Source organism: Mytilus californianus, unplaced genomic scaffold, assembly GCF_021869535.1.
Source record: "Mytilus californianus isolate M0D057914Y unplaced genomic scaffold, xbMytCali1.0.p SCAF_20, whole genome shotgun sequence".
Classification (NCBI taxonomy): domain Eukaryota; kingdom Metazoa; phylum Mollusca; class Bivalvia; order Mytilida; family Mytilidae; genus Mytilus; species Mytilus californianus.
In genome coordinates this window covers 9,998,510-10,142,688 of record NW_026262669.1, presented here as the reverse complement: position 1 = coordinate 10,142,688, position 144,179 = coordinate 9,998,510, and the positions used below count along the sequence as shown (strand labels likewise).

Sequence of the window (144,179 nt, the reverse complement as noted above, 5' to 3'; positions counted from 1 at the left end):
AAGTGTCTTTTCATACAGTCGTCAACAATAGACAGGTGTCTTTACATACAGTCGTCAACAATAGACAGGTGTCTTTACATACAATTGTCAACAATATACAGGTGTCTCTACATACAATCGTCAACAATATACAAGTGTCTCTACATACAATCGTCAACAATAGACAGGTATCTTTACATACAATCGTCAACAACAGACAGGTATCTTTACATACAATCGTCAACAATAAACAGGTGTCTTTACATACAGTCGTCAACACTAGACAGGTGTCTCTACATAGTCAACAACAATAAACAGGTGTCTCTACATAGTTGTCAACAATAGACAGGTATCTCTACATAAAGTCAACAATAGACAGGTGTCTATATATAGTCAACAATAGACAGGTATCTCTACATACAGTCAACAATAGACAAGTGTATAATATAGTGAACAATAGACAGGTGTCTCTACATGGTCTTTTCATACAATCGTCAACAATAGACAGGTGTCTCTACATACAGTCATAAACAAAAGACAGGTGTCTCTACATAGTCAACAACAATAGACAGGTGTCTCTACATAGTTGTCAACAATAGACAGTTATCTCTACATACAGTCAACAATAGACAGGTGTCTATATATAGTCAACAATAGACAGGTATCTCTACATACAGTCAACAATAGACAGGTGTCTATATATAGTCAACAATAGACAGGTGTCTATATATACAGTTGTCAACAATAGACAGGTGTCTTTACATGCAGTTGTTAACAATAGACAGGTGTCTCTACATAGTCGTCAACAATAGACAGGTGTCTATACATACAGTCGTCAACAATAGACAGGTGTCTCTACATACAGTAGTCAACAATAGACAGGTGTCTCTACATACAGTCTTTACATACAATCGTCAACAATAGACAGGTGTCTATACATAGTCGTCAACAATAGACAGGTGCCACTACATACAGTCGTCAACAATAGACATGTGTCTCTACATAGTCGCCAACAATAGACAGGTGTCTCTACATACAGTCAACAACAATAGACAGATGTCTCTACAAACAGTCCTCAACAATATACAGGTGTCTCTACATGCAGTCCTCAACAATAGACATGTGTCACTACATACAGTCCTCAACAATAGACAGGTGTCTCTACAAACAGTCGTCATCAATAGACAAGTGTCTATATATACAGGCGTCAACAATAGACAAGTGTCTTTACATACAGTCGTCAAAAATAGACAGGTGTCTTTACATACAGTCGTCAACAATAGACAGGTGTCTCTACATGGTCTTTTCATACAATCGTCAGCAATAGACAAGTGTCTCTACATACAGTCATAAACAAAAGACAGGTGTCTCGACATAGTCAACAACAATAGACAGGTGTCTCTACATAGTTTTCAATAATAGACAGGTATCTCTACATACAGTCAACAATAGACAGGTGTCTATATATATTCAACAATAGACAGGTATCTCTACATATAGTCAACAATAGACAGGTGTCTATATATAGTGAACAATAGACAGGTGTCTATACATACAGTAGTCAACAATAGACAGGTGTCTATACATACAGTCTTAATATACAATCGTCAACAATAGACAGGTGTCTCTACATACAGTTGTCAACAATAGACATGTGTCTCTATATACAGTAGTCAACAAAAGACAGGTGTCTCTACCTACAGTCGTCAACAATAGACAGGTGTCTCTACATACAGTCGTTAACAATAGACAGGTGTCTCTACATACAGTCGTCAACAATAGACAGGTGTCTATACATACAGTCGTCAACAATAGACAGGTGTCTTTACATACAGTCGTCAACAATAGACAGGTGTCTCTACATACAGTCGTCAACAATAGACAGGTGTCTTTACATACAGTCGTCAACAATAGACAGGTGTCTCTACATGGTCTTTTCATACAATCGTCAGCAATAGACAAGTGTCTCTACATACAGTCATAAACAAAAGACAGGTGTCTCGACATAGTCAAGAACAATAGACAGGTGTCTCTACATAGTTTTCAATAATAGACAGGTATCTCTACATACAGTCAACAATAGACAGGTGTCTATATATATTCAACAATAGACAGGTATCTCTACATATAGTCAACAATAGACAGGTGTCTATATATAGTGAACAATAGACAGGTGTCTATACATACAGTAGTCAACAATAGACAGGTGTCTCTACATACAGTCGTCAACAATAGACAGGTGTCTCTACATACAGTCGTCAACAATAGACAGGTGTCTATACATACAGTCGTTAACAATAGACAGGTGTCTATACATACAGTCGTCAACAATAGACAGGTGTCTATGCATACAGTCGTCAACAATAGACAGGTGTCTCTACATACAGTAGTCAACAATAGACAGGTGTCTCTACATACAGTAGTCAACAATAGACAGGTGTCTCTACATACAGTCCTCAACAATATACAGGTGTCTCTACATGCAGTCCTCAACAATAGACATGTGTCACTACATACAGTCCTCAACAATAGACAGGTGTCTCTACAAACAGTCGTCATCAATAGACAAGTGTCTATATATACAGGCGTCAACAATAGACAAGTGTCTTTACATACAGTCGTCAAAAATAGACAGGCGTCTTTACATACAGTCGTCAAAAATAGACAGGCGTCTTTACATACAATCGTCAACAATAGACAGGTGTCTCTACATACAGTTGTCAACAATAGACATGTGTCTCTATATACAGTAGTCAACAAAAGACAGGTGTCTCTACCTACAGTCGTCAACAATATACAGGTGTCTCTACATACAGTCGTTAACAATAGACAGGTGTCTCTACATACAGTCGTCAACAATAGACAGGTGTCTATACATACAGTCGTCAACAATAGACAGGTGTCTTTACATACAGTCGTCAACAATAGACAGGTGTCTCTACATACAGTCGTCAACAATAGACAGGTGTCTTTACATACAGTCGTCAACAATAGACAGGTGTCTCTACATGGTCTTTTCATACAATCGTCAGCAATAGACAAGTGTCTCTACATACAGTCATAAACAAAAGACAGGTGTCTCGACATAGTCAAGAACAATAGACAGGTGTCTCTACATAGTTGTCAATAATAGACAGGTATCTCTACATACAGTCAACAATAGACAGGTGTCTATATATATTCAACAATAGACAGGTATCTCTACATATAGCCAACAATAGACAGGTGTCTATATATAGTGAACAATAGACAGGTGTCTATACATACAGTAGTCAACAATAGACAGGTGTCTCTACATACAGTCGTCAACAATAGACAGGTGTCTCTAAATACAGTCGTCAACAATAGACAGGTGTCTATACATACAGTCGTTAACAATAGACAGGTGTCTATACATACAGTCGTCAACAATAGACAGGTGTCTATGCATACAGTCGTCAACAATAGACAGGTGTCTCTACATACAGTAGTCAACAATAGACAGGTGTCTCTACATACAGTAGTCAACAATAGACAGGTGTCTCTACATACAGTCCTCAACAATATACAGGTGTCTCTACATGCAGTCCTCAACAATAGACATGTGTCACTACATACAGTCCTCAACAATAGACAGGTGTCTCTACAAACAGTCGTCATCAATAGACAAGTGTCTATATATACAGGCGTCAACAATAGACAAGTGTTTTTACATACAGTCGTCAAAAATAGACAGGCGTCTTTACATACAGTCGTCAACAATAGACAGGTGTCTCTACATGGTCTTTTCATACAATCGTCAGCAATAGACAAGTGTCTCTACATACAGTCTTAAACAAAAGACAGGTGTCTCGACATAGTCAACAACAAAAGACAGGTGTCTCTACATAGTTGTCAATAATAGACATGTATCTCTACATACAGTCAACAATAGACAGGTGTCTATATATAGTCAACAATAGACAGGTATCTCTACATATAGTCAACAATAGACAGGTGTCTATATATAGTGAACAATAGACAGGTGTCTATACATACAGTAGTCAACAATAGACAGGTGTCTCTACATACAGTCGTCAACAATAGACAGGTGTCTATACATACAGTCGTCAACAATAGACAGGTGTCTATACATACAGTCGTCAACAATAGACAGGTGTCTCTACATACAGTCGTCAACAATAGACAGGTGTCTATACAAACAGTCGTCAACAATAGACAGGTGTCTCTACATGGTCTTTTCATACAATCGTCAGCAATAGACAAGTGTCTCTACATACAGTCATAAACAAAAGACAGGTGTCTCGACATAGTCAACAACAATAGACAGGTGTCTCTACATACAGTTGTCAACAATAGACATGTGTCTCTATGTACAGTAGTCAACACAAGACAGGTGTCTCTACCTACAGTCGTCACCAATAGACAGGTGTCTATACATACAGTCGTTAACAATAGACAGGTGTCTATACATACAGTAGTCAACAAAAGACAGGTGTCTCTACATGCAGTCCTCAACAATAGACATGTGTCACTACATACAGTCCTCAACAATAGACAGGTGTCTCTACAAACAGTCGTCATCAATAGACAAGTGTCTCTACATGGTCTTTTCATACAATCGTCAGCAATAGACAAGTGTCTCTACATACAGTCATAAACAAAAGACAGGTGTCTCGACATAGTCAACAACAAAAGACAGGTGTCTCTACATAGTTGTCAATAATAGACAGGTATCTCTACATACAGTCAACAATAGACAGGTGTCTGTATATAGTCAACAATAGACAGGTATCTCTACATATAGTCAACAATAGACAGGTGTCTATATATAGTGAACAATAGACAGGTGTCTATACATACAGTAGTCAACAATAGACAGGTGTCTCTACATACAGTTGTCAACAATAGACATGTGTCTCTATATACAGTAGTCAACAAAAGACAGGTGTCTCTACCTACAGTCGTCAACAATAGACAGGTGTCTATACATACAGTCTTAACATACAATCGTCAACAATAGACAGGTGTCTCTACATACAGTTGTCAACAATAGACATGTGTCTCTATATACAGTAGTCAACACAAGACAGGTGTCTCTACCTACAGTCGTCAACAATAGACAGGTGTCTCTACATACAGTCGTTAACAATAGACAGGTGTCTATACATACAGTCGTCAACAATAGACAGGTGTCTCGACATAGTCAAGAACAATAGACAGGTGTCTCTACATACAGTCGTCAACAATAGACAGGTGTCTTTACATACAGTCGTCAACAATAGACAGGTGTCTCTACATGGTCTTTTCATACAATCGTCAGCAGTAGACAAGTGTCTCTACATACAGTCATAAACAAAAGACAGGTGTCTCGACATAGTCAACAACAATAGACAGGTGTCTCTACATAGTTGTCAATAATAGACAGGTATCTCTACATACAGTCAACAATAGACAGGTGTCTATATATAGTCAACAATAGACAGGTATCTCTACATATAGTCAACAATAGACAGGTGTCTATATATAGTGAACAATAGACAGGTGTCTCTACAAACAGTCGTCATCAATAGACAAGTGTCTATATATACAGGCGTCAACAATAGACAAGTGTCTTTACATATAGTCGTCAAAAATAGACAGGTGTCTTTACATACAGTCGTCAACAATAGACAGGTGTCTCTACATGGTCTTTTCATACAATCGTCAGCAATAGACAAGTGTCTCTACATACAGTCATAAACAAAAGACAGGTGTCTCGACATAGTCAACAACAAAAGACAGGTGTCTCTACATAGTTGTCAATAATAGACAGGTATCTCTACATACAGTCAACAATAGACAGGTGTCTATATATAGTCAACAATAGACAGGTATCTCTACATATAGTCAACAATAGACAGGTGTCTATATATAGTGAACAATATACAGGTGTCTATACATACAGTAGTCAACAATAGACAGGTGTCTCTACATACAGTTGTCAACAATAGACATGTGTCTCTATATACAGTAGTCAACAAAAGACAGGTGTCTCTACCTACAGTCGTCAACAATAGACAGGTGTCTCTACATACAGTCGTTAACAATAGACAGGTGTCTCTACATACAGTCGTCAACAATAGACAGGTGTCTATACATACAGTCGTCAACAATAGACAGGTGTCTATACATACAGTCGTCAACAATAGACAGGTGTCTATACAAACAGTCGTCAACAATAGACAGGTGTCTATACATACAGTCTTAACATACAATCGTCAACAATAGACAGGTGTCTCTACATACAGTTGTCAACAATAGACATGTGTCTCTATATACAGTAGTCAACAAAAGACAGGTGTCTCTACCTACAGTCGTCAACAATAGACAGGTGTCTATACATACAGTCGTCAACAATAGACAGGTGTCTATGGATACAGTCGTCAACAATAGACAGGTGTCTCTACATACAGTAGTCAACAATAGACAGGTGTCTCTACATACAGTAGTCAACAATAGACAGGTGTCTCTACATACAGTCCTCAACAATATACAGGTGTCTCTAATGCAGTCCTCAACAATAGACATGTGTCACTACATACAGTCCTCAACAATAGACAGGTGTCTCTACAAACAGTCGTCATCAATAGACAAGTGTCTATATATACAGGCGTCAACAATAGACAAGTGTCTTTACATACAGTCGTCAAAAATAGACAGGTGTCTTTACATACAGTCGTCAACAATAGACAGGTGTCTCTACATGGTCTTTTCATACAATCGTCAGCAATAGACAAGTGTCTCTACATACAGTCATAAACAAAAGACAGGTGTCTCGACATAGTCAACAACAAAAGACAGGTGTCTCTACATAGTTGTCAATAATAGACAGGTATCTCTACATACAGTCAACAATAGACAGGTGTCTATATATAGTCAACAATAGACAGGTATCTCTACATATAGTCAACAATAGACAGGTGTCTATATATAGTGAACAATAGACAGGTGTCTATACATACAGTAGTCAACAATAGACAGGTGTCTCTACATACAGTCGTCAACAATAGACAGGTGTCTCTACATACAGTCGTCAACAATAGACAGGTGTCTATACATACAGTCGTTAACAATAGACAGGTGTCTATACATACAGTCGTCAACAATAGACAGGTGTCTATGCAAACAGTCGTCAACAATAGACAGGTGTCTCTACATACAGTAGTCAACAATAGACAAGTGTCTCTACATACAATAGTCAACAATAGACAGGTGTCTCTACATACAGTAGTCAACAATAGACAGGTGTCTATACATACAGTAGTCAAAAATAGACAGGTGTCTCTACTTACAGTCGTCAACAATAGACAGGTGTCTCTACATACAGTCGTCAACAATAGACAGGTGTCTATACATACAGTCGTCAACAATAGACAGGTGTCTATACATACAGTCGTCAACAATAGACAGGTGTCTCTACATACAGTCGTCAACAATAGACAGGTGTCTATACATACAGTCGTCAACAATAGACAGGTGTCTATACATACAGTCTTAACATACAATCGTCAACAATAGACAGGTGTCTCTACATACAGTTGTCAACAATAGACATGTGTCTCTATATACAGTAGTCAACAACAGACAGGTGTCTCTACCTACAGTCGTCAACAATAGACAGGTGTCTCTACATACAGTCGTTAACAATAGACAGGTGTCTCTACATACAGTCGTCAACAATAGACAGGTGTCTATACATACAGTCGTCAACAATAGACAGGTGTCTCTACATACAGTCGTCAACAATACACATGTGTCTATACAAACAGTCATCAACAATAGACAGTTGTCTGTACAATTTGAATATAAATATTGGTTTCTAGTGATATTGTTCAGTTTATGAACTATAATCAATGTTTTTTGTTGTGTTTACAGCCTGCACTACTGGGTATTATGGAGAAAACTGTGCTAAACAATGCCAGTGTACAGAAAAACAGGAATGCAACCCAGTGTATGGATGTATAGATATGTGTAAACAGAAAATTAGGAATGTAACCCTAATCTACAATGCTATGTCAATTAAGAGTACAGAGAAGATCTATCATCTGAAATTAACTGACATTTCAAGGAAAGTAATTTATCCTTGACCTTTAAGGTATATAAATAAAAACGATAGAATCTTTTCATACTTTGCCAAAAGTAATACGTATTGAGATATGTTCAAAAGAATGATAAAACAGATAAGTTACCGGGCTTGTTGTGAAAAAATGACGGAAAGGATTGTTAGAGAAAGGCATCATTAGGTGAATAGAAGGTATAATTGCTATTTTACGAAATTTTCCTTTGATCTTACGTACTGACTGATAATTTCCTTACTTAGCATAGTATAGTGATATGAAAAATTATCGCTAGAAACTAAGGGGGCACGTGGCGTTGGCAATGAAATTGATAACATCCGCATAGGTAAAATAGCGCCGTACCCGCTCAAGCGAGAAAATCAATCTTGTTGAGATGATCAACGATAATCTACAATCTAAAAGTTCAAATTCTGAAAAAAATATATGAGAAGATAGTTCTTTAAAAAATATTTTCAGAATATCAAATTAAAAAACTGGGGCTACTGTTCCTGCTATAACATGAAATAGAAAATATTCCTATAGATTCCTTTATGAATTATACAATTTCTGAGTTACCTCCTCTTACATTTGTCTTAGTACCCCAAGTTGAATAATTGAAATCAAACAAACATATTAGTTATTATAAGATAAAGATATACCACATAAATTTGTTCATTACTGAATCATTATTGAAGGCCGTACAGTGACCTATATTTGTAAAGTTCTCTGTCATTTGGTCTCTGGTGTAGAGTTGTCTCATTGGCAATCGTACCACATCTTCTTATTTGTACATTAGTGGATTGCATTCCTGCATTTAAATTTGTTGACTTGATTGAAAATCTAAAGGTATTGTGTTCTGCTATTTGACAAGCAAAGATGGCAGAAGACAACATTCTGTACTTAGTAAACCAGTCTGTTTTTTTCAGGGTAAAACATTGCACAAAATATTTGAAAAACTGATATATGTATATATAAAAGATGTAAGAATTATGTCAATGAGACAGCAACCCAACTTCAAATAATGAGACTTTTTCTTCTTTCAGGACGAGATGCAGTAGGACATATCATTTCACCTTCTGAGACGGCCCCTCAAGAATCAGATCCAGCTGTTGCCATAGTGACAGTAATGATTGTTTTGTTTCTGTTGATAGTATTGTTTGTAGGAGTCTACATGTACAGAAGAATGAGCAGGTTAAAAAAAGAAAATGAAATCCTGAATTCTGTTCACTTCTCTAATTCACAATCTGGTAAGTAATACTTTAATTCTGAGCTTGTCAGTTTTACTGTGTCTGACTTCATTTGACACGCGCACATCACATGCTCATTGAAAGAGAAAGATTGGGATTGCCTACAAATCACTACAGAAGCAAAAACCACCACTGTATAGGGTATTCTGGAAAAAATCTCCACCTCAACAGTTGAATTTGGAATATTTGAATTGCTCAGCAAGTCCTACAAAAAAAAATTTAAACTGCTAGGTCTGCTCACAAAAAGATAAGTAGTTACTTTAAGCTCTTAGGAAAAAAAGGTTATTAACCAAACATGCTTACATTCACATTTTAATATTTGGAGGATAGTAGTCTCATTGACAATATTACCACATCTCCTTATTTTTATATAAGGGCTATTCCAGAAAAAAAATGTATGGGGGTTGGGGGGTTGGAAGGCAGTTTGTTTCAGCACTTGCCACCCAGACAATTGTAATTGAGAATCATAGTGCATTAAAGTGTGAAAAGTAGCTCTAATACCCATCATCCATGTATTATTAATATACAGTGCCTTCCAACCCCCCCCCCCTACATTTTTTTCTGGAATAGCCCTTAATTAAATAAATACAAGGTTTACTGTGAATTCATTTATTTTTCGTGGATACCTATTTTTGTGGATTAAGGAAAACTTGCATTTTGGTGAATATTTAATTTAGTGGTTTTGCTGAAGTCTGCATACAAACCTATTGTTACTCATTGAACATTTAATTACATGGTTCACCTGTACCCATGAAATCCACGAAAATTTAGTAATTAGTAAGCATGGAATAATGTCAAATGGTTCAAAATATTTGAAGAAATAAAACAAAACATCTGTTATACAATTTTTAAGGATGTGAATTTAAACATGGATGCAATTTGGGTACTCCTCATTACAGAATCATTTGGAGGTCGGTTCAAACTCATTTTTCTATGATTCAATATGGATTCAAAATTAAATTGGAGTAACTATATAGTAAATAAGGATACAGCTACAAAATAAACACAGAATGAAAACTTGTGTCTGGATCATTAAAAAAACGTAGGTGAAAAAACTGTCAAAGTAGGTGCAATTTGGGTACCCTCACGTTAGCCTCAGTAGATATGACATACTTATATAATGTTTTTTTCTTGCAGAAATATCAGGAATAAATAATCCAAACTTCACAACATCATCATCAACAGACGGTTGCCATAACAACTGTACAGATAGACCTCCCTCCTGTACATCTGTAGCTGAAGGTGTTGACGATCGGTATACCACCATTAAAAATATCAATGCTGATTTTGGAAACCCAAACCTTGCCAATGGTATGTTGAGTAAAGTGGTATATTTTCACCATTTTAAATGAAAAACAGTTTGCAAGCTTCAATTTTTCCGTTTCTATTCCTTTCTTGTGACTTTCAGTAACGATAGAATTTAGGTGCAGGAAAATTTCACATTTTGTATTCAAAGCAAAATTAGCGAAAAATTAAACCTGTCATTAAAATTTGTCATTTTCCAGACTTTTTTTTCAGAACTTGATTTAAGTATGAGGTACAAGACTAGAAAGAAAGGTTGCTAAAAATTATACAAGAAGAAAAAAAATATATAAGAGCAGAAATATTAAAAGGGAATACCTGTCTGATTTTGAAATTTTTTAGGTTAATTTTCATCAAAATGTTAGAAATACAGTCATTCGTTTTTTTCATACAAAAAAAATTAATTAGAGAACGACCATTTTACTTCAGGGGGCAGATTTTCCCCATACCTTGTAATGTTAAATTTTGAAAAAAAAATGTTTCTGACTTAGACAAATTACAATAACCCAACCCTTGAGTTTAAATGGTTGCTCTCTTAAAAGACAATAAAACAACTAAATGGGAATTTCTATTTGATTGTAAACAGAGAATTATGGATTTTTCCTGATTGGAAAAGGCTGTCATATCCTTTAATCTTTGTTAATTGTAACTATATCTATATCAACCCCTGGATTTTGAAGGCTGTTATAGTCTTTAATCTTTGTTAATTGTAACTATATCTATATCAACCCCTGGATTTTGAAGGCTGTTATATCCTTTAATCTTTGTTAATTGTAACTATATCTATATCAACCCCTGGATTTTGAAGGCTGTTATATTCTTTAATCTTTGTTGGTTGTAACTATATCTATATCAACCCCTGGATAAGGCTGTTCTATCCTTTAATCTTTGTTGTTAATTGTAACTATATCTATATCAACCCCTGGATTTTGAAGGCTGTTATATCCTTTAATCTTTGTTAATTGTAATTATATCTATATCAACCCCTGGATTTTGAAGGCTGTTATATCCTTTAATCTTTGTTGGTTGTAACTATATCTATATCAACCCCTGGATTTTGAAGGCTGTTATATCCTTTAATCTTTTTTGGTTGTAACTGTATCTATATCAACCCCTGGATAAGGCTGTTATATCCTTTAATCTTTGTTAATTGTAACTATATCTATATCAACCCCTGGATTTTGAAGGCTGTTATATCCTTTAATCTTTGTTGGTTGTAACTATATCTATATCAACCCCTGGATTTTGAAGGCTGTTATATTCTTTAATCTTTGTTACTTGTAACTATATCCATATTAACCCCTGGATTTTGAAGGCTGTTATATCCTTTAATATTTGTTAATTGTAACTATATCTATATCAACCCCTGGATTTTGAAGGCTGTTATATCCTTTAATCTTTATTAATTGTAACTATATCCATATTAACCCCTGGATTTTGAAGGCTGTTATATCCTTACATCTTTGTTGGTTGTAACTATATCTATATCAACCCCTGGATTTTGAAGGCTGTTATATTCTTTAATCTTTGTTGGTTGTAACTATATCTATATCAACCCCTGGATTTTGAAGGCTGTTATATCCTTTAATCTTTGTTGGTTGTAACTATATCTATATCAACCCCTGGATTTTGAAGGCTGTTATATCCTTTAATCTTTATTAATTGTAACTATATCCATATTAACCCCTGGATTTTGAAGGCTGTTATATCCTTTAATCTTTGTTAATTGTAACTATATCTATATCAACCCCTGGATTTTGAAGGCTGTTATATCCTTTAATCTTTGTTAATTGTAACTATATCTATATCAACCCCTGGATTTTGAAGGCTGTTATATCCTTTAATCTTTGTTAATTGTAACTATATCCATATTAACCCCTGGATTTTGAAGGCTGTTATATCCTTTAATCTTTGTTAATTGTAACTATATCTATATCAACCCCTGGATTTTGAAGGCTGTTATATCCTTTAATCTTTGTTAATTGTAACTATATCCATATCAACCCCTGGATTTTGAAGGCTGTTATATTCTTTAATCTTTGTTGATTGTAACTATATCTATATCAACCCCTGGATTTTGAAGGCTGTTATATCCTTTAATCTTTGTTGGTTGTAATTATATCCATATCTGCTAATAATAAGTAAATATATGATTTTTGTTTATGATTAACAGTTGCCGTGGTTGCAGAAGATAATGGTTATGAAGAATTTGTTCCCAGTAAAAAGGATTTTCTGTTTAAAGAGAATTTGAACGTAAACTTGAACAATTTGAGTCCAGATAAATCAGCTACCGGACATGATTATGACAATGTCTCTGTTGGTATGGACTTTATTTTGAATATACATCTACTCGGTACTGAATATAAAAATAAGAAGTTGTTATTTTATATTTATATGATTGATTGATTGATTGTTAGTTGCTTAACGCTCAGTGGCAAATATTTTATGCATATTCAGGACGAGAACAAATTAACAATTTCATGCAATGCAACCTTATCATTAAAAATTAAATTAATCTATACTTAGATCTATACCATTACAAACTACAGCATAATAACACATCAGCATAACAATATATCTGAATGCACAAAAGAAATGAACAGACAAAAATCTATAACTAGGGTAAAAATGTCAAAACCGAAAAAATAAAGGATTACAAAAATTATAGATAGGATAAACTATGATATAAAATCGTCATTATTCAAATGAATATCAATACATGTGTTGACCTGTTTCGGGTTAAAATGTTCTCTATGCAAAGTCTGTTACTGTTTGAAAATTGGGTTGATATAAGAACCCACAAAACAGACCTTCATTTATCTTTTATTTCATATTTGAAAGTTTAAAAATCAATCAAAGTTTTGTACATATACCAGTATACATACACTAAATTATTACATAGTGTCAATTTCAGTGTGACGTAGCTCATATGTTGACAATCTGTATTGTTTTTTCTCCAGATTCTATAGATTCCATAGAAGAGGAAAAGAAGAGAAACAATATAAAGTGATATATTAATCAGGTGTGTATACAAAATACAGGATTGCAAATAACCACGTGAATTTATCGGTTTTAGTATTGTAAACGTGTCATAGTGGATATTTTCTTCTATTACAATGGTTGCAATGAATGACATTGATTTCCCAGTGAAATAAAAACCGACAATTTCACATGTGAAATAAACGTGGTTATTTCACTCCTCTGACGTCATACAACAATAGGCATTGTCATGACATCGGTAACAACAAAGTGTGAAGGCTTAGAACAAGATATAGTTCCTTACATTTTCTACTTTCATTTTAGAAAAAAAGCCATTTGCCAATGTAATAAAAAAAATAACTAATCAAAGAATTCAAATATCTAAAAATATTCAACTCGTGAACGAACAACACTGATAATTAACTTATGAGCTATGCGCATTCGTGAATTAATGTGCTGTTTGGTTACTTGTTGAATATTTTTCTCTATTTGAATTCTTCGATTAGTTATTTTATAATTATTTCGCAATCACAAAAATATCCTCAAGTGACTGGTTTGTAGAAGTAATGATACTGATGTGAAATGTGAACCTATTATTGATAGGCACTATGACAGTATATCATAGGGGAGACAAATCTTATTGAGGAAGTTCTGAGATAGAGGCCATTTCAAAGTGCTGGTTGAAAAAGTACCAAGTTATTTTTTTCTAGACATATAACTGGTTTTGAGTGACCTGCATTTTCAAAACCTTTTCTTATTTAAACTTCTTAAGTTTTGATAATATATAAGGAATAAAAATCTAATAGATGAAAAGTTGTCATTAATGAATTGACTCAAATGCAGTTTTACTGGCGACTTTACAACACAAAATAAAAAAGCCAGCATATTCAAGCTACCAGTTGGATGACAACTAACTAAAACAATAAGTAAATAATTTTAGATTTTCCATGTTTAATCAAAAATATCATATAGCAATTTATTGTATTTTTTTTTAGATTTGTTTCTCGATGGGTACCAGACCAGTATAAGTGCTATATAAACCAGTCTTCCATATGGATGTGCTGTCTCATTGTAAATCGTTATATGCATTAACAGTGATATTTTCATTTTTCAACTTGCTAATGTGCTATTTTATGTATGATTATAATAGCTGAGAAATGTTGTTAAGATTGTTATGAAGGATTTTTTTGTTTTAAATGTTTTATAAATCTTTCCTAGACATGTGCAAATGCCTACTTATTTAAAAATGGTTAAATGAAGGTTTTTTGAAGTGCGACAACACTATCACTTTGAAATCCACTGAAGTGTGACATCAATATCAATTTAGAAACCACTGAAGTGTGACATCAATATCACTCTGAAGACCACTGAAGTGTGACATCAATATCACTCTGAAGACCACTGAAGTGTGACATCAATATCACTTTAGAAATCACTGAAGTGTGACATCAATATCACTTTAGAAATCACTGAAGTGTGACATCAATATTAATTTAGAAATCACTGAAGTGTGATATCAATATCAATTTGAAATCCACTGCAGTGTGACATCAATATCAATTTGGAAACCACTGAAGTGTGAAATCAATATCACTTTAGAAATCACCGAAGTGTGACATCAATATCACTTTGAAATCCACTGAAGTGTGACATCAATGTCAATTTGGAAACCACTGAAGTGTGACATCAATATCACTCTGAAGACCACTGAAGTGAGACATCAAAAATGCTTTGTATATCACCAAAGTGTGACTTTTATATCACTTTGAAAACCACTGAAGTGTGAAATCAATGTCCCTTTATATAAGAGTATAATAAGAGTTATTGCTAAGAAAGGTGATATTCTAGAAAATGACAATTTATATTTTATAATGAGTTAATGAATGAGTTTATTGTTCGTTACCTTTAACAAGTATTATTTAGATAACTTTGACCTCATTAAAAAGAAAGATTATATTCTGACGTCCCATGCAGCATTCTGTCTCGCTTAGTAAATAAAAAATGATTATAGTCCATTTTACTATTACATCTTAGACCATCTTATATTTGATGACATTTTTCGTTATGGAACATTTCGCGAAAAGATGTTATATCTTCTTTGGCCCCTAAACTAGGTGAAATCATAGGTATTCTTCAGGCGTCAAACGTGAACACCGGGCATTTTCTGGCCTCTTGGCCGCTTCAGAATGTAATAAAATGTGTTAAAAAGAAGATTTCTAGGTGCAACATGTGAGTTGTTTTGCTTATTATTGTAGAAATTACATGTCAATACATTCCGGAATTCAAAATGTCGGCTTCCTTAGTTACAGACAAGGAGATAGAGAATTTTACGCTTACTGTCATCCAATCAGAACCATTAATACAAAATAATTGCATAAGAATTAACTATTACATCTTAGACCATCTTATATTTGATGAACATTAGAATTAACTATTACATCTTAGACAATTTTATATTTGATGAAATTTTTTGTCATGCTTAACCTTTACAGCAATTTATTTTTCCATATCTCTTTTTATTGCATTTGTACAATCATTATTGCTTATTCTGACGTGTTACAAAAATGTAAAATATTATTTTTGTTTTTTTATATACTGTTCCATCATTTTGTGTGTTGTATATTATTGAGGGTCCAGATGGTGTTTAAAGACTAGAGAATAATGACCAAAAAAAAAAAAAAAAAAAAAAAAATAATGGGGGGCAAAAGTATAAAGAATAATTTGAAAATAAAAGGATTAGATAATTAAATACTGATCACAGGAATGAAAGATGTTCAGAATAAGGAAATCACCTTATTTTTTTACACAATAAGCAATATTGTTAAATTTAAAGAAAAATGGCTTAAAAATCTGAATAAAGAAATTAAGTACCCCTCCATCCAGTCCCTTATTATTGCATTGCAAATAATTAAAGATTATCGTTGGTCATCTCAACGAGATTGATTTTCTCGAATGAGCCAGTTTTTGGTCCTTTTTGGACCATTTTTAAGAAAGATGATACATTAGTATATATTCATTCAGATAAAATTTTCTTATACTCTGCCAAAATGTAGATTTTACCATCCTTTTTTTTCAAGAAAAATACAGAGCATGGGTCACCCTGCTATTTTTCAAGCTACAAGTCATGCAAAATTGATTAAATTTTGCATACATTATGCATGAAATTTTTTTTTTTTGTGAATACAAAGAAATCTATGAGATAGAAATTTGAAATAAAACAGAATTTTTACTATAAGGGTTAACTCCCCCTAAATGGCTAAGTTAGAAAATTAATTTGAACAGAAACAAGTTTTCAATATTTGTTAAAACAGTTAAAATACTGCAATTAATCAATTATTTGTCCTTATTTAAATTAACAGTCTTTCACATAAATTGCTGATCTGTCTCAAAATTTGCAAATTTAGGCAAGGAACTAGACTGATTATGTGCTACTATTTTACAATCCAAGATGGAGGTATACAATTAATCTACCTTAAATAATAGATGCTTGCTATTTATACAGTGTGGGATAGTCCAGATTGTATGGAAGGAAATGTATCGGTACTGCATAAAATAGTTCCGTCAGTTTTATTTGTGTGTTGTCGTCCAGTATTATGTGATATTTCTCTTGTAAAAACATATTGATATGCAATATTTATTTGAAAATAAAGTTGAGTAAAAAATGTCATTAATCTGTCTTTCTTATTCATGTTATTGTTATGATATATTTTTAGTAGATGTGCATTTAGAACTGATGTTATTAACAGGCTTTATATGACATTCATTGAACAATCAGTTATATCCAGTTCAAAGGTATTGCTTACATCTTCATTTGAACAAGGAAAATATGACCTAACCAGTCTTTGCTCTTTATTGCTGCAGGCATAAAAGCATCAAATTCCAATGTTAAGGATGTTCGCTACTCTGTTTCAAAATAACAAGCTTTTTAAAAGACTGTTCTAAAATGATACTATATAAATAAACGAATTAAAAAAGAAGAAAAAAATAAGGTGTCCATGTGCATGTTTTCGAGATATAAGCCATCGAAAAGTTTGGCGGGAAATAATTCTCTCTAGATTTTTCATACTTTTAACATTGGCTGCTTTTCTGTTTCAAAAACTATGAAAAATAACAAGGATTTTATAAGATTTTCTAGTATAAGAATACAACAAAAAACAAAAACTGAACATAAACCAATGAACCATGAATACAGGGTCAAGTTTAGGTGGAAACTACCAGACTGACATGTACAGCTTACAATCATTTAATACACCAAATATAGTTGAACTATTGCCAATAGTATAAGAATACAACCAAAAACTATAACTTAACATTGACCATAATGAACCATGCATACAGGGTCAAGTTCAGTTGAAAAAGAGAGGCGAAAGGCTGACATGTACAATCATTCAATACACCAAATAGTTGAACTATTGCCAAGAGTTTAAGAATACAACAAAAAAAAACAACTGAACATTAACCAATGAACCATGAATACAGGGTCAAGTTCAGGTGAACCTGCCAGACTGACATGTACACCTTACAATCATTCAATACACCAAATATAGTAGAACTATTGCCAATAGTATAAGAATACAACCAAAAACAATAACTTAACATTGACCATAATGAACCATGAATACAGGGTCAAGTTCAGTTGAAAAAGAGGGGCGAAAGGCTTCACTTATCCATGAAATGAACTTGAAGTTAACCGAATCCTGTCTTACAGACATGTAGACACAGTGGCGGATCCAGAACTTTTTATAAGGGGGTCCTGTCCAGTCATGCTTCAGTGAATCCCTATATAATCAACCAAATTTTTCCAACAAAAGGAGGGGTGGGGCCTGGATTCGCCTATGAGACATGTAGTCAGGAACCTGATATTCAGTGGTTGTCATTTGTTGGTGTTTCTCGTTTCTCTTTTTTTTTTATATAGATTAGACTGTTGGTTTTCCTGTTTGAATGGTTTAACACTATTTGCAAGGAACCCACATTCCAAATAGTTATCATATAACTTATAATAAGTTAGAAATTCACATGACAAAAAACATAAGCATATTTTAGCAGTGCATGATATCTAAACATTTAGCCTTAATCCGGTTATTAAAGTCCTGTAACTTTTGAACAACAAACCAAAAAGTTTTCAAAATCAAAATGGGGGTTTCTTCCAATGATTCAGATACTAGAACCCAATACAAGTCTCATGTTATATTAAAGCAAGACAGGAGTTATCTACCTTTTTTTTAATTTTAAAATCAGTTGGTTGAGTGGACAGATGGACAACGGTATACCATATGTCCTCTGGTGATTGTCGATGTATAAAAATGCGTAAGGGTTCCTCGGAACCCAGTGTCTCGCCTACTTTTGCTGTTAGTCGCAGGCTCAACAAAAATAGTGGAAAAAATATTAAAAATTTTCCTCTAGAGACTATCTTTTGATTGTTAGAAGTTCTGTTCAAGTTTAGTAAAAATCCAAGAAGGTTTATGAATCTAATAAATGTTTTAAAAACTTTAACTGCAGACTGTACATAATGTTAAATGGAATAAAACTAAGTCCATTTATAAGTAATATATGGAAAAACAGGGAATAAATTTTTACAAAATTTCCTTCTAGATACTAGCTTTTGATCATAAACAAGCATCTGTCCAAGTGTGTTACACATCCAGGATAGTTTAAGAAAGTTATTAAAATTTGAAAAACTTTAACCACAGAGTGAATGTTATGTTAACTGGCAGAAAATTAAGGTCATATATGAGTAAAATACGGATAAACAGGATTTTTTTTTTACAAAATTTTCTTCTGGATACTATCTTATGATCATAAACAAGCTTCTGTCCAAGTTTGGTACAAATCTAGGATACTTTAAGAAAGTAATTAAAATTTGAAAGAATTTAACCACAGTGTGAATGTAATGTTAACTGGCAGAAAAACTAAGTCCATTTATGAGTAAAATACGGATAAACAGGATTTTTTTTTTACAAAATTCTCTTCTGGATACTATCTTATGATCATAAACAAGCTTCTGTCCAAGTTTGGTTGAAATGCAGATAGTTTAAGAAAGTTATTAAAATTTCAAAAACTTTTACCACAGAGTGAATATTTGTGGACGCAGCCGCCGACGCCACCGCCGACAGAATGTAGGATCGCTATGTCTTGCTTTTGTGACAATTATATATATTATATTAGTACTTATTGGAACCCACATTCCAAATAGTTATCATATTAATTATAATAAGTTAGAAATTCACATGATAAAAATCATAAGCATATTTTAGTAGTGCATGATATTTAAACGTTTAGCCTTAATTCTGGTAATTAAACAACAAGCCAAAAAGTTTTCAAAATCAAAATGGGGGTTTCTCCCAATGATTCAAATAATAAAACCCAAATACTAGTCTCATGTTATGTTAAAGCAAGACAGGAGTTATCTACTTTTTTTCAATTTTAAAATCAGTTGGTTGAATGGACAGATGAACAACGGTATACCATATGTCCTGTTGATGGTGGATGTATTAAAATTACTTGGTTGAGTGGACAGATGGACAACGGTATACCATATGTCCTAGCTGTTGATTGTGGATGTATAGAAATTACTTGGATAAACATTAAAAAGTAGATTCACTTTATATTGGTACTAATTGGAATTCATAATACTTGTCAACCAAGTCATTTAATAATTAAAATAAAGGTAGATAACTCCTGCTTGACATTAATCTGGATAGAAATTGATTTGGAATATATCAGTTGATCATTATAGATACAGATAAGTTGTTATAGTCAAGACCCATAGGTGGCCTTTGGCTGTTTTCTGCTCTTTGGTCGGGTTGTTGTCTCTTTGACAAATTCCCCATTTCCATTTTCAATTTTAAGCAAATACCAATTTTAAATTCTTTGGTTTGATGCAGCTAGGGATCATATCCACATCATTAAGAACCCAAACCAATATAAATAAGAAGATGTGGTATGAGTGCCAATGAGAGAAATCTCTATCCAAGTCATGATATATAAAAAGTTAACAATTATTGGTCAAAGTATGGCTTTCAACATGGAGCAAAACAGCAAGATATAAAGGGCCCCAAAATGACTAGTGTAAATCCATTCAAACTGGAAAACCAACGGTCTAATATATATAAAAAACAAATATGAGAAACAATTGTGAACCACATCAACAAACGACACCAAATGAACATCAAGCATGAGTTCACAAAAAAAGTGGATTCATCATAACAAACTTGCATAAATGCCCTGTAAAGTGTATAACTGGCCTACATAGTTTGGGAATACATTTACAGGGTGGCATTATGTTACTGTGGATTCATTATTATTCGTTGGATACCAATTTTTGTGGATTTCGTGGTTATATGTTAACCATGAAATTAAAAGTTCAACGAATGTCAAATTTACTATAGGCTTGTATGCAGACATTGTCAAAAACCACGAAATTAAATATCCACGAACATGTAAGTTTTCCTTAATCCACGAAAATTGGTACCCACGAAAATAAATGAATCCACAGTATCCCATTTTTTCATTCTTTTGTGTTGTTTTGTTGCTGTCTCACAAACCATTTTCTTTTCTGTACAATAGAATACAACCCTGTAATTTTTCAGATAATAAAAATTGATAAAATAAATCATAACTTCAACATTTTTAATAAAGCCTATGTATATAACAAATCAATAGAAGAATTAATTCAAATAAAATAAATACAATATACAATTAACAGGTAACACTATATACATTGTGGAATGTAGTCATTTATCACCATAACAACAGTATGGACAGATCAGCCATTTTATTTTCTTTCAAAATATAAGAAAACTATTATTTTTACTTCTAACTACACGAACTAAAAATAACAGCTACTTCAAGTAACCATGAAACTAACTTGCTATAATACAATTAGCAAATAATTAAAATAGATATGGGAAGGTAGGAATGGATTTTCAAAATAGCCCTACAATCAACATAGTTTCTTTTTTTTAATTTTGGATACATCATATGAACAGTCATAAATGTCCCAGGACCCAGGTCCAAAAATAAGACTTCCCTGCCTATCATTCCACATTCAATTTAATGGAATAACCCTAAAAATTATATACAATTAAAGAGGTAGAACTAAGTCAGTCAGGGTTCAACTTATACATCTATATTTTACTTACTGTGAATTCTTACGGTACTTACTTTTATAAGAAGCCTTACTTAAGGTTGTGCTACATATGGGTAATCGATGAATAATATTTACATATGCATGGAGAAAATTGAAAAGGAAATGAACAATGTACTGTAAATTTAGAAATTATTGCGAGGTTTTTATTAATGCGAATAATGCGACTGGGTGACTATCGCAATAATAAGAACTCGCATTTTGATGTCTGTTACATATATCTGTATGCAGATTTTCATGATATGGCAATAATTAATCTCGCATTTTTGTCCATTCTTGAAAAATCGCAATAATTAATCTCGCATTTTTGTCCATTCTTGAAAAATCGCAATAATTAATCTCGCATTTTTGTCCATTCTTGAAAAATCGCAATAATTAATCTCGCATTTTTGTCCATTCTTGAAAAATCGCAATAATAAATGCACGCAATAATTTCTGAATTTACAGTATCGTTTTTCTACTTCTGACTGATCGTTTATGATATTTAGACACAAACTTCTGACAAAGTTCTACAATTTCCATGTTTTCTATATGTACAGTACACTCTATTGCCCCACAGCCCAAGCTTAGTCCCATAAAGACTGTCAGAAGTCAGGGCAATCTTAGTTTAAAAAGTACAGTACACTCTATTGACCCACAGCCCAAGCTTAGTCCCATAAAGACTGTCAGAAGTCAGGGCAACCTTAGTATAAAAAGTACAGTACACTCTATTGACCCACAGCCCAAGCTTAGTCCCATAAAGACTGTCAGAAGTCAGGGCAACCTTAGTATAAAAAGTACAGTACACTCTATTGACCCACAGCCCAAGCTTAGTCCCATAAAGACTGGCAGAAGTCAGGGCAACCTTAGTATAAAAAGTACAGTACACTCTATTGACCCACAGCCCAAGCTTAGTCCCATAAAGACTGTCAGAAGTCAGGGCAACCTTAGTATAAAAAGTACAGTACACTCTATTGCCCCACAGCCCAAGCTTAGTCCCATAAAGACTGTCAGAAGTCAGGGCAATCTTAGTATAAAAAGTACAGTACACTCTATTGCCCTACAGCCCAAGCTTAGTCCCATAAAGACTGTCAGAAGTCAGGGCAATCTTAGTATAAAAAGTACAGTACACTCTATTGCCCCACAGCCCAAGCTTAGTCCCATAAAGATTGTCAGAAGTCAGGGCAATCTTAGTATAAAAAGGAATGAAGTCAAGAGAAAATTACCAAATATATAACTTTATTACTTAGAAATTAAAAAAAAAAACTCTAAAATAAGTTTACTGGTACAAGTAAATTTATAAAATGTTCTTGTGTAAGTCTCATCTTTTTCCATTAAATTTATTTTTCCATTGATGTAACTATCAAATTTTTCTTTTTCATTAAAGGGGACACAACCATTAAAAATTGCAGTTGTAATTAAAAGAATTATCTCCCCTTACCAAAGTCTATCGCCCTTCATTTATGATTAAACGAATTATCTCCCCTTACCAAAGTCTATGACCCTTCATTCATGATTTGAAAAATTATCTCCCCTTACCAAAGTCTATCACCCTTCATTTATGATCTAAAAAATTATCTCCCCTTACCAAATTAAAGTATATGCCCTTTAACATGTTATAATATTTTTAGCCATGGTGAGTCCAAACGTATAAAGATGATATTAATTATTGCAATATAGTTCATTATTTTAGTCTTCATGACCTAACAGACATTAAATCCAGATTACTTTTAAAAGTTTGCTATAAACATGATATTTGTGTTCAGTTTATACAAAACATTTAAATTTGATCTTACCAATTTTGAAAATATTGAGTCTAGATATATTTTCGTGAGTCCTGGACTAATGGACTCGCCTTAGTGAGAACCCTGCTTCATCATCAAAAAAATATCTCCCCTTCAACATGTTATAATATAACATATTTAAAATGGAATGTGAAGTCATTATCACCATAAATATCATTCTCATTAATAAAAACAGTATTTCCATGGATGACAATTATTTAATATATACATTTTTACAATAAATTATAGTATTTTATAATTTGCAAGCATACATCAATGATTTTATAAATACAAATCAAGTACATTGTATATGAGATAGTCAATTTAGTTAGTCATTGTCAAATCACAGGTTGATGCCAGTAAATATTAATATGCAATATTGTTATGAAAAGGATATCCATTTAATGAAATTCTGAGAAAAAAAAAATCATCAAATGCTAATAAATATAATTTTTTTTTACAAATTAGTTAAATTATAAAACATATTTAATTGAAAAGAAAGTTACAAATAAATAGATACATATAAATATATATATATAATGGAATATGGAATGTAAATGTATAGTCTAGACTCCAAAAATAGTATTTAATTTAGGCATAAAGGGATAATGCACTCATTTGTTTATGTTCATACAAAGAAAAACATTCTGTCAACTAAAAAGAAAGTCGTTAATAAAATTATACATGTACACCAATTTTGAATGTCCTCAGTTTTAGAAACACTAGAACACACCCGTGAAATTGCGGGTATTAAGAGCCTGGTTGAAAGTATGTAAACTGTCGTAGGATGAATTTTTGTAAAAGATTTTATGACTGGAGAATTTCTGGAAAGGTACCAAAAGTCATAGGTACATTGGGACAGGACAATTTTTTTTAGCCCTCCCCTTTTTTTCTAAAGTCGGCTTTTTTTTGTTTTCAGTTAATTTTAACTATTTTCTAGATTTTCTAAATACTATGAACATACATATTCTATAAATAAAGTGTATTTGCTATTTACTATCAATTCCTAGTTTACTATCCAAGGCCGGTCACTGATATATTAATTACTAATTAATTTTAAAATATAGAGAGTCTCTTAGTCTATATAATATATCAGTGACCGCCGTGGTTAGTAACTGTAATTGATAGTAAATAGCAAAAACACGTTATTTATAGTATATGTATGATCATAGTATACAGAATAAACTGCTTCGCTGAGCACAGCTGGATACGCACGCAGAGGTCCAACCCTGAAAAGTTGGAGCAAAAATGGACACAATATTCAAGCTTGATACAGGTCTGAATTTTGATTGTATTAAATATTTGACATATTATAGGTTTCTGAATAAATGTAGTCAAAGAACTTGAAATTGGTTATATGAATTGAATAAATATTCAATCAAAGATTTCTTGCTGTTGTGCAATACACTGTGCTGTTGCGCAATACTTAGTAAATCTGTTGTCAGACTATAAACAATTAAAGTTCAATTAATTCTCAATGTCATATTAGAAATTTATGAATATGTAAAGGGAGCTTTCATCAATAGATATAAACAATTCACCAAAGTTTCATGAGAATTGCTGACAGCATTTTTGAGTTATTGTCCGAGAACTGGAAAATCCCCCCTTTTTTAATGAACAAGAGTGCACACACTGAAATGTCTCGCCTTCTTTAGTAATCATTGATATTATGTTGATAGTCCTAAATATAAAGTTTTACTACAAGTATAACATAAACTTAACATGATCCAAGAAAATGAGGTCAAGGTCAGATAAATCAAGCCAGATATACATGTACACCTTACAATCATTCCATACACCAAATATAGTTGACTTATTGCTTATAGTATACAAGAAACAGACTTAACCAAGAAAACTAAACATTGACCAATGAACCATGAAAATGAGGTCAAGGTCAGATGAACCATGCCAGGCAGACATGTAAAGCTTGCAATCCTTCCATACAACAAATATAGTTGACCTATTGCTTATAGTATTAGAAAAACAGACCAAAACACAAAAACTTAACACTGAGCAATGAACCGTAAAAATGAGGTCAAGGTCAAATAAAACCTGCAAGACTGACATGTACATCATAAAATATTTCTATACACCAAATATAGTTGACCTATTGCATATAGTATTAGAAAAAATGACCAAAACTCAAAAACTTAACTTTTTTTTTTTTGACCACTGAACCATGAACATGAGGTCAAGGTCAGGAGACACCTGCCAGCAAGACATGTACACCTTACAATAATTCCATACACCAAATATAGTAGACCTGTTGCATACAGTATAAGAAAAACAGACCAAAACACGAACACTTAACTATAACCACTGAACCATGAAATTGCCAGTTGGACATGTACACCTTAAAGTCCTTCCATACACCGAATATGCTAGACCTATTGCTTCTAGTATCTGAGATATGGACTTGACCACCAAAACTTAACCTTGTTCACTGATCCATGAAACCAGGTCGAGGTCAAGTGAAAACTATCTGACCGGCATGAGGACCTTGCAAGGTACGCACACCAAATATAGTTATCTTATTACTTATAATAAGAGAAAAATTAACATTACAAAAAATCTGAACTTTTTTTTCAAGTAGTCACTGAACCATGAAAATGAGGTCAAGGACAATGGACATGTGACAGATGGAAACCTCGTAACATAAGGCATCTATATACAAAGTATGAAGCATCCAGGTCTTCCACCTTCTAAAATATAAAGCTTTTAAGAAGTTAGCTAACGCCGCCGTCGCCGGATCACTATCCCTATGTCGAGCTTTCTGCGACAAAAGTCGCAGGCTCGACAATAAAACCCCATAACTCAGAAATGTAAAAAGTAAAATTTATAAAATTCTAAACGGAGCTTACATCAATAGATATAAACAATTCACCAAAGTTTCATAAGAACTGCTGAAAGCATTTTTGATTTTTTGTTCGAAAACTGGAAAATCCCCCTTTTTAAAATAAAACCCGATAACTCGAAAACGTAAAATCTTAAATTTATAAAAAACGAAAGGGAGCTCACGTCAATAGATATAAACAATTCACCAAAGTTTTATGCAAATTGGTTAAAGTGTTTTTGAGTTAATGTCCGACATGTTGACGACGGACAGATGGACAGACGGATGGATGGACAGACAGACAGAGGTATACCATAATACGTCCCGTAAACGGGCATATAAAAACGCAAAAATAATTGTCCTGTCCCCAAGTACTTAATATGAAAATTATGTGTTATTTTAACAGTCCTAAATGGAAGTCTTGTCTATGACTTAAAAGTCTGTCCGATGACTGAAACAATATCCGGACGTCTTTATTTTCGTTTCCTCCCAAAATAGCCCAAACTGAATAATCATCAGCAAGGATGACAAATGTGACTATGCATGGTACCTATAGGACACAGAGGAATAATGATTAATTTATTGTGGAAGGAAGAGAAGCGACACACAAAATGAGGTCTTCTCATTTAATAGTATAGATTTCAAACATGTTTAACCAATAATGGAGCATCTGAGATCATACTAACAAGACAACATATATCACAGTTTACAGCTTAAAATAAAATGTGGACACAGAGTTATGTCTTGCCTTTATGTATCTTGATAGTAAAATGCAAATGTTGGAGTTAGAAGGGCAAACCGAACAACATTTAACTATAAACATCACAGTTTGCAGCTTATATTAAAAAAACATCAATTTTAATAATTGTATACAATGTAAAGATTAATTTCAACATAATTTAGAAATTTGAAAATTAACTATATACATCACAGTTTGCAGCTAACATCAATTTAAATAATTGTATACAATTTAAAGATTAATTTCAACATAATCTAGAAATTTGAACAAATATTTTGCAAAATAGATAAAAAAATATAATTTGTCCCCCTTTTTTCATTTTTTCATTTTTTACTAATTCATCTAATTTTATGCTCCATTTTCTTCAAATTGATCGTTTTTTTCGTTTCGGTTTAGGTTTAGCATCTTCATCGTCCTCTTTAATTTGTCTCTTCTTTCTATGTGACCTAATTGTACTTAATTCTTCAGGACAAGAATCACTTTCTATATAATGTTCTTTTTCTTCCTTTTTCTCTTCTACTGTTTTTGTCTTTGTTATTTTTTTTTCCTCTATTCTTGACTCTTTATTTTCTTTCAATTTATTTTTCTCTTCTTTCCTTTCATGTGTTTTTTGTGTCTTTTGATCTGGTCACTCCGCCTAAACTCCTTCCCACAAATTTCACATTCATAAATCCTCCCAGTTCCGTGTTGGAATTTAACATGTCTCTTTAGATAATACTCTAAACTAAACTGTAAACCACATTCCTGGCATGTGTATGTTTTATCTTTGGTGTGTGTTTTCCTGTGTACATGGAGTACACAAGAATGAGCAAACGTTTTATTACAAATCTCACACTTATATGGGCGAGCCCCAGTGTGTATGACCTTGTGATTTTGAAGGGAACGTTGATTAACAAACATTTTATGACAAACATCGCATTCTTCTCTTCCTTCACCCGTATGTATATTTTCATGATAATTTAAATAACTTTCCGTTACAAATTTTTTCCCACAGACCTGACACTCAAAATCCTTGGCACTTTCATCATGGCTTTTAGCATGTGTTTTTATATAATCTTTTCGATAATATTTTTTACATATATCACACTCAACCAGTTCCGATTTCTGTTTCTTTCTTGTTGTCGATCCATTACTTTTGTCGAGCAGAGAGAGATTGTGTTTTGCATTGATATGAACCTTGAGGTATCTGTTCTGTGTATACACCTTATGACAGAAATGACATTGGAATGTCCCCGGGGCATGCGATCTTTCATGCACTTTTACCGATTTCTCTGTTTTATAACTTTGACCACAAATCTTACAAGAGAAAGGCCTGTCCTTATTGTGGGACTGAATGTGATTTTTTAAATGATCTTTTCTGATGAATCCTTTACCACAAATATCACAGCTGTAGTTTGTCTCACCATTGTGTTTCTGTAGATGGATATCCAGCTTATATTTCTGCATAAATGTTACGCCACAGATGTGACAGACATGCGGACGGTCACCTAAAATTAGAAAATACACCTATATATGTATGCCTGAAAGATGTGACAGACATGTGGACGTTCACCTAAAGTTAGATTGATTGATTGATTGTTGGTTGCTTAACGTCCAGTGGCAAATATTTCATGCATATTCAGGACGAGAACAAGTTCACAATAAATACAATAGGTAGGTTCTGTAATAGATTAAGGGATTAAGGTCGGAGAAATTTAGACTGCCACGGGAAATGAGGGTATATTGGATAGGGACAGAAATTTAGCCTTGCAACAGGTCACATACGGACCCCTCAAAGAGTTGTTGCAAGGGTTCTTAACGTGCAAAGAGCGTGGCACTCTCTTTACACGAGGCATCGGATTTAACGTCCCCATTCTGACCGGACGTGGCTGCAAATTTGTACATCCCGCACAGCCAAACGGACGCCCCACTTTAGCACGGGTTTTACTGCCGGTCGGAGGAAGACCAATGATGACCATACTTCTATTCCCCAGTCACCCTTGGGGGACCTAAAGTTAGAAAATACAAATATATATGTATGTCTGTGTACACAGATGTGACAAACATGTGGACGGGCACCTTAAATTAGAAAATACACACATATATATATATATATATATGAGGGTCGTAATGGACCTTCATGACGAATAACGGTAAAAATTCTTGCCAAATGACAAACACGCTAATTTTTGGTGCATGACGATAAAATGTACACTTTCTTACCCCCAAACTCAAACCCAGCTTTCCTCTTGTGATATGGAACCTTGTAGTACAATTTCATAAAGATCCATACACTTACACACAAGTTATTGTCCAGAAACTAGAAAAATGCTTGTTTTTTTCCCCTTTTAAGCCCCTAATTCCTAAAATTTTGAGGCAATTACCCCCAAAATCAATCCCAGTCTTTGCTTTGTAGTATGGTACCTTGCAGTACAATTTCAGAGAGATCCATAGACTTGAACACAAGTAATTGTCTGGAAACTAGAAAAATGCTATTTTTGGCCCCTTTTTGGCCCTATTCCTAAACGTTTTAGGCAATTACCCCCAAACTCAATTCCAGCTTTCCCTTTGTGATATGGAACCTTGTAGTTCAATTTCAGAAAGCTCCATACACTTACACACAAGTTATTATCATGAAACTAGAAAAATGCTTGTTTTTTGCCCCTTTTTTTGCCCCTAATTCCTACAATTTTGAGGCAATTACCTCCAACATCAATCCCAACCTTCCTTTTGTGGTATTGGACCTTATGGTAAAATTTCATGGAGATCCATTCACTTAAACTAAAGTTAGAGTGCAAAAACCAATGTGTCTTCGGACGACGACGACGACGCCAACGTCATACCAATATACGACCAAAACATTTTTAATTTTTGCGGTCGTATAAAAATAGACTGGTCTTGACGAATCACGCTCAATTTTTTCTAAAAATAACGGTAACGATAATTATTTGAGACCTCTGACGAATCACGATAAGGATATTTTGACAAATCACGGTAATATTTTAACCAATTTGATGCTAACGGTAGCCAAAAATCACTGTTTGACGCCTGACGGTAAAGGGCATTACTACCATCATATATGTATGTATGCCTGTACATGTGTACACAGATGTGAGAGACATGTGGAGGTTCACCTAAAATTGAAAATACTCATATATAAATGTATGCACCCATTGGTGGCCTTCGGCTGTTGTCTGCTCTATGGTCGGGTTGTTGTCTCTTTGACACATTCCCCATTTCCATTCTCAATTTTATTGTGTGCATAGATGTAACAGGTTGTATGAACTCATCTTGATCTCTTCTCCTTTAATGCTAACTTAGGGATTACTACTTTCTTTTATAGCTGTAATTCTATGATTATTAATCGTAAAACTTGGAATTTGACTAATATCTATAAATTGTACAGGTTGCATTTATTGCTTTTAAAACCTGACGTCTGTTTTCAATACATCATTACATTTAACTAATGATTGAAAATACATGAGCTGCGTCTGATATAAATCGACCTTATGCAAATGAATGTCAATACATCTGTTAACTTATTTCAGGTAAAAAAAATTCTATGCAAAGTCTATAACTGTTTAAAAATTGAGTTGATATAAGAACCCTACAAAACCGACACAAATTCATCCTTTGTTTCGTATTTGAATGTTTTAAAATCAATCAAAGTCTTACACATGTACATGTATACGTGCACTTGCATAAGGTCAATTTCTATCCGACGAGGCTCACATTATAAATTGATCAGTTTAAACATTTCCATGTGTCTAAGATGGTCCTTAATACAGGTCTATTAATACAGATCTAGAATAACAGGTTAATACAGGTCTATTAATACAGATCTAAAATAACAGGTTAATACAAGTCTATTAATACAGATCTAGAATAACAGGTTAATACAAGTCTATTACTACAGATCTAGAATAACAGGTTAATACACGTCTATTAATACAGATCTGAAATAACAGGTTAATACAAGTCTATTAATACAGATCTGAAATAACAGGTAAATACAAGTCTATTAATACAGATCTAGAATAACAGGTTAATACAAGTCTATTAATACAGATCTAGAATAACAGGTTAATACAAGTCTATTAATACAGATCTAAAATAACAGGTTAATACAAGTCTATTACTACAGATCTAAAATAACAGGTTAATACAAGTCTATTAATACAGATCTAAAATAACAGGTTACTGTGGATTCATTTATTTTCGTGGGTACCAATTTTTGTGGATTGAGGAAAACTTGCATTTTCGTGGATATTTAATTTCGTGGTTTTGCAAAAGTCTGCATACATTCCTATAGAAAATTAGTTAATTCGTTGAACGTTTAAATTCGTGGTTCCCCTGTGACCATGAAATGCACGAACATTGGTATCCAACGAATAATAATGAATCCACAGTAATACAAGTCTATTACTACAGATCTAAAATAACAGGTTAATACAAGTCTATTAATACAGATCTAAAATAACAGGTTAATACAAGTCTATTACTACAGATCTAAAATAACAGGTTAATACAAGTCTATTAATACAGATCTAAAATAACAGGTTAATACAAGTCTATTACTACAGATCTAAAATAACAGGTTAAAACACGTCTATTACTACAGATCTAGATCTAGAATAACAGGTTAATACAAGTCTATTAATACAGATCTAAAATAACAGGTTAATACACGTCTATTACTACAGATCTAGATCTAGAATAACAGGTTAATACAAGTCTATTAATACAGATCTAAAATAACAGGTTAATACAAGTCTATTACTACAGATCTAGATCTAGAATAACAGGTTAATACAAGTCTATTAATACAGATCTAAAATAACAGGTTAATACACATCTATTACTACAGATCTAGATCTAGAATAACAGGTTAATACAAGTCTATTAATACAGATCTAAAATAACAGGTTAATACAAGTCTATTACTACAGATCTAGAATAACAGGTTAATACAAGTCTATTACTACAGATCTAAAATAACAGGTTAATACAAGTCTATTACTACAGATCTAGATCTAGAATAACAGGTTAATACACGTCTACTAATACAGAAGACGTGACACATTAATACAGAAGATGTGACACATTATTACAGAAGATGTGACACATGTGGATGTTCACCTAAAATTAGAAAATACACACATATATATGTATTTATGCCTGTACATGTGTACACAGTTGTGACAGACATGTGGATAACTGGTTAATACAGAATTTTTACTGGTTTCAATACAGGATTTGAACTTCTGGTTTTCGGTTTAAAAAAGGTGACTTTGGTTCAATAAAGGTGTCAGAAAGTGGATGTGTGTATTACCCAAAATATTAGATTTCAACAAGTTTGATGTAAGAGCAATTGTTATTTTTCATGTTGTATCATTTTATTCTTTGAATATATACAATTATGGACAGTGGACAGATTATATATCCAAGAATACGCCTCAATTCAACACAGCTAACCTTGACCCAATACAGCTAACCTTGACCCAATACAGCTAACCTTGAACCAAAACAGCAAACCTTAAAGCTAATCTCGACCCAATACAGCTAACCTTAACACAATATAGCTAACCTTGACCCAATATGACTGTACTTGAACATAATACAGGATTAATTTGAAAACATCCATTTAATTATGCTGTATTAGGCCAAGTAAATTTAATTAGTAGATTTTCATCCAAATTTTTGAAAAAAATGGGGTGGGTGGGAGGATGTTATTTTTTATTTTTTATTAGATATGAAACGCTCTTGTGACGTGTTCTTCATATATGCAAGTGTAATAATAAGGTTCTATCATGTATATACATGTATAACGAATCAAACATACAAAGAAATGCAAAAACCAAAATTTGAAACAGGATGTTATTAATGAAACGAAATTATCGACAGTTACCGGTAACGAAAATGAACAAAATCCGGAAATCGTAAATTTTTCAAAATAAAAAAAATTGGGGCGGAACGATTTCAGAGGGGCGGGCGGGGATGAAAATCTATCAATTAATTTTAATTGGCCTTACTGATAGCCACATGCATGACATAAACCATCAGAATTAAAAAAAAAATTGGTTCATATGCATGATTTGCTTTCTTAGAGATACAACTACTTGATTTTTTAAATGTTGGCGGAATATTTATAATGATACATGCATCTCTAAATGTTTCTACATTTGTTATATGAAGCTAATTTCTAATTCTCAAATCTCAAATACAAATACAAACCCTACCTGTATGAACTTTCTCGTGTTCTGCCAGACTACACTTTGTAACAAAGTCCTTGGGGCATTCTCCACACTTATATGGTCTATCGCCAGTGTGAATTCTGACGTGGTTCTGTACACATAATAGATAGTCGAACGTCTTCTTGCACACAGTACACTTATACAGTCTGTACACCTTCCTTGGCTTTTTCCCGACATATTTATTTAAATGTGATATTTTTTCGTATGTGTAAAGGTTAGACTCAGCATCAGTTGGTTCTGATTTAATTTCTTTTTCTTCCTCCAGTTCTTGGCCATTCTGAGCATCTCTGCCATTATCAGTGTCTCCATCTATATCTTGTCCATTTCTGACTTTATCCCTACTAAGAATCAGTTCTGAAGTACCAGATCGTTCTATGTAGTCTACAATTTCCTTTTTTATTTCATCTGGATCAATTAAAGCATCAGGTGACATTTCGGCAGTTTTTGAATTTTGTTGACTCTGTGTAAATGGTTTATTGATGACCTCTTTTGCTGATGTCTCTGTAAAACTTTGTAAAGTGTTCTGATTTCTTGGTTGGTACGACGTATTTGTCAAGATCGTTAAAGTGTTTACATTTGTAGTTTGATTTGATGTATTTGTCAAGCATATGGTTGCATGATTTGATCTAGAATATGCATTCGTTGTAGTCCTAGAATTTTTTAAACTATCTTTGTTTAAAGCATTTAACATTTTTTCACTAAAACTAGACTTTATATTGGTATCTAGCATTGGTGTCTGAATAACTGGCCCTGTTACCATGGTACCTGATTCTGTTTCTATAGTGAATTGTCCTTTTACTATAGACACTAGTTCTGTTGCCATGGCAACTGGTTCTCTTTTTAAAGTAAATGGCTCTGTTTTTGCAGTATCTCCTTCTGTTTCCATGGTGTCTTGTTCTGTAACTTCTGTTTTCAGGGTATCTATTACAGTTACCAATGAATTCAAATTCAAATCTAAGAGATCTGGGTCATTTTCATGTTTGACTTCCAAGTCATAGATTTTCTCTGCCTCATTCAGCAGCATTTTACAAGTTTTAAGGATTTGTTCCTAGAAATATATAGAAAAAAAAACATTATCAGTGTAATCTTTATATCATGGATTCTTTGCAATATAAAACAATATCAGTGTATTCTTTATATCACCGCTATTCTTTGCAATATAAAACATTATCAGTGTTTTTTTTTCTATAAAGGCTCCTTGAAAAAGTTATACAACTATTGACTTTTTCCACTTCTTCCAGGCAAAACAAATACCATAAGTTGAAAAAAAACTAGACATCACTATTGCCAAAAACAAAGATATACAACAGTTTGCAATACACTTTACTGAAAACTAAATGATGAGTATTAGACATGAACCTTACCGATAACAAGGGGTGAACACAGTGTTCTGAACATGCTGAAAGTGTATGACATGAACCGAACCCATAACTAGGGGATAAACACAGTATTCTCGACATTCTGAAAGTGTATGACATGAACCTAACCAATAACCAGGGGTGAACACAGTGTTCTAGACATGCTGAAAGTGTATGAAATGAACCTAACCAATAACCAGGGGGTGATTACAGTGTTCTAGACATGCTGAAGGTGTATGACATGAACCTAACCAATAACCAGTGGGTGAATACAGTGTTCTAGACATGCTGAAAGTGTATGACATGAACCTAACCAATAACCAGTGGGTGAATACAGTGTTCTAGACATGCTGAAAGTGTATGAAATGAACCTAACCAATAACCAGGGGGTGATTACAGTGTTCTAGACATGCTGAAGGTGTATGACATGAACCTAACCAATAACCAGTGGGTGAATACAGTGTTCTAGACATGCTGAAAGTGTATGACATGAACCTAACCCATAACTACATTTTAACTTGGGGATAAACACAGTATTCTCGACATTCTGAAAGTGTATGACATGAACCTAACCAATAACCAGGGGGTGAACACAGTGTTCTAGACATGCTGAAAGTGTATGAAATGAACCTAACCAATAACCAGGGGGTGATTACAGTGTTCTAGACATGCTGACAGTGTATGACATGAACCTAACCAATAACCAGGGGGTGAATACAGTGTTCTAGACATGTTGAAAGTGTATGACATGAACCTAACCAATAACTAGGGGATAAACACAGTATTCTCGACATGCTGAAAGTGTTTGACATGAACCTAACCCATAACTAGGGGATAAACACAGTGTTCTGGACATGCTGAAAGTGTATGACATGAACCTAACAAATAACCAGGGGGTGAACACAGTGTTCTAGACATGCTGAAAGTGTATGACATGAACCATACCAATAACCAGGGGTAAACTGTGACCACAGTATCCTGGACATGCTGAAAGTGTATGACATAAACCATACCAATAACCAGGGGGTAAACACAGTGTTCTGGACATGCTGAAAGTGTATGACATGAACCTAACCAATAACCAGCGGGTGAACACAGTGTTCTAGACATGCTGAAAGTGTATGACATGAACCTAACCAATTACTAGGGGATAACACAGTGTTCTGGACATGCTGAAAGTGTATGAAATGAACCTAACCAATAACCAGGGGATGATTACAGTGTTCTGGACATGCTGAAAGTGTATGACATGAACCTAACCAATAACCAGAGGGTGAACACAGTGTTCTGGACATGCTGAAAATGTATGACATGAACCTAACCAATAACCAGTGGGTGAACACAGCGTTCTTGACATGCTGAAAGTGTATGACATGAACCTAACCCATAACTAGGGGATAAACACAGTGTTCTGGACATGCTGAAAGTGTATGACATGAACCTAACCAATAACCAGGGGGTGAACACAGTGTTCTAGACATGCTGAAAGTGTATGACATGAACCATACCAATAACCAGGGGTAAACTGTGACCACAGTATCCTGGACATGCTGAAAGTGTATGACATAAACCATACCAATAACCAGGGGGTAAACACAGTGTTCTGGACATGCTGAAAGTGTATGACATGAACCTAACCAATAACCAGCGGGTGAACACAGTGTTCTAGACATGCTGAAAGTGTATGACATGAACCTAACCAATTACTAGGGGATAACACAGTGTTCTGGACATGCTGAAAGTGTATGACATGAACCTAACCCATAACTAGGGGATAAACACAGTATTCTGGACATTCTGAAAGTGTATGAAATGAACCTAACCAATAACCAGGGGATGATTACAGTGTTCTGGACATGCTGAAAGTGTATGACATGAACCTAACCAATAACCAGAGGGTGAACACAGTGTTCTGGACATGCTGAAAATGTATGACATGAACCTAACCAATAACCAGTGGGTGAACACAGCGTTCTTGACATGCTGAAAGTGTATGACATGAACCTAACCCATAACTAGGGGATAAACACAGTGTTCTGGACATGCTGAAAGTGTATGACATGAACCTAACCAATAACCAGGGGGTGAACACAGTGTTCTAGACATGCTGAAAGTGTATGACATGAACCATACCAATAACCAGGGGTAAACTGTGACCACAGTATCCTGGACATGCTGAAAGTGTATGACATGAACCATACCAATAACCAGGGGGTAAACACAGTGTTCTGGACATGCTAAAAGTGTATGAAATGAACCTTACCAATAACCAGTGGGTGAACACAGTGTTCTGGACATGCTGAAAGTGTATGACATGAACCTAACCAATAACCAGGTGTAAACTGTGAACACAGTATCCTGGACATGCTGAAAGTGTATGACATGAACCTAACCAATAACCAGGGGTAAACACAGTATCCTGGACATGCTGAATGTGTATGACAAGAACCTAACCAATAACCAAGGGGTAAACACAGTATCCTGGACATGCTGAATGTGTATGACAAGAATCTAACCAATAACCAGGGGGTAAACACAGTATCCTGGAAATGCTGAATGTGTATGACATGAACCTAACCAATAACCAGGGGGTGAACACAGTATCCTGGACATGCTGAAAGTGTATGACATGAACCTAACCAATAACCAGGGGTAAACTGTGACCACAGTATCCTGGACATGCTGAAAGTGTATGGCATGAACCTTACCAATAACCAGGGGTAAACACAGTATCCTGGACATGCTGAATGTGTATGACAAGAACCTAACCAATAACCAAGGGGTAAACACAGTATCCTGGACATGCTGAATGTGTATGACAAGAATCTAACCAATAACCAGGGGGTAAACACAGTATCCTGGACATGCTGAATGTGTATGACAAGAACCTAACCAATAACCAGGGGGTAAACACAGTATCCTGGACATGCTGAATGTGTATGACAAGAACCTAACCAATAACCAGGGGGTAAACACAGTATCCTGGACATTCTGAATGTGTATCACATGAACCTAACCAATAACCAGGGGGTAAACACAGTGTTCTGGACATGAGGAAAGTGTATGACATGAACCTAACCAATAACCAGGGGGTGCACACAGTGTTCTAGACATGCTGAAAGTGTATGACATGAACCTAACCAATTAATAGGGGATAAACACAGTGTTCTGGACATGCTGAAAGTGTATGACATGAACCTAACCCATAACTAGGGGATGATAACAGTGTTCTAGACATGCTGAAAGTGTATGACATGAACCTAACCAATAACCAGGGGTAAACACAGTATCCTGGACATGCTGAATGTGTATGACATGAACCTAACCAATAAGCAGGGGGTAAACACAGTATCCTGGACATGCTGAAAGTGTATTACATGAACCTTACCAATATCCAGAGGAGAACACAGTGTTCTGGACATGTTGAAAGTGTATGACATGAACCTTACCAATAACCAGGGGAGAACACAGTGATCTGGACATGCTGAAAGTGTATGACATGAACCTAACCAATAACCAGGGGTTGAACACAGACTTATTTTCCTGACCAAATGTAACATCAAAATGATATGCTTTGCTTCATGGTATAATAATTTGATCAAAAAAATTTCTTACTGTAACCAACATCAAGAACACATTAATTTTTGAATATGGTTTAAATACAACTAATGTTCTCCAGCTGAGCCTAGCAATATTCAAGGTAATTTAGACACTGTCCAACATTGCCCTTAAAATCTGGGTTATAATGCTAAAGTGCCCTTTTAGACAACTAGCACCCTTCTGCCCTGAGATTCAAGGTGGAACACTGTCAGTGTTCTAGACATGCTGAAAGTGTATGACATGAACCTAACCAATAACCAGGACACAGTGTTCTGGACAAGTCACCCCTGTTCAAATGAAGTGGATGTTAGCAATTATAGGCATCCATATAGCCTTCAACAATGAGAACAACCCACACCATATATAATTGTGGGCTATTAAAGACTCTGATATGAAAAAAAAGAAACAATTCATTAAAGAAAACTAATGGCTTAATTCATAACAAACAATGACAAAACATTTTACGAAATGCAAATATGACAGACATAAACCAACGACAACCACTGAAAGTTGAATACAGGCTGCTAACTTTGGACAGGCACATTAATAATGTGGCAGGATTAAATATGTTTGAAGGTGCCAACCCTCCCCTAACCTGGTACAATGGTAACAGTAAAACATAAGAGCAAACTATGAAAATTAGTTGAAAATGCTTATTTTTTTCCACGGCTTAGCTGTGTGAAAGTCAAAATGAAAATAACATTTTATAAAAATATTTCCATCTGGAATACTTATATAATCTGATAACATCAAGCTCTTAATGAGTCTAAAAAGGTTGTGAATAAATCTAACAGAAAACTGTCAATGTCTGCTTGTAAGGCTACCTGAACTTTATATGTAGATCTATCAGCTCTAATGTCCATCCCTTCTGTCAAAACTGTTCTTCTGTTGACCTAAAATACAAACAATTAATGAGTTATAATAACAAAAAGTGTTGTGCCTCCAGGCCTACATATATAATTTTGATACTAAAAGAGAGACAAAAGATACCAAAGGGACATCAAACTCACAAGTCAAAAGATATCAAAGGGGCATCAAACTCACAAGTCAAAAGATATCAAAGGGACATCAAACTCATAAGTCAAAAGATACCAAAGTGACATCAAACTCATAAGTCAAAAGATATCAAAGGGACATCAAACTCACAAGTCAAAAGATACCAAAGGGACATCAAACTCACAAGTCAAAAGATACCAAAGGGACATCAAACTCATAAGTCAAAAATAAACTGACAACACCAATGCAAATATTGAAATTAAAATAGTTATACCAATACTTTAACATGTTTGTCGTGTAAAATATGTAAACTATTCAAAGTCAAAGAAACAAGTCTGAAGGTAAAGGGCCAAATAACAGGAATAATTTCCCTGAAAATAAGACTGAAGGTACAGGGCCAAATAACAGGAATAATTAATTTCCATGGAAATAAGATATGTCAATGCTATAAGTACAACTGCATACCAAATATTATAGACCTATCATAGTTTGTCGACATCGATAATAAAGCTGGATGTATGGTATCTCAACTCATTAACATTTTGTATGCCATGTATGTTATAAGTGTTAGTCCAAATATTAATATAATATGTTATGACGTCTTGAAAGGCTATTTTATTATGTTGGTGTAACGACTTCCTGTTGTAGGAAGGCGTCAAAGCAAAAAATAAAATAGCCTTTCAAGACATCATAATCATTTGGACTAATACAGTGTGTGTTTCAGTTACCATGGATACTGATTATTTTTAATTATTTTTTTAGATTGTCATTGTAAAATGTATGAATAATTGATGACTTGATTTATAAGATTCAAATAATTGTTCTATTGTTTTTATTTTGCAAAATGAAGTCCTGCTAGTTTCAATTTATAGCTATCATTTATACGGACTTTGTTCTCTTTCAGGTTCATATCATGAATATAGAATGACATGACAAACACCGAAGAAAAAAGAAAAGGAAATGACTATTGTCCGGTTGTTTTATTGGAACATTTACCATATACATATACTATACAGTTTAGATGTTTTGCCTTATACATGTTATAATTTTTTCATGTTTCTTCTTATCATATGTTCGAAAAGACAATACAGCCTCAATCACAGCCGCTTACAACAATGAAAACCAAATAATAAACGGAAGGAAGACAATTCGCCCCACAGTCAAATCGCCCCACTTTTTCACCAACTCGCCCAACTTTTTAAAAAATCGCCCAACTTTCCCCAAAAATCGCACCACCCTGGTTTACCAATTCGCCACTTATGACAAAGGGTAATATCCCGCTGTATAGGTCTTTCAAATCACCCCACGGGGTTAAAATCCGATAATATATAATAAAGGTCTGCTACTTGTGAAAACTTATCTACACAGAATAAAGAAAAATCACTTGTGATACTAAAAAAATCGAATATTTATTATGATTGAAACAACTATATATATCCTTGATTGAAATACAATTATGCTTCATTTCTTAAAATAAAATTGTAGATACGTTATATATCATTATTTTATTTTAGTATTTATTGGAGAATAACTTCGACTATCAATCTAGTGTAGATACATCTATTTTTCCACAGAATGCCTAACTGTCAGATGTTCTGACAGACCGTAAACAACAAATATGACTACCACCGTACTCACGTACACCGTATTGGTAATACTCTTACATGGGTCTCTGATCAGAAACTCTACGACAGAGGATAAACAATGGAAACAATACACCATAATCAATAGTCCAATATGTTCACCAAATAAAGATTGCATCACAAATAGAATAACCACCATTCAAGGTGCTATTACTCCTTTTCGGACAAAGCACATTAGAGCATCAACATTAGCATATTTTTCCATGATTCTCATCACTATATCTAACGATGTGAATATGAACCCTGGACCATCTCAATCTGAATCAAACTATTCGTGTGTTACCTGTGGTAAACCTGTCAACTAGGATGATATAGGTTTTGTATGTGATACTTGTAATTAATGGTATCATGTCAGTTGCCAGTCAATGTCACCCAGTCTATACCTTGAACATGTCAATGACTCTGCAGTTGCATGGGATTGCATCGCATGTAACTGTCCAAAATATTCAACATTCTGTGACTCCATGGTCTTCAGCACCTCAAACCACTTTAGCATCCTGTCTGAGTCGCCACTTGAAAGCCCAAAACCAACAAACCAGATGCAACCCATCCATGCAACCACATCAACAAAATCATCATACAAGACGACTAAATCCAAACAACATTTGAAAATTCTAAATGTAAATTTCCAATCAATCAAAACAAAGCAACCTGAACTGGAGAATCTTATTGAAAGCACAAACCCAGATATCATCTTTGGTACAGAGACCTGGATTGACCATAGCATCAAAGATTCTCAGATCTTTCCAAAAGGGTATAACATATTTAGAAACGACAGAAACCTATCAGGAGGAGGTGTCCTCATAGCAGTAAAGAACATAATTATATATAACTACATCTGTTCCAGAATTGCAAACTGACTGCGAAATTGTATGGTGCAAATTGGAGCTAGTTTGATACAGAGCTATCTACCTATCCTCCTACTACAACCCTAGGACATAAAATGAAGAAAGTATAAATCAGTTTGCTAGAAGTATAGAAAGAGCATCAAGAATAAACAATGTCTTGATATTATCTGCTGGAGATTTCAACCTACCAGGATGGGATTGGAAGAAAAATACTCTAAAACCTACTACCCATTATCCTACCATACATCATAAATTTACAGACATACTAGATTATTATGGTTTCACTCAACTAGTCGAGGAACCAACAAGAGGCAGTAACATCCTAGATCTTATAGTTACAAACCATCCATCCAGTTTCCGTAGAACTGAGATCATACCTGGTATATCAGATCACGACATAGTGTATTCTGAAATCAATATAACACCAACTAGACATCAGCAAAAATCTCGCCAGATACCATTATACATTAAAGCAAAATTGGAGAATGTAAGGAATGACATCAAAAACATCTATCATTCATTACTAGATATAACAAGGGAAGATAAGTCAGTAGAGAACATGTGGAATATATTCCAGAAAAAGTTAGAGGAAAGCATAAAAAATAACATACCTCACAAAACAGCAAAGAATAAAGATGGATGTCCATGGCTCAATAGAGACCTGAAACAACTTATTAGAAAACGGGACAGATGGTATAAACGGAAAAAGAAATCTGGTAACCATAACGATGCAGCAAAATACAAAACACTAAAACAAGATACACAACGAGAACTTACTGTGGTTACTGGAAATACATAAAGGGCATAGTTACACCACAACAGGATGACCACAGTGGCAATAGAAACTGCATGAAGCGTTTTTGGACTTACTTTAAACACAAACGATCTGAAAATAACAGCATCCCTCCCCTTAAATCAGAGGGAATCCTTCATACAGAATCAAAGGACAAGGCAAACATTTTAAATTACCGATTTCAAAAAGCTTTTTAATCAAGAGAAGATGTAATAGAAAAAGAATTTAAAGACAAGTGCAAGATGACAGGATTTTTCCCAACTATGCCTGAAATAAATATCACAGAAAATGGAGTCACCAAACTACTGAACAACTTAAATGTACACAAAGCTGCGGGACCAGACAATATTACACCTAGAATTTTGAAAGAACTGTCTGCTGAGATATCACTCTTCCTAACTTTTATATTTAAAGAGTCGTACAATACTGGGGAAGTACCACACATATGGAGATCAGCAAATGTATGTCCCATCTTTAAAAAGGTCAGAAATTTGAAGCAGTGAATTATAGACCATTGTCACTGACTTGCATTGCCTGCAAATTAATGGAACACATTGTCACTAGCAACATCATGACTCATGCTGACTAACATAAGATCTTAAATCCCTTACAACATGGTTTCCGTAAAGGACTGTCCTGCGACACCCAGATAGTTGAATTCATAGATGACGTCTCCAAAAACCTTGATCTAGGTCAACAAACATATTGTCTAATTATGGATTTCAGCAAAGCATTCGACAAAGTGTCTCACAGCCTATTAACACACAAACTTGACCATTATGGTATAAAAGGGACACCAACATTTGGATCCAAAATTTCCTTAGAGACCGGAAACAAGCTGTAGTTGTAGAAGGAGAATCATCAGGATATCATACATTGATGTAGAATCTGGGGTGCCACACAGATCAGTATTAGGCCCCATCTTGTTCCTATACTATATCAACGACATGCCAGAAAACATCAAATCGACTGTAAGATTATTTGCAGATGACACCATTGCATATCTTACTATAACATCAGATGTCGATAGACTCCACCTTCAAGACGACCTTGACAAACTGGCATTATGGGAACAAACCTGGAAAATGAGTTTCCATCCTGAAAAATGTAATGTGCTAACCATCAAAAGAAAGAGAGAACCAACCATAAACCAGTATGTACTCCATGGCCATGAACTACAACATGTGACAGTAGCCACATATCTAGGTGTTTCTATAACATCAGATATGAAGTGGAGTGGACACATTACAACCATCTGCAAGAAAGCGAACAACACAAGGAGCTTCCTGAAAAGAAACCTGAACATAAGAAATCCAACATTAAAAGAAAGAGCATATAAAGCACTAGTTCGACCGATTGTGGAATATGCCTGTACAACTTGGGATCCCTACCTGAAAGAGGATATTCATCGGATTGAGATGGTTCAGCGAAGGGCTGCCAGATACGTCGAAAACAGATATCACAACATCTCATCTGTCACAGACATGCTAGGAGAAAATTAGAATAGGCATCACTTGAAGAACGAAGAAAAAAAATCGAGATTAGTACAGTTGCTCGGAGGCTAAGAGTCTTCAATCATTCAAGACTCAATTAACTGATTAATTGAAATCAGCTTGTTTTTACTAGCACATTTAAAAAAAAAAATTTGTACAGCACCGTTTGTTTGTTTTTTGTGAATATTTAATCTTATAAATTCCTTGTAGATTAGCGTATCCGCATACCGTAGTTTGACGAAAACTGGCAGAACAATCAGAAATGATGGCGGCCACCAAACGGCAGAACTTTATTACTATTATAAAAAACCCATGATTCTGACTTATCTAATAAAACAGTGATTACATTTATCAGAACACAAACGTCATAAACAGTTACAAAAGTCAATAACATCTTAAAAAATACTGATACTTACTTCTTTCTCCTTTATTCTAACCAAAAGAAAAGAGTTAAAAAACAAGATGCATTTCTAAGGTTTTCGATCATCAGTATTCGTTGAATTCATTGGTGGACGAGTTGGTATGCCAACATTCAGTACAGTTTAATTCTGTTATTCATTAGTAGGGCCAGTTGGCAGATTTTATTCAATGGGATTATACTCATTTTCATAAGTGGGACGGGTTCGTAGTCATTAATGCAGTAATGTTATCACTGGTGTTAAACTGATAATCGTATCTGGAATTACGACGATCACGATATGGCGACGGCAGAAATAGGTAAACATGGTAAAATCTTTTCAGTAATTTTTCTCACATGTAGCCCGTTGTTGTCAAGAGTTACTCAGCTGCAAGGTTTTTCTATACCATTACATCATATTTGAATCGTAACGGTGCACTATAATTGTCTAAGCGATTAGAAAATTGCCATCGAAAAATTTAGGATGATAATCGTAACTCGCAAAAATGATAATCGTAATTTCGGTATTAATAAATAAGAAGATAATCGTAACTGGATAGTGTTTGATTGGTATTGACACGAAAAACGTCTATCTAATAGCATATGATGAAAATATGGTGATGAATTAATCAGGAAAACATTCCCACATCTTATGACATTTCTTTTTGTGCATATATATGATTAACAGTTCTAATGTAAACAGCTACATACTTGTATATATCATAAAATTGGAAGGAAGGGGGACCAGCTTCAATAAATTTGTAAATGGGTAAACACGAACTATGTTAAAATACTGAAAACTCCAGGAACTAGGACCGTCACTAAATATGGGAGAAAATTTTAAAAAATGTCATTATGATCTCTTCATGTTTAGAGTTAAAAAGAAATATTGTTTGGCATTCTATTTACATACCGACTTGAAAACAAATGTCACACCTTTTTGAATGTGTAAAAAGTTGTATAGCCCATAAATACTATAAAAATGCTTAGCTATTTCATGACCGCCACTGACATTTCGATATCTCAGAAAATAACTATAAATTTTAACAACACCAATTTGGTTTGGCATTCTAATAATATGACATCCTTAAAACGTTTAATAATAATATAAGAGTAGAGAAAAGTTGGAATGCTTTGTGTGTTATAGAGTTAAGCACGTGGAGTTCATTGGCAAACATGGATTTGTGTTCTTTAATAGTTTGGCCAAAGCCCGAAGATCAAGAAATCAAATTGATGTGGCCTTAAATTACCTTACAAGCTATATTTATTCAAAGAATGACTGCAACTTTAAGAAATCATAGCGCATATTCCGCCATATCTGAAACATACTGATGTATATCATAAATACTTGGTATATGAAAAATATGCTGCATACATATGCATGGAAGTTATTGTAGAGAAAAAATATTGAAAGTAAAGAAGATTTTTGTACTTGCATAATTACCAAATACTAAGTACTTGTCTATCAAATGAAAACAAAAATTAGCCTTTTATAATTGTCATGCATTTTTCTGAAGCACAAAATATGTTTTTGATTATCTATTGATTATATATAATATATATTTGTGTTTTTTTTTTACAGTCCTTCAAATGCTTCGCAAAACTGTACGCGCCATTTAGTTAAGGCTAGTAAAAACAATAAACACAAGTAACAATAAACACAAGTAACAATAAACACATGGAACAATAAACACAAGGAACAATAAACACAAGTAACAATAAACACATGTTACAATAAACACAAGTAACAATAAATACAAGGAACAATAAACACAAGGAACAATAAACACAAGGAACAATAAACAATAGTAACAATAAACTGGTAACTATTCTAGATCCTTTACCATCCACCCTGTTTAAAGACACGTCCTAAAATACATGGGTATTTAATCAAAATATTTGAATTTAATTTTTAAAATCATATAAGATATCAGTGTAAAACAGAACAAAAGTGAATTCACTGAAAAATATGAACGGCTATTTTAACGGGGATACATTTCACTCCAAAATTAAACTATATGTATTTCTATTGAAATATAAGGAAAAGGGCAAAATGAAAACTCATATCCACCAATCAAAGTATCAACTGTTAAATCCAATAATGCAGTTAAGTAACTGATGGAAAACTTGTCATCGGTACACCAAGAAAGGGAAGGGTTGGACCTAGAATTAAAAATAATAAGGGAAAAAAATGTCAAAGGAATAATTACATGAGCAAAGACAAGATGGCAAGAAGAGGGGGAAAAGGGAAGTAACTATTTTTGTAATTTGGAAAAAAAACATTACACAGAAAAAATTATTCCCAAACTTATTCTGGAGGACGAATCTGAGATAACAGATCCATGTATTATTAGAAATGAACAAAACAATTTTATAAAAAATTGTATACTAGTTCTAACCCATTGTTACTTGAAACTCACAGGAACACATTTCTTCAGCATGACAATCCTTTTATTACAAAACCTAATGAGGAAGAGGTTGGTTCCTGTGAGGGACCTTAATCAGTGCAGGAATGTCTGTTTTCTCTTAAACAAATGAAGAACTCTAAACCACCTGGTATAGATGGATTCACTGTTGAGTTTTATAAATTCTTTTGGAATGATATTAAAATACCACTGGTAAGATGTTTAAATGAGGCTTTAGAATATGGAAAGTTCTCTATCACTCAAAGACAGGGACTCATTACCTGTATACCAAAGGAGGGTAAGTCAAAATGTTATCTAAAGAACTGGCGACCTATCACACTACTGTGTGTAGACTATAAGATAGCTACAGCAAGTCTAGCAAATAGATTTAAAAAGGTCTTGGTAAACATAATAAGTCAAACAAAAAAAGATTTTCTTAAAGGTAGGTATATAGGCGAATGTACAAGATTTATTTATGATCTGATGGAAAAGATGGAAGAAGACGACATTCCTGGACTTTTACTTTTAGTCGATTTTGAAAAAGCTGTTGACACAGTCGAGTGGTCTTTTATATTAGAGGCTTTGCAGTTTTATGGCTTTGACCATACATTTATAAGTTGGATTAAGGCATGCTACTGTGATGCCTCTAGTGCAGTGTTAAATAACGGTTATATTTCAGAATTTTTTTCATTGAAAAGGGGGGTCCGTCAAGGGGATCCTCTGTCTCCTTATTTATTTATTTTAGTGCTTGAATTAATAAGTGCAGCTATTAAAAATGACCCTGATGCTGCTGGTGTAACAATTAATGACTCTGAATTTTTGTTGAGTCAATACGCTGACGATTCTTCTGTAGTCCTGGATGGTGACCAAAAGTCCCTAAATCAGTGTTTATATTTGTTTGATAAATTTTCAGAATGTGCTGGACTTAGGTGTAATATTGACAAAACCGAAGCCGTATGGATTGGGTCAAAAAAGGGTAGTATGGAAAAACGTTTGCCAGAAAAAAATCTTGTTTGGAACCATTCTGGTAGATTTAAACTATTAGGTATATGGTTTGAGCTTGCTAAAGTGGATAAGACTCTATGTAATTTTACAGCCAAGATAGACAGCATCAAGTCATTGCTAAATACTTGGGCTTATAGAGAACTAACATATATTGGAAGGGTTGTAGTTATTAAAACTTTAGCACTTCCCATTTGGTTCAAGTTCTGACTGTCCTTCCTAACTCCCCAGAAGGGGTTTTGAAGGAGATTAAGAATATATTTTTCAATTCTTTATGGAAAGGAAAACCTGATAAAGTGAAAAGGGCAGTGATTATGTCCGAACACTGTGATGGTGGTCTTAAGATGCCTAATTTTTTTTATTTTTGCTATAGTGTAAAAATTTTACACTTAAGTCAAGAGGGTTTGCATTATTTAGCTGAAAAAGTCAATCCCTTTTGGCATGATATCCTGGTAAATTTTTCCAAGTTAAAAAATAAGCTAAAAGCTGAAAACAATACTGAAATTCTGGCCTAGTCCATATGGCTGAACCGAAACATCAAAATGGATGGCATGAGATTTTGAGGTTCAATTATATTGAAAATTGTATATTCTTTATTAATGATCTGATGTCAGATAATAATACATTATTCTCATGTGATGAATTTAAAAAAAAGTATGATATCAATACTAAATTTGTAGAGTTTTATGGTATTTTAAGTGCGATTCCAAATAGATGGAAAAGTATAATAGAAGGTAGTTCAAAACTGGATATTATTGAAAATAAGTTAATATATATATATATAGATAAAGTTTAAATGGAACCAAAATCTTGTAAATTTTTCTATAAATTATTTTTGGAGGTTAATAAAGTGGTATCTTTAACTTCCCGTAATAAATGGGAAATAGATTTAAATATGCAGATTGAAGATTGGAATGCTATTTATTCCATGCCCTTCATTATAACCAGAAATTCTTTTTACAAAACTTTCAATTTAAGATTGTTCATAGGCTTCTACAATGTAATTCATTTTTATTGAAATGTAAATTAAAAGAAACTGAACTATGTACATTTTGTTCAGAAATTAAAGAAAATATTTTTCACATTTTTTGGGAATGTAATGTATCACAAAATGTCTGGCTATCCGTTATAGATTGGATTAAAATTATGGCATTCTTCTGCCTTTCAGTGCAAAAGAAGTCATTTTAGGTGTGTCAGAGGACTTTGTCAACAGTAAAACAGTTAATAATATTTTGTTGTTATTCAAATATTATATATACAAATGTAGATGTAAGAACATATCCCCCACAAAATATGGTGGGATAGAATATTAAAAATATTGGATTATTATAGAAAAATACTCTGTATGTTTCTTAACCCCTGTACAAAAAGTAAAAATGGATCAGAAATGGTATTTGTTAGAAGCAACTTTAATTTAATCAATGAACAAAATCAATTGTAATATTAATATTTATATTTATATTTTGTTATATCTTTATGAGTTGGTTGATCTTTCAAGTATTGCTTAATTTTTTATAATGTGTATCTAATACTGTAGTATGTAATTTCACATGTTTCATCATGAAAAATAAAATAATTACAAAAAAAAACTAATGGAAAATTTTGTTCATTTCTCGCAGAAATTTAGTATAAAGTTAACGTTCAGTTTATAGCACACATCCCCACCCCCCCCATTTCCCTTTTACACAAATTGTGGACTAATCCCTGAATATAAACAACAGGGAACTCAAAACTGACAGCGATCTTATGATAAATGAGGCCTGTATAAGGCACAGGGGAAGGGGTGGTGACATTTCTGGCGTGCTGCTGAAAAAAAAATATCCCCTTTCATATATCGCCGAAGACCAAAAATCTGATCCATGTTATAACTTATATATTTATATAAGAAGTAACCCACAGCCCCCCCCCCCCCCCCATCCCCCTCCCCCCCCGTGGTATAGGGAATATAGAGATAGGGGAGGTTAACGTGCCTTTTTTATTGATTTAAAAGTCGATTGGATATATGCAATATTTGAGGCAAACATATGGCATATTGAAATGTGGTATACGGGACTTTCATTTGAAAGGATTGCACTTTTGGGATATGGGATAATGCTTATACCCCCCCCTTTTCCCCACTTCCAAAATAAACCCTAAACGAAAAAACAACATTTGAAACTTTGAACGAATTTAAATTATCTATTTACCGCAATAACTGACTCGACAGCTGCTTCATTTTCCATATCGTTAACAGGTACATGTATATATTAAAAGGTTATGCATATTGCTGTCAGTTATAAATCGAGATATATATACATGTAAGTAAATTTGTCCTAAATATTAAACTGTAAGTTGCTTCATTATTTTTTATTTTGCGCGTTAATGTCATCGTTTAACTGGACATTGCCGTTTTTACACACAAAATACCATTGGCAAGCTGGAAAACACATTTATTATTTTTCAGTTACTATTATCCCATAAAGAAATTACGATTATCAAACAAGAAAAATGCAATCGAATTACGATTATTATCACGAATTTTTCGACGTTGTACATACATTATGACACACTCTCTGGTGTTGGTTTATATACATGTCAAGTATAAACTTTGAAATCATAACGGTTCTCTAGATATAGAGCGGACACAATTTGTTACGGACAGACGGACGGACAGATGGACGGACAGACTGATCACTATAGGGCGTCCGCCATTCGGCGGGGCCCTAATAATCCAGAATCGAAAACTGTCCACCGGTTTGATATAGCATATAACTATTCATGTGAACACAGGTGCATTATCCATCCATAAAGACGGAAAGGGTCAAATCAGAAAGTACTTGACATGTATATTAACCAACACCTGAGAGTGTGTCATAATGTATGTACAACTTCCTAGGTCAAAGGTCAAGGTCTAAAACTTGGGTTTTAGTTGACAACCCAATGGCCTATGGTAAAGATCGTGTCCGCTCTATATCTTGAGAACCGTCATGATTTCAAAATTTATACTTGACATGTATATAAACCAACACCAGAGGGTGTGTCATAATTTATGAACAACTTCCTTGGTCAAATGTCAAGGTCAAAACATTTGGTTTTAGTTGACAACCCCATGTTCAATGATAAAGATACAATTTTTTTACCACACATTAATCAGAGCGGGGCCCACAGAGATGGCTCCAATCTCTATGATATCTAGTTCATCAGTTATTGTAAAATCTTTGGTTATCCAGATGATCTTCGTGGTGGACTTGTTTTCTTACTTCTCTTTAGCAGTTTTTCATTCCAGTATATACTCTGTTGTCCTGATCATTTGGTCTTACATTTTGCTTCCAGCTATAAAAAGCATTCTTACTTTTTGATATGAACTCTTTAACCTTCTCTGAATCTTTCCAATTTGGTCCTTTTAGAGAAACTATTTTTTTCATGACACTTGTATTGCTGACTTTGGATAGAATATGAATGATGTTAAATGCCTGTTCTTCTATGTCTGATGATAAATGGAGGTTGTTACTTTGCTCCTGTAGTTTCTGTAGCTTTTTGATATGACCCGATGTTGGTTTCTACCCATTTGAGTATGGTTTTTGGTTTTGATTTTTTTTCCTTTGATCTTATCTGAAGCTATTGACATATTAGTTTTGCGCTCTTATTGGAACATGGGCGGATCCATTTATATGATAGTGATCTTCGATTGCGGTACTCCTTAATATATGTATCTTTATTCTCCAGGATATAGTCTATTTGTGAGTATGATTTACCATTATGGTGATAAACTGAAGAGCCTTGACTATTCTCCAATGTATGGTTCAGATGATGTTTTCTGCAGAACTCTTTTAGAAGTTTATCATGGTTGTTATTCCTGGTTGATGTAAGTGAACCAATTAGGTCATCAGTTGTAATAACACTATACGTGTCATCATATTTGTCTATTATTGATGAGATTGTATCCAGATGTTCTCTATATGGAGGTTCAGATCCTGTCATCATTGTTGGCAAACAATTGTTGATAAGTATTACTTTATGAGGCTCTGCATATATTTCAATTACCACTATCCTTTCCTCTTTTTCATTTTTTTAAAATTTTATGCAAAAAAGTTGTAGGCCATAGAGTTATAACACCTCTATTACCTCTTGTAATGTGATTTTCTATATCAATGTTGTTATCATCAAAACAAGAGATATGGTAGTCATAATCGGGAACAATTTTCTGTAATACGTTAGTCTCATGTAGCCAATGTTTTTGAAGTCATAGAATATTTTAATCGGACTTTGAGATATGGGGTGTTACCTTTAACTCCTTCAATGTTAAAAGAGACAATCTCTAGCATTGTCTGTTGGTTCTTTCTATTCCGATTTCTCCTTTAGTTATGTCTGGATGTATTGGAGACCGTCTTATCTCCAGAATAGTATTTGATAGATGCGTACTATTTTTCTAATTGTTTCCTATATGTGGTATAGCTTGCTTTCTTTCTGCAACTAAAGCTCTGTTGGTTTGGAATTACTCTGAATGTATGGTGGTAGTAGTAGAAATTGTCTGTTTGGTATATTGCTGATGCCACATGTTGCTTCAGCTCTGTGTATATTTCGATGTTCCATACTTTGTGTTGGCAATTGATTAGCTGAATTTTGGTTGGTATGTCCTTGAGGCTGGAAATAATTTTGTTGGTAAGCATTGTTATGTGCTTCAGCCCACCCAGCCTTTTGATGTTGGATCTTTTTTGCATGGTTCTTATGCACAGTTCTTTTCATATGATTGAATTGATCAATATTTATGGCTTGGTGACTTTCTTTTTCATCTTGGTGGGAAGTGTTCAGGTGGTATTCTTTTCTGGTCATCATGTGGTGTTGATGTTCTTAATACATTCTTTGTCTTGGGACAAAGGGTCTTAGAAGACCTGTTCTACTAGAGTTATAGTCCCTTTCTGAACAATGCTTATTTGATCCCATTTGTTGAGTTTGATGCATTTGTTCAATTGCATGTCCTGGAAATGGTGGTTGACTATTTATATTGCTTAATAGAAATGCTCTGTTGAATTGATAGTCTGTATTTGGAATATGAAGATATTGGATATTATTTACGACTAAGTGAATTCAATTACGATCTTGGTGGTAGCCGTTCACATAGTTTTCTTGTCTGGACAGGTAATTTAAAATAAAACGGATATGGGGTATATATCTATGACACAAAATCAATACATGCACAGCAACAAAATAAAAAAAAAATAAAAACCACACACACACACACACAAAGGAAAGCGCTTTTATTGCTGTTCTTCATTTCAAAATCACAGTAAGGCCTTCAACACGGAGCTAGAAGTTATCTCAAGAATAAATACACCATAACTATAAAAATACAGAAGCGCACACATATCAAGCACGGGGAAACTTTCGACGGCCTCCACACAGCACGAGAAACAAACTCCGTTAATATAATAGAAAAACAAAGGATATTGGGTATCTGTTTCTGGAAAATGTTTGCGTGGTCCCGTCTGTTGGGTATTCCATATCTGATGTAACTGATTCATTAGGTTGTCTTCCCTTGTACTATGGTTGTTATTGTTCATAAAATGTGTGATGTGATTGCATTGTTTAGGTACAAGAACTGGATCATTTGTTGTTCCACCTGTTTCACTCTTATTTCAAGCAGTTGGGTTTGCACTTCTTGTCTTAGCTGTGACTCTATTTCTCTTCTCATTTGTCCTGTTTCTGAGTTTTTACATTTACATGGGTCAGGGTCTTCTGCTGTGTTTCTTCCATATTCAGGTGGTACTTTATTTTGTAGCAGTTCCATATTTCGTTCGAGAAGATCAATGGTCTGGTCTTATTGCTTGATACGTTGTTCCAATCAGGTTATATAGACTGTTTTGTTTTCATCGTTCTTCTGGTTTAGATTTTTTGAATACTTTCTTTGGGTAGTTTTTGTATTTTGTTTATTAATAGAAGTACTTGATGTTATCATTTCTTCTGAGCGCATGTTGTTCACCTGTTTTTGTCTTGGTATTGTCTCTTCATTTGGGTTTGTCATAGTTTGATTGTCAGAGTGTTGTTTAAACTGCCATTTTTGTTTGTTTGTACTTTTGGCAATTTGTACAGATATTTGTTCATTTTGTATTGCTTCTTGACTAATGTTTTGGTTCGTTATGTCATCTTTAGAGGTGTAAGTATAGAGTTGTTATTATTCTCATTTATCTATGAGTCTGCACTCCTGTTATCCTCATTCTTTTGTACTTGAGAAGACATACGATTCTTTTTACTTTTACTCTCTAGACTTTGTATTGGGGTAGTCTCTGGCTTCTGTGTATAGCTAGTATCGCCGTTAGTTTGATCATTGTTTTCATACAAATGTGCGTAGTTACACAGGTCACATATATATGGAGTGTCTGGGTCCATTCTACTAATTACGCTCCTCGGCTCTTCGAGGATGTAACTATAACATTAATTTCCCGATGTACATCTCATTTAAAAGAGGTCAAAATCCTTGACCTATGGGTATGACATAGCTATACCTAGCTATAAATACTGCGGCTGTTACCTGTGCCATTCATATTATTTTTCGAGCAGCGAGGTGTCTAACGCGTTATAATCTGTGACGACGTCCAAAATTTTAAGATTTTGTAAAACTGAGAACGTTGTTCCAGTAAAAAATGTTTTATAAACATTAGTTATCTTGAGAACTTAATATCCAAGTTCGTTAACTACAACGTATTTTATCGTTGTTCTATTTTCTAAACCTTGTTCTAAAAATACACGTGTACTGTAGTGTGAATCACACAGGTGCTTATCACGTATTCAATGGTGGACCGAACGTGTTCACTTTTTAATAATTTTGACACTTTTTCGTCTAAATAAATTGATATATCATCGTAGTTATTTTAAAACAAATGAATCTCTATACAGAAGTATATGAGTAGAATATCTTTCTCTTGATTTTCAAGGTAAGCGCAAAATGTACGAAGGTGTACTCGTATATTCCTGCTATAATGTGCCCACGTAGTGACGTACAATTTATAGATAATATAGCAAATATATTTGAGATTTTATTATCACAAAATGTTGTGATAAAAATACATGTCTTATTCCAATATAAGAAACTGTAATGTAGTGCATTTGAATATGCTAGACTACTTGTCGATATACACCTGTATGTGTGTTACTATAAATAGACAAAGTTAGTGATAATACGGAAGGCATTATGTGCCACTTCCAATCTAAGGTATCTGAAAACTTTTGCTAAAGATATGTTATATCAAATAATGTTCAAATAGCTAATTTTAAAGCTTATTTGTCTAAAGCAATTAATGAGCCTAGAGACTTTTTATAAACATTTACAGAAATAATGTTATGTGATTGATATTTAATATCTGAATATTGAGAGGCCAGTGGAATATTACGACAAACATGACCAGAAGTAGGTCGAAGGGGGAACATTAGCATTTAATGAATAGTTCCTTGTCGAGCATTTAACATGCCATTAACAAACATTGATTAGGTAGAAACATACTGTAGAAAATAATAGTAAAACAATTATTATTGTTTGAAAAAATCTGCAACAATGCAGTTTTTTAAAAATGCAAACTTTTGTTGCATAATTCTGTACATGAAGTTAATCTCATGTCTTTACTATGATTAAGATAAACAAACAATATCCTGCAAGATTTTATATCTTTATCTTGGCAAAAAATAAAGCAGAGGAGCATTGCTCATTGTTAACTTAAGTTCTTTGCTTTTGAAAAAGAATAAGTACAATATGATAAGAATGTTGCAAATTGTGAGGAGTGTGATGCCAATATATGAAAACATACTAGTTGATATCAAATATTAAGAAAGAAAGATCAAAGGATCTTCTGAAAAATTTATATGACTGACATGCATTGGTCAGATGTAAATTCCTTTTTTCAAGGATAATGTGTATGTTTGACATAACATGCATAGTGTTACCGACCATGCAAGGGCTGTTAATGTCAGTCAAGGTCGTTAAAAATTTCCATATATATGCATAGCGTGGAAGGAAATAAAAATAATTTCCATTGGATGGTTTTATCATTGCCTTGAAATTCATCAATGTAGATTTCAGATTATGAATAAAATTATTTGACACTTGTAAAATGATACATTCATGAACATTTATTACCATATCTTTATAAAAGATATCCTCATATAGTTGAAATAAGACAATAGAGTGTTTCAGTCTTATATCTTGGCATTGTTATAACATTAATTATGAATATAACAAACAAAGCCTTAGAATAGATAAACAGTTACTCTTTTCTGAAGAAATAGTTCAGAGTTATTGTTCTCATTAAACAGAACACAATTGTAGATCCTGATATTGCTGTCTACAAGGTATCAGTAATAGTAAACAACTTTTTACTGTAAAATATAGTTTGAGATACAACTATAAAAATTATTTAGATTCTGCCAAGAAAGGAAGATTCTTTCCAAAAGTCCCTATTTTGACTTGCAGAAAATATTGTATAAATGTGCTTATTTTGATAAGACAAATTGTGTTTTACAATCTCAGTAATGATACTAGATATGATAAGCTATAATATATTTATTAAATTGCAAATGGTTGCAGCAATGAATGTTAAAGAACTATACAACACAGGAAGATTTTTCGCTCGACAAGCAAATTTTGCTTTGATGTTGGACATGAAATATCTGACATATTTTCCTTTTTAAAAAAGGAATACTATTATGTACATTGGATATGTGCATCACTAATCTTTTTGTGACTAAGTGTTTCCTTGTTATAGGCTAAGTCATATCTCTAAACAATTGTATATAAGTGTTTAGGGGACTAATCTCCTACACATTTTTCATGTCAGATAGCAAATACTGAAGAACGTAATATTACATGAATTTATGTAGAATTTATAAATTTTCTATAATGATTATCAAATGATTATATTGCATCTATGCATCTGTATTATTGAAATCCATGATGGAAATTAAAATAGAAACTGGTGATCTTTCTAGACTCCAAGAACTTGAAATAGAATTGCTATATTGATGCTTTTGTATCATCAGTTTATAAGAATAGACATTTCATAGTATGATATATATATATATATATATATATATATATATATATATATATATATATATATATATATTATATTTCATTTATATATGTTTATGCTCCATCGAGAAATGCAACTTTGAAAAGTATTTTACAAAGCATCAGAATTTGCAAAACAAATTGCAAACTTATATTTTGCCTACCACCTAAATCTGAACATGTACACTGGATTTTTGTTCAGTTCGATTAGAAATTACTCCTCTTAATTACATGTTGTTATATTGCTTTAAATATAACATAGCCATATATAACATTAGATGTATATACATAGAAAAATAGTACATGTAAGATGTATCATAAGCATATTGTACAAAGGAGCAGTTCAAGTGATATATGTTAATATAAAGTACAATGTAATAGTTATATTCCTTCAATATCCAACATGTGTATGGATATCAGGATGGGTGAAGTCATTTTCAAATGTAACAGTTTACAATGAAGTATAAACTTTGTAACCCTTCTCCAGTTCTTTTTTAAGAAAATTATCAGATTATCAGATGAGTGTTCACAGAACAGTATTACTTAAATCTTAAGATTTTTAAAACACGCTGGATCAAGTTTTAATTCTGGATATATTGATCTATATTAATTCTTATAACATAAGATATTATTATAGCTACACTTGTTTTTTGTATAATATGTTTATACTTAATGAAATATCATAACGATGATACTTTTGAGATGATTTACTTCAGAATGGTACATTAGATGCAGTATGTATATGTAGCCATAGTCTGTATGAAGTGTAGGACTTTAAGATTCAATTTATTATCAATACTGTTTGATATATATATATATATATATATATATATATATATATATATATATATATATATATATATATAGATTGCCTAACAATGTAATTTTAACACACTATTTAGTATGTAAATATAAGAATGTTTAAAATATTTACAAAATGATGAAAATAAACGCAATATTTCGCTAGACTAACTAGCTTTATCAAGCGTGCATCTATCCAGGTGAAATCGGATGTAGATGATAAGAAACTTTTGCAGCTCAATGTATATGTTGCACTTGAATTTAGCTGCCTTGAAAATAATACATAATTTGGATGAAGTTCAAGATTTTTACAAAATTGGTAGTTGAAGTTAGCAACGTCCATTGGCCAATATTACAGGATAAAAAGGACGATGCTGTGTACTAAATTATTCTTTATCTTTCCTGTATCTTTTCTCATCTTTTTCGTTAAGACCATCAGGTTCTAAAGTGTGGAGTTGGTGGATCCAAAAATTTTCTCTTCTCCTTCTCGCCGTGGTGTCCCACTCGGTGTTGACTTCTATGATTTGGAAGGTAACATTATCAAAAGAATGTTTCGTTGAACGAAGATGTCTTGTGAGAGGACAGTTTTTGTTGGTTTTGTACCATGAACGATGGTTATTGAGCCGAATATTAAATTTGTCCATTGTTTCTCCCACATACTGAATGCCACATGTGTCACATGTTAATATATAAATTGAGTTCTCCGTTTTACAGTTGGAATTTGAGTAGATGGTATAATTTTGTTTAGTAACGGAGCTGATGAAAGAACTGCTTGTATTGGCAGCTTTACAACACAAGCAGTTCCTTCGACCACATTGTTTGTAGCAACCGGGAGATGGAGTAGGCTGCTTTGCTAATACAGATGTCACTAATTTGTCACGGATGTTTTTAGGTCTTCTGAAGGCCATGACTGGTGGTGAGGAAAATACTTTTTTAAGATTTGAATCATTTTCTATAATTTTCCAATGCTTCTGAACAATGGAAGACACATTTTTAAAATCAGGATGGTAAGTGAGTACAAGGGGTGTTCTGTTAGCTGCTTTATTCTTATCTTTGTACTCTAGAAGTTCTTGGCGACTAGTTTTGTTTGCTCTTTCGAAAGCGCTATCAATGATGTTGTTATTGTATCCTCGAACAACTAGATGTTTACGTAGTTGTCCAAGTCTAGCATTTTGCGTATTTTCAGTAGAGCATATTCTCTTGATTCGCAATGCCTGGCTGAATGGGATGCCACGGGAGCAGTGTTTAGGATGGCAACTTTTAGGAGAAAGGAATTGATGTTTGTCCGTTTGTTTGGTATGAAGGTCCGTTATAATGGTTCCGTTCTTGATGTAACTCGTAGTGTCGAGGAAGTTTATTTTCTCTATAGATGATTCATATGTAAATTTTATTGAATGGTGGAAAGAGTTACAGTGTGCCTTGTTACACTTCTGAAACTAGTGCTAGAGAACAACAACTTCTCTTTCAATGAAAAACATTATCTCCAGATAGACGGTACTAGTATGGGCACAAAAATGGCCCCGTCATATGCCAACATATTTATGGGCCAACTTGAAAAACGCCTCTTGGCTAGTGCTCCATACCAGCCCTTATCATGGTTCCGATTCATTGACGATATTGATTTCAAATGGACAGATTCACAAGAACATCTTAATGAATTTCTAGGACACTGTAACTCTTTCCACCATTCAATAAAATTTACATATGAATCATCTATGGAGAAAATAAACTTCCTCGACACTACGAGTTACATCAAGAACGGAACCATTATAACGGACCTTCAAACCAAACAAACGGACAAACATCAATTCCTTTCTCCTAAAAGTTGCCATCCTAAACACTGCTCCCGTGGCATCCCATTCAGCCAGGCATTGCGAATCAAGAGAATATGCTCTACTGAAAATACGCAAAATGCTAGACTTGGACAACTACGTAAACATCTAGTTGTTCGAGGATACAATAACAACATCATTGATAGCGCTTTCGAAAGAGCAAACAAAACTAGTCGCCAAGAACTTCTAGAGTACAAAGATAAGAATAAAGCAGCTAACAGAACACCCCTTGTACTCACTTACCATCCTGATTTTAAAAATGTGTCTTCCATTGTTCAAAAGCATTGGACAATTATAGAAAATGATTCAAATCTTAAAAAAGTATTTTCCTCACCACCAGTCATGGCCTTCAGAAGACCTAAAAACATCCGTGACAAATTAGTGACATCTGTATTAGCAAAGCAGCCTACTCCATCTCCCGGTTGCTACAAACAATGTGGTCGAAGGAACTGCTTGTGTTGTAAAGCTGCCAATACAAGCAGTTCTTTCATCAGCTCCGTTACTAAACAAAATTATACCATCTACTCAAATTCCAACTGTAAAACGGAGAACTCAATTTATATATTAACATGTGACACATGTGGCATTCAGTATGTGGGAGAAACAATGGACAAATTTAATATTCGGCTCAATAACCATCGTTCATGGTACAAAACCAACAAAAACTGTCCTCTCACAAGACATCTTCGTTCCACGAAACATTCTTTTGATAATGTTACCTTCCAAATCATAGAAGTCAACACCGAGTGGGACACCACGGCGAGAAGGAGAAGAGAAAATTTTTGGATCCACCAACTCCACACTTTAGAACCTGATGGTCTTAACAAAAAAGATGAGAAAAGATACAGGAAAGATAAAGAATAATTTAGTACACAGCATCGTCCTTTTTATCCTGTAATATTGGCCAATGGACGTTGCTAACTTCAACTACCAATTTTGTAAAAATCTTGAACTTCATCCAAATTATGTATTATTTTCAAGGCAGCTAAATTCAAGTGCAACATATACATTGAGCTGCAAAAGTTTCTTATCATCTATATCCGATTTCACCTGGATAGATGCACGCTTGATAAAGCTAGTTAGTCTAGCGAAATATTGCGTTTATTTTCATCATTTTGTAAATATTTTAAACATTCTTATATTTACATACTAAATAGTGTGTTAAAATTACATTGTTAGGCAATCTATAATTTTATTTGTGTAATTGAATTAATCTCTGTACTGATTAATCCACACTCCCATAGATTTGTATGTCATGTGCTGCTATTTATAGGCACATATATATATATATATATATATATATATATTACCCATATATTACATACTCATTGTCATAAACAAACATGGAATGTAAATTTACTGAACCAGATATCAAATACTATATTGTAGTTGGTATATTCCAGATACAAATTAATAAGAAGAAATTTGTAAATATAGTTACTTCATTAAGTGTCCTCAATAAGAACTACAGTAGATGATGCTGATCTTTGACATCTACATGTAGTTTTAAATAAGTCAACCTTTAATTAACAGGTGACCTTAGTGTGACAGTAATCACCTATTTATGACTTTTTAATATGACTCAGAGAGGAGTTTTTGATTGCTAAGTTATGTAAAAGTTATGAATATTAACACTATTTGAAGCTTTCGTTGCTTACTTGAGCTTTTGAATCAATTTTTCTGTTCTTACAATATTAAAGACAGACTGAATTGCAAATGTCATGCAAAGGGATAATACTTGTAGAACTTGCAGTGACAGTTTTTTAGCTTGTAAATATACTAGATATATTACCATGGATTAATATTAGATAAATCATGTATATATAATATTAAAAGCTTCAGAAGGCTAATGAAAATCTTTATCTGGCTGTGTTTACATCGTTATTTAAACTACTGTCTATTGAATTTGTCTTCAAATTCTTGTTTTTTCATACACATCTGAACTACAGTGAGTGTCATGTTAGAAGAGTACAAAAATGAAGGGCTAAAGAATTAAACACTTTCAAATATGTAAGAAAAGTGTTGCCGAATAATATGTCAGTAGATATATAGATTATACCACTGCATCGAGTGTGATACGATATTTATCCACTCGAGACAGTTAAATTTTCAAATTTAAAACGCGAGGCTCGCCGAGCGTTTAAAATATTTAAAATTTAACTGCCGAGAGTTGATAAATATCGTATTGCACGAGATTTGGTGGTGGAATTCGTTTCTCTAATGACTTTCAAACAATACGCAGGCAAATTTATTCCTACTTTTCGAATGATCTGCAAAAAGATGTGTTCTTTCTATGTGACGTCATCAGGCATGGTCGCCTTTTTTCATGCCGTCACAATAGGAAAATCAGAGGAAAGCAAGAAAATTCGACGTCATAATCGCATTTTAACCAATGAAGAACTGAGATCAAACAAACCACACGTTGATTAAATTTTGTTATACAATGGGTGCAGAAAGGGATAAATTGACGAAGAATTAGAGAAATTTAGATATACAATTAATGCTTTGTAAGCAAGTATCAGGCAAATGGTATTTTGAAAATTCAAAACTTCTTATATAGATATAGGAAGATGTGGTATGAGTGTTATGCTCTTTATATAGTCAAAAGAATTTGTCTTGAATGTAAAGAATAAGTTATTATTCTTGAAAATTGTGAAATTCAGACTACAAAATATTTTGAGAGAAATAGATATTTGTTGTATATATATTTTCATAATTACTTTAAATGTTTTTGAAACTTTTTTATTTTTTATACCTGGAGTAGCAATATTGGTACTTTACCTTAATATTTAGATTATATTTATTATTAAGTCAAAACGATTAGTTAGATTGACTAATATCTTAGTCTCCAGTATATTCTGGACTGATTCAGTCAATTCTGATTTGCTCTCTGTTAATTGTTCAGGGAACTACTTGTTTGTGCCAACACTTTGAATATGCTATAGTTACATCCTCGAAGAGCCGAGGAGCGTAATTAGTAGAATGGACTCTCATCCAAGTATAACTTGAAATATGAAGGATGAGAGTCATTCTAGTAATGGAGCCTGAGGCTCAAGAGGATGTAACAATTTACCCATCCAGTTTGGAGGGTACTGTATGCCCATCCCAATTGGTTTGGTTGCACAAACAAACTTTGAATCATGACTGGCACAGGTAACAGCCGCAGTATTTATAGCTATGTATAGCTATGTCATACCCATAGGTCAAGGATTTTGACCTCTTTTAAATGAGATGCCTCGTTGTACATCAAGAAATGAATGCTATAGTTACATCCTCTTGAGCCTCAGGCTCCATTACTAGAATGACTCTCATCCTTCATATTCCAAGTTTTACTTGGATGAGAGTCCATTCTATTAACTTCAATTTCTGTTAGTCTAAGGCAGCTGTATTGATACAATTCATTGCATTAATCACAATCAATGGTGTTTTCTTGAGATTCCTGTGTTCATATGGGACATAGGCATATGTTAATATCATCCTGCATTTGCATATCTTGTCTAAATGATTGAACTTGGCTTATATTTTGTACACTTGATGTTTTATCTGATGGTTTTATCAGTTCTGTGCATACAGTATTTTCAGATATCCGATTTCTATCTTATTCTGTCATCTTCATTGTTTCCGCCATACCTGTATTTGCTACAACTCATAGATCAGATGAATTGTTGATATATTCTTGTATGCCTGGTAGTATACGCTGTAGGAATAAATATTTTTTCCAGATCCATTTACTAGTATTTTGCCGGTAGTTCTTTATGAATTGTTTGTACATTTTGAGGTTTTCCCTTAAGTACCATACATTTTTTTCTTGTATATTTTATAGTTATCTTCTACTATATGTCCTTGTTCATCCTAGACGGCTTCATGGGTCACACTGTAATTAGAAGTGAACTGCGACTTGCTGAATTTGTCCTTTATTTCTACCCTAAAAGTTCATATGCCGCAGAGCTGAAGTCTATCACAACGTTATTTAGTTATTAAAGTTGATTTCTATATGTTTGGGGTGACAGTGGAGCATGTCTTCTATCAATACTGTATGCTGTAGTGACATTTTTCTCCGTAGAAATCTGATCTTCTTGTAGAATGTATTTAACAGCTATGGTTATGATAGTGGAGCAAGCTTTATCCTTGCTAATTTTGTGTAGTTGTCTTTGCCAGGAATGATTCGGGCGCAAGCTATGACCTTGCTGTGCGGAAGTCTTTATGACCTTTGCTATGCGTGAGCGGATGGTTAGTTAACTTTATACTGATAAATTTTAATTATTGTAATTGAAATGATGAGTAGTATGATAGCTTGTTGTATATATACACTATAAGCTGTTAATGTGTATTGAAAAGTATATATAAACGGCACAAGTAAGCTAGAAACTAAGTATGTTATGCCAATATATATATACGCATAAGTATGATCATGATGACAGCTGATTGATATGGGTTATATGAGTTATAATTGCTATGGCCGTATATCGAATCAATTTTAACCTTCGTGTTTTTAATGTTTATATCTTTATCTGTATTGTTAATCAGCAAGCCTGGCTATGTATAATATGACGTTTTACTGTTTGACGTCTTAAAACTAGATTTTGTTAGCTAATAGCAAAGTTCTACTACTCTTTTGAAGATTTCTCTGATCCAAAGCTTTGGTAATAATGGGCTTGAATGAAGCCCGTCTTTCACACATGTTTCAGTATTTTATAGTCAGTATAGTACTTTATTTTTTGATATGGAAATGTTGTCTGGCGTAGGAGATCTCTGGTGAAATCTGGAGATAAGTATAGGTTTAACTTTTAATTTCCGTCTTGTATCGTTTGGCTATTTTTGTGTTGGTCCTCCTGAGCTAGGTTTGATAGTAGATTTTACTCAAAAGTTCTCTGCATTAACATGATTAAGTCTTCGTATTTGTCTATTCAGATAGAAAATTTCAAATATCTTTCTAATTTTGACCGTTGACATATGTGACTAAATATTGTTCTACTATATTACTTTGTTTATTGGTTTTCACCTTTCTTTGGTTCTTGCACAAGAAAAAATGGCGGCCCGTGGGCACAAATCTACCCTAACTTACTAAAACAATAAGAATTACAAGATTATTTCACGAAAAAACGGTAAACGTTTAGTAAATAAGCAAAATGTGTGACATGGGATATTATACAGGAAGAAACTTTTGTGAAAAGTTATTAAAACTCTGTTTGGTTTTCGCTCTTCTTTTTCAAACTTCCAATCACTTGACATCATCCTCTATTCTTTATATTCTAGCACCCCATTATTATCTATGAGTGGTTGTCAAAGCAACCATTTTAAATGTTTTACTTTTCATATCTGTTAAGTTTTAGTGGGGTGGTTATAGTTAATTTCTACAACAATTAACCAATTCTGACACTATGCACCACTAAACCCTTATGAGAATTCTGGTCCTTACAGAGAATTATCTCATGTGTCTTGCTTATTTTTGTTCTGTATAAAACTATATACGACACATACTCCAGCATATCTTTCCAAATTTTAATTTATATTGATGAGAAGGAAATGCTTCGCAAATGTTTTGGTCGTCATCTAAAGAGAAATTAAATGTGAAATATTTAGACATCTTTCATTTGATACTGTGGTTAATTAAATTTATAAGTATTAACAAACTTGTTAAAAGTCTGTTCTTGTTCTGTTCAACTCATTCCGTAAGACTTTTAAAAAAGCACAAATTAATGGATTGGTATTGAACATTCAGCGGCAAATCTCATATGAGATCAAGAATGATAAAATAAGGAAGAAAACATCTGGTAAAATTTACATCGAAAATGATGCAAATATGAAAGAGGATAAAAATATGAAAGCGAAATGATAAAAATAAGAATGAAAAGTGATGAAAATATAAAAGAGAAACGATTGAATTAGAATGAGTAATGATGAAAATAAAATAGTGAAATGATGGAAATAAGAAAGAGAAATGATGGAAATGAGAAAGAAAAATTATGAAAATAAGAAAGAAAAACGACGGAATTTTATATGAAGTTGAGAATGATAAGATATAAAAGAAAACATCTGGTAAAATTTACATCAGAAATGATGAAAATATGAAAGAGAAATGATGAGAATTTTAGTATAAGTTTAAACTCTTAGAAGTTCGGGGCATATTATTGTTGTAAATATGCCGCACAGCCCTATGTTTTTACCTTTGAATAAATAAGATTCACATCAACTTCCCATTCTAGGATTTTTGACATCAAGAAAGCAATCTTTATCTTTTCTTTTTTTTTTGTTTTGTAAACATAGTGTGTTCTTTGTGTGACGTAATCATGCATGAATTTTGTGAATCAACAATATCAGAAACACAGGTAAAAAACAATCATCTGGCTTAGAATTATATAGATTATGATAATAAATGTCGTACAACAACCTACTGCAAAGATTCTATCTTATGGGTATATTGGTAATTCGGTTCGTCCTTTATATGTACAACATACTTGCCTTGGACGGTTATAAACAACACAACACAAAATCATCATAATATTACTAATTAATAATTTGAGGCATGAATATTATTTTAGTTGAAGTCCACATACTAACCTTCTCCCAAGTCGTCCAACTCTGTAAAATTATTGTCGGTTTATTCCTATCCTGAATATGCAAGTTACATATATAACTTAAGCATATACTAATTTTACAACCTGTTTGACAACATCAAAGAATGTTTTGTGGTTCCTGTTAATCCTTTTAATTATATAATAACTGAAACATAGCACCAATGTATTAATAAACAATAATAACAATATAAGGAGTTATGGTGAAAAACATTTAAAGGAAAGAACACATTTCCGTTATTTGGGTATGGTATAATAAGTGTTTCCTGAAAACAAGTTTGTGACAAAATTTCGGAGGATTTCATGATGTGATTAAAGTGGATGTTGAAACAAGTAAAGGTAGGGACTTATACATGTTATGTCATTGTTTGTCATATTCTATAATTATACAAGCCTGAGGACTTAATTTGATTGATATGATATTATTTATACGCGTCTTAGCATCGGACTTTGTCCTTACAATGTTAGTTTTAAAATTGACGAAACTTCCGCATGAAACCATTTTGATGACTTAGTAATGTTAACGCCATTTTGCCTTTAATTTTACATTTCTGTCTATTATTAAAGCTTAAGTAGTTATTCAGAAAAGAGAGGCAACATATACCGGAGGGATATTCAAACCTTTAAACCCACCAAAAACCAGGGTTGAACTCAAGTGATTTGGTTTTGATTTCTATTTGGCCCCGGTTAGAAAACACATAAGAAAGTAGTACATATTTATTCAAAATAGTTTCAATGCATGGGTGAAACTTTTGTTTTTTAAAAAGGACAATGTTTAATAGAATGAAATTAAGTTATGCAGAAGTCAATATATCAAGTTTGTCTCTGTTATTAAAGACAATCATCAGAAATTCAATGTTTAGAAGTTGCACCTTTTCCAATGAAAATTGGTCATATTTGATGTCAGTTATCATGTTTCATACATTTTTTTGATGTACAGTTATGTTAAGGGAAATTTCACCTCGTATATTGCCACAATAATGTATTTCAGCCTTTTTTTTTAAGTCAAACAACAAGGATACAGTAATGGCTTAACATAAATTGCAAATTTTTGCATTATTTTTTATTGAAATCAATGAAACATGTATGATATGACTTTTTTGTTATAGTAAAAAGATAGCTCAGTCAAATAATCCCTTTTTTTTTGAAAGTTTTATTCGTTTTCTTATGGTAGTATTTTATAATTGAGGCAACTGGTATATATTTACATAAGAATTCAACAATCTCATTGTTCTAGTATATGCAATTTTGAACCAGTTTAGGAAGTTATCCAGCTGATGGATATATAAATTGCTCTTAATAACTGTGTTATACCACATAAGTATGGTTTATACCGAACATGTTCCTTTTTCCAATTTGAAGAAAAAGGGGGCGGGGGAGGGGGTTACATCCGAAAATCAGGAAACCAGTTCTCTCTTATATGCAATTAAAGATATGTTAATTTGTTCAGTACAAGACACCATAAGGTGTTGCTTTGACATGCAATGATTGCCGCTTTATTTGAACTTAAGACAAAAAAGCTGTGCCTGCTTGAAATTGCGAAATATAACATAGAAAGCAATGGGGCTATGAATTAGTGGTGTACTTTCTTATACCATATCATTGTATAGTATATTCATCAAAAATTGTGACGTAAACTTATTAACCCAAGGCAACATAGTTGCAGAGCAACCATTTTTAAATCAAAATATTTCCTTTCACTTCAAGGAATCACATGTCTGGCGTAAACACAAAATTTAATCCTGGTATCTATGATGAGTTTATGTAAAATGGAAGGAAAGCAATTCATGATAGATGAGTTCTAAACGCTTGTTTCGTTCGATATAAAACTTAATAATTCCCCCTTTCTCGACATACTTTCATATGCTTGTGTTATTAAAGTGAAATAATTATCTTTAACGCATCGATAACTTATATAATGTATTGTATTATATTAAACTGTTATTCACTTTGTTAATTGAACAAAATAAGAAAAATCTTACATAGTTTTCTTTCGTAATTTCGATGTAGGTAAAAACACTTTATGCATACTTTTTTCTGGTGTTTTTTTTTAGCCTATATCAACAATGACCCTTATATGTTTTTCAACAATTTTTAACATTACTTTCAGGTGTAAAATAGGATTCACAATAAGTTTTTCATATATGCTGTTCTTAAACCACCAAGCCAACTTACATATGGCTGCGATGTTATATAACCTGTATAACAAGTAAACTTGCTTACCAGATATTTTGACTGGTGAAATTTAACCTGTGACAGATAAAAACGACAGCTCATAGAACCTGTTTTATGACTGCCAACAGGTCTAATACTGATGTTACTTCAAAACCAATCATGCAAAACATTTACTTCCACCGATGGGACTAAACCTGTTCTTAAGTTAACTTTTGGTCTTTTCTGCTACACACTAAGCTTAACACTTACAGAATCATGTTTTAACAATGACCTGGCAACATATGTACTTTAAATTGAAATATTTGTGAGATGGCATTTAAATTTGGTAACTCAAGATATATTGTATAATATTCACCTGATATATTTTAAATATATATCAATTACTACAATTAATTATTTGTTTATGATCTACTTTTTTCATAGTGCCAACATTTCTTATTTTTATTTAAAATATTCGACCTTATAAAAAATCAGTAGTTTTGTTAGCTTTTGTTAGATTTATTTTTCTATAGGTACTAAATACTTTTTATTTCCTTAATAAATTTGTTTATTAACATATTTACAAAAGCGTCTTTTTATATACTTTCATTAAAAACTCCGAAACCAAAACATTTAGCAGCCGAGAATATATTAAGATGAACCCTCAACAAATTTCTGTATTCATCAACAAATCAAGTACGACACATTAATTTGCAGTAACAATGTCCGCCCTTATTCCATGTCGTGCTATTTGGTAGATCCTATCTATACAATTAATTTCGAATTAAGTAATACATATCCCTCATGCAAAGCTCCGATTACTTTGACTATACTAATTTGTTGTTAGTACACATCCTAATTTGTGAATAAGTTTTGTATTTGTGAAATATTGTCGTCCGGAGCATTACTGAAGAGACATTAGCATCTGGTGCAGTAAAATAGGTACCGTTAAAACAAGTGCTGGATTCCTTCTAGATATTCATAATTTAATTATATCTACAAAAAAGTAAAAACAAAAATACCGATCTCCAAGGTATATTCAAGAAAGGGAGAGTCCACAGAAACTGACAAAATCAACCAACGGAATGAGTAAAAAAACAAATATGAAATTCCAGACTTAGTAGCGGCATTTTCCGAGGAGAATGGCGGGCTAACTCTGATTTTATAGCTAAGTAAACCTCCCACTTGTGTGACAGTTGATTATAGGTCAGTTATATTGAAAAAAATTGGGTGAGCAACCTAGATGACATCATAGGTTATCTCGACAACAAATTATAATTCAGCAGCCGAAACTCTGTAAGCGTATATCACAGACATATAACACAACTAACTAACAAATTCAGCAGCCAAGACTGTGTAAGCATACATCACAGACATACAACACAACTAACTAACAAATTCAGCAGCCAAGACTGTATAAACATACATCACAGACATACAACACAACTGACTAACAAATTCAGCAGCCAAGACTATATAAGCATACATCACAGACATACAACACAACTGATTAATACATTTAGCAGCCAAAACTATGTAAACATGCATCACAGACATACAACACAACTGACTAACAATTCACTAGCCAAAACTGTGTAAACATACATCACAGATATACAACACAACTGACTAACAAATTCAGCAGCCACAACTGTGTAAGCATACATCACAGACATACCACACAACTGACTAACAAATTAACCAACCAAAACTGAGTAAACATACATCACAGCGTACAACACAACTGACTAACAAATTACCCAACCAAAACTGAGTAAACATACATCACAGACATACAACACAACTGACTAACAAATTCAGCAGCCACGACTGTATAAACATTCATCACAGACAAACAACACAACTGACTAACAAATTCAGCAGTCACGACTGTGTAAACATACATCGCAGACATACAACACAACTGATTAACAAATTCAGCAGCCAAGACTGTGTAAACATACATCACAGACATACAACACAACTGACTAACACATTCAGCAGCCAAGACTATATAAGCATACATCACAGACATACAACACAACTGACTAACAAATTCAGCAGCCAAAACTATGTAAACATACATCACAGATATACAACACAACTGACTAACAAATTCAGCAGCCACAACTGTGTAAGCATACATCACAGACATACCACACAACTGACTAACAAATTAACCAACCAAAACTGAGTAAACATACATCACAGACATACAACACAACTGATTTCAAATTCAGACACCAAGACTGTGTAAACATACATCACAGACAAACAACACAACTGACTAACGAATTCAGCAGCCAAGACTGTATAAACTTACATCAGAGACATACAACACAACTGACTAATAAATTCAGCAGCCAAGACTGTATGAACTTACATCACAGACATACAACACAACTGACTAACAAATTCACCAGCCAAAAAATTGTGTAAACATACATCACATACATACAACACAACTGAGTAACAAATTCAGCAGCCAAAACTGTGTAAACATACATCACAGACATACAACACAAATGACTAACAAATTCACTAGCCAAAACATTGTGTAAACATACATCACATACATACAACACAACTGAGTAACAAATTCAGCAGCCAAAACTGTGTAAACATACATCACAGGTATACAACACAACTGACTAACAAATTCAGCAGCCAAATATGTTAACATACATCACAAACATACAACACAACTGACTAACAAATTAACCAGCCAAAACTGTGTAAACATACAACACAGACATACGACACAACTGACTAACAAATTCATCAGCCAAAACTGGTAAATAATACATCACAGACATACAACACAACTGACTAACAAATTCAGCAGCCAAAACTGTGTAAACATACATCACAGACAAACAACACAACTGACTAACAAATTCAGCAGCCAAGACTGTATAAACATACATCACAGACAAACAACACAAGTGGCTACAAAATTCAGCAGCCAAAAATGTAAACATACATCACAAATATACAACACTACTGACTAACAAATTAACCAGCCAAAACTGCGTAAACATTCATCACAGACATACAACACAACTGATTAACAAATTCAGCAACCAAGACTGTATAAACATACATCAAGAACATACAACACAACTGATTAACAAATTCAGCAGCCAAAACTGTGTAAACATATATCGCAGACATACAACACAACTGACTAACAATTAACCAGCCAAAACTGTGTAAAAATACATCACAGATATACAACACAACTGACTAACAAATTCAGCAGCCAAAAATGTAAAAATACATCACAAACATACAACACAACTTACTAACAAATTAACCAGCCAAAACTGTGTCAACATACATCAGAGAAAAACAACACAACTGACTGACAAATTCAGCAGCCAAGTCTGTGTAAACATACATCACAGACATACAACACAACTGATTAACAAATTCTGCAGCTAGGATTATAAACATACATCAAAAACATACAACACAACTGACTAACAAATTCAGCAGCTAAGACTGTGTAAACATACATCACAGATATACAACACAACTGACAAACAAATTCAGTAGCCAAGACTGAGTAAACATTCATCTCAGACATACAACACAACTGATTAACACATTTAACACATTCAGCAGCCAATACTGTATAAACATACATCACAAACATACAACACAACTGATTAACAAATTCAGCAGCCAAGGCTGTGTTAACATACATCACAGACATACAGCACAACTGACTAACAAATTCAGCAGCCAAAACTGTGTACACATACATCACAGACATACAACACAACTGACTAACAAATGCAGCAGCCAAAAATGTAAACATACATCACAAACATACAACACAACTGACTAACAAATTAACCAGCCAAAACTGTGTAAACATACATCACAGACATATAACACAACTGACTGACAAATTCAGCAGTCACGACTGTGTAAACATACATCACAGACATACAACACAACTGATTAACAAATTCAGCAGCCAAGACTGTATAAACATAAATCAAAAACATACAATACAATTGATTAACAAATTCAGCAGCCAAAACTGTGTAAACATACATCACAACATACAACACAACTGATTAACAAATTCAGCAGCCAATACTGTATAAACATACATCACAAACATACAACACAACTGATTAACAAATTCAGCAGCCAAGGCTGTGTTAACATACATCACAGACATACAACACAATTGACTAACAAATTCAGCAGCCAAAACTGTGTAAACATACATCACAGACAAACAACACAACTGACTAACAAATTCAGTAGCCAAAACTGTGTAAACATACATCACAGACATACAATACAATTGATTAACAAATTCAGCAGCAAAGACTGAGTAAACATTCATCTCAGACATGCAACACAACTGATTAACACATTCAGCAGCCAAAAATGTAAACATACATCATAAACATTCAACACAACTGACTAACAAATTAACCAGCCAAAACTGTGTAAACATACATCACAGAAAAAAAACACAACTGACTAACAAATTCAGCAGCCAAGACTGAGTAAACATTCATCTCAGACATACAACACAACTGATTAACACATTCAGCAGCCAATACTGTATAAACATACATCACAAACATACAACACAACTGATTAACAAATTCAGCAGCCAAGGCTGTGTTAACATACATCACAGACATACAACACAATTGTCTAACAAATTCAGCAGCCAAAACTGTGTAAACATACATCACAGACAAACAACACAACTGACTAACAAATTCAGCAGCCAAAAATGTAAACATACATCATACACATTCAACACAACTGACTAACAAATTAACCAGCCACTACTGTGTAAACATACATCACAGACATACCACAAAACTGACTGACAAATTAACCAACCAAAACTGTGTAAACATACATCACAGACAAATAACACAACTGACTAACAAATTCAGCAGCCAAAAATGTAAACATACATCATAAACATTCAACACAACTGACTAACAAATTAACCAGCCAAAACTGTGTAAACATACATCACAGAAAAAAAACACAACTGACTAACAAATTCAGCAGCCAAGACTGAGTAAACATTCATCTCAGACATACAACACAACTGATTAACAAATTCAGCAGCCAAGGCTGTGTTAACATACATCACAGACATACAACACAATTGACTAACAAATTCAGCAGCCAAAACTGTGTAAACATACATCACATACAAACAACACAACTGACTAACAAATTCAGTAGCCAAAACTGTGTAAACATACATCACAGACATACAATACAATTGATTAACAAATTCAGCAGCAAAGACTGAGTAAACATTCATCTCAGACATACAACACAACTGATTAACACATTCAGCAGCCAATACTGTATAAACATACATCACAAACATACAACACAACTGATTAACAAATTCAGCAGCCAAGGCTGTGTTAACATACATCACAGACATACAACACAATTGTCTAACAAATTCAGCAGCCAAAACTGTGTAAACATACATCACAGACAAACAACACAACTGACTAACAAATTCAGCAGCCAAAAATGTAAACATACATCATACACATTCAACACAACTGACTAACAAATTAACCAGCCACTACTGTGTAAACATACATCACAGACATACCACAAAACTGACTGACAAATTAACCAACCAAAACTGTGTAAACATACATCACAGACATACAACACAACTGACTAACAAATTCAGCAGCCAAGACTGAGTAAACATACATCACAGACATACAACACAACTGATTAAAACATTCAGCAGCCAATACTGTATAAACATACATCACAAACATACAACACAACTGATTAACAAATTCAGCAGCCAAGGCTGTGTTAACATACATCACAGACATACAGCACAACTGACTAACAAATTCAGCAGCCAAAACTGTGTACACATACATCACAGATATACAACACAACTGACTAACAAATGCAGCAGCCAAAAATGTAAACATACATCACAAACATACAACACAACTGACTAACAAATTAACCAGCCAAAACTGTATAAACATACATCACAGACATATAACACAACTGACTGACAAATTCAGCAGTCAAGACTTTGTAAACATACATCACAGACATACAACACAACTGATTAACAAATTCAGCAGCCAAGACTGTATAAACATACATCAAAAACATGCAATACAATTGATTAACAAATTCAGCAGCCAAGACTGTGTAAACATACATCGCGGACATACAACACAATTGACTAACAAACTCAGCAGCCAAAACTGTAAACATACATCATAAACATTCAACACAACTGACTAACAAATTAACCAGCCAAAACTGTGTAAACATACATCACAGACATACAACACAACTGACTAACATATTCAGCAGTCAAGACTGTGTAAACATACATCACAGACAAACAACACAACTGACTAACATATTCAGCAGTCAAGACTGTATAAACATACATCAAATACATACAACACAACTGATTAACAAATTCAGCAGCCAAGACTGTGTAAACATACATCACAGACATACAACACAATTGTCTAACAAATTCAGCAGCCAAGACTATGTAAACATACATCACAGACATACAACACAACGGAATAACAAATTCAGCAGCCAAAACTGTGTAAACATACATCACAGACATACAACACAACTGACATGAACTAGGTGCAAAATCGAAATTGTAAGCACCCTCAAGTGTATATTTCTGTAAAGATTGTAATAGAATTTGTTTTTCATTCGTTTGATTTGTTTGAGCTTTTGATTTTGCCATTCTATAAAGGTCTTCCTGATTTGAATTTTCCTTGGAGATCGGTATTTTTGTATTTTACTTTTGAGGAACGAACAGTACAAATTAAAATGTATTATTGTTTTATCAAACAAATGTACATGATCTTTTAGTAAAAGTTGCTCTTTCGAAAAAAATATTGTCTTTTTCATACATATAACACTCGCTAGCATTTATTCTGGGATTGTCATTTGTGCTAGCAGTCTGCATCGCATAGATGTAAATATCAAGCTATGTAGAATACATTTTGGTGATTTTAGTATCACATAAAAGGTGAAGAACTGGTGATCCTTCTAGAACACTTTTCGACTTATAATTTAAAATATATAAACATGTATGAATAAATCTAAAACAGAGGGCATATATTTGATATGAAGTACCTGATATGGTATATCAAAAGTTTAGGTAACCAGTACGTTCTAATGTGGAAATAATGGTATATAGACAGAGCTCCCGGTAAAGTCTTGATATTGAAAATTTAATATTGAAAGTGATTGGGGCCAAGAATAGGTGGTGTGCATCTTATTAAACCAAGAGTTCCAAATGGTGAAGTTGAAGTCATATCTCCGTAAATTTTACGGACGCCATCACGAGTTGGTTGACCGTTATGGAATAACCGTTTCACAGATGATATCGGATATGTTCCTTATGTCGTAACTACAATACCCTCCCTGTTCACGAATGTGACCTACCGAATTAGACTATTTACCGGATTTGTCATAACACAAGCAACACGACGGGTGCCACATGTGGAGCAGGATCTGCTTACCCTTCCGGAGCACCTGAGATACTCCCAGTGTTTGGTGAGGTTCGTGTTGCTTAGTCTTTGGTTTTCTATGTTGTGTCATCTGTACTATTTTGTGTCTGTTTGTCTTTTTATTTTTGGCCATGGCGTTGTCAGTTTGTTTTTGATCTATGAGTTTGATTGTCCCTCTGGTATCTTTCGTCCCTCTTTTATTAAAACGTTGGTACACAAATTGGCCTAAAATCGACAAAATGATGTGGCATATATTATCTGTTTCCTAGACATCCAATTACTGTAAAGGAATTGTTTTCTATGAAATCCCTTTTAAATTAAATTCCTGCAAGTAGATTGTTAAATCATAAGCCCAAACTGTAATCAATACAAGTATCAAGCTGTTTAGTAATATAAATCCAATACATTTGCCACAACTTTTTTTTCATTTTTTACCAGTAATATTTCCATGGAGCTTACACTTTATGATTTGCCATTAATTGTACTCATTGACTTAGCTGTTTGCCAGGGTGGACAAATAAATAGATGTTTATTAGTATTAACTTGAAAGATTGCTAATATTAACTTTCGTGTCACTTTTTTGTCATAATTACCTTAAAACAGTCTTTTTTTCTTCTTCTCATTTTCATAAATGCAATGATGCATATCATCTTTCATCTAAGTTCACACATACCCGAATTCTTTAAAATGAGTAAAAACAACACTTTGAACGACCTATTGCATATAAAACATGTAAAATTAATAATAATTCTTGAATATATATGGGTAAGTTCTTGTTGTCGTATAAGAATGGTCCACACACACTAACAAAAGTTAGATAGGAAAAATAGGAAATGCAAAATGAAATACCGGTAATTGAAAGAAAATGTTTTGTGAAACCTTCATTCAAAATCAATAAGTGATTTAAAAGTATTTGGGGTTACCGAATAATTTAGAAGGCAGTACTTGACCTAAACAAGTTCACTGGCCTAGATTAGGAGCTGTTGGTTTATGGTAAAGACTGATTTCTTGTTTTTGTCAAATTGCAGTCCCATTGAACTGTATCTCTTTATCTATTGAATAGATTAGGAATTATTCCCTGGAACGTGTATTATAACTGTTGTGATATGGATACATCTACAGATAAGGAGATGTGGTTTAATTGCAAATGAGACAACTATCCATCAAAGTTATAGTATTTAGTGGCTCAAATTGGTTATAAATTTTCCAGTGCTTTGTTTTTTCATTCTTGGATCTTTTGACATATATTGCATTTTGCAGATAAAGGGCAATAATTTTGTGAATACTTGATCATTGATATGAATTGTCTCTTGGACAATATAGGTATTCACAGGGATTAAATGAGAAAACATTTAAGTTTCGATAAACGTTATTTAACCAAATGTTGAATTGATTTAAACATATAAAATTTGAATATTTTCGGTAAATTTCAGAATGAAAACTTGTGTGCACTGTAGATAAATGCATTCTATTTGTCTGACTAGGTCTTATCTGACACGGTTCATAAATTCAACACTTAATATTCAACGTCATGTTAAAGAATAGGGGTCTATTGACCAAATACATATAAAGTCCTGTATTTTTTTGCTAGTTGTTTTGTGCTTTTCATTTATCTGATGAGTTAAGCCGTTTTCAACTGTTATTATAGTTTGTTCTTGTGGAATGCTGTTACACCATTGTCCCAGCTGGGTATCCGCAAACATGTTTTACTCTACTTTCTGTATGTGCCTGTCCCAAGTCAGGAGCTTGTAATTCAGAGGTTGACGTTTGTTGCTGTATATCAAATACGTTTTTGTTGTTTATTGTCTTGTACATTACATAGGCTGTTTTGTTTTTATTTGAATAGGTTGCAGTCATATTAAATAGGGGGCAGAATTTAAGGATTGGGAAGAAATAGTAAGAACATATCGGAAAACATATATAAAAATAAGGAGATGTGCCAATGAGACAGCTATCAACCAAAGTTCAAATGAAGTGGATGTAAGCAATTATAGGCAATTGTACGGCCTTCAACAATGAGTATACCCCCCATATCGTATAGTCGGCTATAATGAATGTTGCCAATCAACTGTTCTGTTTCAATGATGTTTTACTGTCTCAAGGTGTTCCAAACCTGTTCATTTAAATTATGACAAGCTGCTCCTATTCAAGATAGCTGCAATAACTGTGAAAGACTCTTTTGTGTAATTGTTTTACACTTTTTATTTTGATGCCTGTGCGCTTGCTTTGCAATATGGGTTATGCTAGTTGTTGAAGGCCGTACAGTTACCCATAGTTGATAACTTTGATGTCATTTAGTCTCTGGTGGAGAGTCTCATTGCCAATCATATCTCATCTTCGTATTTTTATATTGTACGTCAAGTACTTTTATTGTTTTTCTGTGATACCTTGCTTCTTCCCATCATTACTTTAAAAATAGCCTACACATGTTAAAACGGCCCAAAATCAGAACATCAAATATGGTACTAAATCTTACAACTTCTCGTGAACTGACCGTATATACATCCCCATTTATAATAATAATGGCAATTATGTTGCTCTGTGTAGTGTAGTGTTGTTTGTTTGTCTTTTCTTTTTTAGCCATGGCGTTGTCAGTTTGTTTTCGACTTATGAGAATGAATGTCTCTTTGGAATCCTTCGCCTCTTTTTTATCCATGTAAAGTTCATATTTTATGATGGACTTCCAAATTTATGAACAAAGCTTTTCACATTTCACATGCATCGAACAGGCTGTTTGACCAGGGGAATAAGTACAAAACATTTTGCATATTTTTTCTGTGATAATCTACGTTTCTCTAGATCCAGAGTTTGCGAATGAGTAATGCAATTTGAATAAAGCATAGCAAAAGAAATATCAACACATAAATACTTAGTTGTCCATGTTTCATGGCCAAAGGGTATATTTTATAGAAACTATGCCTATTTTAATACTGAGCTTTTTGATGATAAATTTTGACGTTTAAATCGAATAGTTTCATCTATAAAAATTTGTGCCTAAACAATTTAAAATTGAAAAAAAAAAATGCTTTTTAAAATGTCCCTTTTCAAATTATTCTTTCAAATATATTTAACATACTTTGATTGGAAAGAAAGTTACAAATAGCATACCATGTGAGTATAATAACCAGTTAAAAGGTCAATATCTACATAAAATGTATCCTAGTGGACTATGATAATTGACAGTGTATAGCACTGGTAGATATTCATCAAGTTATAATTCATCCATATATGTTGATTGTTGTTATCTAATTTTTCATATAGCCCATATAAAACACTTAATACTAACAGGAAATAAATATATGATACTTCTAGTAACGCGTTTAAATTTAAATGTCCTATTGAATGACACATAAACGAACTTCACGCCATTTTAAGGTCATTTATTTAAGACTGAAGTGACTAGATATTAACATATCGATGTTTGGTTTAAATATACATTCATATCTTTATTCTTGTTTGCGCCATTTTGTTTTGTCAAGGACTTTTGAATGTATTGGTAAGTAAATTTATAAGAAAATGATAAATAGTAAATGTAATGTAAACATCAATAACAAAAGCATTTGACCAATGCAAAACTCAAAAAAGTAGAATATGACATTTTTACATATCATAGTAATATTTTGATATAGCCTGGTAATTGTAGTAGCAACGATGTATGTTAGTGTTTTTTGTACATCAATATCGAAAGATGCCATACAATACACTGTGTATGTTTCGGTATCATATCAAGCCCAGTTGTATCCATTGTGCAAATGCCTATTGGTTGTTTTTGATTTATAATGAACAAATGGATATATCTAGATATATTTGTATAAATATGACATTGTCAGTTATCTTAACAACTATTCGATATATCTGTATAAATAAGTTATTGACAATTATCTTAACAACATGTGCAATATTTGTATAAATACTACATTGTCAGTTAACTAGACAACCATGTACTATATCTGTATTAAATAAGACATTGTCAGTTAACTATTCAACCAAATGCTTTACCTGTACTAATTGGTGAATTAAAACATTACAAAGTTACGAGGCCTTTAACTAGACATTTTAGGACAAAACTTAGAACATTGCATTGATTAGCTACAAGAAGATGAATCATAGTGAACTATATTATTTGACAGATAATGGTACAGATAAATGTTGATTATTGCCATCTTATATTTCATTTAACAAATATAAAACACTGAATAAAATTAAATCAGGACGGATATATCTGATACTACAAGAGATTGTTTAAATTTAAATGTCTTTTCGAATGGCATTCCAAAATCTATGTCACGTGCCAATAACTCCATTCAATAGTTATTTATCTCAACCTGTAATCAAATATCGATGATGAGGTTTAAAACAAAATTCCTTTTGTATTTATGTGTGCGCCATTTTGTTTGACCTTTGACCTTATTGGTAAGTTATGATATTAGAATTAGTTAAATAGTAAATTTGTTATAAACTTCAAGAAGATAGCATATTAAAAATATCAATTGAAACCAAAGCAATGTAGATTTGACTTTTATCAAATATCCCAGGTATATTTTTGAATAAAGTCTTTTTTTTTTATAGGAACGATGAATTTACTTGTATGGTAATACATAAAAAAAACAATTACACCCAAAGCATAAGATACAATTAATGTCTTGTTCAAATATATCCTAAATTTAATTTTGAATACACTTTTAAGATTTTGATAGGAACGAGGAAGTCGCCCGTAAAGTAATAAATCAATACCATTTAACCAAAAGCATAATATGCAATGTAATGTATTTGGTACATTTTGGAATTTAGTCACCGCCCAATAGTATCTAGTGTCTATATCTGCATTGGGTCTGTTCCGCTTTATTATGTACAAACGGAAATATCTGTATAAATAAGATATGTTTAGTTATCTTGATAACCATGTGTTGTATCTGTATAAGCATGACATTGTCAGTTATCAAGACAAGTATGTGATGTATCTCTACTAATTGGACAATGACGTATAACTAGAAGAACATGCAATTAAATTCTTTTAATTCTCTTCAAAAAAAGTTCGGACGCCTTCACGAGTAGGATGACAATTATGAAATATCTGTTTTACACTCAGTCAAAATGTCACAACCACGAAAGCAACACAATCGGAAAAATCAGCATCTATAAAGAAATTATAAAACCCTCAGATGTTAGTGTGTTTCTTTGTTTGTGCTTAGCGAAACCCGTAGTGACCTGGACTATATCAAAGCTGCCCGGTTTTATAAATAATGGGAGTCGGAGTAACAATAGAAAACCACCGACGACAGTAACACTGGCAATTTTTGGGGACTTTTAGTTAACGAAAAGTAGTATTGGCTAAGCGGTAAACAAATTTAGTGGAAAGTCATCCAAATTAATCTTTCCAGTGGTTACAATATTCATATACCGGTTAGGTACTGCTTTTAATATATATTTTTTTCATATCATTACACAGCTAAATATTCATTGGTGATAATTAATTCGTAAATGTCGATTGTTGTTATTTTGCGTTTTGTCTAGCCAAAGTAATACACTGACTTATAACATCACATAATGGCGTAGTTACTTGATACTTCAATTTAAAATTTAAATGTCTTTTTGAATGACACAAACACGAACTTCGTCGTGTGCCGATAACTCCATTCAAAAATCATTTCTTTAAACCTGTTGTTACTGGCTATTTGCGTGTCGATGTTTGGTTTAAGTACACATTCATATAAATGAATTCTTATGTGCACCATTTTATTTGATGAGGAACATTTGCACTTATCGGTAAGTAAAGATATAAGAAAATTGTTTAATTCTAGTCGTGTAAAACTTCCATACAATTTGACCCAAAACATAAGATACAACATAATGCATTTGGTACGTTTCAGAACCCTGTCATGACCAAGTAGTCTCCATTTAATAGATTATGGTTGGGTGTTTTCGCTTTATAATGATCAAACGGAAAACAATGAATTAATAAACCACTGTTCGATAACCTCACAACTATGTGATATATCTGTATCAATTTGACTTTATATTTTATACTAGACAAGAATATGATATGATTGTATTATTTGAACATCAACTGTTAACAAGACAACTATTGGCTTAATCTGTATTAATTTGACATTGTCTGTTAATTAGACAATTGTATGATGAAACTGTGTTAATTGTTCATTGTATTTTAAACGATGGATAAAAGACTGAATAATATATACAATAAGGATATATGATACTCCAAATGAATTGTTTAAATTTAATTGTCATATTGTCATGCGCCAATAACTCCATTCAATAATTATTTTTGTCAACCTGTATGCATATATCGAGGTTGATGTTTAAATCAACATTCCTATGTGTATTCTTGTGTGCGCCATTTTGTTTTATGTTTGACATTTGAACGTATTGGTAATTAATAATATTAGAATATGCTCTATAGTAAATGTTGTGTAAAAGTCAAAAAGATGGCATAATAGCAATAACAAACCCAAACAATGTAGACATGACTTTCTTCATATACTTTAGGTATAATTTTGAATACAGTAACCGTTTCAATAGGAACACTCGTATAGTATTACATCAATACAATTTAATCTAAAGCATCAGATACAATTAATGTATTGGGAACGATTCGGAATTTAATCACCTCTCAATTTAGTCTATTATCAAAATTTAGTCTTTTCCTATTTATGATGACCAGACGGATATGTCTTTAAAAGTAAGGCCTTGTCAGTTAGTTAGACAACCATGTGGTTTATCTGTATAAGTAAGATATCGTCAGATAACTAGAAAATCATGTGATATATCTGTAAAAATAAGGTATTGTCAATCAGCTAGACAACCATGTGATATATTTTGAATAAATAATACATTGTCAGTTACCTAGACAACCATTTGATATATCTGTACAAATAAGACATTGTCAGCTAACTAGACAACCATGTGATATATCTGTATAAATAAGACACTGTCAGTTAACTAGACAACCATGTGATATATCTGTATAGATAAAACATTCTCAGTTAACTGGACAACGATGTGAATTATCTGTATAGATAAGCCATTGTCAGTTAGCAAGCCAACTACGTGATTTATCTGCATAAATAAGACACTGTCAGTTAAGTTGACAACTATATGAATAATCCGTACGAATAGGACATTGTCAGTAAACTAGACAACTATATGATTTATCTTTATAAATAAGACAATGTCCGTTACTGCACAACTATGTGAATTATCTGTATATATCAGACATTGTCAATTAGCTAGACAACTATGTGAAATATCTGTATAAACAAAACATTGTCAGTTAACTAAACAACTACATGTATGTGATATATCTGTATAAATCAGACAATTAAAATTTTGAATCGTAAAAATATCGTATACCAATTCTGCCGTGAGGTTAAGGAAAATTGTACAAAATTTGTAAATTTAAACATGTTGAATCAAAAATCAACCAGCGACAATGCACTTATCATCACCTTTTCTCTTTATTATAACTCAGGTTTAATGTCTTATTTTCAAAATATACGCATGTGAACCGTTGTTATATTAACGTCAGACATTCTATTAAAGTGACAGTGGTCACTTAATCACCAATATACTTTCAACGATATAAAATTGAAGATAACTGCGGATAAATATCAACCAATTTTGTTTCGATACTGCAATTTATACAAACACTGTAGTGACAAGTTGAATAGTTATCTATTAAGATCATTGCAACTCATTTCTAAAACTGCATTGGCTCAATGAGAAACGAAAATGTTCTCCTTATTACTATAAAAAATAATTTGTAACAGCAAATTTTAAAAACTGCAACACCTATAGAATCTGTACATATTATAAAGTACTCTGGTGTTCAACCCGCACTTTTCGATTCAAAAGTTCTGTTCGCATCAACTTTCATTTCATACATGAATTATAAACACACAAAAGACCATGGACGGAAAGGCAGACATGTGTATAGTGTCTGTATTCACTGGGCAGCGGGTTTACCGGAAAAGGATTCTAGAATGAATAATCAAATTTCTTTTAAATGTTGCTTTTTGTTTTTTTTTGTTTTTATAGAAGTTATTGTACATTTTCAATTAAGATAGCATATGACTTTTACATATTATCTCAACTTTAAGAGAGGGGGCGGGGGGGGATGATGGGGATTTGCGAAAATCGAACGGTCGTATACTTACCAATTATGAAAAAAAAATCATTATTAAATGAAAAGTATACAACATTATTGTACAAAAGGGACGGTCATTTGATATTTACAGGATTTGGGGGATTTGGGAATAGCCCGAAAAAAATCCCCAAAATAATCTAGCCAATGACTGGATGAAAATGTATATTCTGTGTACAAAAGTAAAACATGCAACCTTAAGTAACAGGTCACAAACATATTCCAACTGCAAAAATTATCCTGGCCAGCTCTGTACGTTTAATCTGTTGTCCTGCAAGAGAATAATAAAGAACACTGTATCGAAAACCAATGATTTTGTAATATTCTGTTGTATCCATCAAATTGGCCCATATCGCACCCCTCATACCTAAACTTTACTCAAAAGTAAATGGAGCTTACACTGTTTCATTTTAAGGAGCAACATATATGGTAAATGCCTAGAGTTTTCACTTGTTTGACATCCAACGTTGCGCATGTAATGCCCCATCTTCCTATTTTTTTCAAAATCATGGATCCGCATTTGTATTCTTTGCGATGTGCTCATTGATTCATTTTTTGTAAAAGTTGTACAGTGACCTTTAGTTGGCACAATGTAACTTCTATGTCATGTTGTCTCTGGTGGGGATTTGTCTCATGGGCATTATGCCACATATTTTTATAGATTTTTTTTTATATCTATTGGACCTGTTTAAATTGTCGGTCAGAATCATTTGAATGATAAAAATGTGAAACCTCATTATATGATAAATGTTGTCACCTGGCCAATTAAAGGTAGTTATTTTTTAGTAACACCTCATTATATGATAAATGTTGTCACCTGGCCAATTAAAGGTAGTTATTTATTAGTAACACCTCATTATATGATAAATGTTGTCACCTGGCCAATTAAAGGTAGTTATTTTTTTAGTGATACCTCATTATATGATATAAGTTGTCACCTGGCCAATTAACGGTAGTTATTTTTTAGAGATACCTCATTATATGATAAATGTTGTCACCTGGCCAATTAAAGGTAGTTATTTTTTAGAGACAAATGCTTATGTCTATAACGCATAATATTACAATTTTTTGAACCAATTAAATTGGACTGACACTATTTCAGACTATTCGTTGATTACTATAGGACTTTTAATATATGTAAATATACATAAAAATCCCAGTAGGACAATTTAATTTCAATAACTTCGGCCTACTTGTTGCAAAAATAAATTGTAATAACGCAGTTACTGATCACGTGAAAGCATGTCAAACTGGGGATTTGTGTTTGTTCTGTGCCTTTTGATATTTTTTATAAATCTATAGGAACCAGTCTTAGTTATAGATTTGCCTAATTTAATGTATACTTGTTTGGTCTGTTTGGATATAGGCATATTCTGAAAAGTAAAACATGCTATTTAGTCATTGATGCTTGTTTTTTTTTATATTAGTTGCTATTGGCTTTGAACTAGCTATCAGTAACTGCTAGTACACTCAGATCTGTATTTAGTGTCTTTTTGTTGTTGGGATGTACAAGTACCCGGCCACGTGCACTCTTTGTTTTTGTTAGATGTATTTCTATTTGTATCCATCTGATGAGTTAAGCCTTTTTCAACTGATTTTTTATATTTCGTTCTTATACTGTACTGTTACACCACTGTCCCAGGTTAGGGGGAGGGTTGGGATTCCGCTAACATGTTTAACCCTGCCACAGTCTGTATGTATGTGCCTGTCCCAAGTAAGGAACCTGTAATTCAGTGGTTGTCGTTTGTTGCTGTGTTACATATTTGTTTTTCGTTCATTTTTTTGTACATTAATTAGGCCGTTAGTTTTCTCGTTTGAATTGTGTTATATTGAAATATCCTGATATGACAAACAGCCTCCCCCCTCCAAAAAAAAAAGCCAAACAAAAAAACCAAACAATCTAATGAATAAAACATATCCTTTGGATGAAGATTATTTGGCCATACCCCTATGTCATTGTACATTGACTTTAAACTATTTACATAGTTTAATTGCTAAAATGTATGATTGGTTCAGTTCAAGAGGAATACAATGTATATACATTTAATAACGTGCAAATTTGCAATATGACAAACAGAACTGTAAAAAATTAAGTCTGTTTAAAAGCAACGTTACCTTACGGAGTTAACTTAGTTTCTTAATAATTTCGGACTTTTAGATGGTCCATAATTATTCACTAATTTAAAGCCATTTATCTATTCTTTTGAAATAGTTAGCCCCATCGTTCTCTTTACACTATTAGGATTTACTAATTTATTGGGTTAACTGAATTGTTTTTTTTAATAGATATATGATCTAGAAATAAATGACGAAATATATGGCACAAAGAAAGTCATATACCACCGTGCTACTTTTGAAGGTATATCTTGTGAAAGTTTCAATTCCAAAAGCAAGTGTCTGCTCTCTGTATATTACAAATAATTTGTGTACATAATTCATTAGCAATCGAGTTTATTAACCTTCTTCACCGGCCAATGATTTACGTTAAGGACAACTCTTTGATTTTCCAGGAGTTACCTTTTTATAAATGAATACACTGGCCTGATGACAACTAAAATGAATGATCTTGCGCAAGACAGGATGACCAAGAATATCTACTACATAAAATACTTCCATTTGCAGGAACTAATTGTGTACAACATCAAAAGTGAATTTCCATCGGCCATAAACCAGTGCGACTAGCAATAAGTGAAAATTGAAAATTCTCCTGTTTATTTACAACACAAAATACTGTGTCATATAAATATATACATATATATATATAAGTGTTTTGATTGATTGGTATTTAACGCCACTTTCAGCAATATTGTCCTATTTCGTGGTGATCATCTTTTATTGCCGGAGGATGCCAGAGTACCTGAAGAGGGGGAAGTCAATAAAAATTGTTAACATCAAATATAAGCCGATATCAACAAACAAAACGAATGGAACACAACTGTCATATTTCTGACAGGCATTTTTCAACAAAAATGGTTACCTAAGCATGGTTTTAAAGCTAGCTTAACCTCTCTTTTGTATGACAGTTGTATATAGTTTTGTTATATTGACAAAATTGGTTAAGAAGCCCAAACAGACAAAATAATATAAGAAACAAAATGTGAAACTATTTCCGGATCAATCAGGAGGTTTAATTTGAATTCGTCAATTTTGAGACTCTACCACACGTGTTTGAAGTTGAACATTTTATTCACGATTAGTTAGGTAAATGTATAAGAAAAGGTCGTATGTTCACAGACTTGAGTACAGGAACGATACATTTAACTTTTGATTAGTACACATATGCTTATACGGGTGCAGTATGATTTTTAATATGTCTTAATTTTGATGACTGTTTTCTACGAACATGAACTTAATTTTAACATCAACATCATTTGAGGAAATTGTTCCTGTTAAATTTACGTATAGTTAAATCAAAAACAGTTAAAAAGTCAATATCTAGAGAACATGTATCCTAGTGGACACTTTTTTGTTTAGGGCCCATCTGAAGCCCACCTCCTGGTGCGGGATTTTTCGCTGTGTTGAAGACCCATTGGTGGCCTTTGGCTGTTGTCTGCTCATTGGTCGGGTTGTTGTCTCTTTGGTACATTCCCCATTTCCATTCTCAAATTTATGATAATTGACAGTGTATTACACAGGTAGATATTCATTAAGTTATAATTCATCCATATATGTTAATTGTTGTTATTTTACGTTTCATCTAGACCATATACAAACCACTTAACAGTAATAAAACAGAACTAAAATATTTGATACTCCTAGCAACCCGTTTAAATTTAAATGTCCTATTCAATGACACATACACGAACATCACGCCATTTAAAGGTCATGATTTTAAACATGAAGTTACTGGATATTTACGTATCGATGTTTGGTTTAAAGAAAAATTCATATCTTTATTCTTGTTTGCGCCATTTTGTTTTGTCAAGGACATTTGAAAGTATTGGTAAGAAAAATTAAAAGAAAATGATTAATATTAAATGTAATGTAAACATCAAGTAGACCACATTTTACTAATACAAAACCCAAAAAGTAGTTGGTGAGTTTTTTTCCATATTCTTAGGTAGTTTTGTTTTATAGAGCCTGATAATTGTAGTACGAACGCTGTCGTTCATCATGTTTTTTTGTACATCAATACCATAAGATGCAATACAATACATTGTGTACGTCTCAGAATCAAATCAAGCCCAATTGTATCCATTGTGTAAATGACTAATGGTTGTTTTAGTTTTATATAGATACATATTCGAATAGATATATCTGAATATATCTAAATAAATAAGACATTCTCAGTTTACATGACAACTATGTGATATATCTGTATAAATAAGACATTGTCAGTTAATTAGACAACCATGGGATATATCTGTGTAAATAAGACATTGATAGTTAGCTAGGCAACCATGTGAGTACCTGTATAAATCAGACATTGTCAGTTAACTAGACAACTATGTGGTGTATCTGCATATATAAGACATTGTCAGTTAACTATACAATTATTTGAATCATCTGTATAAACCAGACATTGTCAGTTAACTATACATCTACGTTTCGGCAACACAATTTATGGACAGGTTGTAGGTATTCCTATGAGCACTAATTGCACTCCTTTAATAGCAGACTTGTTTTTGTACTGTAATGAATCACAGTGTATGGCCAAACTCAGTAAAGACCCGTCTAAATTGCATTTAATTAATAAATTCAACAACACTTACCGTTATCTTGATGATATTTTTTCATTAAATAATCAAGCATTTTCTAAATATACTGCCGAAATTTACCTACAGGAATTAACTTTAAATAAATCAAATGTAAACGGTAATATCTGTCCTTTTCTAGATTTAAATATTTCGGTTTTACACGGGAAACTCCACACTAAAATTTACGGAAAAAGGAACGATTTTTCTTTCCCTATTGTGAATTTTCCTTTTTTGGATGGTGATGTTCCTTTGGCACCATCTTACGGTGTTTATATTTCACAACTCGTTCGCTAAGTCCGTGTCTGTTGTGAAGTTTTTTTTAATTTTAACGAAAGTAATCTATGGATTACTGGTAAATTATTAAGCCAGGAATTTCGTTACCACAAATTACTTAAAACCTTTACTAAATTCTTCCATAGATATAAAGATTTGGTTTTGAAGTTTGGTTGTACTTGTAGAAAACTTATTTCAATCGGGATAGCACATCCTCATTTTTACGGAGATGTTGTTTACCGTGCCCTGAAATTTAGAAACGATCCTGGTAAACTTATCGATCCTTTATATAAACTTATTCTTAAAGGTTACCAATTCAACACTGTAATTAGATCTTTGAATATTGTTTTTATTGGTATTAATATTGATTTTGTTATCAACAAATTAAAAGAAAACTAAATATTCTTGTTCTATACATATGCACATTCATGGATCTACAATCTGTCGATACCAGTATCTTGGCATTGCACAAGGTCATTTTTTTCTCTGAATGTTTATGACGTCGTTACACTAAATCCATTGGATGTTGGATGTGTACTGATTGATAATCTAGTCTTAGATGCACGATTTTTTTATTAGTTGTTAGTGGATTTGAACTAGCTGTCAGTAACTGCGAGTACTCTCAGATCTGTACTTATTGTCTTTTTGTTGTTGGGATGTACAAGTACCCGGCTACGTCCACTCTGTGTTTTTGTTAGATGTATTTCTATTTGTATCCATCTGATGAGTTAAGCCTTTTAAACTGACGTTTATAGTGTGTTCTTATGTTGTACTGTTACTCCACTGTCGCAGGTTAGGCGGAGGGTTCGAACATGTCTAACCCCGCCCTAGTATGTATGTAAGTGCCTGCCCCAAGTCAGGACCCTGTAATTCAGTGGTTGTAGTTTGTTGCTGTGTTACATATTTGTTTTTTCATTATTGTTTTGTACATAAATTAGGCCGTTAGTTTTCTCGTTTGAATTATTTTACATTTGTCATTTCGGGGCCTTTTATAGCTGACTATGCAGTATGGGCTTTGTTCATTGTTGAAGCCGTACGGTGACCTATAGATGTTAATTTCTGTGTCATTTGGTCTCTTGTGAAGAGTTGTCTCATTGGCAATATCACCACATCTTCTTTTTTTATATCCATGCGATATATCTGTATAACTCAGACAATTACAATTTTGAATCGTAAAAAATATCGTATTCCGATTCTGCAGTGAGGTTGAGGAACATTTTAGAATATATGTAGTTGAATCGAAAATTAACCAGCGAAAATTCACTTATTATCACTTTTCTCTTTATCAGAACTTATGTTTAATGTCTTATTTTCATAAACTACGCATGTGAACCGTTGTTATACAATTATCAGACCTTTTATTAAAGTTAAAGTAGTCACGTAATCACCAATATATACAGAGTGCTATTGAAAACGCAACACTTGTAAATTTCAAATATTTACAAAAAATATAAATATTTGTATATCGGTTTGAAAATGAATTGTCGGACTTCTTTCGACAATTTTACGCTTGAATGATTTTAGAAAAAAAAGTTACGTGCTTGGTTACAGAAAAAGGAGGGAGAGTCGAGTGCACCGCTATTTTACGCACGAGTGATTTTTTCATGTTTGTTTTGGAAAGCCTTGCTTAAGAATTGAAATTTCCCATCCTTTTTTGTAAGCCACTGCAATAACCTAAGGAGTAGATGCCAAGACTTTCAGACTACCAGTGACATGAAGGTTGGGGCATGGTGCAAGGAGGCATTTCAAGTCGTGAAATTGCACGCAGAATGCAATGTTCGGCCTCAACAATTACCAGACTCATCTAAAGATTAAACCAAACTGGTTCTTTGAATTATATGCCACGTCCCGGAAGACAGAGAGCAAATACTGCCCAACAGGACCGATACATTCGTCTTCAGCACCTGCGAGATCGTTTCCGTATGCTGTCCAATCAGCACGAGAGACTGTCGGCGTCCATAGGAGACAAATTGGAGCAAACGCGGTAAGACGCCGTTTGCGCAGCAGTGGATTAAGGGCACGGCGGCCTTTCCGTGGTAACATGCTGACAGCAGTACGACGCTAAAATCGCCTTTGATGGACACAACATCGTCAGAGATGGTCACACAGGCAATGAACAACTGTCTTATGGACGGACGAATCAAGATTCCGTCTTCGCCGTAGTGATGGACGAACTCGTGTGTGGAGACGAAGAGAAGAACGCTATGGAGATTCATGTATCAAATAGACAGATCGTTGGGGTGGTGGTAGTGTCATGGTATGGGGATGAATATCGTTCAATCATAAAACTCCATTCATCACTATCAATGGCAGTTTAAACGCCCAACGCTACATTGATAAAGTTTTACGGCCGACCGTTATACCGTTTATGGCTAGGCATCAAGATGTTAATCTGTTTCAACAAGAGTACGCTCGTGCACACTCCGCATGACTCACAACTGCGTTCATCAATATCAACCATGTTCAGATATTACTATGGCCAGCCTTAACGCCGGATTTGAGTCCAATTGAACACTTATGGGATCAAATTGGACAAGCCGTAAGACGACGACAGCCACCACCAGTTACGCTGCGTCAAATTGAAATTGCATTGCGGGAAGAATGGACAAACATTCCACAACAGTGTGTCCGACGTTTGCTCAGGTCAGTGCCACGTCGTTGTAGAGATTGCGTTGCAGCACGCGGTGGACACATTCGTTATTGAGACTGTGAGTTAGTGAATTGTAGCGTTATGTTTCATGAACGCATTCCGTTCGAATCGTGGTAATTGAACATTTTTGTTTGACTTTTATCTTTAGATAAACCCATTAACTGTCATTAACAATTAATGTAAAGAAACTATTATTTTGTATAAAAATGTTATTTTAAAAAATTAAAGTGATGCGTTTTCATTGGCAATCAGTATACTTTCAGCGATATATAATTTAACATAACTGTAGATACATGTCAACCAATCTTTTCTCGATGCTGTAACAAACTGCTGTGACAAGTTGAATAGTTAACAGCGTTTCAATCCTTTTTTAAGAGTGCATTAGCTCAATGAGACATGACAAGGTTCCCCTTCTTGCTCTAAAAAAATTGTTACAGCCCTTTTCAAAAACTGCAACATCTGTAGAATCTGTACATATCGGAAACTACAAAAATACTCTCAGATTTTCAACCTGCACTTTTCGATTAAAAAATTTTGTTCACATCAACTTTTATTTCATACATGAATTATAAACACACAATAGACTAGGGAAACGAAAACGCATACACTGTGTATAGTGTCCGTATTCACTGGGCAGTGGGATTACCGGGAAAGGATTCTAGAAGGAATGATTTAAAATTCTCTGAAATGATGCTTTGTTTTTTTTAGAGAAGTTGTCATACGTTTTCAATTTAAAAAATAGGATATAACTTTTGAATGTAAATGGTTTTAAAAATAACATGTTTCTATCTTCATGTACATTTTGACTGAATTACTATTTATCTAAGATTGTGTTCCATTATATTAAATAATGTGTATTGCAGTTTATAATGGACGAAATTTGTTTATTTTTATCCGTTAATATAAACGCTTATTTATTATCACTTATTTCAAAATTTTAAAGTTTTAAATATGAAATATGTTCAGTTCTCATCTGGATAGGATAATCATTCACAAACGAAATCACCCCATTGGAAAATCAAACTGTCGTATCCTTACCAATTTTGAAAACAAATTTAGTATACTACATTATGACCGGATGAAAATGAATATTCTGTGTACAAAAGTAAAGTATGCAACCTTAAGTAACAGGTCACAAGAATATTCCACCTGCAAAAATTATCCTGCATCTTTATGCCACATCTTCTTTTTTATATTTACTGGAATACTTTTAAATGTTCAGTTAGAATCATTTGAATGATACAAACTTTTAATGTCTCATTATATGATATATGATGTTACATGGCCAATTATGGGTATTTTTTTTTTAGAAAGAAGTGCTTGGTGTATGACACATAATGTAAGAATTTTGTGAACCTATTAAATTGGCCTGACAAAATTTCAAACTAATTGTTGATTTTTATAGGTCTTTGAATATATGTTAATATACGTAAAAGTCCCAGGAAGACAATATCTATTTCAACAACTTCGGCCTAATTGTTCCAAAAAACTAATTATAATAATGCAGTTACTGATCGCCTGGAAGCATGTGAACCTGGAAATTTGTTTTTGTTCTGTGCCTTTTAATTTTTTTTTCTATAAATATATAAGAAACAGTCCTAGTTGTAGATATGACTAATTTAATGAATACTTGTTTGGACTGGTTGAATATAGGCTATTCTTAATAGTAAAACATGCTTTAAATAAAAGAATAAATAAAACCTAAGCTGGGTATGGTTAAACAAATTATCCAAAATTGGGTGAAACTGTTTAGCCTGTACACTTGAAGAATCATATATGGAACATGACACATATTGATTCTTATGCTAACAAATGTAATATAATGAGTTTTAAATCAAAAGAAGGAACAGTGTGTTGTTGTATATTTTGTATTCAACGAGAATGTTTGTTTTAGATGAAAATAATTTTGACAAAAAATAAGGGACACACCGTTTACTTCAATGAATAAGTACTGATTTATTGCTATGTAATGACAAGTGAGAGTGTTAGCTATTTTTAAAACCACGTTTAATCCGTTCTTTTTTACATAAGGAAATGTCTGTACCAAGTCGGGAATGTGACAGTCGTTTTCAATTCGTTTGATGTGTTTGAGCTTTTGATTTTGCCATTTGATAAGAGACTTTCTGTTTGGAATTTTCATTGGAGTTCGGTATTTTTATTATTTTTATTATTTTACTTATTATGCATATAACAATTGAATTAAGAACGGTATTATTTAAATATATGTTTACTTTACCCTGCATAGTATAAGAAAGACATCAATGTCACAGTTCCCTAGAAGACACACTTTAATATTTTGATATAAATAAGAATTTATTTCAGGTAACATCTTTTTGGTCCTGTAGAAACCACTGGTAACGTTGTCGTACCATCCTGTACCATTGTTTCACACTGTCATTTAAAGTGTTCCTTCATTGGTGTAGGTATGTGTTGTATTGACATATCCTATGATGACAAAATAGCCTCCCCATAAAAAAAAGCAATCTTATGCAAAAAAAAAAAAACATCTCCTTTCAAAGGAGATTATTTGGCCATAACCTTATTTACATAGTTAATTTTTAAAATGTATGAATAGGTCAGTCCAAAAGGAATACATATAATTTTCAATATGACAAACAGAACTGAAAAAAAATAAGTCCAATTAAAGCAAACGTTAGCTTAGGGGGTTAAGTAAGTTTCTTAATTGTTTTGGACTTTTGAAAAGAAGATCTCATAAATCATGTTATGAGACACACTGAATACTGACCTGATGGTACACGCAGAGACAATCAATTGACCAGTAGAGGTATTGATTCAATGCTAGCAAATGAAAATAAAACATACCGTTTCAATGCATTGTACAAAACACACGAAAAAAAAAACCACATGAAATTAGCCAAATACACTAAAAAAGATACTCACCAAATGAGATGAACGCGTGCAATCAGATAAACACATGAAACAAGATTTGTTTAAAATGCAAAAAAAAAAAAAAAAAAAAAAAAAAAAAACAACGACAACAACAACATAAAAAAAACACAAAAAAACAACAAAACCACAGGACATAACAATGTGTTTCTGGCAGATACTCATATACAATATAACATATGACATTGATGTCTATAGAAATTTGTGAGACACATGTAAAAACGTGTTTGTACCTTCCAGGGTAAAAGTTCTATGCCTGTCCAGTTTTATCTATTTCTGTTACTTAATGTACCCTTTAACTTTTGATGAAGATACATTTCCGACCCGACCATCTTGTTTCACTTTAATCTCTTCAGTATGGTTTATCGAAATTTTAATAAAACTTATTCGCAAATGACATCATGTTGTTTTACTTTTTTGTCACCAATCTGCACTTTGCCATCGTTTGATTGAGGCTCGAAAACAGTCTTGTAACGACTATGTTTACACTATCACGACAAACCAACACGCTCTCAGACAGAATATTTTTTTGGAAATATTTTAAAATATATGAACATTTATTTACAGTGAACCTTATTGATTTTGTTTTTTAATGCCGATTATTCTATTACACTGATATATATAGAGAGATATATAAACAAGTCTAAATTGAAAACAACGTTCAAACCTATGATTGCGTTGGATAAAAACCGCAATTTTTATACGTGTGCATGCAAAACAAATTTCTTGTTAGAGGGGTCTAAATACAGCACAAACAACATTTTCCGAAAGACCAAAAAAAGTGAAAAAGTATATTTTAACAAAACGCATTTGACTAACAGGTCGTACAACAAATGTTCTTAAACCAAATGCGTTTTGTTAAAATATAATTTTTCACTTTTTTGGTCTTTTTGGGAAATGTTGTTTGTGCTGTATATATATATATATATATATATATATATATATATATATACAAGTCTAAATTGAAAACAACGTTCAAACCTATGATTGCGTTGGATAAAAACCGCAATTTTTATAATTGTGCATGCAAAACATATTTCTTGTTAGAGGGGTCTAAATACAGCGCAAACAACATTTTCCGAAAGACCAAAAAAGTGAAAAAGTATATTTCAACAAAACGCATTTGGCTAACAGGTCGAACAACAAATGTTCTTAAACCCTGCTGACTGCCATTGGCGATTGCCAAATAAACGGATCACCGATGTAATACATGGATCTTAATTATAAATTTAATACTAAAGAGAAAACAATAAACTTGCGAAAAAGAAGGTATACCGCAAACAAAAGGTGCAAAGATTTTTGTACACCATATCCGGATTTCGACAATTAATGTCTCTTCAGTGATGTTAGGAATCGAAACGGTATTTGGAAAGCCATACAATTTACCTCAATTTAGGATAGACTCTTGAATTTTGAGGAGTCAAAATAGGATGAACGGATCATATAAACCCGAAGGCAAATATAATACAAGCCCAAACGAAAAAATATAAACAAGTCTAAATTGAAAACAACGTTCAAATCTATGATTGCGTTGGATAAAAACCGCAATTTTTATACGTGTGCATACAAAACAAATTTCTTGTAAGAGGGGTCTAAATACAGCTCAAACAACATTTTCCAAAAGACCAAAAAAGTGAAAAAGTATATTTTAACAAAACCCATTTGACTAACAGGTCGAACAACGAATGTTATTAAACCCTGCTGACTGCCATTGACGATTGCCAAATAAACAGATCACCGATGTAATAAATGGATCTTAATTATAAATTTAATATTAAACAGAAAACAATAAACTTGCGGAAAATATGGTATACCGCAAACTAAAGGTGCAAAGGTTCTTGTACACCGTATCCGGATTTCGACAATTAATGTCTCTTCAGTGATGTTAGTAATCGAAACGGTATTTGGAAAGCCATACAATTTACCTCAATTTAGGATAGACTCTTGAATTTTGAGGAGTCAAAATACAGATGGGTGTGGTCCTAACCTGTACAAAAGTTAACTTTGAGCAGACTTGTTGACTGCTTTTCAAGTTAACTTGGGAAATTTTAAGCAGACAAGCAAGTTAACTTTGTCGTTGGTAGACGAGACCTACGGTCTGCTTTTTAGGACTGCTGCAGACCTATTGACAGGTCTGCTCCAGACCAGACCTGTAGACAAGTCTGCTTTTGACCAGTCCTGAGGACATGTCTGCCCCAGACCAGACCTGTGGACAAGTCTGCTTATGACAGATTACCGTGTTTATGACTTATGATATCAGACTTGAGCTTTTAATACATCGATATTATACACATTAAAAAAAAATCTTTTTTTCATTTCATGTATTCTTATATACATTAAACAATGGCTATAAAATTACACGCTTGTGATCACATACAACTATCATTAAAGAAAGGCAAGTTTTTATTTAATCAGAAGGCGGATAGAAAGGTTATCCAACGCAACGGAACAATATTTTTATGTCATGGGATATCAACATCATTGTCGACGTTGCTTCGTTCACCTTTTTTTACAGTCTCTTCCTAAATTAAACTTCATGCATTACATGGATATTTCATCGTAATTCACCTTGTTTGCCTTGGATTTACGATTCTGTTTTCGATAAAATATTCTAACGAAAATTGTACAGTGTCCGGATACATAAGGTGTTGAATAATTATGAACAATCTCGTCAATTTCGTCAGATTTGTCTTTACGGATTAAAAATGATGATATGGGACTTCCAAAACAATATACTCGTTGTGCACATGAATGAAATAGTTGCCACTTGAGGTTTAGCTACAAACTAATTCAATCAACCGACATAATGTACCAACAGTATACTATTCCCAGAAGAAAACGTCATATACTTTTCATTATAAAGTAAAAATGAAATCAGACATGTCAGTGTTGGATGATGCAGTCAAATAGTTTTGTTATACACACCATCCTGAACTACTCACTTTAGTGATGGTCTAATATTATTAATACAGAGATGAAATGCTGACAATCTAAATTGATGCGGAAAAGATATTGCATCCATTGTTTTCCAATATTGCTGTCATTTGTATTATAATACAATACATCCTGACATAAAAAAAACTTCTGATTAAATATAATGCAGCAATATAGATTTACTTACTAAAGTGCAAATATGGTCAGTTTTAGTTGATACGGTCATAACATTTTGCTATACCAGTCAGCATGAGGTATCAAAAGTACTGAAATTTTGTTACATATCAAGATATTGAGCAACAGGAGGACATGCTGGCACTCTAAATTTATGCGGACAAATGTATGTATTCATTGTGTTCCAATATTACTGTCATTTGTATTATACATTAAATCCTGACATAAAAATATTACTGAATTATTATGCGGCTATAAATATTTACATAATAAAGTGCAAATATGGTCAGTTTTGGTTGATGCAGTCTAATAATTTTGCTATACAAGTCAGCCTGGGGTATCAAAACTACTGAAATTTAGTTACGTATCAATATATCATGTATATTGACCAAAAGGAGGACATGCTGGCACTCTAAATTTATGCAGACAAAAATTTGTAGTTGTCATGGTTGTTGTGTTCCAATATTGCTATAATTTGTAATATACATTAAATCCTGACAAAAAAATAGTTGCTGATTTACTATGCGGCTATATAGATTTACAAAATAAAGTGCAAATATGGTCAGTTTTGGTTAATGCGGTCAAATAATTTTGTCAGCCTGAGGTATCAAAACTACTGAAATTTAGTTACGTATCAATATATCATGTATATTGAACAAAAGGAGGACATGCTGGCACTCTAAATTTATGCGGACTAAATTTTGTAGTTGTTGTGTTCCAATATTGCTGTCATTTGTATTATACATTAAATCCTGACATAAAAATAGTTGCTGATTTACTATGTGGCTATATAGATTTACAAAATCAAGTGGAAATATGGTCAGTTTTGGTTGATACGGTCAAATAATTTTGTTATAGGAGTCAGCCTGGGGTATCAAAACTACTGAAATTTTGTTACGTATCAAAATATTGAACAAAAGGTAGTTGTTGTGTTCCAATATTGCTGTCATTTGTATTATACATTAAATCCTGACATAAAAATAGTTGCTGATTTACTATGTGGCTATATAGATTTACAAAATAAAGTGCAAATATGGTCAGTTTTGGTTGATACGGTCAAATAATTTTGTTATAGGAGTCAGCCTGGGGTATCACAACTACTGAAATTTTGCTACGTATCAATATATTGAACAAAAGGAGGACATGCTGGCACACTAAATTTATGCGAACAAAAATTTGTAGTTGTTGTGTTCCAATATTGTTCTCATTTGTATTATATATTAAATCCTGGCATAAAATAGTTGCTGATTTACTATGCTGCTATATAGATTTACAAAATAAAGTGCAAATATGGTCAGTTTTGGTTGATACGGTCAAATAATTTTGTTAGATGAGTCAGCCTGAGGTATCAAAACTACTGAAAATTTGTTACGTATCAATATATTGAACAAAAAGGAGAACATGCCCACCTGGCACTCTAAATTTATGCGGACAAAATTTGTAGTTGTTGTGTTCCAATATTGCTGTCATTTCTATTATACATTTAATCCTGATATAAAAATAGTTGCTGATTTACTATGCGGCTATATAGATTTACAAAATAAAGTGCAAATATGATCAGTTTTTGGTTGTTATGGTCAGATAATTTGGTATAGGAGTCAGTCTGAGGTATCAAAACTACTGACATTTTGTTGCGAGACAATATTTTGATTAAAAAGAGGACATGCTGGCAATCTAGATTGATACGGACAAAATTTTGTGTTCACATTATGTTCCAATATTGCTGTCATTTGTATTATACAATACATACTGACATAAAATATTACTGAATTATTATGCGACTATATAGATTTACATGATAAAGTGCAACTATGGTAAGTTTTTGTTGATACGGTCAAATAATTTTGCTATACGAGTCAGCCTGGGGAATCAAAAATACTGAAATTTTGTTACGTATCAATATATTGAACAAAAGGAGGACATGCTGGCACTCTTAATTTATGCGGGTAAAATTTTGTAGTGATTGTGTTCCAATATTGCTGTCATTTGTATTATATATTCTATCCCGACATAAAAATATTTCTGATTTACTTTACGGCTATATAGATTTACATTATAAAGTGCAAATATGGTTAATACGATTTAAGAATTCGATATGACTATTGGAATATATATTCAGCTCGTTAGCATTGTAACCATTATCGTTTTTTTAATATATAGAAAGGCAGATCACGGATATATTTGTATATAAACAAGCAAAGTTTTATGTGTACTTTATTTACAAATAGATCACTTCAACATGGAGCTACATGTATTTAATCATGTTTATATCACGGAACTATTAAACTGACTTTATTTTTTTATGTTTATACCAAGAAACAAAGACATTAAAAGATATTAAAAAAAAATCGATGTAGTTAACTTTGTGTTGAGCAGACCAGGCCAAAAGTTAACTTGATATCAGGTCTGGTTCGATCAGAGTTGTCAAAATCAAAGTTAACTTGTGTTAACTTATGACAAAACTGGTTTCGAAGTTAACTTATATCTATAGCGGACCTGTTTTCTAGTTAACGTTTTCGGCAGATATAAAAACAGTCATAGGACCAAGTCCACTTTTTAAGTTAACTAGATTGTGGTCCTAGGACTGGTCAGAGCATTCCTAAATCCTGTCACAGGTTGACTTTGACCAGTCCAAATGACTGGTTATCAAGTTAACTTGCTGTACAGGTTAGGACTGCACCCATCTGTAGGATGAACGGATCATATAAACCCGAAGGCAAATATAATACAAGCCCAAACGAAAAAATATAAACGAGTCTAAATTGAAAACAACGTTCAACCTATGATTGCGTTGGATAAAAACCGCAATTTTTATACGTGTGCATGCAAAAGAAATTTCTTGTTAGAGGGGTCTAAATACAGCACAAACAAACATTTTCCAAATGACCAAAAATGTGAAAAAGTATATCTTAACAAAACGCATTTGACTAACAGGTCGAACAACAAATGTTCTTAAACCCTGCTGACTGCCATTGGCGATTGCCAAATAAACGGATCACCGATGTAATAAATGGATCTTAATTATAAATTTAATACTAAACAGAAAACAATAAACTTGCGGAAAAGATGGTATACCGCAAACAAAAGGTGCAAAGGTTTTTGTACACCATATCCGGATTTCGACAATTAATGTCTCTTCAGTGATGTTAGGAATCGAAACGGTATTTGGAAAGCCATACAATTTACCTCAATTTAGGATAGACTCTTGAATTTTGAGTAGTCAAAATAGGATGAACGGATCATTAACCCGAAGGCAAATATAATACAAGCTCAAACGAAAAAATATAAACAAGTCTTAATTGAAAACAACGTTCAAACCTATGATTGCGTTGGATAAAAACCGCAATTTTTATACGTGTGCATGCAAAACAAATTTCTTGTTAGAGGGGTTTAAATATTGCACAAACAACATAAATATATATATATATATATTTGAATGTAATTTTTTTTCAGATCAAATGAAGTAACAGCTATTTTTTCGAGAGAGATCTGAACGTAATGGTGGCTTCTTCATTAGTGTATGTATTACTAGTGTATTACGTATCAAAATGTAACGTTGAACAGTTAGCAGATTCAAAACTTAAATGAAAATAAAACGACTCTGTTCAAGCGTCCTGACATATATTTTTTTCCCAAAAGTATGACACTAAAGTTTGTTTACATCCATGTTGTCCATCCCCTCATTGTTTTAGGTAAGTGTTATATTGAAATATCGTGTAACGACATTTCACCCTCTTCTCATAAAAAAAAATAAATAAACAAATAAAATATCAGTTTGAGCACATCTCCTGTCTATAGATAGTTTTTGGTCATTCCCCTATAGTACATTGACTTTGAAACAGTTACATAGTTTAAATGTTAAAACGTATTATTATGTCAGATTTAGAGGAAAGCAATATATATAAGCATATACAAACATGAGGAATTTGCATCATGACAAAATTAACTTTTAAAAATCAAGTTCATTGAAAGCTAGGTTTCTGAACAATTTCGGACATTAAAAAGAGTATGGAATTATAGAATAATGTCCTTAGCAAACACAGAGTACTGGGCTGCAGATACCCTCCAAGACGAGCAGTTAGCCAGCAGATTTATTAACACAGTGCTAACAAATGAAAATAGCAAATATATTTGTTTAATTTTTATACATAAATAGTATTCGTTGCCTGATTAACTGTACAGACTATCAAGAATTTAAAACAACAAAAATCGAAAACACACACGAGAGACTAGGATGTTAAAATGTCATCAACTGAAAGTATTTAATGATGTACTTAGGTTATGTTTAGGAATTTGTGTAAGTGTTCAAACTCCTTTGATTTTTTCCTACGATACAGGGTCAAATGTTTGCCCCATGACACCCATTTTTCTTTTCATATAAGACTTCAATAGCTCATAAAAGGTCAATAACCAAACTTTAAGCAGATTCTAGATTTCTTTTCTTTCGATTTGAGACCCAAATAAAACCAATGCAAATATACAGTTGGGTGCAGACCAAGCATTACATGTAAACGGGCGGAATAAGTTAACGTGGCGTTTACTCGCGTGCACTTCAAGTAAACGCCGCGTTAACTGTGCGTTAACTCAGAAATTTCAGTAGACATAAAAAGTAAACGGGCGTTTACTTTCGCGTTTACCTTTGCGTTAACGCAAAATCGGCGCGTCTTCTAATTTTGTAAAGAGTAAACGGGCGTTTACTTTCGCGTTTACTTCCGCGTTAACGTGAAAAAGGCCCGTCTTCTAATTTCGTCAAAAGTAAACGCACGTTTACTGTTTGTAGTAAACGCGCGTTAACGCAAATTGTCATCGTATCCTGGATACACAGACCTTAAATATCAAATGATAAAGTACATCAAAATTAAATGACCAACTGTTCATTTTCGATAGACATTAACAGTTAATTAATAATTTAATAACACCTCTTAAATTAATTGAAAATTGATCATAGTAAATTTCTTTTTTCTGCACAAACAAACAGTTCAAGCATGTCCTTCTTTTATTAAAATAATTAAATCATCACCAAAATCCAGCATTTTTCACATCTCACACTGTCCGACTCAGGCTGACTCGTTTAACAAAATTAATTGACCTCATTAACCAAAAATAATCATATCTGCACTTCATCAAGTAAATATATATAGCCGCTCAGTAATTCAGTTATATTTTTAGGTCAGGAGGGACTGTATAATACAAATGACAGCAATATTGGACCACGATGACTAAAACATTTAATTCGCATCAATTTATAGTGCCAGCATGTCCTCTTTTTATTCAAAATATTGAATCGTAAACAAATATCAGTAGTTTTCATACCTCAGACTGACTCGTATAACAAAATTATTTTTCCGCATCAACCAAAAATGATCATATCTGCACTTCATCAAGTAAATCTTATAGTCGCATACTAAATCAGTAATATTTTTATATCAGTATGGATTGTATAATACAAATGACAGCAATATTGGAAAACAATAACTAAAAAATTTGGTTCGCATCAATTTATAGTGCCAGCATGTCCTCTTTTTATTCAAAATATCTAATCGTTAACAAACATCAGTAGTTTTTATACCTCAGACTGACTTGTATAACAAAATTATTTGTCTGCATCTACCAAAACTGACCATATTTGCACTTTATCAAGTCGATCTATATAGCTGCACAGTAATTCAGTTATATTTTTAGGTCAGGAGGGACTGTATAATACAAATTACAGAAATATTGGACCACAATGACTAAAACATTTAATTCGCATCAATTTATAGTGCCAGCATGTCCTCTTTTTTTATTCAAAATATCTAATCGTGAACAAATATCAGTAGTTTTTATACTTCAGATTGACTCGTATAACAAAATTATTTGTCTGCATCAACCAAAACTGACCTAATTTGCTCTTTTTTATGTAAATCTTTTAATCGCATAGTAAATCAGTTATATATTTATGTAAGGATGGATTGTATAAAACAAATGATAGCAATATTGGACCACAATGACTACAAAATTTTGTCCGCATCAATTGAGAGTGCCAAAATGTCCTGTTTTTATTCAAAATATTGAATTGCAAAGAAATATCAGTAGTTTTCATACCTCAGACTGACTCGTATAACAACATTATATTTCTGCATCAACCAAAAGTGACCTAATTTGCTCTTTTTTATGTAAATCTTATAGTCGCATACTAAATCAGTAATATTTTTATATCAGTATGGATTGAATTAAACAAATGACAGCAATATTAGAAAACATTAACTAAAAAATGTGGTTCGCATCAATTTATAGTGCCAGCATCTCCTCTTTTTATTCAAAATATCTAATCGTAAACAAATATCAGTAGTTTTCATACCTCAGACTGACTCGTATAACAAAATTATTTGTCTGCATCATCCAAAACTGACCTAATTTGCTCTTTTTTATGTAAATCTTATAATCGCATAGTAAATCAGTTATATTTTTATGTAAGGATGGATTGTATAAAACAAATGATAGCAATATTGGACCACAATGACTACAAAATTTTGTCCGCATCAATTGAGAGTGCCAAAATGTCCTGTTTTTGTTCAAAATATTGAATCGTAAACAAATATCAGTAGTTTTCATACCTCAGACTGACTCTTATAACACAATTATGTGTCTGCATCAACCAAAACTGACCATATTTGCACTTTATCAAGTCCATCTATATAGCTGCACAGTAATTCAGTTATATTTTTAGGTCAGGAGGGACTGTATAATACAATTCACAGAAATATTGGACCACAATGACTAAAAAAATTGGTTCGCATCAATTTATAGTGCCAGCATGTCTTCTTTTTATTCAAAATATCTAATCGTAAACAAGTATCAGTAGTTTTTATACCTCAGACTGACTTGTATAACAAAATTATTTGTCTGCATCTACCAAAACTGACCATATTTGCACTTTATCAAGTCCATCTATATAGCTGCACAGTCATTCAGTTATATTTTTAGGTCAGGAGGGACTGTTTAATACAAATTACAGAAATATTGGACCACAATGACTAAAACATTTGGTTCGCATCAATTTATAGTGCCAGCATGTCCTCTTTTTATTCAAAATATCTAATCGTGAACAAATATCAGTAGTTTTTATACCTCAGAGTGGGCTCAGACTGACACTTATAACAAAATTATTTGTCTGCATCAAACAAAACTGACCATATTTGCACTTTATCAAGTCCATCTATATAGCTGCACAGTAATTCAGTTATATTTTTAGGTCAGGAGGGACTGTATAATAAAAATTACAGAAATATTGGACCACAATGACTAAAAAATTTGGTTCGCATCAATTTATAGTGCCAGCATGTCCTCTTTTTATTCAAAATATCTAATCGTGAACAAATATCAGTAGTTTTTATACCTCAGACTGACTCGTATAACAAAATTATTTGTCTGCATCAACCAAAACTGACCTAATTTGCTCTTTTTTATGTAAATCTTATAATCGCATAGTAAATCAGTTATATTTTTATGTAAGGATGGATTGTATAAAACAAATGATAGCAATATTGGACCACAATGACTACAAAATTTTGTTCGCATCAATTGAGTGCCAAAATGTCCTGTTTTTATTCAAAATATTGAATCGTAAATAAATATCAGTAGTTTTCATACCTCAGACTGACTTGTATAACAAAATTACTTGTCTGCATCAACCAAAACTGACCTAATTTGCTCATTTTTTCTATAAATCTTAAGTTGCATAGTAAATCAGTAATATTTTTATGCAAGGATGGATTGTATAAAACAAATGATAGCAATATTGGACCACAATGAATACAATTTGTATGCAAGGATGGATTGTACAAAACAAATGATAGCAATATTGGACCACAATGAATACAATTTGTATGTAAGGATGGATTGTATAAAACAAATGATAGCAATATTGGATCATGATGACTACAAAATTTTGTTCGCATCAATTGAGAAAGCCAAAATGTCCTGTTTTTATTCAAAATATTGAATCGTTAACTAATATCAGTAGTTTTCATACCTCAGACTGACTCGTATAACAAAATTATTTTTCCGCATCACCCAAAACTGACCTAATTTGCTCTTTTTTATGTAAATCTTATAGTCGCATACTAAATCAGTAATATATTTATATCAGTATGGATTGTATGATACATATGACAGCAATATTGGAAAACATTAACTAAAAAATTTGGTTCGCATCAATTTATAGTGCTAGCATGTCCTCTTTTTATTCAAAATATCTAATCGTAAACAAATATCAGTAGTTTTTATACCTCAGACTGACTCTTATAACAAAATTATTTGTCTGCATCAACCAAAACTGACCATATTTGCACTTTATCAAGTTAATCTATAGAGCTGCACAGTAATTCAGTTATATGTTTAGGTCAGAAGGGACTGCATAATACAAATTACAGAAATATTGGAACACAATGACTAAAAAATTTGGTTCGCATCAATTTATAGTGCCAGCATGTCCTCTTTTTATTCAAAATATCTAATCGTGAACAAATATCAGTAGGTTTTATACCTCAGACTAACTCGTATAACAAAATTATTTGTCTGCATCAACCAAAACTGACCTAATTTGCTCTTTTTTATGTAAATCTTATAATCGCATAGTAAATCAGTTATATTTTTATGTAAGGATGGATTGTATAAAACAAATGATAGCAATATTGGACCACAATGACTACAAAATTTTGTTCGCATCAATTGAGAGTGCCAAAATGTCCTGTTTTTATTCAAAATTTTGAATCATAAGGAATTATCAGTAGTTTTCATACTTCAGACTGACTCGTATAAGAAAATAATTGGTACGCATCAACCCAAACTGATTATATTTGCACTATATCATGCTAATCTATAAAGCTGCATAGTAAACTAGTTATATTTTTAGGTCAGGAGGATCTGTATAAAACGAATGACAGTAATATTAGAAAACAATGACTACACAATTTTGTTCGCATCAAGTTATAGTGCCAGCATGTACTCTTTTTATTCAAAATATTGAATAATAAACAAATTTAGTGTGTTTATACCTTAGACTGACTCATATAACAGAATTATTTGTCCGCATCAACCAAAACTGACCATATTTGCATTTTTTATGGAAATCTTTATAGTTGCATAATGAACTGTCACTTAAGTCAGTAGTTCGGGATGGTTTGTATTTAAAACAAAACTATAATATTTAACGGCATCATCCAACACTGACATGACTGATTAAAGTAGTTTATACTGAAAAGTACGAGTTAACATGTATCCAAAGTATACGAAGTTCTCTTCTTGGAAAAGTGTACTGTTAATACATTATGGCAGTTAATAGATTTCGTTTGTAGCCTAACGTCCAGGGGCAAATATTTTTTTTCATGTTCAGAACGAGTATATTTTTCGGACGTCCCAGATATCATTTATAATCGTTATGGATAAGTCTGTCTCGATCGAACATTTGGCAAAACAGAATCTTAAATCTTGTAAATCCAAGGCAAACAAGGTGAATCACGATTAAAAATCCATGTATTAAATGCATTGAGTTATATTTAGGAAGAGACTGTTAAAAATGGGGAACGAAGCAACGTATACCATGATGTTTATATCCCATCATATACAAATATTTATCCGATGTGTTGGATAACCTTTCTATTTGCCTCGATATTTGTACATGTAACTTTTGAATAGAAAATATAGAAAATCTGCAACTCGGGGAAAATTGTTGGAACTGATTTTTTGTAATTAATAAAAGTTAATATTTCGAATTAAAAGTGTTTTTGAATTGTTCTGGTTTGAAACACTTGTACATAAAATATTAAGATACAATTCGTTTTAATTAAAAATTAATGTGCAAATGAACACGAAGTTTATTTCTTAATTTACACAATCAGTTAACGCGAAAAGTAAACGCGCGTTTACTTTCAAGTGCACGTAGAAATACACTTGTGAAATCTGTAGTAAACGCCCGTTTACTTTTAAGTGCACGTAAAAAATAAACTTGTGAAATCTGAAGTAAACGCCCGTTTACTACTGACTAAACGGACACATAGTAAACGCCCGTTTACTCGGGTAGACATTAGAAATTTCCATTTTGACCGCGTTAACTTAATTATAGTAAACGCGCGTGTACTAGTAAACGCGAAAATTGAAGTTCACTAACGAAATATGTGCACGCGGCGTTAACCTGCGTTTACTTTATGTAATGCTTGGTCTGCACCCAACTGTAAGGTAAAAGTCCGAGTCAGCCTTTTCCCGCCATTTAATTTTTTTTTAAATATCCCGAAAAGGAGGTCCATAACTTATCAATATTTTTAGCTTAGTTTGTTGCTTAACTAATGCTCTTCCGACTTAAAGTATCAATTTTAATTTCTATATATTTTTTTTTAATTTCACCTAAGTACATCCTTAAATACAATTTGAGATTTGAACAGCAGATTGCAAAATAAAAAAGAAATAGGATTCAAGGAACATGCATTCTATTTGAAAAAAAAATTAAATATGCTCTTCATATTAAAACTTTTGCAAGGTAAAATATCGATAATTATGCTTACAAACATAATATTATGAGTTAGAAATCATATAAGAGGAACAGAGTTCTGTTCGACGATTTGTATTCAATTAAAAAGCTTGTTTCAGGTGAAAATAATTTGGCCCTATAGATACAATTGAAAAAGTCGTCGAATATCCCTGTACCATTGTGCCACACTGTCATTGGAATATTTCATGCATTGATTAAGGTAAGTGATGTGATAATATACTGTATATATTTATGAAAAAAATATATTGGATACACCGGATGATTCAGTGAATAAGTACTTATATAAAACGTAAAGTCCTCGTACCATTATGTACCATGGTGTCACACTGTCATTTGGAGCTTTCCTTCATTGATTGAAGTAAGTGTTGAACTTGTTGAATTGACATTTCTCGATATGACAAACATCACAAACACATATCGTGATAATCACATCTTCTTTAGATATTATTTGGCCATTCCCCTCTGTCATGGTACATTGACGTTGAAACATCCAGTTTTAATGTTAAATTTCGTAATAAGGTCAATTTAAGAGGAAGCCAATAGATATAAACATTTAAAAACGTGAGGATTTGTAATATTACAAAACGAGCATAGAAAATCAAATCCAATGCAGATTTCACTTAAATCTCTTTAATACGGTTTTCCAAATGACATCATGCTCTTGTACTTGTTTTTCCATCAATCATCATTTTTATATTACAATATCATAGCAAGTGTAGGCTCTGTCAATGTCTTTTGAGACTTGAAAACACTATTGCAATGAATTTGGTTACTATCACAACAAACTTAGACGCGAACAGGCCGCAGATATTTTGGACATATTTCAAAATAAATAAACTGTACAGCCGGTTATTCATTTAGTATAAAATATATATTTGTGTAAGGTAGATTCATGGTATACCGCCATCTTGGATTGTATTTTGCCCAAATCTGCAAATTTGAAGACAGATTTGCAATTGATTGGTTAGACTGTTTATATATATAAAGAAAACTTAGTGATTTATTTTATAACTCAAATTTTGTGTTTTTAGAATATATTATTTCAAATAAGCCATTTAAGGGGAGATAACTCTTTAAGTAAAACATATATACTGGACTTATAAGGAAGACATTTTTTATTTTTACTTGTAGCAAGAAAACAAGTTCGGTGACACCATTTTTTCTTTTTATTTTCTTAAAACATATTATAAAACCTATCTTATAACAATTTATATCAAAATTCTATCTCGTAGATTTTTTTTTTATGCACACACATGTGTTTTTTCATGAACAATGTAACCACATTTAGGCAATGTTCAACGACTCATAGCTTGAAAAATAGCACGGTGACCCATACTTTTTATTATATTTTTGAAAAAAGCATAGTAAAATCTTCATGTTGGCAAAGTATAAGAAAATTCTATCTCAAGACATATATACCTATGATCTACCTTAAATGTTTTTTTTTCAGATTAAATGCAGTAACAGTATTTGTGGATGCATTTTAGAAATATCTGATTTTCTCAGAAGCTTTTTTTGTGTGTGTAAGTAATAATAGTGTAAACTGTAAAAAAAATATTGTTGAAAAATTAGCAAATTTAGAAAATGAATGAAAAATGAAACGACTGTGTTCTAGTATCCTGGCATACAGCTTATTTAAAAGTTCGACACTTAAGTTTGTTAACATTAAATTTGTTCACCTCCACCCCCAAACAACTTGCTATGAATGTGTAAAGAATAAAATATCAAAACGTAAATGGTAATCTTCGCCTGTTCAGCTCTACAGACTATCATATATTTGTATAACAGATTCATTTACTAAATCCAATACAGTGTGCTGTTCTGTGATTTGTAGTGAAGTAGAGTGTTTGTTTTGAGTAAAATTAAACTTGCACTGTAGATAGTATGATCTATTTTTTTCGTGATCAGAGTAGTAATTTGACAAAACCTTTAACATTTTCATAAGGAATTAAGAAAATTACTGAATAAAATCAGTGTACTTTTACAAATAGTAATGATGTATTCCAATGAAGACACACATCCAATCGATTAAAAATATGTCCAAGACACAATGTAGTCTCGATATCGACGACATTAACGATATCGAGTAGATATCGACAAATAATGATCCAAATGTTTATCTGCTACATTTTTCTATATAGACAATTTATAGTTTCTCCTGGTTCGTCTAATAAAGATGTCGATATCGACGACATCAAGTCGATATGGACACACTATGTTTCAAATGACTATCTACTACGATAATCTATATAGACAATTTGGTTTCTCCTGGTTCGTCTGTTTTAAGATGTCGATATAGACGATATCGACGATATCGAGTCGATATCGACACATTATGTTCGAACTGTCTATCTGTTTCACAGTTATGTATATAAACAATTTTAGTTTCTCCCAGATCGTTTATTCTAGATGTCGATATCGACATTATTGACGACATCGTGTCGACATCGAAAAATTATGTTCCAAATGTTTATCTCCTACAGTTATATGAATAGACAATTTAGTTTGTCCTGTTTCGTCTGTTTTGACATGTCGATATCGACGATATCGACGACATCGAGTCGATATCGACACATGTACCAAATGTTTATCTGCTACAATTATCTATATAGACAATTTAGTTTCTCCTGGTTCGTCTGTTTATATTTGTCGACGATATCAATTCCATATCAACATTTAAACATTTTCTTCATAATTTGTTTCTCTATTTATTTCTTTTAGTTTAGTATACGTACCTTAATTACACACTAAGATAAGGGGATGTTGCACGATTTGCAATAAGACAACAGACCACAATACACAAACAGAATGAGGATGTTAACAACTATACGTCACGTTACAGTCTTCACAACATAGATTAACAATAATACCGGCATAACAAAATATCAAATATTTCAAATGGGAAAACAAACATCCTGATTTATGTATAAATGATAAACAAAAATCAAATATGACCGACATCAACGGACGACAACCACTTAATCAAAGAGCTCCCGAGAAGGGTCAATCTTAATTAGGATGTGGCGAGGTTAAACTTGTGCGTTAAAACTTCCCTTAAATCTATGACGGTGGTATAGCATCAATTCATGAAATTAAACAAATAGACAAAATCACAAAGTACCGATCTAAGAGTACTCGAAACTATTTAAATAAAATTTAAATCTAATTTAAACCAATAGATAAACCATGTTTTCTCTGTTTGAAATGGGAACCAGTTCACATCCCATGAATTTGAATTTTACATAGCAAGTCATGTTTGTACTATATCTGCATTTTTAGATATTTGTATGCAACCATATCTCACTTAGTTAACACCTAAATTACCATGTCAGCCATTGTCAATGTATTACAGGCAAATATTTTGTTTTTTTGAAGAATACATTAATGTGTTTTAAAGGGTACATTACTTTGGAGATGTGACCACCTGAACGTTTTCTGTCTTAGTATTTTCTTGACTTAAAACAACACAAACATTTCTTTCTGTTAAGAGTTGTATAGCATAATTTATCAATATATTTTCATTACCATTAGACTCAGCCATAGTTCTTTACAAGTCATGAGTTATACTTGTAAAAGAATCCACATTTTCGAATCGAAGGCTAGAATTATTGTACAAGTCAGCATGAGGTATCAAAACTACTGAAATTTTGTTACATATCAATATTTTAAATAAAAGGAGGACATGCTGGCACCCTAAATTTATGCGAACAAAAACTTGTTGTTATTGTATTGCAATATTGCTGTCCATTGTATTATACATTGAATCCGGACATAAAAAATATGGCTAATTTACTATGCCGGTATATAGATTTACAAATTAAAGTGCACAAATGGTCAGTTTTGGTCGATGCGGTCAAATAATTTTGTTGTACAAGTCAGCATGAAGTATCAAAACTATTGAAATTTTGTTATGTATCAATATTTTGAATAAAAGGTGGACATGGTGGCACCCTGAATTTATGCGAACAAAAATTTGTTGTTATTGTATTGCAATATTGCTGTCCATTGTATTATACATTGAGTCCTGACATAAAACATATGGCTGATTTACTATGCCGGTATATAGATTTACAAATTAAAGTGCACATATGGTCAGTTTTGGTCGATGCGGTCAAATAATTTTGTTGTACAAGTCAGCATGAGGTTTCAAAACTACTGAAATTTTACTACGTATCAATATTTTGAATAAAAGGAGGACATAATGGCAACCTTAATTTATGCGAATAAAAATTTGTTGTTATTTTATTGCAATATTGCTGTCCATTGTATTACACATTGAATCCTGACATAAAAAATGTGGCTGATTTAATATGTGGGTATAAAGATTTACAAATTAAAGTGCACATATGGTCTGTTTTGGTCGATGAGGTCAAACAATTCTGTTGTACAAGTCAGCATGAGGTATCAAAACTACTGAAATTTTGTTACGTATCAATATTTTGAATAAAAGGAGGACATGCTGGCACCCTAAATGTATGCGAACAAACATTTGTAGTCATGTGTGTAAATGATGCTTTCAATTTGTATAATAAATTCAATCCTGAAATTAAAATATTGCTGATTGTGGCTACATAGATCAAGGACGTTTAACTAACAAGGACATATAACTAACAAGGACGTATAACTAACATCTAATATACGTCCTTTCATATATATACATAATAAAGTGCTAATATGGTTGAATTTGATAGGTATTGGAATATATATATTCAGTGCCCGTTATCATTGCAACCAAGATCGTTTTTTAATCTATAGATTGGCAGATCACAGATAAATTTGTGTTACAAGCAACGTTTTATGTGTACTTTATTTTCAAATATTTATAGTTAATCCTGTTTATAAAATAACGGAAGTACTAATTTTACTTTATTTTCGATATTTATACTACGAAACAAAGATATTAAAAAATATTTTTAAAAAATCGATGTAGAGCGGTCCTGGTTACAAGTTAACTAAGTGTTGAGCAGACCAGTCAAAAGTTAACTTGGGAACAGGTCTGGTTCCGATCGGATTTGTCAAAGCAAAAGTTAACTTATGTTAACTTTGTGGCAGGACTGGTTTCGTAGTTAACTCATGTTAATTTTAGGGCAGGACTGGTTTCGAAGTTAACTTATGTTAACTTATGACAGGACTGGTTCGAAATTAACTTATATCAATAGCGGACCTGTTTCCAAGTTAACGTTTTGGCAGACATAAAAACAGTCCTAGGACCAAGTCCGCTTTTCAAGTGAACTAGATTATGGTCCTAGGACTGGTCAGAGCAGTCCTAAATCCGGTCACAGGTTAACTTTGACCAGTCCAAATGACTGGTTATCAAGTTAACTTGCTGTACAGGTTAGGACTGCACCCATCTGTATATTTGAAACAGGAATGAAGTGTTTTTCTTTTGATGGTAGTGTGTTGTAAATTTTTGTTGTTAAAGGAGCTCATTAACTGAATGTTTTTTTTTCTTATTTATTGCACTAACAAATCCCGCCATTGATTGCTCTTTATATGAAGAAAAAAAAAAAGAAAGAATAGGAGGAGCTCAGACAATTGTATAAACGACCATAGATCTTAATAGTTGTAATGTCTGGCTTTACATCCTTGGACTATAAAGTAATGTAATAAATACACAAATGTAATATCAATAACCATGAAATGTCTCATTCAATTGAAATAAATCGCATACAATAATCATAAAAATTAAAAATTCGGAAAAAGAAAGGGGCTTGGTTGCTTTAAATCTACTTAAACCAATACCTGAACCAAACTGTAGTCAAACTCCTAAAATTGAAACAATTGAATGCTCGAAGGGGGCCTCAAAAAGAAATAACATTGTTTTTGAACAAAGAGGCTATTTTAATCAAACACGTTTTACTTTCAAGAAATATTAATACCCAAATACAGATGATTAGTTATCACATACTTAATGCACAGTCTTTGCCAGTTTCAATAATTCCTCCATCATGAAAAGCCATGAATGTACCTGATTTTATACAACAACAAAACAGAAAAAAAAGGGAATCCAACCAACGAAAATAATAACGAATAACGATTACTTGACACAAACAAGAAGACGAAATATAATAAAACATTCATATATCCATTTTGAAATTTCCATGTTTGAATTTTAACATTTACATATTTATAACAAATACAAATCATACATTTTATATCAGCTGCTAAAAAACTTGGGACATGTAGATGTATACCAAGAGGATCTTGTATTGTCTTTTTTTAACATCATTACCCACAGTTTGCTTTCATTCCTGTGGCCCAGAGTGTCCTTGTCTGTATATGACAACTCAAGATAGCGGTAACTAATAAACAAATGTATCTCTGTCGTATGTTTTTGACAAATTTTGACTTCAACAATGAGCAAATCTATATCATATAGTGAGCTGTAAATGCCCCTCTTTGTACACCTGACGACGACAGGACGTAGGTATATCATTGTCCGTCTGTCAACACTTCCTACGATTAATCACATTTGCTTAACCAAAAATGGTCGATTATATTATGCTTACAAATTTGCACATTTCTGTCGTGTCTGAACTCTTTGAATAATTAGATATCATTGTAAAGACATTCATAATAAATGCAATAATTACTTACATTTTTACGAGAAATAAAAAATTGTTATCAACCATTCTTGTACGATTAATTCTATTTTCGGTTTTGAAACTCGAATAAAAATCAAAACAGAGGGCGGACACAAATCCGTATTTTTTTCCTTGATTGTTTAAGTGTCACCAAATATGTGTATACATGTGTTCCAGAAATACTTTGTTAAATAAATCAGAACATTAGTAATTGATCATTATGCTGATTAAACCCCCCTTTTTCATTAGCAATTAACAACAGAGGGAGGATCATTAAGGGGGTACCCAACACTATACCCCCAAAAAAACCTGTCGGTGAATTTTTCTTTTTTTCATCTCATTGATAAGTAAAGCCTAGCTGGACATCATGTTAAACTTTTTAAAGATTTGAACCGTTGGTAAAAAAGATATGGCCACCCAAATATGGCTTGGTTCACATGGTAATTTCGGTCTATTTTTGAAGTTCCAGAAATATTGGTAAAGGGGTATACATGTTATTTTTTTTAACTTAAGTCTAAATTGACAAAAGCATAGTTAATAGTGATGAACCAGGCAATTTTGAGTTGATTGATACCCTTTATTTGTAAGTTTTTGTTTCTAAACTTAAATTTTAGTCTGAAATAAAAATGGGGGTCTAAGATGAAGCAATCAAAAATGACTATAATTAGTCAAATATTTTAAGATAAAAATGTTAACTAAAAAAAATATTTTTTTTGAAAACTAACCATTTGTAGTACTATATCATTCTGTTATTCTCGCAACAATTTACAACAATTTAACCATCAGATTGTTTTCAATTCAAGGTTAAAATATACCCCCACCTTCAATAAATTAGAGCAAGTCCCATTCTGATAGTACTTATTTGCCATAACTTTTTTTTGTCTTTTGATCTAGGCCTTAGATATTTGGCATGTGGATGTATAGTCATAAGGTCAAGTGTCTTGTATCTTGATGACCTTCATGTGACCTTCAAATTTGACTTCAAGGTCATCTTAATGTATTTGTTTGCAAGAAACACATCCAGGCAATAACTTCTTTTGTCTTTTGACATATACCTTACATCTTTGGCATGTGGATGTATCATCATGAGGTGGTGTGCCCCTTACAGTTTTGACCTTCATGTGACTTTGAACTTTGACCTCGAGAACGATAACTGTATTTTTGGTAAGAAACACTCGAAAAGGCTATGACTTTTGTCTTTTGACCTAGGCCTGATATTCAATTGAATTCAAAGTTTTATTGAGAGTCAATATTTAGTTAACAAATACATATTACACAAGCTCTAATCGACACCAATAAAGACACACATTATGATAATCAACAAATGCCACGCACACGGAATACATAAAGGACATGTAGTTACATAAAAAATAAAAAAAAAGGTATAGTTTCTATTGAGGCGAAGTGTACATACTTAACTACTCTACATAATGTTTTTTTTAATTTCACATATGGATTCTGCGTGTAAAAGTACATGAAATAATAAAATAAAAATAGGAGATACGAATTGTTGAAAATAACAGCATCAGACGCCAAAAATACATAGGATGCATAGGCAAATTCTTAAGATCGCCAGATATTTTACATGAACACGATTTTCAGTTTTGTTGGTGTACAGATTTAAAAAGAAAAGATAAACGATTCAAAAATGAACGACGAATCCATTGGTGCAAAGAACCACGGCTCCTGAAAATCCGAACTAGGTGATAAATAAGAACCGAACGTGCAAGATCCTTATGCATAAGCATTAAGTTCGTTAAACATATAATTTAATAATATTTCTGGTGAGGTTATGAAAAATAAGATACAACTTGTTTTTAGTTTAAAGCAGATCAGTCTTAAAATGCTATCAAAATGCGAGAGTTTTCAACTCATTCCACCTCTCATTCCATGAAATATCAAACTGCAGTTACAAGTGTCACATTATTGTTTGGCCTCTTATACTCTATTCAGTGATAATCTTGAACTGAGACTTGAGAAGAAAACTTTGTTTATGACGTCTTTACACTAAATCCATTGGATGTTGGATGTGCACTGATTGATTATGGAGTCTTAGATGCCTGATTTTTTTTATTAGTTGTTATTGGCTTTGAGCTAGCTGTCAGTAACTGTGAGTACGCTCAGATCCGTACTTAGTGTCTTTTTGTTGTTTGGATGTACAAGTACCCGGCCATGTCCACTCTATGTTTTTATTATACGTATTTCCATTTGTATCAGTCTGATGAACTAGGCCTTTTTCAACTGATTTTTATAGTTCGTTCTTATTTTATACTGTTACACCACTGTCCTAGGTTAGGGAAAGGGTTGGGACCCTGCTAACATGTTTAACCCCGCCACATTCTGTATGTATGTGCCTGTCCCAAGTCAGGAACCTTTAATTCAGTGGTTGTCGTTTGTTGCCGTGTTCATGTTTGTTTTTCGTTCGTTTATTTTTTGTTCATAAACTGGGCCGTTAGTTTTCTCATTTGAATTGTTTTCCATTTAAGATTTTGGGGCCTTTTATAGCTAACTATGGGGTATGGGCTTTGCTCATTGTTGAAGGCCGTACGGTGGCCTATAGCTGTTAGCTGCTGCGTCATTTGGTGTCTTGTGGAGAGTTGTCTCATTGGCAATCATACCACATCTTTTTTTAAAATATACAAAATTGCATTCGCAAATTCGGAAAGATACCCAAAAGCACAACAAAAAAAAAACAAATTTTGCTATCCCTTCGAAATAAGAATTTGATAAAGCAAAACTCACATGTTCTATTTTTATCATACATGTGTAGTTTCAGTTTCAACCATGGTTCTTAATTTAGAATTTACTTTCCCCAAAAATTGCGGACGGAAAAGAAGACACCTGTTTATTTTCTACACCTGCCAGGATAGAGGTCGAAAACAGAGAGTTGAATGATATATTGTAATGTTTCGTGGACTGAATCTGATGTTTTTTGTTATCTTGTTGTTGTCTTTGTTCCTTAACTTGTAAATGGTGCACTACTGGTTTGTTATCCCCTTGATATCTTCTGACTTTTTATATGAATATAAATCATACATGTCCTAAAATTTTCAATTTAATAAAAAAAACATGCCAGCGTTTTTTCAACACACAAATACACATGTCATGTATAAATTATTCGTAACCTACAATTTTACAAACTATGAAGTGTATTTCATTTAAAACTGCTGTTTTCAAAAAAAAGTATCGTGCAGTCAATTCTGTTACGATTTTAATCAATTTGGTTCGAAAAGAAGCATATTTATTTACTTGGTTCTAATCTTATTGTCAGGCATTTAACTTTTTATGCTTTATACTTTGTTATATTATATGTAAGGCCTGGGTCCAAAAACGAAAACAGTTACGGTCCTTTCTGTTTCCCTTCATTTGCCACTTTGTTTTCTTTTGTAAATGTATTTTACTTTGAAATTTTCCTATTTTGTCTCTTTGAAGATTTATTGATGGAAAATGTGTAACTATAAATGGATTAGAGATTAAATGAATAACAATAGGTGTACATCTGCTCTGAGCAACAAGGTAAACAGTCTGATCAGGATCTTTTAAGTACTTGCATATTGCATGTGATTTTAAAACGTTACAATGAAACAGACCATGAGTAAGAGTTATCTTTCTTAGGTGTTGTGTACCCCCTTAAGGTCAATGATGTAGCGCTAAGAGACATTGTTCACAACTATTAGAGCAATAATATATATAAAGTTGGAAAACCAACAGAAAAGAGTAATTTGGGTTCTATTTGCAGGACATAATGGCTAGTTGGAATGAGGTAAGATTCTTTTAAATTTTCCAGTTGTCATTTGCCTTAATTTTGTTTACTATCACACAGAAAGATACATGTTTGGGGTGTTCTCAGGTGGAGACAGGAAGAAAAGCAATGATATAATTACGTCCTTACTATATCATATCATTAGCGGAATGCATGAAAATACAAATACTCACAAAGAGACAAATTCAATAAAGAGATGAATGCTCAAGATTGAGAATGAAAACGGGAATGTGTCAAAGAGACAACAATCCGACCAAAGAGTAGAAACAATCCAAGGCAACAAATTATTCTTCAACACTGCAAGAAAATACCGCACCCGGAGGCGGGCTTCTTTGTTGTAATTCTTTCTAAAAATGAAATTCGTCACTTGTTTTTTTTTTTTATTTCAAATAAATGAAGAACACCCTTCAATTCTTTTATTTGGTAAAATTAAATTTATTAGTTATTATCATTCTTAATCCCGAAAAAGAGAGGCGAAAGATACAAAAGGGACATTCAAACTCATAAGTCGAAAATAAACTGACAACGTCATTGCTAATTAAAGAGAAAAAGACAAACAGACAAACAATAGTACACAAAACACAAAATAGAAAAGTAAAGACAGCAACACGAACCCCACCAGAAACTGGGGGTGATATCTGGTGCTCCGGAATGGTAGGAAGATCCTGCTCCACATGTGGCATCCTCCGTGTTGCTCATGTTAGTACAAACCCGGTAATACGTCTCATTCGGTAGTTTAAGAAAGAAAAAAAAAACCTGCAGGAGTGTATTGTTATTATCAAGGCTTTACTATCTCATGTTTAATCAATGTCACACGAAAAAGAAACTATCATAATATGGACGCCTTTTTTTCAGAACTTAGCAGCTACGTTTTAAATATTAATTAAAATTCAAATACTTACCATTCATTATAGAATATATTATAGCTTCGTATTTCATATATACAGTGTAAGATATCAAAATTGAATAAAATCGGCGATATTTTTAAAATTATGCGCTTGCTGCAGGTTCATTATACAAATATGTTAATAATATTAGTGATACCTTATGTGAGTATACATTATAATTGTTTTGTTCTGTAAAACATGTAAACATATCCATAAACTGTGCACTCCTGTACACTGTAGATTTGATCAAAAACCGTTCAATTTTGTAATCAACATTATGCTTTTCTTACAGAAACTTATTAAAGCTGCCCGTGAAGGAAGTTTAACAGATTTGAAACTATCCTTTGAAAAGGGAGCTGATTTGGAATGTAGAGATGAAGTAAGTGAGGACACAGACACCATATAAATACAGATATTATAAGACATATGAAATTAGAACTCACCACAAAATGCTAGTCATTCCATCCACAAAATAGGTTTAAATTTATTATCTATGGTTATAAATAGAAAAAAAAATTGATCTTGTCAATAAGTAATCTATCTCTGGAAAAAAGTGAACTCTTAAAAAAGAAGGAATATATAAAGGAAGTATTCGAAACTCAGTAGTCGATAGAAACTGACACCGCCATGGCAAAAACAAAGAAAAGACTTACAAAGTCACTAAACAATTCTTTGAAATAAAGATATAAAAGCACTAAGAAAAAAATGGGTGTTTTCTGAAGAAAAAAAAATCCCAATAACAAACATTTTCTTAAACATTTTAAATGACAATTTCACATATTCTAGATACAGTGTGTATCTGGCATGGTAAATTCTAAGACCGTTATCTTTGATCAGTTTTCACAAGGCCTATGATTTTCACTGATATTGAAGCCCTACCTACTTCGTATGATGAATGTTCATCAATTAACATTTAGCTAATTGTAAAGGCCTTTACATGCACACATCACTGATGATGAATGTTCATCAATTCACAAACCACTGAAGATGAACCTCAGTAAATCACACTTCCCTGGAGATGAATCGTCATACATTCATTTTCATTTAAAAACGTAGACCTCTGACGGTGAAGCCTTATAAATAAACAAACAACACCACTGAAGATGAACCTCAGACCATCATACTTCCCTGCAGATGAATCGTCAAAACATTCATACATCACCATTTAAAATCAAAGACCTCTGGTGGTGAAGCCCTATCAATTCCCAAACCACTGATGATGAACCTCATAACACTACACTTCCCTGAACGTGAAACGTCATATATTGAAACATTACCATTACAAATCAAAGACATCTAATGGCGAAGCCCTATAAATTCACACACCACTGATGATGAACTTTATAAAAACACACTTTCCTGAAGGTGAGTTGTCATACATGTACATTCACACATCACCATTTCAAATCAAAGACCTCTGATTGTGAAGCCCTATCAATTCCCAAACCGCTGATGATGAACATCATAACATCACACTTCCCTGAAGTTGAATCGCCATACATTCAAACATCACCATCTAAATTTAAATAATTCTGATGGTGAAGCCCTATAAATTATCAAACCAATGATGATGCATTATGATGAATTTTCACTTTACTGATGAACCCTTATAACATTAACCCATAACTGTTAATGAAATCTAATTAACTAACAATTCCTGATGATGCATCCTGACTATAACACACATCCCTGATGACTGATCCTTATAAATTCACACACTACTAGAGATGATTTTGTTTTTCGATTTAAACACCAGTCATGATGATAACTCATACATTTACTCTTCACTATGAAAACAAAACTCATCAATTTACACTCCACTGATGATAAATATTCATCCATTCATAAAATACTGAATATGAATCATCATAAATTCATACATCCCTGATGTTGGACTCCCTGATGTTGGACTCTGTGATGAAGACTGTTCATGAATTCCATCCAACTTCATCAATTCAAACACCACTACAGATGAATCCTGACAAATTCACACACCATTGATGATTATTTAGTCCTCATCACTCCAAACACCACTAAACATGAATCCTGACAAATTCACACACCATTGAAGATTATTTAGTCCTCATCACTCCAAACACCACTAAAGATGAATCCTGACAAATTCACACACCATTGATGATTATTTAGTCCTCATCACTCCAAACACCACTAAAAATGAATCCTGACAAATTCATACACCATTGATGATTATTTAGTCCTCATCACTCCAAACACCACTAAAGATGAATCCTGACAAATTCACACACCATTGATGATTATTTAGTCCTCATCACTCCAAACACCACTAAAGATGAATCCTGACAAATTCACACACCATTGATGATTATTTAGTCCTCATCACTCCAAACACCACTAAAGATGAATCCTGACAAATTCAGACACCATTGATGATTATATAGTCCTCATCACTCCAAACACCACTAAAGATGAATTCTGACAAATTCACACACCATTGATGATTATTTAGTCCTCATCACTCCAAACACCACTAAAGATGAATTCTGACAAATTCACACATCATTGATGAGTATTTAGTCCTCATCACTCCAAACACCACTAAAGATGAATCCTGACAAATTCACACACCATTGATGATTATTTACTCCTCATCACTCCAAACACTACTAAAGATGAATCCTGACAAATTCACACACCATTGATGATTATTTAGTCCTCATCACTCCAAACACCACTAAAGATGAATCCTGACAAATTCACACACCATTGATGATCATTTAGTCCTCATCACTCCAAACACCACTAAAAATGAATCCTGACAAATTCACACACCATTGATGATTATTTAGTCCTCATCACTCCAAACACCACTAAAGACGAATCCTGACAAATTCACACACCATTGAAGATTATTTAGTCCTCATCACTCCAAACACCACTAAAGATGAATCCTGACAAATTCACACACCATTGATGATTATTTAGTCCTCATCACTCCAAACACCACTAAAGATGAATCCTGACAAATTCACACACCATTGATGATTATTTAGTCCTCATCACTCCAAACACCACTAAAGATGAATCCTGCCAAATTCACACACCATTGATGATTATTTAGTCCTCATCACTCCAAACACCACTAAAGATGAATCCTGGCAAATTTACACACCATTGATGATTATTTAGTCCTCATCACTCCAAACACCACTAAAGATGAATCCTGACAAATTCACACACCATTGATGATTATTTAGTCCTCATCACTCCAAACACCACTAAAGATGAATCCTGACAAATACACACATCATTAATGATTATTTAGTCCTCATCACTCCAAACACCACTAAAGATGAATCCTGACAAATTCACACATCATTGAAGATTATTTAGTCCTCATCACTCCAAACACCAGTAAAGATGAATCCTGACAAATTCACACACCATTGATGAGTATTTAGTCCTCATCACTCCAAACACCAGTAAAGATGAATCCTGACAAATTCACACACCATTGATGATCATTTAGTCCTCATCACTCCAAACACCAATACAGATGAATCCTGACAAATTCACACACCATTGATGATCATTTAGTCCTCATCACTCCAAACACCACTAAAGATGAATCCTGACAAATCCACACACCATTGATGATTATTTAGTCCTCATCACTCCAAACACCACTAAAGATGAATCCTGACAAATTCACACACCATTGGTGATTATTTAGTCCTCATCACTCCAAACACCACTAAAGATGAATCCTGACAAATTCACACACCATTGATGATTATTTAGTCCTCATCACTCCAAACACCACTAAAGATGAATCCTGACACATTCACACACCATTGATGATTATGTAGTCCTCATCACTCAAAACACCACTAAAGATGAATCCTGACAAATTCACACACCATTGATGATTATGTAGTCCTCAGCACTCCAAACACCACTAAAGATGAATCCTGACAAATTCACACACCATTGATGATTATTTAGTCCTCATCACTCCAACATCACTAAAGATGAATTCCTGACAAATTCACACACCATTGATGATCATTTAGTCCTCATCACTTCAAACACCACTAAAGATGAATCCTGACAAAATCACACACCATTGATGATCATTTAGTCCTCATCACTCCAAACACCACTAAAGATGAATCCTGACAAATTTACACACCATTGATGATCATTTAGTCCTCATCACTCCAAACACCACTAAAGATGAATCCTGACAAATTCACACACCATTGATGATTATTTAGTCCCCATCACTCCAAACACCACTACTTTAAAATCTTAAAATATCCACTTCACTGATGATTGATCCTCATTCATTCACACTTTACTGAAGATAAACCCTGATACAATATCACTTTACTGGTGATTTACCCTGATCAATACACACGCAAGTTATGATCAATCCTTAAAAAATCAAACAACTCTGATAATGAATCCTTAAACATTCATACACCTCTGATAATGGATCCTGATAGATATAAACACCCCTGATGTTGATACATGATACATTCGCGCACCATTTATTAAAAAACACCTTTTCAATTTCAACATCATTGAAGATGAATCGTAATAAATCCACACTTCACAATAATTCATCCTCATAAATTCACACACTATTGATGATGGATCCTCATTTAATTACACTTCACTGATGAAACATTCCCAGTATTTATTATGAATCCTCAAAACATCATACGCTATTGATGGTGATCCCCTTTGAATTCAAACACCACTTAATTCAAATAAAAAACAATTACACTTCACTGATATTGCATCCTTATAAATTCATACACCACTGATGATAAATCCTCATATATTTACACTTTTTTGATGATGAATCCTCATATATTTACACTTTTCTGATGATGAATCCTCATAGATTTACACTTTTTTGATGATGAATCCTCATAGATTTACACTTTTCTGATGGTGAACCCTCATAGATTTACACTTTTCTGATGATGAATCCTCATAGATTTACACTTTTCTGATGATGAATCCTCATTTATTCGAATTATGATACTTGTAAATCTGACCCCCTTTGAAATGGAGAAAAACTGATAGTAAAGCTCACTCAAATTCACGCAAAAATATGCAATGCTTGTATACATCTTTGAAACTTATTTTTTTTAAACATTGATTATTTTACTAAATAAGCATGTAAGCATGATCTTAATAAGACAAGTTAGATAAAATATAAACAAGTTGATATAATAATATATAGTATAGTGGGTTCTCAGGTTACTTGTCTTATCGTTATCGTTATAAATTCATTAATATGGACATGCTATACATTTCTTTAAAAAAATGTTATTTATAATGAGAGTTTTGATGTCCATGTTGCTTATTTGTGGTGTGTGTAGAATACAGATAAATGTGTGACTGGACATCTTTGACCAATGATTGATCTGATGATTAATGTATTCATGCTTATTACACACCGTTGTCCAGTTAATGTTCCAAGTTTTGATGTCGGTTTTATGTTGATATTTCAGGATAGAGATACACCATTATCAAATGCTGCCTACTTTGGACACCTGGAGATCGTCACATTCCTTGTTTCAGTAGACTGTGATAGAGAAACAAGAAATAAGGTAATAATAGATATTATCATATACTTAAACTAAATAACTTATATTTTTACAGTATGATAATAACATTTACGTGAATTTCATATTTTCAGAAATGGTGTTTAGCGGGCTGATATGACAAATTTATCACATGCTTCCGACGATTATCACATGCCTTTCCGTAACGTTATCGCATGGCATTCCGGCGTTACTCGGCAAATGCCGGAAAATACACCTCAATGGTACGTTTTCAGTGAACAACATTTCAATTGTACAAAACAATTATTAGGAAACAGGAAAGTTATTTTACTTTTTATATCATGTAATATGCAACAGTTGAGTGAGACAATAAATGCATTTTTCAAAGTTTCCAGCATAATTTAGAAAGTTACTTTATATATGTTGACTTTCCAAACAGTATCTATTATGTTTTGTTGATTTTTGTTATCGTCAATATAAAAATGTATTATACTGTTGTTTTTCTCCTCTGTTAAGGCATATGATAGAAAGATTTCATATCGGATGTATTACATTTGGTGTCCGACGTCCGTAAAATTCTCAGATTTTGAACTTCTACTTGAGAACTACTGAAAAGGATCAATATGTTTAACTGTTGATTTTTTTCCATTGTTGAAGCATCTGATAAAAAGATCATAACATGTCATTTTTCATATCAGATGTATTATCAGCCCTCGGTTAATATCAGCCCTCGAGCATCGGTTCTTGGACTGATATTGAACCTCGGGCTGATGATACATCTGATATGAAAAATGCCATGTAATAATCTGATAGTATCTGCTCAGTTTGATCCTAATACACTTCATACTGAAATAACATAAAGTAATGTTGTTTAATGGACAAAAGCAAATATTTGTAAGACTTTAAATCGCCATGAAAGATGAGTCCTCATAACGTTACACTTTACTGATGAAGAAACCTCATTACTATACCCCTCACAAAGTATGAATTATCACTAATTCACCATTTAGTGATGATAATGAATCCTCATAAATTCGCAGACCACCAATGATAGATTCTGATATATCTTCATCAATTTTCATTTAAGTGATGATTCATCATCATTGGTTTACACACCACTGGATATAAATTGTACAACTATCACCCAAATAACAATAAAAAAAAAAGAAAGACAAATAGACACTTATTTGAAAACTAAATTCATAGAAAACCTAACCCAACACGTCACTGGTTGTGTTTTCAGATAATAAAACAGAATAACAAACCTTTTCTGAAATAAAAGTGTCACAGACTATGGATAACGCGTGTGTGTGTGTGTGGCGTAGTACATTATAAGAATGGTATCTTAGATCAGTTTTCACAACATTGAGTTCTTATCTCATATTACACTTATGTTGAAGACCACACCCCACCTATGATGAATGTTTATTATTTCACTCACAACTAAAGACGATGACATATGCATACAAATGCCACTGATCATCCACTACGCATCATCAATTTACACTTCACTGATGGTGTATCGTCATAACTTTACATTTCGCTGTTAAAGGTTTCTAATACATTTGCACTTCAAAAATGACAAAACAGGATTGATATACCCTCCACTGATCATGAATCCACACACATTCATATAATACGGATTACGAATCTTCATAAGTTCACACACCTTTGATGGTGAATCCCTCATAATTCATTTACAATTGATATAGATTACCAACATCCCTACGATGAATGATTAAACCCGCACACTTCACTAAAATTTTTATTTAATGTTATTCACCTATGACTAATACTCTTAGATTCATTGTTGATAAATGATGAATCATCATAAATTTACAATTCACTGATTCTGAATTCTAATCAATTCAAATTCATTAATGATGATTTTTCACAAATTCACAAATCACTGATGATAACAGTGCATCATAAAATCCCATTTATTTACACTCCAAGGATGACGATTCCTCATAAGTTCATACAATATTCATTTTGAAGCCTCACATATTCACTCATCTCTGAAGGTGAACCCCTTTTAGTTCATACATCGCTGATGATGACACCTGATGAATTCTAACACGACTGAAGATAAATTCACACTTTATCATATTCATTAAGTAACGGTTTTCTGATTCTGAATCAATACAGCATTAAATTGTTTATCAAACAGGTTTAAAGGAAAATATACACATGCGATATGTATTGGAATTATATAAAGTTGGATCTTATTTTTACGTATCTCATCGTCAGTGGCGGATCCGGAACATTTTATAAGGGGGGGTTGGGGGCACTGACTGCCATAAGAGGGGATGCTTCAGTGATTCATCATATAATCAACAAATTTTTCCCAAGAAAATACTGATTTGGAATATATAATATATATAATAATAACGGCGAATTTCTAATGAAATATATGGCAACAAAGCCAGTTTGTATCAGTTTTAAATTGTCTATCACTGGAAGAAAACATCACTTATGACTACTGTACATTCAGAAATTATTGCGAGGTTTTTATGATGGCAAATAATGCGACTTGGGTGAGTATTGCAATATTAAGAACTCGCATTCGGATATCTGATACATATATCTGTATGTATATTTTCCAGAAATTGCAATAATAAGTCTCGAATTTATGTCCATTCTTCAAAAAATTCAATAATAAATGCATGCAATAATTTCTGAAGTATACTACCTAGATATCAGTGTAGATCTATGTTAGTGTTCAAACAATTTTGCAAAAAAAGAAGGTTAAATAATGCAAAAAATCGTGAAAATTGTAGGATATGAGAAAAACTTTGCTTAGGCAAACTGCAATGATAGTATATAAATTAAATTGCATAACACCATTTATTTTGAATTTTTATTGTATATATCCTAATAAAGAAAAATGTTGTCACTTCTCCACTATAATTATTTGGTTGCCGTAGCACCCAAGACTGTGTATCTTGCTCACAAAACAGTGTGTTTCTGTTGGTTGCGCATATCTTTACCATGATAGTACTCAATCATGTTAGACAATGGACAAAGATTCTCATTTAATGGGCCAGTTGGTCATTAGTCTTACAGGTTTGTATCTGGAAGGCAGCTTGTTCATCTTTTGACATCAACTTTTAATATTTGGCTTATGGATGTAGAACCTCAAGCTAATGTGTTGGGTTCCATAGAAGAAAAATTTTGACCTTGATCATTCAAGGTCAACATTGATTTCAGAAATTATTGCATCCATTAATCATTGTGATTGTTGAACAATCCACAAATATACAAGTTTAATTTTTGCCATTTCAGGAAATGCTGCAGACAAATATACTGTTCTTGCTAGCCATGACAAGACAAGATCATTCCAATGCAAACACAAATGTGTACCTTCAGATCATGTCCCGACCCCTAATGAAATAAAAAAGTGAATATCTCTAAATGAAATGGTACAAATCTCCTTCCTAAACCATCCATAGTCTGATTTGCCTTGATAAAACCTTTCTAGTTCATCGTAGTGTTGTCCCTCAGTGACATCCCTCGCTCCAGATATATCATTAACTGTTAAACATAAAAGATCTTGAAAACTATTCTCATCCTCAATTTTAAACTGTATACATTCTTATTTGCAATGACTATTCTGTTTCAGTCTGCAATTAATTTTGTTCGCTTGGTGTCAAACCCCTACCCCTCATCTCCTTAATTATATGGACATTTGTTTAGATACCCACCATTTAACATGGTATATTTTGAACTGACATGTGTCATGACCATATATCTTGTGCATTCACATGGGTTCGTGTCATTGATGTTTTTGGGATGGAACTATATGCAAGTCGAATGATATGCGTTATACATTGTCCGCTATAAACACAATTTTATACGCATACCAGTCGACTGGTATATATTTTCATTCTAACAACATCAACGATATTAACCCTTGTGGTCCATTCTGGGAAGGGAGATTGAAATTTCAGACCCTTTAACCAAGGGCAACTTTAGTGAAGAGCACTGACACCAATGTGTTCATTTATAAACCAGTGTCTACCTAATTATTAGACAGATTGATACACATCGTGGAACATTATAACTTTCTACTGCATTGTTATGAATAAGGCCTAATAAGGATACATTGTTGAATCACAGATTTTCCGAAAAAAACATGTATAATGCATACTTTGTGTTTAATTCTTTACAGATTTGTTACTTTTTTTATAGTTGATTTTGATGAACTTCACATGTGGTCTAAATAAAAATCATTTCCTGGTCCTTTATCTCATTCAAGTGTATGGGTGGGATGTTAGATCCCAATCCTATGCAGAGGGCAAACAATGATTTACTTGATGGCGACACATTCTAAAAATTATCTAGCCATTACTCTCCTTCACAACACCATTATATGCAATATGGGTATTTAACATTCTTGAAGGCCGTACGGTGACACAACGTTGTTAACGTCTTTGTTTTTGGAGAATATTCTCATTGCAGTCACATCTTTTTTTTTAATTTTAATCTCTGCCATTATAACAAGTTTTTCTAAACCTTTTGAACCAGAAGCTCTGTGTATCTTCAACACTTTGATCATATACAAATCAGAGTGTGACTACAGCAGATTGTTGTCATTTGTCACAATGACCCGGATACACTCTAAAAAGTTACTGTTGTCGGGCAGATGGCTGTCTCACTGGCAATCATTTCACAGCTCCTTATTTCATAACTGATGGATAACTTGGCAACATAAAATGTAACAAATATTTGGTTTCAGTCTGAACATAAAGACTACTTATTTATTTGATCAATAGAATTTGGAAAAAAAAAATAAAGTACTATTAAAAATACCAAGGACACATCACATTGATATATAGCTTGTTTTTTTTATGGACATATTTATAAAATTTTGTCAATTTGTCTTTTCTTTTATTAGATTTTAAATATAAATTGTTCCATTTTCCCATACCCTTTAACAATTTGATTTTTTAAATTTCAACACAATTTATACAAACTTTTATATTTTATAAAATATAAAACCTGCTTCAAACTTTGGCATTTTAATTGCATCAACAATAAAGTTTCTAATGAAACAAATACTTACCGGCAAATGATATTTTGATCATTCCTGTTTTTTTTTCGCCCTCAATAAACGTATTACTGTAAGGGACAAACATGTACAAAATTAAAATGAAATATTATCATAGATACATGTACATACAAATTATGACACAAGTCCAGTTATACACAACATTACTTGACAAATATTAAAATTTTCCATTGGTCACTTTGAGGGTCTTAAATTGGTTACAGTTTCATGCGTTTTTTTTCATCCTTTTCAGTCAACTGAAATAAAAGTAATTTGAAGCTATACATGTATTACACCCAATTATTTTGCTGAAAGACCATTTCAGGAATTTTGAATCAGATCAATTTAAATTTAATATAATACATGACTACAATACACATGTATTCCAAGTTCGATCTTATTTGTGCAGGACTCATATCGGAGGATATTGAAACCCTTCTTGCTTGTCTGGCATACACATTCTCATTCTGTTTTGTTTTTGTGTGTGTGTGATATCTGTGATTTGTATACTCCCATTTACAGAACGTATTATGGTATACCATTGTCCGACTGTCTGTCCGTCTGTCGTCAACAATTCGGACAGTAACAATAAAGACGCTTTCTCCAATTTGCATGAAACTTTAGTGAATGGTATATATTTATTGACGTAGGCTTCTTTTTGCTTTTGATCAATTTAAGATTTTCCGTTTCTAAGTTATGCCATTGCATTAATAACAAAATGGGGGATTTTCCAGTTTTCTGACTATAAACTAAAAATGCTTTGAGCAATTTTCATGAAACTTTGGTAAATTGTTTATGTATATATATATTGACATACGTTCCTTTTTAATTAAAAAGTTCTGATTTAACATTTTGGAGAATAGGGAATGTATTCATAGAAAGGGGGATTTTCCATTTATCGAACAATAACTAAGAGGATTTGAATTTGGAACTTTGCATTTAAAATTAGATATCGAAATTTTCTTAGCCGAAGAACACATGGACAATATATATCACGATCTATCATCTAACTACATGTTCATTCACTGTTAAACTCACGATCTTGTGGAACATGACAGAAACATTACAGATTTACAATTCTAATGTACTTATGCATTTTTTTTTAACATTTATCTATTGTATGATCCAGATCTCCTAAACTGTCCTTACTTATAACTTGTCTTTATGAGATATTTTGGTCTTGTAGCGACAATTTCCGCAAGCCTGAATGGATTGATTGATTGATCATGAGTAAGACCCGTGTCAGCACTATTGGTCATGAAGTGGCTTAACTCATTCAATGAAACTTGAGCATCATTCATTTTCATAGCATTTTAATCTTTCCTGTTTCAATATTTTTACATGATATTTTTCACATACTTATTTCTTTTAACATGTTTAAAGTAGAATTAAAATGGGTAAAAAGGAAAAAGGTGTATGATAAGATTGGCATCCTTTAAGACTTTCCCTCTGAAATGGATGGATCATCTAAATATCAATAAATGTACATTTTATGTGCTTTCTAAGAAGCAATATGTACATGAAGAATTACACAATTGCGGACAAAAATAAAATTGACGCTCATAATTTTAATTAATTCTCTTCTTGCGCTTTCTAACAATGTTTGTGTCATACAGTGTAACATGTTTAACTATCACATCAGTATCTTCATGCAAAGCCTAGACATTGCTAGATTCGATTTCCAATAGTTACACCAGTACTACATGTGTATTATGTATAATGTGTTCAATGGCAATACACAGGGACATGAAAATGGCACATGTTTCCTTATTTTTTTTTCAAAATTTTAATATGATCATGATGAGTTATATTGTACATGTACAATTTGTACCTTTCTGGAACCAGACATTTATCCATCAAGTGATGAAATAAAAACCAGATGCTGTTCAACTCATTTTTATATAAAAATTAATGGAAAAGTTTGTTTGACAAGAAATGTTTGTAACCCTTACAATAAGTGTTGGTCCTTTGTCTGGTATGGACATAGAAATACAGAAACTACTGTAACAAACATACATAAAACAGTCTTGATGTTCATAAAACACATTTCGAAGGCGGCAATGTATATTAATTTTAGCTACCTAAACATAATTGCATTGCAAACCAAATTTCATGATTATATTTGAAACCGTAACGTGTTCAGTGAGACCAAAATGCAAATGTATGATTTCTTTTTGGATAAATTTATCTCAGAAATAATTTTAAACTTTAGAACTTCTTGTTTGCAGGAACGGATCTCTCATTTACGGCCGATTATAAATTAGAACCATATGTTCCTGTTGTAATTGATTCAAAGTGATTCTCTTTTCTAGTTTTCTTAATGTCCAGGATTATGGTATTCACATCTTTCTTTGATGTCAACAGTCCATGATAAACCCAAGTACTATTTTAAGGTTGTGCAGACTGTAAGATTTCCCACTTTATCATAAAAAATCATGAACGTATGACTATTAATTACTCAGTAATAAATGCTATACTTTTGTCAAAGTTTCTACGATTTCATTATCATCTGTAGGCCTGCTACAATATCTTTCTATAATCTTCTTGTGGAAAAAAATCATTTACCAACAGCACACATTGTTTAATCATATCAGGATGTTTAAATATGTATCAAAATGAGCAACAACAGTTCATTTTGACCATGTTTACATCAAAACATTACAGCCTTTACCGGTCTTCAAATTGAAGAGCATCATTTTTAGTATGTCTAAATACCAAAAAGTTCAAAATAAGTTACCATTTCCAGACAATTTAATGCATAAGTGAATGTATATATGAACATGTACCAGATATGCTACTATCATTTCCTGATGCACTCATCGTCATCTTTTAGAATATGTAAATTTCTTTTTTATTGTAGACTGCTTTTGTTGAGAAAATTATACCGTAATTCACTATATAAGCAGTCAAGTTTACTGAAACATCAAAATCTATTGTCTAACCATAATTACACAAGGTGACTGCTAACAATGACATCTCCCTACACCACAGAGAGCAAACAAGGCAACAAGACATTTTTCCAAAAAATGTTGTTTGAACAAGATTTTCAAGTTGTGCCTGGTTTTCTCTGGAAATACCTCTTAAAGTTTCTAACATCAACATTATTTTGTAAGCATCTGATTCTACTTGCTAATGAACATTTGATGATGACATGTTCCATTAACAATTTAATGAAGATAATATTAATACAAGATATCGTATGTCAATAATATGTTAATAATATTAAAGTCATTTTAGAATTATGTAAAGTTCAATCAAAATTCACTGTAGATGAATCCTCATAAATATACTAACAACTGATAATAAATCTCTTTACATGTACATTCCACTGTATGCATCCCCATAACATCACACCTCACTGCTAATGAATTCCACATACATTCACACACAACTCTGGGTAAAGTCTAATAACATTTACTATACTCTTCTGGTAACGTATAATAAATTCACACACAACTGAATTTGAAATTAACATTCGCACTTCACTGATGAACAATCCTCGTTAATTCATACTTGACTTATAATAAATCCTCATATATAGACACTTACTGGTGAAACATCCTCAGCAATTCAACATTATTGATGATAAATCCTCATAAATTAACACACCTTTGGTGATAGTGATGGTGAACCTCAATAAACTAACATACCATTGGTCATGGTGGTGGTGATCCTCAATTAACCAACAAAATATTGGTCGTTCATGGTATACCTCAATAAACTAACACACCATTGGTCATGGTGATGGTGAACCTCAATAACATGACACACCATTGGTCATGGTGATGGTGAACCTCAATAAACCAACAAACTATTGGTTGTTGATGGTGACCTCAATAAACTAACGTCACTGATGTATCAGATTGGTAAAGTCCTATGATATACACACCACTGTGATATTATACTCTTAACTCACCAATACTTATGATTTCTCTTAAATTCACGCACCACTAATTGTGAAGCCTTTTTGATTTCACAGACAACCGACTGTGAATCCCGATCAATTTTAAGGAATTTCATTACTAATTGTGAATCCTGATCAATCCCCCATAAACTACTGATGAATCCTTATAAACTCACGCAAGACTAACTACAATCCGACATCGCTTATTATGCAAATTCGTTAATTCACAGTTCGAAAATGGCAAATCTTGATGAACTTACACATCAGTGATGATGAATCCTCATATATTCAACTTTCACTGATATGAATAGTTATTCTTTCACACTGCAATGATGATGAATCAACATGACCTTTCACTTTTCTGATGATAAATTCACACTTCTCTAATAATGAATTATCACCAATTCACAAATTAATGACAATGATTCAGACAAATTCACGCAACACTGATTACAAATGCAGATATAATGGTTTTGGTATTATTATTTATTATTTTTGGCTTTTAACTAGCGTTCAGTAACTGCGAGTACTCTTATATCACACGTTCGTGGTGTCAATTTGAACTGTTGATACAATTTTATTTCTTTTGTGTTATTTAATGTTTACTTATTTAGTGTTATATCTGGCGTCTCTCTCTTTTAAATATATACCAGCTTTGATAAGTGTTTGGTATTGTCAACGTATATTGATTTACCTGTGTACATTATTCAATCTGGCGGCATTTTGTTCAAGGTTATGGTTGTCTTTCTGAAATTTTTAAACATCTCACACCTTATTTTATCGATTTTGTATTTACATTGTGTCATAGATCAAATTTATTTGTTCAGTGTATGTTCACTAGAGTGTGTTAATATGTCTTTTGATTGAGTTAAGCCCATTCAATTGATATGTTATAGTGTGTCTTTCTTTGTTGTGATGTTACACTATTGTTTCAGGTAATTGTGAAAGTTGGTACCTATTAAAACGTTTAAACCCGCTGCATTTGTTTGCAACTGTCTTAAGTCAGGAACCTGATGTTCAGTGGTTGTCATTTGTTGATGTGATTCATAAGTGTTTTTCGTTTTTCGTTTTTGTCGAGCCTTAGACTTTTGTCGAAAAAGCGAGACATAGCGATCCTACATTCCGTCGGCGTCGTCGTCGTTGTCGTCGTGTCGTCGTCGGCGGCGTCCACAAATATTCACTCTGTGGTTAAAGTTTTTGAAATTTTAATAACTTTCTTAAACTATCCTGGATTTCTACCAAACTTGGACAGAAGCTTGTTTATGATCATAAGATAATATTCAAAAGTAAATTTTGTAAAAAAAAAAATCCATTTTTTCCGTATTTTACTTATAAATGGACTTAGTTTTTCTGCCAGGAAACATTACATTCACTCTGTGGTTAAAGTTTTTAAAATTTTAACAACTTTCTTAAACTATCCTGGATTTGTACCAAACTTGTATAGAAGCTTGTTTATGATTTAAAAGCTAGTATCCAGAAGTATATTTTGTAAAAAAAAAAAATCCATTTTTTCCGTATTTTACTTATAAATGGACTTAGTTTTTCTACCAGTTAACATTACATTCACTCTGTGGTTAAAGTTTTTAAAATTTTAACAACTTTCTTAAACTATCCTGGATTTGTACCAAACTTAGACAGAAGCTTGTTTATGATTAAAAGCTAGTATCTAGAAGGAAATTTTGTTCCATTTTTTCCGTATTTTACTTATAAATGGACTTAGTTTTTCTTCCAGTTAACATTACATACAGTCTGCAGTTTAAGTTTTTAAAACATTTATTAGATTCATAAACTATCCTGGATTTTTACCAAACTTGGACAGAAGCTACTTACAATCAAAAGATAGTATAGAGAGGAATATTTTTATTAATTTTTTTCCACATTTTTGCTGAGCCTGTGATTAACAGCAAAAAGTAGGCGAGACACTGGGTTCCGCGGAACCCTTACAAATTTTTTATATATAGATTAGACCGTTGGTTTTCCCGTTTGCATAGTTTTACACTAGTCATTTTTTGGGACCTTTTATAGCTTGCTGTTCGGTGTGAGCCAAGGCTCCGTGTTGAATACCGTACTTTGACCTATAATGGGTTACTTTTACAAATTGTGACTTGGATGGAGAGTTGCCTCATTGGCACTCATACCCTATGTTCAAACACTATGATGATTAACCCCAATAAATAATCATATTATTTAACTTGTACCGCTTTAATTTCAATTAAACCGTACTTTGAAGATATCTTAAGTTCACACAAAACTTTTTTTTAAGTTTGACCACTGAAACATAAAATTTTGAATGGAAATAGGGAATGTGTCAAAGAGATAATAACCCGACCAAAGAGTAGAAAACAGACGAAAAGCCACCAACACAGCGAGAAAATCCCGCACACGGAGGCGCGCTTCAGCTTGCCCCTAAACACAAATATGTACTAGTTTATTGATATATTATTTGATATATATTGCATCTATATATTTTTTACTCAACGTTCTCCAGTTGCAGACACATACGTTTTGATGTTTGTTATATGTTAATATTACAGATTGGGAGGACTCCATCATTGATTGCTGCCCGGGAGGGATATTTCCTTATATATAACTAGTTCGATATTGATTATGCAAAGTGGGTCTTTATTCACAGTCTTATTGAATTAAATGACGTATTCTGTTTTGATGTTTCGTGTTTCAAAAAAAGTTGACAAGAACAAGGCAGATAATATTTGTAATACAGATCTAATGTAAAACGTAGCTTAAAAAAAAGAAATAATGGTTTCAATTATATGAAATGGAGGTTATATTTTACTTCAGGTTGTCTCATCTGAAAGAATCCATTTGATGTTAATACGTGTTATGCATTTCTCAATTAAAGTTTTAACAAGGGAAACCCTTCAACAAATGCTATGTATTCGTTGTTAATCGTAGAATATATACACCAGTGTTACTGTTATTTTTTTATCAGTGTTGACCCTGGAATCATGTGATATATATTTTATTGATATGTAATTAACATAATTGTTCAGTTTATGACTAAAGTGTTGATGTCTGTTATATGTTGATATAGGAAGGAGTTACACCACTGTCGCATGCTGCCTACTCTGGCCACCTGGAGATCGTCCAATATTTAGTCACGGTCGGCTGTGATAAAGAGACAAAAGAAAAGGTAATGATACTTATCTGCTTCTCCTCTTAAAAATTAATCAACACAAAACCATGTTGTTTGTACTACAGGTTTAACACGATAAAAAACATGCTTGTAACTTTAATCCTGTTATTTAGATTTGTCTCATTGAAAAACAAATCTATTGCTAATTTTATATATTTTTCAAAAATATTTTTTTTAATAAACGCCATTTCTGAATAAAGTTTTGATATATGAAAACAAAACATGTTGTTTGTGTTGTTAACATAGAATATTAAATACAAGTGTGACTGATCATTTCATTAAGTTTTGTATCATCATATATTGACACTCATTGGTGATGCATCCTCAGCAATTCAACATCATTGATGATCAATCCTCATAAATTAACACACCATTTGTCATGCTGATGGTGAACCTCAATATACCATCAAACTATTGGTCGTTGATGGTGACCCTCAATAACCTAACACATCATTGTTCATGCTGATGGTGAACCTCAATAACACCACTGATGTATCATGTTAAATTCACACAAAACTAATGATGCATGCGGTTAGCTTACTATATGTTGCATTATCAATCCTCATAAATTCAAACTGCACTGATGATGACTTGTAATAAAGTTCCACTTCACTGATCATTAATTATGATTAATTCGTACACAAATACTGAGGCATCGTGATCCGGAACATCATTGATTGATACATTCGTACACCATCAGGCTGAAATACCCATTGCAATCGACTGACCCTCTATTGGTAAAGTCCTATGATATACACAGCACTGATAATCAGTCTTCGTAACACTCCGATACTGATGATGCCTATTTAATTGACGCACAACTGATTTTGAAACCTTTTGGATTTCACAGACCACTGAAAGAATTTCATTTATGATACATCAATAGTTTATGAATTTATCAGTATTCATGAACTTTTGAAATAATTAAAAACTCTCGCACCACTAACAAAAAATCGCCATGAATTCATTCTATTCTTATTGTAAATGTTCTTAGTCAGATATTATTATTTAAACAGATCCACTGTTAAATATATTTTGAAGACAAAAAAAAAAATACTTGTTACAAAATATTTGTATTAGGATTTGTATGCTCGAAATTAATCAAGGTATACTAATATTATATACATTAAATTTTTGTCTAAGTTTAATTGTCTCATCATATGTTCTCAGATAACTAGCATGATAAAGAACCAACTTTGTTTTCCGTCAAAAAATATTCTATTGAAATATGCTTGAATTCTCCTGAATAAGAGATTTGATTAGCTGAATACGGAAACAAATAATACAAACAAGTGAAACAATAATAAGTCACTGGAAAAAGAGAATTCTTCAATGATAAGTATAATAGCAATTGTAAAATCGCTTCTTAAAACAAACCTTACATATTTAACTTCAGTAACAAACTTATTACATGATTCAAGAGTTCAAAACTATAATTTACAATTGTATATAAGAGTGTAAACTGGGAAGTGATTCCGACATCTTACTTTAAACAATTTGGTACGGATTTCCTTTTACTATGAATCCATACAATATTTACTCCAAACAAAACCTATATAACATTTGACCCAAAATTTTCTTTAGAAATGATCAGGTCCTGGTTCAAAAGACACAATTAAAATAATGTCGAATTTATTTTGAACTTATAAACATAAGAAAACAAATCGTATCGGGAACCAAACTGATAAAGTTTCAAATCAAAGGTTTAGTTTTTAAAGAATGGATAAGAGATTATAATTTGTATATAAATGATATTATTGACAAGAATGGTAACATTCTCAAGATATTATATCTAATACAGTATCTTCAAAATCAAATATAGTAAATAAAATTTCAAAACTAAAATATGCTATACCAAATGCTTGGTTAAAAGAAGTTAAATCAGATAGATCAATAAAATCAAAAGAATTTCATAGGAGTGTGTGTATAAGATAATATTATGAATATTGGAATTTCATATATTTCAATAAAGTTTCAAATAATAGTTCTGATAGAAGTTTTGACAGTTCACAACATGGGTCTGAATCAATTGATACATGTTGTATTTTCCTGAACCCAAGGTGATGTTATACATATCATCTACTTAATGAATCAACACAGAATCATAGTGTTTACCAAACAGGTTTAAGGTCAAGGATCAGTTAATAGGCTATGTCAAAGATTTTGCTAAAATGTTGTAAACAATATCAGCTCGTCGATCTTTAACTGAAAATCGAAAACAAACTATGTATGTATATCTGAAATATCACTGAACATGCTGAATGAGTACTTTCAAAATAGGTGAACATTTGTCGGTGACCCTATCATTATTTTACATCATTAAACCGATATGTATTAGAATCATATACAGTTGGATTTTATGTTTGCGTATCTCATCGTACTTAATCAGGTAAAAAGGACTTATTAAGAGGCAATGCCAGAGAGCACCAGGCAGGAGTGTTCAACGAAAAAAATCGTAATTTGGTTAAAGCTATCTTTTATCAGATCAGTAAAACATACTGACTGGAAATAGATAATATTGTATTACAATTATTTGTGAATTTGACATTGTTTTAAATGAAACTCAATATAAAAGCTCAAACGGCAAATTGGCACTGCAAAGTATGGGAAAAGGTCAGTTTTTATCAGATTTTAATTATGTATCACCGACAGAGAGCAACACTGATGACTATACTACTTATAAGGAAGTCTAGTACCACATAAATCTACAAACAATTAGACATTAAATGTTGGTATCCCTTTTGATTTTTGCATAACAGAAGGTAAAAAAATGCAAAAAATCGTAAAAATTGTAAGCTATGAGAAAAGCTCTTCTTTGGCATACTGAACTTTTGGCCAGCCTCCGGGTGCGGGATTTTCTCGCTACGTTGAATACCCATTGGTGCCCTTCAGCTTTTTGCTGTTTGGTCGGGTTGTTGTGTCTCCGACAATTTCCCCATCTCCATTCTCAATTTTATGAAATAATAGTACATGAATTTGATTGAAAACTACTTTTTTTTAATGTCTATTGTTGTTAGAACACAGCCTATTCACCCTCTGACACACACCTTCAATATTTGATATAAAAATGCAGCACCTCAAGATAATGTGTTGGATCCTATAGAATGTGACCCCTAAACTTGACATTTACTATTCAAGTTCAATTCTAAATTCAGAAAATTCAGAGTGCATTTATTTTTTTGATTGTGGAACAATCCACATAATTACCAGTTTAAATATTGCCATTTCAGGAAATATTCTCAATAATGAAAACATTGCCAACATTTCTGAATTGACAGTATGTTCTTGCTTGCCATGACCGTTCAATGCAACTAAAATGTTTACCTTCAGATCTTGCCCCGCCTCCTAATAAAATAAATCAGTAAATATCTCTAAAATGATACAGATGTTCTTCCTTCTACTATATATCTTGTCCATGCACAGGGGTTCGTGTTTTGGGGACCGAATATATATCAGTAGACTGGTATGCGTTCTACATTGTCCGCTATAAGCAAACTGTGGAACGCATACCAGTCGACTGGCATAGAAGCATCAAAGATACGACCCCCTGTGGTCCATTGTGGGAGGCAATAGAAAGTTCAGACCCTTTGATCAAGGGCATCTTTTATTTAGAGCAATGACACCAATGTGTTCATTTAAAAACCAGTTTTTACCTAATTATTAGAAAGATTGATACACATTGTGAAACATTATAACTTTCGTTCCGTATTGTTATGAATTACGCCCAATAAGGACAAACACACGTTAAATACTGATTTTTCCCCAGACGTGATTAATGCATACTTTTTGTTTAACTCTTGACACATTTGTTATTTTTTTTATAACTTACTTAAATGACATTAACATGTGGTCTAAATCAAAATCTTCTTCTGTGCCTAAGTCTCACTGAAGTGCATTGGTGGTATAGTGCAAAACTGTCATACTAAAACATAAATATTTACATTTTGTTTACTATTTTGTATATGATGTTCTTATTGCTCTTATCTGTCATGATAGCAGGTAATTCTAATCCTTTGGAACAAGAAACACTTTGTATCTACAACACTTGGATAAATCAGAGTGTGACTACAGCAGAGTGTTGCCATATGTCACAATGTCCCTAATTTCCCATAAGAATACCATAAAAATGGCACAAAGAGAACTGTAGAAGATATTTTTCTCACTGGCAATCATCTCATATCTCCTATTTCATAAGATTGATAACTGGGGAACACAAAAAATGACAAATACTTGGTTTCAGTTTGAATATTACAACTATAGAATTTAGAACAACCAGAAGTACTATCAGTGACACACAAAGTTTATATATTTTTGTATTTCATCTTTTGAATTTAGAACCAAAAAAGTACTATAAAAAATTACGAGGCACACAAAGTTGATATATTGTTTGTCATTTTATTTGCTGGACATATGTTTAAAGAAAAAAAGTGGATCTATTTGAGCAGTGCTCACAGTAATATTAATTTAACATTAATTTCACTTTAAGGATGAAGTGAGGCGAAATTCATGCAGTTTTGTTCAAATGTGCAGTCTGAGATGGGTTTTTCCAAGATACAGGGTAAATTGTTTTGCCCCGATATCACCGAAAAGGATTTCAATAACCTATAATAATTTAAGCGTGTTTTGTTCCTTCATTAAGGAACTTCTGATTTATATTATCAATTTCAGCCACCAGATTTTTAAGATTTCACCTGGCTACATCCCAAAAACATAAAGTGGAGAACAAGGGCGACAGGCGTATCATGCGCTCATGGCGCAGTTCTTTATTTTGTTTTTATTTGCATTCTACAGGTATTTTAGATTCGGATCTTTCCACATTATCTTTCTTACACGGTGTGGACTCTGCCTTATTTAAGAAAGTACTATACAAGTAAATGCACCTTTAAGAGATTCAATTTGTTTAATATTTATCCAGTAGATTAACTTTAACTTCAAAATAATTCATTTACCTGATAGCCTCCTCTTAGTCAGTGTCATCTGATGCATCATCAACCAATTTAAAAAAAAAAGTGTTATAAGTTTTTCTTGTAATTTGCATTTCGAACATTGCATTTAAAATTTTATAAATTTCTTAGCGTAAACACATGGAAATATAAATCATTATCTATTGGCATCTTATTACTTGTTCATTTACTATAACAGTCAAGATCTTGTAGCTCATGATAGAAACATTAAAGGTTCACAATTTTGATATACGTATGAAGTTTCAATGAAAGTTCATGCATTATTGTATGATCCAGATCTTCTTACCTGTGCTTGCTTATAACTTGTCTTTATTTTTGTCTTGTATCGACAAATACCACAAGCATAAATGTAGAGCCCTGAAGAAATTGATTGATTGATATAAATTAAGGCCCGCTTCACAATTGGTCATGAAGGGCCATAACTCATTCAAAGTACATTGAGCATCAGTCATTTTCATAACATTTTAATCTTTCCTATTTCAATAATTTTATACGATTTTGTTTACCTTTTAGATATTCATTTATTTTTTTATAAAGTAGAATTAAAATGGATGAAAAGGAAAGCATTATAATAAGATTGCCATCTCCTCTAATAACAACCCTAAACAAATCGAAATTTTAATGATGAGTTGTATTGTACATGTACATTTTGTACCTTTTCTGTACATTTATCAATCGAGTGATCAAATGAAAATCAGATGCTTTTCAGCTTATTTTTATATTTAGATTTAATGGAAGAGTTTGTGCGAAAATAAATGTTTGTAACCATTACAATAAGTTTTTGGTCCTTTGTTTGGGATGGATATGAAAATACAGGCTGTCAAACAGAAATTAACCGTATCAAACATACACAAAACAATCTAAATGTTCGTAAAATACATTTTAAAGGCGACAATGTATATTACATCTTTACATAATTTCATAGCATTGCACACTAATTTTCATGATCATATTAAAAAAATTAACCTTGTCAGTGAGGCCAACATGCAAATGTATGATTCCTGTTTGCATCAATTTAGCTCAGAAACAATTTCAAACCAAACGAATTTCTTGTTTGCAGAAATGGAACTCTCATTACAGCCTATTGTACGTTAGGACTATGTATACATGTGTTGCCTAATTCAAAGTGATTACCCTTTTTAGTTTTCCTGATGCCCAGGAATAAAGCATTTACATCTTGCTTTCGTGTCCACAGTTCATGATACACACAAGTACTGTTTTCCGATTGTGCGGACTGTAAGATTTCCCTCTTTAACACCAACAAAACTTATGACTATTAATCCTTCAGTAATAAATGTTATACTTTCGTAAATGATCCTGTACAGAGTTTGTCAAAGTTTCTAGAATTTCATTATCACCTGTAAATATGCTACAATATCCTTCTACAATTCCCTTCTACAATCTCCTTCTGCAGACGCCTTCTACGATCTCTTTCTACGATCTCCTTCTACAAACGCCTTCTACAATCTCCTTGTGAGGAAATACGTTTCCCAACAGCACACAATATTGAATCATATTAGGATGTTTAAATATATATCAAAATGTGCAACATAAGTTCATTTTTACCATAAAATTGAGAATGGAAATGGGGAAAATGTGTCAAAGAGACAACAACACGACCATAGAGCAGACAACAGCAAAACATGACAACCTTTAACGGTCTTTAAATTGAAGAGCATCATGTTAAGTATGCCTACATACATTTGAAAACAAACTACCATTTTCAGACGAGTGAATGCATACGATAATTTACATATGCACAGATACCTGAGATGTTATGATCATCATCGTCGTCTTTCCTCAAACAAAGTGTAAACAATGCAATCAGATTTTCAAATTCTCCCCTGTTTTTTCCAGACATGACCTCTTTAGGCTTATGACATAAACATAATTTTGTAAGCATTTTGCTTGCTTGTTTAGAGGACAACCGATATGAATAACAATTATGTAAAATTTGATCTTATTTCTACGTATTTCATCGTACTTAATCAGATACCTATTTAGCTTTCTGACATAAACATAATTTTGTAAGCATCTGATTTTATTTGCTACTACGAAATTGATGATGAAATGTTGTGTTAACATTTTATTGCAAATAATATTATTTTAACACATCTTATGTCAAATACACTACACGAAATCCCAGATTTGAAGAGGTATGCAAATGTTATGTAAATGTATTCAGAGACTGACATTTCCATATATTTACAA

The 144,179-nt window shown here is 32.8% G+C and overlaps 2 protein-coding genes and 1 long non-coding RNA gene across 3 annotated transcripts; 2 read left to right on the top strand and 1 right to left on the bottom strand.

The window, feature by feature from the left end:
- Positions 1 to 9,104: 9,104 nt before the first annotated feature.
- LOC127731761 (uncharacterized) lies at positions 9,105 to 14,646 on the top strand. The gene is made up of 5 exons (XM_052240608.1): positions 9,105 to 9,304; positions 10,442 to 10,615; positions 12,780 to 12,926; positions 13,567 to 13,628; positions 14,581 to 14,646. Exons 1-4 carry the CDS (start codon positions 9,184 to 9,186, stop codon positions 13,614 to 13,616), a joined length of 492 nt encoding a protein of 163 aa, XP_052096568.1. The 5' UTR covers positions 9,105 to 9,183; the 3' UTR covers positions 13,617 to 13,628; positions 14,581 to 14,646.
- A 12,993-nt stretch (positions 14,647 to 27,639) lies between these two features.
- Positions 27,640 to 43,783, bottom strand: LOC127731832 (zinc finger protein ZFP2-like). Its single transcript, XM_052240672.1, has 4 exons — positions 43,682 to 43,783; positions 39,082 to 39,150; positions 33,285 to 34,347; positions 27,640 to 28,553 (listed from the first exon to the last, which is right to left on the bottom strand). Exons 1-4 carry the CDS (start codon positions 43,781 to 43,783, stop codon positions 27,640 to 27,642), a joined length of 2,148 nt encoding a protein of 715 aa, XP_052096632.1.
- Positions 43,784 to 81,385: 37,602 nt separating this feature from the next.
- LOC127731772 (uncharacterized) lies at positions 81,386 to 136,998 on the top strand. Its single transcript, XR_007995748.1, has 9 exons — positions 81,386 to 81,543; positions 93,881 to 93,981; positions 101,027 to 101,091; positions 108,200 to 108,300; positions 109,552 to 109,624; positions 118,425 to 118,448; positions 119,628 to 119,714; positions 124,843 to 124,941; positions 136,903 to 136,998. It is a non-coding gene; the product is annotated as an uncharacterized LOC127731772 (long non-coding RNA).
- Positions 136,999 to 144,179: the final 7,181 nt, after the last annotated feature.

What these genes read in the sequence shown, in the direction of transcription:
- LOC127731761 (XM_052240608.1), top strand. Translation starts at nt 9,184, where the DNA reads ATGATTGTTTTGTTTCTGTTGATAGTATTGTTTGTAGGAGTCTACATG. An exon ending in AAACCCAAACCTTGCCAATG is followed by an intron (nt 10,616 to 12,779) that starts GTATGTTGAGTA and finishes TATGATTAACAG; the next exon opens with TTGCCGTGGTTGCAGAAGAT. An exon ending in TTATGACAATGTCTCTGTTG is followed by an intron (nt 12,927 to 13,566) that starts GTATGGACTTTA and finishes TTTTTTCTCCAG; the next exon opens with ATTCTATAGATTCCATAGAA.
- LOC127731832 (XM_052240672.1), bottom strand. Translation starts at nt 43,783, where the DNA reads ATGTGTCCACTCCACTTCATATCTGATGTTATAGAAACACCTAGATAT. An exon ending in GGAGTACATACTGGTTTATG is followed by an intron (nt 39,151 to 43,681) that starts GTTGGTTCTCTC and finishes TTTGTATTTTAG; the next exon opens with GTCAACAGAAGAACAGTTTT. An exon ending in ACACGAGAAAGTTCATACAG is followed by an intron (nt 28,554 to 33,284) that starts GTAGGGTTTGTA and finishes TTCTAATTTTAG; the next exon opens with GTGACCGTCCGCATGTCTGT.